This window comes from Electrona antarctica, assembly GCF_951216825.1.
Source record: "Electrona antarctica genome assembly, chromosome: 14".
NCBI classification, from domain to species: domain Eukaryota; kingdom Metazoa; phylum Chordata; class Actinopteri; order Myctophiformes; family Myctophidae; genus Electrona; species Electrona antarctica.
In genome coordinates, this window is record NC_136795.1 from 4,575,165 (window position 1) to 4,683,624 (window position 108,460).

The window sequence follows — 108,460 nt, forward strand, 5'->3', positions numbered from 1 at the left end:
ACACACACACACACACACACACACACACACACACACACACACACACACACACACACACACACACACACACACACCTCTACGGGCTTTTGGCTGTCACCAGAGCAGTGTACCCCAGCTCTGTGGCAGGAAGTGGAATCCTGTGCTCTCGGAACGTGCTGCACTCCACCAGGCCCCCAGAGGCCCCCACTGTCCCTCCATGCTGCTGTGGGGGTCCCCCAGAGGCCCCCTCTGCCCCTCCATGCTGCTGCGGGGGTCCCCCAGAGGTCGCGTACCGGCCCCAGTCGTGCTCCTCAATCACGCCTTTTTGGACCCCACCGTTCACGTGAGGACAGAGTGGAGGCGGCGGCGGCGTCTCCGTTGTTGCTTGGTGGAACACACCTGCGCAAGCGTTTCTCTCTAAAGACGGCGGTTGGATTTTGACACTAGGCCCAGCGTTGGCGGGAGAGTGGAGTGCTGCAGGCTCTGCGTCATCTGCAGTATAGAGAAAAGACAGCATGCCATGTGTAATAATAATAATAATGAATTGCATTTTTATAGCGCTTTTCCAAGTGCTCAAAGCGCTCATTCATACATTGGGAGGTGAAGCGGCGAACAGTCGACGCCAGCGTCCTCACTTCCCACATTCACACACCACTGGTGGCAAGCTCACACCAACCGACTCATTGGAGGCAATGTGGGGTTCAGTGTCTTGCCCAAGGACACTTCGACATGTGGACAGGAGGAGCCGGGATTCGAACCGCCGACCCAGGGATCATTGGACGACCAGCTCTACCTCCTGAGCCACAGCCGTGTTGAAAAGAGTCATCCTGTATAGCAGTCGTTCCCAAACTCTTTCGTGTCAAGGACCCCCAAATCAACATTTATTAGGCCACGGACCCCCCATTTGAAAACATATGCCAGTTTACGGCTCTAGCAGTGATTCCGAAACATTAATTTCATGGACCCCCAGTTTCACACGCATTATACTACGGACCCCCGATTTAATGGCATTTCTATCTCTGGTACCCCAATTTATATTGTAAAACCACTGTTAATTTAACTCAGAGAGTGAACAAATGGAACCAAATGGACCCTAACGGGTCCATTTGGTTCCATTTGTACACTCTCTGAGTTACAGACCCATAAGGGTCCATTTGGTTCCTTATATCTCTAATTGAGCTAGGTACCCCCTGGAACCCCCTCAAGTACCCCTAGGGGTCCCCGGACCCCACTTTGGGAACCCATGCTGTATAGACAGCAACCCCTCCCCCTGTGGCCTCTTCCCGATCTACGCCTCTCACCTGCTGTCACTCACTCCCCAAGCCCGGACAAAATATCGAGTAGGATAAATTAACATACTTTTCAGATGGTCTACATTTCTGTATTATATATATTTTTTAGTGGTTTTATGTAATATTCTAATATTTTGTGATACCATAATCATCCAGGTTAACACAAAAAAGGTTTGAAATAGTTTAATGAGCAATGAATCTAGAAAATGCTAACTATAAATGACCTTTTCCATGATATTACATTTTATGATTTCATGACCTTTATGCCATAATTATCTAGATTAAAACAAATATTTTTTTAGATGCACCACGTGTGTATATATATATATTCAGTCTGCATGTTAATGTTAAGAATAAGATCCTATTTCTAAAGCTAAATGGACAAATGCCTCTAACTTCAAGTTAAACATTCCTGTGTATCATTATGGATAAACGGAGGGTAAAGCAATGAAGCTGCCTCAGTGAGTAATGGCATTCAGAGCATTGTCTTTCCATACAAGCCTCTTGTCTCCACAGTGAAGTTGCATACACACATACAGTGGTAGCGGTAGCACAGTGAAAGCATGTGCATGCATTCATTTAAGCATGTGATTATGAGTGAAACAGTGAGTGAGTGTGTTTTAAAACTTGTGTGGTGTGATGCACTTATTTGTCCTCTGCAACTAACGGATGTCTGTTCAACCTAGAATAGCTGGTGAGGGAGTGGGGGGGCTGTCCCACGAGACCCCGCACGAGAAGAGAACAGAAACTGTGGATTTTCTAGGGTGACGAATATCACGCTTCACCCCAACTGCCTGCCTGCTGCCCCACCACTTCCTTCTTGCTATACTATACTATACTATACTATACAGTGTGTTACAAATTTAGAATAGGCTAAACAAAACAAAAAACTCTAACACACGTCAAGTTCCACTGTGGTGCACGACGCACAGGTTACATGGTGATGGCCCAGTCCAGGAATATTCAATGAATGTGATTATGACATGAGGTGGCAGGGGATGCCAACACACACACTGTGGCAAACCAGGGGAAACAGCCAGGCCTATTCCCCACATAAGGAGGCTGGGGGAGGTAATAGAGGGAGTATATTACCCTGTACAGGTATTGCAGCCAATGGGAGCCTGGACATGGACGCACCTGCAGCCAGTAAGGCAATCAACAGAAGCTTTTAAATAGGACGCCCAAGCTGCCTGGGGAGTCAGTTTGGACTAAGGAGTGAGGAAGCAGGAATCACTCTGTTCATGAGGAGGCTGGTATGATGGATATCTCACAAGTGAGTAAGATTTAACTCAAACCTTTGGACCCACTTGGATGTGCTGTGCGTGTATTGTGGCTCACCTGGTCTCGTTCTCTCTCCCTCCCTCCTAGGCCGACTGAACTCCACAAGGGAGAGCCTACACTCCACCCCCTGAATACAGTATAGTCACTAGCTCTCTCTCTGCTCTGCCCACAGGACTAAAAGCCCAAGCCCCAGACAGGAGGAACCTTGAGTTGATGTTTTGCCCCGTTTCCCCCTTTCCCTAACAAGTTAATAAAAGACACTTTATGTTGATTCTGACTCTGAGCCTCTTATTTTATTGTGAATCTTGCCTATTCTCCCCTGGGTTGCCACAACACACAACACCCCAGACAGTGGCCTTGTGGTTAGACTGTCTGCCCTGAAACTGGGAGGTCGGGGGTTCGATCCCTGGCCCGGGGGTCATACCAAAGACTCCAAGAGATGGGTCCGCATAGACCGTGGATGGGTCAAATGTGGAGAACAAATTTCACTGCGGTAACGTGTGTGACAAATCGTACGACTTTGACTTTTGACCCCACACAGTATTCTGTATCTGATATGCATTATGTTCCAGACAGCCTGACCCTGTCCTCCACATCAATCTGACGTCTGTGTACACACGTAGCGAGAGTTGTTGTATAAACAACATGCCAGGTGTTTGAGGTATACAGTCATCTTTGAGAAAATACCAAATATTACAAACCTGGACTGCTGTCAAGGGGGGTGTGTGTGTGTGTGTGTGTGTGTGTGTGTGTGTGTGTGTGTGTGTGTGTGTGTGTGTGTGTGTGTGTGTGTGTGTGTGTGTGTGTGTGTGTGTGTGTGTGTGTGTGTGTGTGTGTGTGTGTGTGTGTGTGTGTGTGTGTGTGTGTGTGTGTGTGTGTGTGCGCCAAATGATTTGTATAATAGCATACTGTACATCAGCCAACAACAGTGTATTATATAGGAGGTCATTACCTGTGTGACGATGCCTGGCATGTTGTTTATATACAGTAGGAGGTCATTACCTGTGTGACGATGCCTGGCATGTTGTTTATATACAGTAGGAGGTCATTACCTGTGTGACGATGCCTGGCATGTTGTTTATATACAGTAGGAGGTCATTACCTGTGTGACGATGCCTGGCATGTTGTTTATATACAGTAGGAGATCATTACCTGTGTGACGATGCCTGGCATGTTGTTTATATACAGTAGGAGGTCATTACCTGTGTGACGATGCCTGGCATGTTGTTTATATACAGTAGGAGGTCATTACCTGTGTGATGATGCCTGGCATGTTGTTTATATACAGTAGGAGGTCATTACCTGTGTGATGATGCCTGGCATGTTGTTTATATAGGAGGTCATTACCTGTGTGACGATGCCTGGCATGTTGTTTATATAGGAGGTCATTACCTGTGTGACGATGCCTGGCATGTGGTTTATATAGGAGGTCATTACCTGTGTGACGATGCCTGGCATGTTGTTTATATAGGAGGTCATTACCTGTGTGACGATGCCTGGCATGTGGTTTATATAGGAGGTCATTACCTGTGTGACGATGCCTGGCATGTTGTTTATATAGGAGGTCATTACCTGTGTGACGATGCCTGGCATGTTGTTTATATAGGAGGTCATTACCTGTGTGACGATGCCTGGCATTTTGTTTATATAGGAGGTCATTACCTGTGTGACGACGCCTGGCATGTTGTTTATATAGGAGGTCATTACCTGTGTGACGATGCCTGGCATGTTGTTTATATAGGAGGTCATTACCTGTGTGACGATGCCTGGCATGTTGTTTATATAGGAGGTCATTACCTGTGTGACGATGCCTGGCATGTTGTTTATATAGGAGGTCATTACCTGTGTGACGATGCCTGGCATTTTGTTTATATAGGAGGTCATTACCTGTGTGACGATGCCTGGCATGTTGTTTATGGAGGTGCATTACCTGTGTGACGATGCCTGGCATTTTGTTTATATAGGAGGTCATTACCTGTGTGACGATGCCTGGCATGTTGTTTATATAGGAGGTCATTACCTGTGTGACGATGCCTGGCATGTTGTTTATATAGGAGGTCATTACCTGTGTGACGATGCCTGGCATTTTGTTTATATAGGAGGTCATTACCTGTGTGACGATGCCTGGCATGTTGTTTATATAGGAGGTCATTACCTGTGTGACGATGCCTGGCATGTTGTTTATATAGGAGGTCATTACCTGTGTGACGATGCCTGGCATGTTGTTTATATAGGAGGTCATTACCTGTGTGACGATGCCTGGCATGTTGTTTATGGAGGTGCATTACCTGTGTGACGATGCCTGGCATGTTGTTTATGGAGGTGCATTACCTGTGTGACGATGCCTGGCATGTGGTTTATATAGGAGGTCATTACCTGTGTGACGATGCCTGGCATGTGGTTTATATAGGAGGTCATTACCTGTGTGACGATGCCTGGCATGTTGTTTATATAATAGGTCATTACCTGTGTGACGATGCCTGGCATGTCGTCTGTAAATGAAGAACCACAAGGCCAGAGCCAGGCTGGACCCGGCTACGGTCGCCGCTACAGAGACCCACAGAGCAGGACTCAGGGCCAGCAGGGAGTCAGCCTGGATCGCAGTGTCAGTGCTTCTCAATGGCACGACAACCGGAAGGGGTGATTCTGGGTGGAAAAGATTGGAAGATTTAAGATGTGTATGCTAGTGCTTTAAGCAACTAGTCGACTATTCAACTAGTCGACTAGTAGACCTTGTTGGTACTAGTTGACTAGTTGATAAGATTCTTTTTTCCCCCCGTTTTTGTAGACCTCAAGATCAGCTAGAATGCTATATTATAGTCACAAATGTACACAGTTTTTAAATGTACAAATATTATTAAAAAAACCTTTTTTACAAGTTTCTTTTTTTTTTTTTTACAAAATAGGTAGTTAAACAACTAGTCGACTAGTAAACTAGGCAACTAGTCAAGTAGTAAAAATCACTAGAAGTGAAAGCCCTAGTTTATGCATGTATACACATGTATGAGTAAGAATAAAATAAGAAAATAAAATTAGTTTTATTGCTCAGGAAAAGTTTTTTGCAACCGAGGAGACGCAGCTCATATCTTTTACCATATCTGTTGTTTTAATTACAACAGGCATTTAGTAGACGCTCTTAGCTAGTGCGAGATTGGAATAAGCAGCGTATGGACTCTAGGTAGACAATGAATCTACAGACAGTATTATCTGTCAAAACAACATGTTCTTAACAATATAACAGTTAGGTGTGACTCATTTTATCAACCAAAGAAAATCAAAACATACCTATTTTATGTTTCGTTGTATGACAGTCCTGCTGGCCGACAACAACCAATTAGTTTAAAATTACAGTGCAACAAAGTACAAATTAGGCATTACCTTCACTCACCTGTTGTTGGTTTTATCGGAGGAGATCTGGGTTGGGGTCTGGTATCCGACGGTGGCTGTAGCTGGACTTGTACCTGGATACAGTCGTTGCAAAGGTTGTCCCACTTGAAGCCAGGAGGACAATCCTTCCTTGCCATGGTGAAGGCAAGGCCAGTTTTGCTCTGTGCAACAAAAGAAAACTGCTGCAGGGTAACACTGCTGCACAAAAATACATGTAGTGAAAGCAACGGATACTATGAGAAAATTGAAATACAAGAGGAGAGAGAGAGAGAGAGAGAGAGAGAGAGAGAGAGAGAGAGAGAGAGAGAGAGAGAGAGAGAGAGAGAGAGAGAGAGAGAGAGAGAGAGAGAGAGAGAGAGAGAGAGAGAGAGAGAGAGAGAGAGAGAGAGAGAGAGAGAGAGAGAGAGAGAGAGACAGACAGACACACAAGGATGGGGGGTATATGACTTGTGAAGCCTAACAGACGTTTCACTTCCTCTAATTCATAGGAAAGGGTGAATTACAAAATGTGTCCCCTGGGTCAAGAGAGAGACAGAGACAGAAACAGAGAGAGCGATGGAGACGAAGATATAACTGTAGACACAGGTGGGGCATTGAAGGGTAGAATTCTAAACATTATACTGCCTCTCTTTTGGCATAACTAACTAATAACATTTAAATATGCCCGTTTGTATTGCTTTATTAGTATTATTAGTATCATAACATTATTCATATTAAATTAAGATATTAAAATGAGATTATATTATATCATACAAATTATTTGCACAGATACTGTCACTCGAAAACCACACATGTGAGTTAATTGGTTCTTCTTCTCATAGTTGAAGAAATACAAATGAGACTAGTTTAGTTTCCATCACGTCAGGCTATAATTAAAATGGCTCCGTGTCGAGACAGAGTGTGTGTTGCACAGCTGAACTATTGTAAAATAATCCAATCTGACAAATATATTGTGTCACAAGTGACAAACATAGTGGCTCTTGTACATTTCATAGTAAGGAGTTAGTCATGTAAGCAAAATAAGACATAAGAGGCAAGGGAGGTCACGGTAGAGTTAAACTTTATTTTTTTATAAACAATGTGCATAGGAAATTACGTTTTATAAAGTGCAGCATTGCGTGAAAACCGATACTACATAAAAAAGTACAAACTTCAAGTTCATTGATTTGCTCACACAAAGATAATACATTTACAATAGATTTTATCAACAGCCCTGAGTGTGACGTTGACATGATTGTCATTAAGCAAAAAAACACTCATATTCACAGGCATACATTATGATTATGTGGTCCTTTCCTAAACGCTATCATTGGCATCCAACCTGACATTCTACTGTCTATTTAATATAGATAAGTTCAATGATAATAATTTGTCACATTCAGAGCATGTCCCAATTATAACCTGACATTCTACTGTCTATTTAAGGACTAGTTACACTGGCAAACCAGGGAAATAATACCCGACAGGCAGGGTTGGAAACGGCAACTTGCTTCTGGGAGAGGATTCATTGTCTGACTCCAAGGCACAAATGATTGCATAGTATAAAGACTATCAAAGAGTCACTAAAGAATAATAAATACATCTCTATAGTGATTTAAAAATATTCTTTCTTAACAACCTGAGGCTATAATTCATCACCAATGGTACAGCAGTCTTCCAGCACGCAATGTTGTGTACCATCGGCAGCAAACATTCAAGCAAACATTAAAAAGTCTTTCATTTTGCTTTTGCGTTTTAGCAACCGGACAGGGAAAAAGAACAGATTGCACTTTGTTCTCCAGTCACACTCATAGTGCAATGATTTAAAAAGTATCGCTCTCATTTGCACGCACGCACGCACGCACGCACGCACGCACGCACGCACGCACGCACGCACGCACGCACCTCAGGGCTTGAAGAGGCGGGGCTGCATGCTGACGAAGGTGAAGTTGTAGTATGGTGGGAGGCCCTGGTGGGCAGTGCTGTTGAACTTGTCCCAAACAAATGGAGGGAGATTGCCTTGTGTTGTGGGGCCGTTTAACGCCTCGGCATGGAACCGCTCAGCCATGGAGTAATCTGTTACCTGGACAACACGGAAAAAATAGGGGAGTGAAATGCAGAAAATGGTCTGGCTGGCCAGGAATCAATCTGTTAGTGCAGTGGTGGGCAACTGGCGGCCCGGGGGCCACATGCGGCCCCCACCTTCACTTAATGTGGCCCTCAGGTTAATGTCAGAATACTGATATGTTGGTTTCAGCTGTTACAATTCCACAACATGCAAACATGACCCTATACTTACTAAATTTGTAGCTCATTGCTCAACACAAGTATAATTAAAGGCATTTGAAATTACATAAAAATGTTAATTTTCAGGATTCCAATTCAAAAATAGGAAAAAATAATTCAAGATTTAAATTCTGCGACGCGTTTTGTGCTTGTAGATCGGCTATTTTTGCTACGACAGTAATATATGGCCCTAGGGAGTGAGTGTGGAAATATAGTGGCCCTCTCCATCTTCAAAGTTGCCCACCCCTGTGTTAGTGCCTCATGTGTCATCATGCACCCTAACCGCTCAGCTATTGGGTCACCCGTAGCCTGGGCAGCATTCCTTTCCGGGTATATGAACCGGTCGGGAGCGGATGATATCGTTACGTCATGTTGTAGTCATTGTTTTGTAGTCATCAGGACGGAACCATCAATCTGGAACTTCCAATGACTACAAGATGACGTTAACGTTATCATCCGCTCCCGACCGGATCATGCGGCACTTTTGTAACACAGACCAGGCTTTCCTCCGAGGTGGAAAAGCCTGGTGACGCGAGGTTATGTCACCCCAGAGTAATCTAGTAAGAGAGTGGCGACACTAGCGTTGACTCCCATTGTAACAATGGAATGTGGAAGTGCTCATTCTATCTCAATGGGATAGTTCCAATGTTTGGAACTAGTATAGCCCATAGCGCCCCGCTTTGCGGCGAGATCAAAGCGTGACGCCACTCTTTTACGAGTAGATTACTCTGGGTCACCCGTAGACTCATTTTTCATCTGTGGTTTCAACCATAGAAGACGGGAAAGCACCATGGAAGACAGATAACATACAGTACAGCTAGACAGTGTTGATTTTGTCGACTAAAACTGTTCATTGACTACCTTTTTCCACTGATGAAAACTAAATGGAAACTAAATGAAACCTAAGCTATGATGACTCAAACTAAGACAAAATATACTGACAATTTCGTCAACAAATAAACCTGTTAGGAAGCGACTAGTGGACAAGAGATTCAGTTCAAGTCATTTTACAATTAGTTGCATGCTGAAAATAGACGATCTACAAGCCCGCAGCGTGACGCGTTGTGAGCTTGTAGATCGGCTATTTTCAGCAAGTGTAAAATCAGCCATTACGACAGCATCAAGGCCCGCCAAAACACAATTTAGTCGACTAAATCACCTGTAGATTTAGTCGACTAAAACCTTATGACATTTAGTCGACTAAAACTAGACTAAACACTAAAACATTCCGGGTGACTACAATGTGACTAAAAACTAAATGAAAACTATTCAAGAGACTACGACTAAAAACCAAAGTGTAATAGCAACCATACCTTAGTGTCATAGCAGCCTCCTGGAGAAGGTTTCGTGGCCCTCAGGTCGTTGCGGCAGCAGATGGACTTACAGGGATCACCTTTGGAGTATGGATCCTTTTTGTAATCTGGTAAAAAAAAAACAATTAAACGCCATTGGTCAAGTGGAGAAGACGACTTTCAGAAGGAGAGTACTAGACAAAACAATTAACCCACTTTGACCTGAGATCAGATTCTCACAACACGTCGTCATTACGACGGCATCAAGACCCACCAAAAATACGTTTTAGTCGACTGAATCAACTGAAGATTTAGTCGACTAAAATCTTATGATATTTTAGTCGACGAAAACTAGACTTAACACTAAAACATTCCGGGTGACCAAAATGTGACTGAAACTAAACGAAAACTATTGAAAATCAAAATTTGCTGCCAAAAACTACACTGCGACAAAGGAGCACTACACACACACCATTGAATCTCAAGATGTACTTGAGGGAGTCCAGGTCCTTGACCGCGGCCTGGTCACGGCGGAAGATCTTGGCTCTGGGGCAGAGGTCGTAAGAGAAGTCGTCACCAAACTTCTTCCACATCTCTCCATAGCCACTCAGCATGTAGATCTTGTGGTGAAAAGGGACGTTGTAGGATGGCCAGTAGCCTGGAAGACAAGAGGTGAAGAGCAAGAGAGAATGAGGGGAGAGATAAGATAAGATAAAACCTTAATCCATTTAGGCCCGACGTCGAATTTAAAAAAAATAAAGTCTTCTAAATCCTGACAGTTTTCTGAAATACCCATGTTTCTATATCAGTGGTGCTCAATAGTTCACTCCAAGGACCCCCAAAAATGATATGCAATTGCCTAATTGGCCACCGACCCCATCTGAAAATATGTTGTTCCAGGAACCCCTGATCAGAAGCAAAGATTTGAGTTAAAAACGTTCGCTCTGAAAGCATATACATTCAAAGATTCGCGCCACATTTTCAAGATTTTTATAAAATAGCAGATCTACAAGCTCATAGCGCGGCACTCGGTGCCACGCTATGAGCTTGTAGATCTGCTATTTTTCAATATCTAAAGTATAACATAATGTTGAACACCAAAAGGGGTTAATTGGCTTAATTGATCCCGTAGGGAAAACTCTCTGACCCCCAATTATTACCACTGGTTTGTTTTGATATCAATTTACTGTAATTGCATTACAACAGCCGGGACAACGCTCCACACATCCCAGACTCTTCTTCCTTCTGGCTCCAAAACTATGGCATGAACTTCCCATTGCAATCAGAACTGCGGACTCACTCCCAATCTTTCCAATCTTCCGCCGTAGTCTGAAAACTCTCCTCTTCAGACTCCATCCAGCCTCAACAACCTTACAGGCATATGCAAAGGCTAAACTTATGAAATTTAGATAGCATATTGTGTAGACATAGCACTCTATAGTGTATACTCATAGTTTCAATGTATAGATATTCTACTGTTAGGTTCTTAGCTTGCTTATGATTCTTGATGACTATTTCTATGTATTTGATGTATTACTATTAGGGGTGTTTTTTTTTTTTTTCTTTAAGATTTTTTTGGGGTTTTTTTTGCTTACAGTTACAGGAGTTTTCACTACATGGTGTTTGTGTTATGAAATATAAGCTTACCCTAATCACAGTAACCATCCATGTCTTCAGTCATTTTCAAGTTATTAGTTGTGAGTTACTATTTACTAATATGGATGCATGACTCCACAACATGATTAATAAAGCTAAACATGGCATTACTTGTGTAAAAACATAAAATCTAAAAAAAATGTCCAGTAAAGTTAGATCTGTGTCTAACTCTACCTCTGCGTAGCGTCTGTGTCTGGTCAGAGAACTCCACCAGTCCAGGGATCTGCTCCACCACTGTCAGGGCACCATCGTCGATGCTATGGCCCAGCTTCACCTTGCTGCGGTCCACCACCATGTACTGATTGTTGTAGGTACCTAGAACACAAAGATCACATATCATACATGTACTGATTGTTGTAGGTACCTAGAACACAAAGATCACATATCATACATGTACTGATTGTTGTATGTAGAACACAAAGGTCACATATCATACATGTACTGATTGTTGTAATGTACCTAGAACACAAAGATCACATATCATACATGTACTGATTGTTGTAGGTACCTAGAACACAAAGGTCACATATCATACATGTACTGATTGTTGTAATGTACCTAGAACACAAAGATCACATATCATACATGTACTGATTGTTGTAATGTACCTAGAACACAAAGATCACATATCATACATGTACTGATTGTTGTAATGTACCTAGAACACAAAGATCACATATCATACATGTACTGATTGTTGTATCTACCTAGAACACAAAGATCACATATCATACATGTACTGATTGTTGTAGGTACCTAGAACACAAAGGTCACATATCATACATGTACTGATTGTTGTATCTACCTAGAACACAAAGATCACATATCATACATGTACTGATTGTTGTAATGTACCTAGAACACAAAGATCACATATCATACATGTACTGATTGTTGTAATGTACCTAGAACACAAAGGTCACATATCATACATGTACTGATTGTTGTAATGTACCTAGAACACAAAGGTCACATATCATACATGTACTGATTGTTGTAATGTACCTAGAACACAAAGATCACATATCATACATGTACTGATTGTTGTAATGTACCTAGAACACAAAGGTCACATATCATACATGTACTGATTGTTGTAATGTACCTAGAAGTCACATATCATACATGTACTGATTGTTGTATCTACCTAGAACACAAAGATCACATATCATACATGTACTGATTGTTGTATGAACCTAGAACACAAAGATCACATATCATACATGTACTGATTGTTGTAATGTACCTAGAACACAAAGATCACATATCATACATGTACTGATTGTTGTAATGTACCTAGAACACAAAGGTCACATATCATACATGTACTGATTGTTGTAATGTACCTAGAAGTCACATATCATACATGTACTGATTGTTGTATCTACCTAGAACACAAAGATCACATATCATACATGTACTGATTGTTGTAATGTACCTAGAACACAAAGATCACATATCATACATGTACTGATTGTTGTAATGTACCTAGAACACAAAGGTCACATATCATACATGTACTGATTGTTGTAATGTACCTAGAAGTCACATATCATACATGTACTGATTGTTGTATCTACCTAGAACACAAAGGTCACATATCATACATGTACTGATTGTTGTAATGTACCTAGAACACAAAGATCACATATCATACATGTACCGATTGTTGTAATGTACCTAGAACACAAAGATCACATATCATACATGTACTGATTGTTGTAATGTACCTAGAACACAAAGATCACATATCATACATGTACTGATTGTTGTATGAACCTAGAACACAAAGATCACATATCATACATGTACTGATTGTTGTAATGTACCTAGAAGCAAAAATAGCTGATCTACAAGCTCAAAACGCGTCGCACGCCTCCATCAGGCGCCCCGTCTGGCCAGGAGGAGGCAGTTTAGAGACCAGGATTACTGCATGTTTTTTGTGAGGGTACCTACACTAGGGGACACGGGGAGAACATGCCCTTTCGCCAACCCCACCTCGGGTATGGGCACTGATGACGCGGAGGAGAGAACACGCCCCCAGCGCCCCCAGCGGGAATCGAACCCAGGACCTTCTAGCTGTGAGGCGACAGCTGTGTGCCACCGTGCCCCCCGATAGCCCTTTCTATGATATCACTACTAATTAAGCAGGACTGTTCCCTGATATCTAGGGCGCGTTCGGAAATACCGCACCGGAGCGCACTCACCTATTAGTTTGCATTGCGCAGTGCGCTATTTCCGAACGCGCACATATAAATAAAACTCGCAATTGAATGCATGCTTGCTGATGTAACCCAGGTACCAAACATGGTAATCTGTCAATCATGTGATCAGTATAGAAGTGATGTCACTTTCTAGCTTAACGTTCCACGACTCACCCGCCCAGGTGATGGCAATAATACTAATCACCGTAGTCTGGCGTGCAATACATGAAAACAACTTGAAAACTTCTGTCGGACGTTAAAGTTGATTGATTTGGATACAGTTTCTTCCTCTAACATTTCCTCTTATTTCTAGTTTATTGAAATAATGTCATGCACATTTTTCCAGTACATAGGCCTTGTTGACTATAGATTTAGAAGACGAAATGATCGATTCTTTATATAGAGAAATCATTTAACATACATCTCAATGGGTGAGGAGAATTGAGTGTGTGGGGCTTAGCGAAGGGTAAATCGTAAATGATCCAGTTATCAACATGTTCGTACACGGACAAATGTGTCCGTGGCAAAGACTTTGTCTTGTGCGTGGCAATTTCTTTTATTTTGTTTTACAAACCTTATAAAGCTTATTTTGATCATAACACCCACTAACTTACTGTCTCCAGGTTTTCTTCAGAATATGTATGACAATTATTTACTATGACATATTAGGAGTCCAACTAGTAGTCTAGTACTAGTGGTTCTCAAATGTTTTATTTGAGATTCTAAAAATGTCTGTTTGAAAATGACTGAAAAAGCTATGTTTCTATGTCAGTCGTTCTTCGATTTTTCAAAAATAGCAGATCTACAAGCTCGTAGCGCGCCACTCGGTGGCGCGCTATGAGCTTGTAGATCTGCTATTTTTCAATAGCTAAATTATAACATAATGTTTAAAACACCAAAAGGGGTTCCCGCACAAAAGGGGTTAACTCTGAGAGTGTTACGTGTCCATTTTGAACACTCTCAGAGTTACAGACCTGTCATGGTCATTCAGGGCTATCTATTCATGTGTTTCTGGTAATATCTTTGTCTGCTCATTTTGTATGTCTGTGGCAAAAAAATGCAACGTTGACAAAAGTCGTCCACCACACGCCAACATGGCGATGATGAGCCCTGGTTTCGTCTCAACTGCATTCACAACCTCTGCTCTATCTGCTCACCGGAGTTGTGCCTGGAGAAGGTCCTGGCCCACTCCTCCCCAGTATTCGCCAGGCTGTGAGCCAGTCTCACTCTCTGCCAGGACAGAAGGCTCTGGGGGACGATGAGGGTGTAGAGGGACGAGTTGAAGACACTGTTGGTGGTCTGGGTCATCATCAGACCACTTCCCAACAGATAGAAGTCATCCAGAGATTCCAGGAAACCTATAGGAGGGGGTTGGAGAGGGCAAGAGAGGAAGGGGTGGGGGAGTGACAGAGAGAGAGAGAGAGAGACAACAATGGGTACATAAAAGTTCAGACAGTCGATAAACCACTCTCTTTATTCAATGTTCACCAGTAAAATACATTCCAAAAGTAGAATACTACCCTGTCAACACTTAACAAAATAGCACAAACAACTTGTTAAGTGTTATTTTTAAAGAAAAGTCTCTTCTACCTGTAACAGCCTCCTTCCTTGCTTAAAAAAGAAAATACGGCTGATTTAGTCGACTAAAATGTATTTTGTCGGGCCTTGATGCTGTCGGAATGACTGATTTTACACTCGCTGAAAATAGCAGATCTACAAGCGCACAACGCGTCGCAGCGCGGCGCGTTGTGAGCTTCTAGATCTGCTATTTTCAGCATGCAACCAAGTGTAAAATGACTTATACTGGATCTGGATCTCTATAGTCCCTTCCTAACATTTTATTCTAGTTTTTATTTGTTGACGAAATTGTCAATATATTAGTCTTAGTTTTAGTCATAATAGCTTAGTTTTCATTTAGTTTCCATTTAGTTTCCGTCAGTGAAAAAAGTTAGTCGACAAAAAAAACAACACTGCCATACAGTGTATACTCCCAAAAAGGTCATGTTGCTGAAGGAGGTCTTTGACCTACCAGGGTAGCTGCTGAACGAGAGCTTCCCGGTGGCCGTGTGGGGCTCAGTGACATGGAAATCCCAGTGTTTGTAGATGCGCATGGTGGCCGCATAGGTGTACCAGCTGGAATGGGCAAACAGTAGGTTCTCGAAGCCTGGCAACATCTGGTGCAAAGGGAGGTTGACAGGGAAGCGTTAATCATAAAGGTTCCAAATGGAGTCTCGCATTGTCATGTCAACACTAGTGGTTATTGGAATCTGCGTCAATGTGCGCATTGAAATTATTATCTTGAAGACATATCACACGGTACTCCTCACTGAATCCAACAACTAGGGTCAGGGTTCAAAGGCCAAAGGATCACTAAAGCGTCAATGTTACATATTACATGTCAGCAAACATTCATTATTTAATGTTGCAAAAGGCACATGCTGTGCTATATAGAGGGTATGCATGCATAAAGTGAGTGGCAAGTCGAGTGGCAAAACGTTGTTTAATGCAATCAGATAGGCTTTTCTGTTTGGATGTAGGGCTGTAGGCTATGAGCTGTCAAGGCCAGAAAGTAGTTTTTTTGCCACTCAGTAGGCGTTCTTGCATAACTTCTGGGTATGATTATGATGTCCCGCGCATACCCTCTATTGAAGACCCACATTGAAAAAGGGTTAGAGCTCTGCATGTGAAGACTTTATTCAGTCATTAAACACACACTTAAACCTACCGTATTGTCCCGAATATAAGACGACTCTGATTATAAGACGACCCTCATTTTTCAAGACTCATTTGTGGAAAAAGAACATTGAATGTCAAATAGTCTAGTCCCTGATTATACGTAATACGACCCAGTCTTTTTTTGACTCCCTTACGGAGCTATGTGTGTGGGTGGCTGGCTGGGTGGGTGGGTGGGTATGAGCACGAAAACACCTACACACACAAACACACACGCACGTATTAACTGTATATATGATGCTTTCGGGTGTCAATACAGTACAGTGACAGTACAGTACAGTACAGTAGAGGGACCGCCACACGGTAACTCTGTCATTTCTCAACGGTTTCGGATGCAGGGCGGCTCGCCGGAACCGGGCCGGCACCCTGGGTGCGTTCCTTCCCCCCCCCCCCAGGGAACGCGGAGTTGCACCAATATTCAGACCAATAGGGTATATACTTAGTTGATCGGGGTCCCCCAGAGCTCTATACTTCGTCCGCTTTCTTCTCCTCGACACAAATCTCTTCGCCAAAAACAGCCGATGCGTTGCAAGCTGCAACGCATTGTGAGCTTGTAGATTTGCTTGCCAAATGTTTGCCCAAGGAATAGAATACTAGGGTTCATGACGTTTTATTTTCTGAGGTAAATAGGTACATACATTACAACATTGTGGAGAAGAGACACTTTGAGAGGAAAGCTGACCTTTATCAGTGCAGAGCAGTGTCCCATCCCTGGTAGTTTGAAGTCTCTGAGAGGAGGGTTGGAGCCGGGAACCAGAGCTGGGATCAGATCTAGGAGGTCTCCCACTGCATTGAGGACCTGGACGGAGAACATGGACAGGGGCTGTGGGGAAGGAAACCAGATAGAAAGCTGTTAGTTAGTTAGTTAGTTAGTTAGTTAGCACGTGGAAGATTTCTACTGGACAGAGCAGGAGAGAGTGGACACATTTTCTCTTGACCCTATTGGTCATGAGATTGGAAGCAGAAAGAGAACATTTTTAGATTTTATTGTTTTATTATCCCATTTAGGCCTGACGTCGAAATAAAAAAAAACGTTCGCTCTGAAAGAATATATATTCAAAGATTTCCAATCGGTGTATGAATGGGTGAATGTAATGCACAATCTATGTAAAGCGCCTTGGATAAAGGCGCTATATAAATGCACCATTTACTACCATTTACTATTTACTCCAATGAAGTTGGCCCATCTTCATACATAAACCATCTTTGCTTTAACCCATTCTGGACGGGAACCCATTTTGGTGTTTTAAGCATTATGTCATACTTTAGCTATTGAAAAATAGCAGATCTACAAGCTCATAGCGAGTGCCGCGCTATGAGCTTGTAGATCTGCTATTTTTGAAAATGTGTCGCAAATCTTTGAATATATATTCTCTACCCAGCGAACGTTTTTAACTCAAATCTTTTAATATATATTCTCTACCCAGCAAACGTTTTTAACTCAAATCTTTGCTTCTGGGGGGGGGGTCCCTTTAACAACATATTTTCAAATTGGGGCTGGCGGCCAATTACATATAGTTTTGGGGGTCCTTGACATGAAAATGTTTGAGAACATGAGGTTTTTCATAAAACTGTCAGGAATTTGAAGACATTTTATAGAATCGTCCTCAGGCCTAAATGGGTTTTAAAAGAATTGGACCGACCTTCTTCCCTTGTTTCTTGGCCCAGTGTGCAACTCCAGCCTGGAGCCCGTCCATCTGAGCCACTATGAAGCCAGTGTGCCGCCACAGAGGATCAGAACTCTTATTCAGTTTCACCTGTTCCCTCGTCCACATGTCCTGTTTCCTGAAAGCAAAACATAAATAAAATGTGAAGTGTCTTTGGTGATTTTTTTTTCTCTTCCTCTTTTCCAGTATACTTCCATGATTTGCACATCCAAATGCTACACAAGTGGAGTTTATTATGCTCAGAATATGTGATTGAAATGTTGAAACTCACGAGGAATAAAACAATGTAATGTTAAGCCTGTGGGTGTGGGTCACCGCCGGTGTTGCTGAGCAACAACACACTGAACTCATCATGACCATCTGAGTACTATACTGTAGGTATCAGCTGAGTAAAGCTGAAACTGAATTTCCCCTGTACAATTAACAAAGGTCCCCCTCCTCTAGTCCAGGGGTTCTCAACGTTTTTGGCCGGGGACCCCCGGAAATGCTTTGGCAACGTCTCGGGACCCCCGCCCCGCCCCCTCCCGACCCCCAATATAAATTGACTGCTACAATAACCTTAAACCATTTTGGGCGGGAACCCCTTTTGGTGTTTTAAGCATTGTTATAATTTAGCTATTGAAAAATAGCAGATCTACAAGCTCATAGCGCGCCACCGAGTGGCGCGCTACGAGCTTGTAGGTCTGCTATTTTTTTTTTTTAATAATTTGGGGACCCCCTAAAATATTTTGGCGACCCCCCGAGGGGTCGCGACCCACGGGTTGAGAACCCCTCCTCTAGTCAGCCCATGAGAATGCATCCAAGAAGCATCCCTGATAATGCAGTCACTCTTATTAGACAATATGCTTATTGTCAGGCCAAACTATCTACTCCAGTGAGTGAGCTTCACTGTTTGGCATCATGGTCTCATATGAGCTGACAAGCTAGAGTCTTACCAAATAATAAATTATATGAAACTAGAAGAAACAGTGAAATGTTTAGACTTTTATATGAAACCAGAAGAAACAGTGAAATGTTTATCAGGGGCGGGCCGGCGGGGTGATACAAACTCACTTCATGAAGCTCTGAACCGCGCTTAAGACCTCTGGGCTGCTGATCAGCTGCGGGTACATATTGGCATAGTGGTCGATCATCTGCCTGTTGGAGTGACAAATCTTAATTTGGTAATGCACACCAGAAGAGCAAAGCATAGCTTACTGTAGATTGTATACTATCAGTGTTGTTTGTCGACTAAAACTAAGACAAAAAATGTTCGTCGACTACCTTTTTCCACTGACGAAAACGAAATGGAAACTACATGAAAACGAAGCTATGATGACTAAAACTAAGACTAAATATACTGACGATTTTGTCAACAAATAAAAACTAGACTAGTGGACAAGAGATCCAGTATAAGTCATTTTACACTTGGTTGCATGTTGAAAATAGTAGATCTGCTATTTTCAGCAAGTGTAACAACAGTCATTACGGCGGCATCAAGGCCTGCCAAAAAACATTTTGTTCGACTAAATCAACTGTAGATTTAGTCGACTAAAATCTTATGATATTTAGTCGACTAAAACTAGACTAACACTAAAACATTCCAGGTGACTAAAATGTGACTAAAACTAAATGAAAACTATTCAAGAGACTATGACTAAAACTCAAATGTGCTGCCAAAAACAACACTGTATACTAGTAGTGGTTTATCTACTGCAGGATTTACATGTAATGCTTCATTGAGTACAACCGTATAATATTCAGGATACCTACTGGGCAGTGAGGAAGCCTTCAAGGTACCCAGCTAGGAAGAAAGTGACTTCATCTGGCTCGGGTGTCTCCCCATATCCTGCACGGATCTCTAAAACGCTCCAGCCAGAGCTGAAGAGGGTGTCATTGAGGTATCCGTATGCATCCCCCTCTGTCTCCATAACCCCCTCTTTCAGTAGGACAGTCTTGTGAGTGGGATCCCAATACACTGTGGCCGATGTCATTTCTGAAAATGATCAAGAACCATAATGAACATACACAGACACACGGTATAGGCTGGTCCACTACGGTATAGATGTACAGCCATAATAGGCTAACAAATGGGCATGATTTGGGGCATTTATCACCACAGGAATTAGGTCACTGGCACTGGGGTGGGGTAACCAGAAGATTGGGAACATGAGAAATCTGGGTTCAATTTTTTTCCCTTTTTCGGAACTTGACACTTTTTGGGGAAGAGACTGGGTACTTGAGGTGGACTTTGTTGTGTGATTGATTGGGCATGCTGATTAACAAGTTGTAGGACTCTTTATCCTCAATGTGATATAAATAGTACTTAACTAAACAAGTAAACATGTGCATAGTAACAGCTAGCCTCCCTGTTTTGTTACAACAAAAGGAGTCATCAAAATGTGTACAGTATGTGTTTACTGTTCATAGACCACTATACACCTCAAACTACTGCTAAACTGGGTCATTTACCAATAATCATAGAATGAATTGCCTGTGAATGTGTCCAAATGCGGTTCCCTACTCATTTTCAGTGACTCAAAAAACATTGATCAAACATAAATGCTTCTTTGTTTAGGCAAATTGCTGTAAAAAGATGTAGTCTTGAATGGTCAGCAAAATAAATCTTGTTGTAGCCATGTGGACTCAGTCAGTACTCAATAGCCAGCATTTTAGACCGCATTTTTACACAGTTTTACAAAGTCTGTCTACTGCAATAAAATAAGCATAATTATCATGTAAACGACTTAGCAAAGCATATTATAGGCTACAAAGTAACTATTCCTCCTGGTGCCCTCTATATTTTGGGTCCCACTATAGGCTATTCACGGTGATCAATCTGTTTTGGTGCCCAGATTTACCAAACTGCCCACTTGTTGCCCATTTGAGGTGCCCAGTTTTCCCAAATGGCCACAATGTTTTGGTGCCACACCTGTCCCCCAGTGCCCTCACCCCTTCACGAGTCACTGGAAAGTGAGTGGCAGTGTGCAGATGACGTGACATAAGTTACAAGTTTGCATGTAGTACTAGCCTGATATGTTGTTCTAATGTTGCAGGTCTGGTCGCAGTGCAAGGCAAACAAAAAAACTACACCATTGATTGGGAAATCATTCGGCATGGTTCGACAACACTGGTAAAGTTAGCTGGTATTATTAGCTAGTATAGCTGAATACGTTACGGATTACGCTAGCAACTTCAAATCTGGACTGTAATGATGTATTAATGGGGTTTACTTACTGTCAGTGTGAGCACTGGCGAAGACCACCGCCATATTTAATACAACAAAGATATTCAACCTCTTATTTAAAAACATATTTTGCTTGTAGTGGGAAAACAAATAAATTAAATGCTCGATCGTGGCGTACAAAGGAGCAATACTGTTCACTGTTGCGTTGAACAACGTGACCCGAACGAAGAGCTGAAAGACACGTCCCTAAAACATTGAGGAAGGTTTCCTGGTGGATACAATGCAGTACGAATCGGCTGGCTAGTCTCCCCTAATGAACAAAATCAGCGTCACGAGTTACTCTGACGTCAGGCAAAATGTAAACAAATCAGGTAATGTGTAAATATGGAAAGAAAGAAAAAAACGTACCACCCCAGATGGGACTCGAACCCACAATCCCTGGCTTAGGAGGCCAGTGCGTTATCCATTACGCCACTGGGGCACGTGGTCCGCAATGGCCATGGATTGATATTTGACTGTCATAGTAGCGCAGTGGTTTGCATTGTTTCCTCATATGGACAACGTACAAGCCAATGTCTCGGCAGCGCCACAGCCCAGCTTAATTGAATGATCTTAAATTCCTAAAACATAAACATTACAGAGACTTCAGTTGTCACTGCGCAATACTTTAAAACAGTTGCCATGTTGCACACATTCAGACTAAAATTGCTGATATTTGAGACGCCCTCGTTGAAAACAATGTATTTCAAACACTCGGGCTGCATGTAAACAGCGCTCGAGCGCTGTTTACATGACCACTCAATGGCGCAACTCTCCTTCAATGGTTCTAGGGGTCTCGGGTTCGAAGCCCGGCGCGGTGCATTCCAAGTTTGCTGGGTTTCCTCCATAGAGTAAGGACGGACCATGATCTTTGTAGGAGCCATCTAGTTTGATTTAACATATTTGTGACTAAATGGCGCCCCCACTGGTTGCCTTAGAAAATGGCACCATGGTTCCCTTTAATTAAGCCACAGGCCCACAGCTGTGGGTGGAAATGAAATGAAATGAAATGAAATCTATATTTACCCAGGGTATCTGGGCTAAGCTCAAGAACTTGTTTCCAGCCAGGCCCTGCTCATAGAACACATTTCATCGTAGTGGTTGATGCCTTGTTCAAGGGCATTTCAGCGGTGGTAATTTTAACGTGTCGGACGGCTGGTTCGAACTGGGAACCTTCCGGTATCTAGACCGCGCCGCTATCCGTTCGGCCACCGCTGCCACAAAGTAGTGGAAAGTAGCCAGTAGAGATGTGCGAGCACTGCGAGCTGCGAGCTGTTGAAATCGCTGCGCTGAGCGCAGTTTAAAGAAAGAAAGAAAAGTACTTTATTATTTGTTTATTGAACCCTGCGCCTGCTTTGAGACCCTTTGTTTAGTTTATGTCTGGAGCCCGTTCTTGTTTTGTTTTCCCCGTTTTTATTTTGAAACACTCACACAACACAAACTCCTCCATAATGTCAACCCTGTTGCAGTCAACATCAATCACCATCGACAACATGTGAGTAAACAACAAGACGCCCAAGTCCCAAAATGTGAGCACGTTGAACCCGTATATATCTCTGGTGTAACAAGAAAGGCATATTGGCCCTACAATCTTTATGAGGAGGCTTAATTCGTGTCACGTGTGTAACAGGATCACAGATAATAATGTAGCCTACCTGTCAAAATACCGGTACTAGCTTAATCATATGTCAACGAACAAAGTCCACAATGAATGACAACACCAGAAGGCGTCCAACAAACCGCGTGCAACCTAGATTCGGCTCAAACAAGGGGAACATTAATTTCGCTCCTGACCTATGCTACGCCACTAAAATGTGGAACGCCCTACCAACAGCCATTAAGAAATGTGAATCCCGGGCCTAGACTCCTTCATTCAAAATCGCTCTCAAAGAGCACTTCTGCAGTCCCCCTATTTGGAGTGGTAGACAGCTATGTGTGTGACTGTGTCCCTGGGTCTGTCCCTGGCCCTGGGTCCCTGTGTCCCTCCCTGCCATAGACTGTAAAAAAAAAAATAGCTCCCTGCACGAAAATAGTCTTATAGCGTTTGTGTCACTGTTGCACAGCCTAACACACAGACACACACAGGACAGGGAGGAGGGCTTACAGTACAGTACAGTACAGTAGCACCACTCACTTCAGACGGGTCTGATTTCTCCACACTGTACACATTTTCCCTTTTGTTTTCTTTCTTTAAATGTAGGCCTATATGATTTCCTTTTTTTCTTCTATTACATTATATATATATTACATTTTAAATCGTAAATTCTGAATCCCCTTTTTCCCCTCACTGTATATATTTTCCCTTTTTACCTCCATTATGATGAATTCCTGTTCTGTTCTTTGTCTATATAGAAGTGTCTATCTGTACGTCTCTAAATGTTTTGATGAATTGAACATGGTGGACCCTCTTGTAAACAAGTGTAATGCTTAATTGGGTCGTCCACTCACAGTTAACAGTCTTTTTATTGAGTTTGTGCTTGAAATGTACTGTAATTCTGCAAACTGTTAATAAATATTTCAATCAATCAATCAATCAAAATGTTCTGATGAATTGAAAATTGTATTTCAAAGTATGTAGAATGGGTATAGGCCTACATTTCAAAGGAAGGCACAATTAAGTCAATACAAAAAATGTCTACTTTGTGGACGAAACCATTCGTAGCAGTTTTTTGTTGTTAACAAGTCTTAGTGCTCTATTAAACATGGACATTTTAGAATAAGCTAAAATGTTGATATTTATGTGTTATTTTTGTATCGTTGCTTGTTTTCTGTATGGGGACTACGGATGGAAACTTGCTAAATCCAGTGTATTTACATGGCATTGTATGTGTGCATGGTGTTCATTTATATATGCTCTGCCCCTCCCAAATAAACGTACCGTAAACGTAATAAAACAAATTATGGACTGCATCCTTGCAGAATGAGAAATGAGAACACTGAAAACAATGAACAGTGATGTGCTTTTATATTGTTCTCCTCACTCTCACATTTAGTAATCTTGGCATACATTAAAGTTATCAAAGGTATCTATTCAGTGATGAACTTGAAGAGCATCTTTGCAGAAGTGTCTTGCCTTTTGTAATGGGTACCCTACTACCCTCTTTAAGCAGGCAATTGTTTCATGTGAGTAATGCAGGTATAACAAAAAGTTAAAAAATAGGTATTTAACTCATTCTCAGACTGTGATTAGTTTTTAAGAAGAATGATTTCCATGTGTGATGATAACTACAGTATCTGTATATGTTTGCAATAATAGCGCATTATGATTGTTTATGAAACATCCTCCAATATTACAAAAATGTGAATTTTAGTGTAAGTATGTCTAAAACATACAGTAGTGCTGGTATAATAAAATGGTGGTTTTGATAATGATGCTTGTAGTGGCTAATTTACACCAAGAACAATAAAAACAAAATAGCCACTAAGGGCACCAGGCAGCGAATCTTACACAGGGTAAGGGAATGAGGCCATTGTCCAGACAGGCAGCAACATTTTTGTTGGGGTTTTATTCAGCTTTCCAGTCGAGACATACAGCAAAAAGTTGGCATCATGTTTGCTAAGGCTCTCCCTGACCTGCTGGTAAAAAAACATATGCCCTCCTGGTGCTCACTGACTGACTGACTGACTGACTGACTCTGTTGTGTCCCCAGAATGCCCATAACCTTCAAAATAAAAGCATTAGCTGTAACTGTAAAAAAAAGTAATACATTTAGATCAGATCTGCATGCATTAGATACCACATTGGTAAATAAACTATAATTTCACTTTATCAATCATTATTATAATACAGAAATCACACAGTGGGCTTTAAACATGGTTCGAAGTAGTTATCTATCCTAGCAGATTTTGAAAGATTTGAGTCTGAAGTCTCCTTTGATGCTGACGTAGCTCATAACGTCCCTGATGTCACGGTTGCAGAACTGAACTTCCTCTCCACCAGGAAGCTCCACTATAAACGCGTCTCCAGTCATCTTCATGACAATCTAGAAGAAAGACAAACATGTTGATGCTAATTGTTAAGATACATACAGTATGGAGTACAACAAATTGAGCTCAGTATCCATGATTTGAATTAAGGATTATGATGTCACAAACATTGTGTATACTTTCAATTGAGCCTTTTGACTTACAGGCTTTCTGCTTACAGGAAGAAACCAAAATTACACAGGGAAGACATATTTGAATATTCCATTACACCTGGGGGTCTATTAGAGTAATGTTAACTCCATAGACGCATACAAAACATAAAAAGTACAAAAATCCATATTTAAACAAACAAAAATCTAGAAGGATAGGCCTAATATAACCACTTTAATTGTGAAAACATTATCTTCCATCACCATTCTGTGTAACCATAATATATTGTCTCACCTTCACTTCAGAGCCCCTCTGTAAAGGGTTGTGTTGCGTCTCCTCACTACCCCAGCAACCTTCCATCATTGAGTTGCACACGAGCATGGATTTGTCCTCGTCGTCGTGGAAACGAGGGTTAAAGTGCAGCGCCAGGTCCTCTGCATCAAAGCCCAGGTTAATGCTGAAACTGAATTAAAGGTGTCATTTATTATTATTATTATTAAGTTATTTGAAAAGAGGAATAGGTTGTGTTGAACATGAATCAATGATATATACATCAACAGTATAATGTACTTCATTGTTTTGAGTTTTTAATAACTCACAAATAGACTTCTGAATTTACACGTGGCTCATATTACCATTGCTGCTTCAAACCACAATCCTTTTTAGAAGAGTAACCTTTTCTAGGTAAATCATTTCTCAATGTATTTTATTTGCATATAGGCTTACCTGTCAGCACCAGGTAAAATCTGTCCCGTCACTTTCAGCTGATCTCCAGTGTTCAGGACCACATTCTTCAATTCAAGTTCCTGAAAAACACATACAGTAGGACATTGCAGTGTAAAGTTTCTTCAGTAATTAATATAATATCTGACAGACACCATGACACTGTGATCAATGCAGTAGCCTTTACATGCATGCAAACACGCACGCACGCGCACACCACACCACACCACACCACACCACACCACACCACACCACACCACACCACAATTTAGGCATTTAGCAGACGCTCTTAATCCAGATCGATTTACATTAAGCAATAACAAAAAGCATGGCATACATCACATATATAAAAAGTAGTTATCATGAATCATGTGTAAACTAAGAACGTAACAGTGGAGTATCTAGGTAAACTATACATACTATACTATATAATATATTATACATGTGTACTATAAAGTGCTATGACTACATAAAGTGCAATTCTAGAGCTGTCTACATAACAAGCTATAAGTCTGTTTAAAATACTATCTAAGTCTACATAATGTGCTATCTAAGGGGCACCACACCACACACACACACACACACTTACTTACAGGGAATACTATGTTTTTACCATAAATAATACGTTTTTACAATCGATTGAAATCAGTCTCTCTATGTGACAGAGTACATCAATGTAAAACAAATAAAAACCCTCAAGGCAGTCAAACATACCATGCTCATTTTGATTCTTGGGGAGGCTTGAGAATAATCCTGGAACAGAGATAGAAAATATGGTCTTTCGTCCACAAACACAATCCTCTCTCTCCAACACAACAGCAGTGATCTGAGGGATCTGTCAGTGGCTGGTAGAACAGTAGGCTTTTTATCTAAATCCAATGAGACAGGAAAGAAGCATGCAGCTAGGCCATGTGAGTGTTCATTGACTCAATCAGGACTAAATAATCATACAGTACATCAAGATAAAACATTATCTATTGAAATGTAACAAGCCACAATCAACCACTTGATTCACTCACCATTGCAGTTTCCTTCACAATGTTAACATTGATATAATTTGGTGGTGGTCTGCATTTCTGTAGTGATGAAGATTAAGATTGCTGCCTTGATCAATGAGTAAAGTAAACTACTGTATATGAACAATGCCGGTGTGCAATGTTAGCATAGTCACCTCACCTGAATGCCCTTTGAACTGCTACAACCGTTCGAAAAATCATGAAAAGGGGACTATGACTTAAAGGATAACTTTAGTTTTTTTCAACCAAGGTTCATGTTTTAGGATGTTATTAGAGAAACTAAATGATGAGTGTTATCTTTTTTTCATTTGCTGCTTTCTTTCGTTTTAGGGATTTTAGCTGTTTTTGACAGGGGGCGGGGGCATTCGAGCATGGGGCTAAATATGTATTTTTCTACAACATTTTATAGCGATTTCTTTTTTAATTATTTACTATAGTCCTAATAAACTCCAGGAAATTTCATCTGGCCACAAAAGATCACGAGATCTCCTGAATGTGTCAAACTGACATTGAGCCTATGACACACAGTGTGGCTTCCCCCCAGTAGGCTACCTTCACATTCAGTAGATCCTGTGATTCTTTTGTGGCCAGATGTAATTTCCTGGGGTTTATTAGGACTATAGTAAATAATAAAAAAAGAAATCGCCATAATATTTTGTAAAAAAATACATATTTAGCCCCATGCTCGAATGCTAAAACGAAAGAAAGCAGCAAATGAAAAAAACCAACTCATCTTTTACTTTCTCTAATAACGTCCTAAAACATGAACCTTGGTTGAAAAAAACTAAAGTTGTCCTTTAAAATGACATTCTTTCAGTCGATTATGCACAGCATAACTGGGGCCTCTTCCTACTTCCTTCACAGAGACAGGGTGCTGCTGCTGCACGTTGGCCCACTGGAAACACTCTGCTACACCAGTGGGTCTCAAAGTGTCCTTGAGTTGGTACACGTCAATTTGGTTCCATTTGTACGCTTTCAGAGTTTAAGGGGGTCCTTGAAATGAAAACAGTTTGAGAACTACTGTGCTACAATAAATATAACAGGGACCCCTCCGCGGGGACTATGGGGGACTATGGAGCCCAAGTTCTTTCCAAAATGTCTGCTGTGCTGTGCATGTATAATAGCCTTCAGTCATGGTAACACCTTGAATCTAATAAGATTAAAAACAAACAAATACAATGTTGTTGACAATATTGAGTACATGACAAATTTATTTACACAGACGTAATGGGAAATAGGTCAGGGATGAACTAAGTATAGGTTCTAAAATGAGATTTAGAAGAAAATTAGTGCTACTACTCCTTTGAATTATTTTATTTGAGTTGAAATGAACAATGTTGGTTATTTTGTTAATATATATTGTGATATGTTGTAGACTCACTGTATAATACTGTGGAAAAATACTTACCTAAAATACTGAACGTCTACACTTTTTTTTTAATTAATCTCACAGTATTTCTTATAGTAAATTGGTATTATTGTATTAATTCCTTGTTACTTTGCTTTAAATGTTTACCACTTTTTTATTATTACTTTTTATACTTTTTTTGCCTGATCCGACTGTTGACATTGAATTTAAATGTGTTCAATTGAAACAGTTTTGTTTTTGTATTGTGGTGTGTGTGTGTGTGTGTGTGTGTGTGTGTGTGTGTGTGTGTGTGTGTGTGTGTGTGTGTGTGTGTGTGTGTGTGTGTGTGCGTGTGCGTGTGCGTGTGTGTGTGCGCGTGTGCGTGTGCGCGCGTGCGGGAAAAATCCTCAAAATTAAAAAAGCTGTGAACAGGAAATAAAATAGACATTAGGCCTGTCTCAATGCTCTCTGATGTGAAATTGCACAAACATGGATCAATGAAAACTTGGACAATTGATTGTTGAGGAAGTAATCTAAAATGCATTTAGTGCTAATAATTCAATATAAATGCACAAAGGGTTTTATTAAGGGCATTTGTATGAATATCAGAAAATCAGGCCATTTTAAAAGACTCTTCACTAGGCCTACTTAACTGGCAAAGTATAGAAGTGATGGTCTGTCTTGCACTTTAATCTTTAATGACACATTCATGTACACTGTATATATAGCTTTATGAATGAGAAAAGCTAAGAAACATTATAGCATATAAGTACCCACCCACCCAAGTACATTTTAGGGTAGAGAGTGCCTAGTAATCACACAGCCAAGATTACTAGACATGCGAATCCCTTGACTCCTTCAAAACCGCTCTCAAAGGGCACCTACGGAAGGCTGCAATTCGAAACTGGCCCCCGTAAAATCTGAATCCCTTTTTACCTCCATTATGATGAATTCCTGTTCTGTTCTTTGTCTATATAGAAGTGTCTATTTGTACGTCTCTAAATGTTTTGATGAATTGAACATGGTGGACCCTCTTGTAAACAAGTGTAATGCTTAATTGGGTCGTCCACTCACAGTTAACAGCCTTTGTATTGAGTTTGTGCTTGAAATGTACTGTAATTCTGCAAACTGTTAATAAATATTTCAATCAATCAAAAAAACAACTAGTGGCCATACAGTAGGCCTACGACCAATTTGTTCTTTAGTCCTGTATCATAGCATTGTTGACACCAGCAGTATACAATAATACATTTTACTTTCAGTTCCCACCTGTTTTCTTTTATGCCCCCTGAATCTCTTTTACAAACAGATTCATTATAGTTTGTAACAAGTAAGTAGTTTGCAAATATTTAATATTTGTTTCCAATACATTTTTATTAAGATCAACCATTTATAGCCAATTTCATGTTCAGACTTTTTAAATACATACAGCACATTGATGGATAATATCCATCTGAACAAGAATCTGTGTAGCAATATACAGTACTGACAGTAATCATGAATTATGAACTATGAATAAATGAATGAATAATGAATACATTAATACAACAATACTTGACAATGTTTTAGTCCATGTTATCTTAAGATAATTTCAACAATTGATCGGGTGAACAGCAATAGTTGAAACGGCAGAATTCAATCTAGAGCTCTCTTCCTAGCAGATCTTAAAAGAGGTGAGTCTGAAGTCTCCTCTAACTCTGACGTAGCTGATGATGTCCATGCCTTCACGGTTGGGGAACTGAACTTCCTCTCCATCCGGAAGCTCCACTTCAAACATGTCTCCAGTCAGCTTCACAACAATCTAGAGGGAAAAGAAATGTTGATAGTCATTTTATTGTTCAACGTCAGACATTATTCCCCAGTATCTTTACAGTAGACCTTTGTGGCACGACTGAAATTCAACTACAAAAGTGTGGGGAACCGTTTCCAAGTAGGTCCAAAACTATAGAAAATATAGGAAATAAAACAACAGTGATTAAGAACACTAGTTTCTCGGGCAGCATTATGTGCATTATGTGGCTCAGGGATAGAGTGGCTGGATGGTTCTGGCTCCCCCAGAGTTAGTGTCGAAGTGTCCTTGAGCAAGACACTGAACCCCTAATTGCTCCTGATGTGCTGGTTGGTGCCTTGCATGGTTTCCGCCGCCATCGGTGTATGAATGTGCATGTGTGAATGTAATGCACAATCTATGTAAAGCGCCTTGGATAAAGGCGCTATATAAATGCACCATTTACCATTTTACAATTACAAGTGATATTACAATTCCCAGTGTTCCTGGCTGCAACCCTATAGTGCCTTTCATGACGTAAATTCTCCTTTCATTGTCAATGGGAATTTAATGTTTGTGTAGGACGAAAATAGACGACTTGCTCAGACACATGACGTAAATTCTCCATTCATTGTCAATGGGAATTTCATGTTTGTGTAAGACAAAAATCTACACACATAGCAGAATATAATACACATGATGCGCAAATGTACGTCATTATCAATGCCAATAGGTTGAATTAAACACCCATTTAGAAAGACATCACTACTTCATGTTGTGTTAAAACTCCTGCAGTATTTTCTAATAGTTTGCCCCATACATCCAACATATGTCAATATTGTCTCACCTTCACTTCAGAACCCCTCTGTAAAGGGTTGTGTGTTTCCCTCTCCTCATCACCCCAGCATCCATCCGTCTTTGAGTTGCACACGAGCACAGAACCATCTTCATCGTCATGGAAACGAGGGTTAAAGTGCAGCGCCAGTTCATCTGCCTCACAGCCCAGGTCAATCTGGAACCTGGGTCGAGAATAATATAAAAGAATAATATAAAACTAGAAAAAGTGCCCCTCGGGGCACAGGTCTCCACCAAGCCAGGTCAGGTTGTGGCCTCCTGGTGGCGCTATAATAGGCCAATGTGAAAAGGGTGCCATTTCTTCATACGCCTTTGATGGCAATTGGATGATTTGAGGCATTTTGTTCCAAAAATGTGTTTTGCAAAAATCAACCTGTTGGTGGCGCTATAACAGGCCAATGTGAAAAGGGTGGGATGTATTCCTCAGCCTAGTAAGAAAATGTGTGAAAGATTTCACGTAAATTGCACGCTGCGTTCATGATTTGAGGCTTTTGTTCAAAACGGGGCAATCTTGCAAACTGTGAAAGCCAATTATAGCCAATTAGGATGGAATATGGAATATCGGACAGATCCGACTTGAGCACATGACTATAGAGATACTGTGTAACGATTTGTGAGATTTTTAGACAGAATCTGAAGGAGTAATATCAAAAAATGTGTTTTACAAAAGTCGGCCTCCTGGTGGCGCTATAAAAGGCAGATGCGGAAAATGCAGGTCAAAGGTTTGTCCTTGGCCTCTAGGGAGTGTGCATGCAACGTTTCACGCAGATCGGTGCAGTTTTAGGTAAAAAATGTGAAAAGCTGCCTCATGGTGGCGCTATAACAGGCCGTTCTGGAAAATGTGGGGCAGAGGTTCATCGTTGGCATCCAGGGAGTGTGTGTGCAAAGTTTGGCATCGACCGGGTTAACGGTGCCAGAGATTAGCTGGTAACAGACGGACGGAAGGACGGACACACACACACACGGACGGAGTGCAAAACATACTCTCTCCCCATGCCTTCGGCCTGGTGGAGACAATAAACCTCACAAGTTAACGCATTGCAATAGAGGGTATGCACGTGACATCATCATCAAACCCGGAAGTTATGCAGGAATGCCTACTGAGTGGCAAACTACTTTCTGGCCTTGACAGCCCATATGCATCCAAACCGAAAAGTCCCATCTGATTGCATTAAACAACATTAAACAATGTTAAACTCACTTTGCCTGTTGCTTTGCCACTCGATGTGCCATTCACTTTAAGCATGCGCATATACAGGGACAAATGTGACCGAGCCTGGCAAAATGGTCAAAGAACCCTGCAGCCAGTTGTATGCTGATGGGCTGGGTCAACAGCTGACCATGATAAGAATGTTTACACTGAGGTTCCATTTAAACAATTAAATCCCTCTGTTAATCTACCCACAGGGCCACAGCGTTAATCTTTGTCCAGCCCTAGTTTATCACAGGAGATCAACAGGTGTGAGGCTCGAAAGCCTAATCTGGGCCTCGGGCCGTTCTCTGTGTGTGTGTGTGTGTGTGTGTGTGTGTGTGTGTGTGTGTGTGTGTGTGTGTGTGTGTGTGTGTGTGTGTGTGTGTGTGTGTGTGTGTGTGTGTGTGTGTGTGTGTGTGTGTGTGTGTGTGTGTGTGTGTGTGTGTGTGTGTGACACAGCTTGGCCTGTTGTAGCGCCACCATGAGGCTGATTTGAAAACTGTCAAGTGGCATTTTTTCCTCAGCCTAGTGGGAATATGCATGCACAGTTTCACCGAAATCGGACGCTGCGTTGAGTAGTTGTGGCGATTTGTACAAAACGGGTACCAAGCGGGCTACTCCTGAAAAGTTTAGAAGCCAATCGTAGGCAATGAAGGTGGATTACATGACTATGGAGAGCATGTGTACCGATTTGCGTGAAATTTGGATAACATCTGAAGGAGTAATATTAGAAAATGTGTTTTACATATGTCGGCCTCTGGTGGCGCTATAAAGAGCAGATGTGAAAAAATCCAGGCAAAGGTTTTTCCTTGGCCTCTAGGGAGTTGGCATACAAAGTTATCCACAAATCCGTGCAGTTGGAGGTAAAAACACTTTTCGGCCAGTTATAGCGCCACCATGAGGCTGAGTTGAAAATGTTCACGTGGCATTTCTTCCTCGGCCTAGTGGGAATGTGCGTGCGCAATTTCACGGAAATCACACAATGTGTTCATGATTTGCAGCATTTTGTTTGACACTGAACACTCCTGCGAACTTTAGAAGCCAATCTTAGCCAATCAGGATGGAGTCTGAGAAATCTGAAAGACCCGTTTGGTTGAATGGCTCTAGAGAGACTGTGTAACAATTTGCGTGATGTTTGGACAAAATCTGTAGGTGTACTGTCCAAAAACTTGTTTTGCACAAAGCGGCCTCCTGGTGGCGCTATAACAGGCCGTTCTGGAAATTTTGGGGCAGAGGTTCATCGTTGACATCCAGGGAGTGTGTGTGCAAAATGTGGCATCGACCGGGTTAACAGTGCCGGAGATTAGCTGTTCACAGACGGACACACGGACGGACACACGGACGGACACACGGACGGACGGACGGAGTGCAAAACATACTCTCTCCCCATGCCTTCGGCCTGGTGGAGACAAATATATACAATAATAATAGACTAAAAAGTATTTGTAGTGGTATTAGTGATTGGAATGAGGAGTAGGTGCACATATCATATTCCACCAGTTAATATATATATATATAGGCCTAGGCCTACACTACAGCATAGGTCTGTACAGTGTAATTATACTGTGCAGATTTTTTTAAAATAAAGTAGGCTACCTGTGAAATTCAACATTGCTCATGATTTACAGGTAACCACTGCTGCTTCAAACCACAACTCTTCGAAGAGACATCAACAATACCGTATATTCCCGGCCCTGAGCGTGAATCGTTAAATGTATTTGCATGAAGCAGTAGGTTTACCTGTCAGCATCATGTAAAATCTGGCCCTTCAGTTTCAGCTGATCTCCAGCTCTCAGGGCCACATTCTTCAGTTCAAGTTCCTGAAATACACAAATTAAACTGCAGTTCAAAGTTTCTTCAGTAGCCTAATAATTGTAATGTCTTCAATTGTTAATTTGGATCATCATCAGTGTTGTTTTCGTCGACTAAAACTATGACGAAAAATTGTTCGTCGAAAATGTTTTTTCACTGACGAAAACTAAATGGAAACTAAATGAAAACGAAGCTATGGTCATGGTGACTAAAACTATGATATATATAATATACTGTCAATTTTGTCAACAAATAAAAACTAGACTAAAATGTTAGGAAGGGACTAGTGGACAAAATATCTAGTATAAGTCCAGTATAAGTCATTTTATTCATTGTATTCTTGCTGAAAATAGCCGATCTACAAACTCACAACGCGTCGCGCTGCGATGCGTTGTGAGCATGTAGATCGGCTATTTTCAGCAAGTGTAAAATCAGCCATTACGACGGCATCAAGGCCCGCCAAAATACATTTTAGTCGACTAAATCAATTGTAGATTTAGTCGACAAAAACTAGACTAAACACTAAAACATTCCAGGTGACTAAAATGTGACTATAAAACTAAATGAAAATGTTTCAAGAGACTATGGCGAAAACTAAAATAGAAATTTGCTGCCAAATTAAACAACACTGATCATCATCATCACCATTATATGTATAGGGAAGTTCAGTTGCAGTAGCATTTACAACTAGCACACATTTCTACTTATTATTGTGTGCACAATAATAGCACACAATCATCCTCACATACTGTCTTCTGTCAATATTCCATTAAGTAACACAGATTAAAAGTCAAGGCAGTCAAACATACCATGCTCATGTTACTTCTTGGGATAGTTGAGAATAATCCTGAAACCAAAAAAAATGATAATTGTTAACAAACGCAAACTTAAAAACCTCAAAACGGTGGTCAGAGTGACCAGAGGCCGGTATCGGCTACTTTAGTAGACCTTTGAGAAAAGAAGAATGCCCAGGGACGGATTAACCCCCAACGATGAGGCCCCTGGGCCAATCTTTTTTTTGGGCCCCCCCCATAGCGCACATGCATTTTTGTAATCATATTTTTTACCTAAATTTAATACAATCAACAGCCAATGAAGGGCCCCAGGGCCCCTTGTCAGGGCCTCAAACCCAAAACCACGCGGTCCTGTTTCCCCGAAGGACCCCTGAGGGCCAAGGGCCCAGGCCTCACCGGCCCAATGGCTAGTTTGGCCCTGAGTATAGGCCACGTGACGTGACTGTTCATCATGTAATCTATTTAAAAGGTAACAAAGCACCATTCACTCGCAGCAGTTTCCCTCACAATGTAAACATTGATGGATGTTCTGCCTTGACCAATGAGTAATCTGTGTAAACAGTGTGAGATGTTAATATTATTTACAGCCTTTTCAATGCTTCTGCCAAAGTTGGATTAAAATTTGATGAATGCTTGAACAATTAAAGGACCACTTCACCACTTTTCACCAAAGCAAAGCAAAGCAAAGCAAAGTTCTTTGTTTACCCAGGGAAGTGGACTAAGCTTGAGATGCTTGTTTACAGCCACACCCTGCTCATAGAACATTTCATGGTAGGGGTTCAATGCCTTGCTCAAGGGCACTTCAGCGGTGGTAATTTGAACGTGCCGGTCCGGGGATTCGAACTGGTGACCTTCCGGTATCAAGACCGCTCCGCAAACCGTTCGGCCACCGCTGCCCCTGCCTTCATATAATTAAGCAATATTAAACGAGAGGGCGTTCTATATCGTCATTAATTAATGTTCTTGATAAAATGCCACCATTTTTTCCCCAACTTGATCTGTCTCATGGGAGGGCTGTGGGCAAACCTGTCCACCAATTACATCATCGATGGGGAATCAAAGTTTATATAAACTGCAGGCTTTAAGATAATAAAAATCTAAATATTTATTTTTTAAATCTTATTATTATTATTTGTTAAATCTGCCTAACGATGATGTGGGCGGGTTTCTGAACTGCCCACAGCCCTCCTATATGAGACAGTATCATTTATTTATTTATCATTTCATTTATTTTATCAGAAAACTGTCCCTGATGTCATCGCTAGGGACACAGGCATCAGTAAGCAGGAACTGGGGATGGCAATGAAGGACCGGGAAAGTCTGGCGTGATGTTATGAAATCCATGATCTCGACCGTGGTCGAAAAATGATGATGATGATGATGATTTTATCATGAACATTTGTGAGGAGCAATCATATGAAGATAAGTTGAAAAGTGGTGAAGTGGTCCTTTAAGCTTTTAATTTGCATCATTGTATGCCTCTCTCTCCAACTTCCGCTGAGTTACCGGAAGTGACGACGGAAAGTAAACAGATGTGTCCTGGATGGATGTGTTAGACAGAGGAAGACAATCCACAAATGAAACATTTGCTAAATAAAAAAGGAACATTTCTGATCAAAACAAGCGTTCTTATGCATGTCAAGGGACATTTGTACGAGAGTAACTGTTTCCCCTTCTTTCAAAGGTAAGACCCACGTCTTCGTATTCCTATTTGTATGTATTATTCATCTCCAAATACACCTGCTGCTGCTACTGTCTCGGCTAATTAGCTAGCAGGCTAGCCGTGTACAACGTCACCGTTTGGAGGGTCTTCTGTTAATACCACACAGCGACAGAGCTACAACTAACGTATTTTCATTTAGCTACATCAGTTCCATACACATGCTTTCTATCTATTAATTATTAAGTTAAACTTGTTAATTATTCAAACTGGCTAACGTCAGTACTGTTGCTGTCTGTTACCAGCTGTTTGGTGGTCCTTTAATTCTGCAGCAGCCAGCCTCCTATCTAACACTCTGTAACTCACTGGCTGTCCAGAAACAATGCTATCAAGTCAGCTAAATCCACTGTCTCTGCTGCTCTCGGGAGTTACATAGGGTGACCAGATCCAAACTGTTTTGATTGATTGATTGAAATATTTATTAACACTTTGCAGAATTACAGTACATTTCAAGCACACACTCAATACAAAGGCTGTTAACTGTGAGTGGACGACCCAATTAAGCATTACACTTGTTTACAAGAGGGTCCACCATGTTCAATTCATCAAAACATTTAGAGACGTACAAAAAGACACTTCTATATAGACAAAGAACAGAACAGGAATTCATCATAATGGAGGTAAAAAGGGAAAAGAAACATACAGTGAGGGAAAAAAAGGGGGAAGGGCGGTGGTGGGGGATTCAGATTTTACGGGGGCCAGTTTCGAATTGCAGCCATCCTTAGGTGCCCTTTGAGAGCGGAAATTTGTTCATTTGAGGGACAGAAGTATCGCTTTGTGTGGGACAGGACAGGGTTAGCAACTTATTACTTCAATTCCTTGATGTCATATTGTTATTAAACCCCTCTGATGTCTCACATTTTGTTATAAAATGAAAATTGTGGTCATGGGTGGTATAGACCGACTTAGCTGTAGCCTAGGGGATATTTCTCATTATTTTAACAGGCTTAAAAACACATCTTGCAGGGAAAGAGAGAATGAGAGAGAGCTTTACAACCGAAAGCCAACTACTAGGGCATGTGTGCCTGCCAGTTACAATGTGGGACAGGGTCTCAGTTTTTGGGACAGCTAAAAAGTCTTGGAAATGAGGGACTGTCCCACAAAAAGGGGGACATCTGGTAATAATTTCCATTTGTAGTGTACACTCAGTTACATTTAACTCCCGAGAGGGTACACTACACATGGAAGTTATGTTTTAATTGTTTGATGATTTATTAACAGTTTGCAGAATTACAGTACATTTCAAGCACAACTCAATACAAAGAGGTGTGCTTGAAAGCTGACATTATTGGTGGAACCCAATAATGTCATACATTTCTTTTTTTAATCTCTTGGAGATGCACACCCTTAAAAGTAGTATTATTATATTATATCTCCCCCTTTCTATATAATGTCATTGTTCAGGACTTTGATTGTAATTTGAACCCATGTCAATATCAGGTTCCACGAGGACGGGGTGACGCTGGCCTGATATGTTCACAGACATGGACTATGAGTTGGAAGAAGACAAGTTGTAAGTTAGAATGTTGTCACTTTGAAAGTTTTATGTTCTATTAGGGGGTGTTTCTTTGTTTGTTTTGAATTACTTAGCACTAAGCTATACACTGACACCACGCTAGACAGGAACGCCCAAATACGTCACATCCGGTTTTAGCTTGGGGTAAGAATTTTCTATGGCTGCCAATGCAAGTTGGTCCAATCCTTAATCACATACGGACAAACATCTATGCCGATGCTATCTAACTTGCGGAGGTAGCGTGCCTTGTCCACGGGCAACAGATCTTTCAACGTATGGCATTGCAAATACGTTTGATAATCGCTACTCTGCTCAATATTGTTTTGAAAATGCCGCAAATTGCATTGCAGTGAATGAGCGCAAATCACAACTTCCCCCGTTTGTGGGCGGAGTCACAGTTTGAGGCGCTGTTTACGCGCCGTGGTGTCAGTGTATTAGGGGTGTTTCTCTGTTTGTTTTGAATGACTTTGCACTAAGCTATAAGAATCATTGCCACAGTAACATTTTCAATGCACTGTATTTGTTGTATATTTGGGACAGTATCTGGTACGGTCGCCCCTAAACCATCTCGCCACACCATTATTTGTTGTATATTTGGGACGGTATCGGGTACGGTCGCCCCTAAACCATCTGGTATCGGGTACGGTCGCCCATCTCGCCCCACCATTATTCCCGCCGACCTCACGCCGACCGCTCGGTGCCGCGGTTCTTGTATTCTTTATTTTGTTTAACTGAGAATAAGGTTGGAAATAAGTTTAGGGTTAGGCATAGTGTACTGGGGTTAAGTTTAGGTATAGTTTTACTGAGGTTAAGGTTAGGAATAAGGTTAGGTTTAACCGTTTAAGCATAATTTACTTGGGTTACTTTAGGTATACCAGGCCGCGCAGTTCCGCCGGCTGTACACCCGGGGGCGAGTTGGTAAAGGGGCGACTCGTCTGGTATTCTTTGGGACATAGAGTGAAATTAATTGCATTGAGTGTGAAGCCTATTATTTTTTATTTGTATGCCTCATCATCATACAGTTAGCCTCAAGTATCAGTTTTCATCAGTCGTCACTGTCATGTTTTTCACTTGAAGATACGGTTGTACCACAAAGTGTAAATATAAAAATGGGTTTAACCCATTCTGGGCGGGAACCCCTTTTGGTGTTCGCATTATGTTATGCTTTAGCTATTGAAAAATAGCAGATCTACAAGCTCATAGCGCGCCACCGAGTGGCGCGCTACAAGCTTGTAACCGTCTGCTATTTTTGAAAAATCGAAGAACGACTGACATAGAAACATAGCTTTTTCAGAAAACTGTCGGGATGTAGAAGACATTTTTAGAATGGGGATGATTTAATGGTGTCTCCTCTGAAGGGGGATACCGACAGTACCTGGAACTGTCACTCTGAAGAAGGATGCTCAGAACCTGATAGGGATCAGCATTGGGGGTGGGGCACAGTACTGCCCCTGTCTCTACATTGTACAGGTAGGTACATGTAGACTGATTTCATGACACGAAAGTGTTGTTTTTGGCAGCACATTTAGAATTTAGTTTTAGTCATAGTCCCTTGAATAATTTTTATTTAGTTTTAGTCACATTTTAGTCACCCGGAATGTTTTAGTGTTAGTCTAGTTTTAGTCGACTAAAGATCATAATATTTTCGTCTATTTTCAGCATGCAACTAATTGTAAAATGACTTATACTGGGTCTCTTGTCCACTAGAAATTGTCAGTATATTTAGTCTTAGTTTTAGTCATCATAGCTTAGTTGTCATTTAGTTTCCATTTAGTTTTCATCAGTGGAAAAAAGGACGAACATTTTTCGTCTTAGTTTTAGTCGACGAAAACAACACTGCATAAGTCCTATCTGATTGCATTAAACAATGTTAAACTCACTTTGTCTGTCGCTTTGCCACTCGATTTGCCATTCACTTTATGCATGCGCATACCCTCTATTACAAATAATGTACCAGCTTTACTAGACATATTGAACTAGGACACAAAACAACTGCACCCATATTTGGCACCATAGTCTCCTGGCGGTAAATCCAGGTGTGATTTGGTGAAGCGAAAAATCTTATCATTTGCAGTCTTATGGGATATGCTTATTTCTATTGCCCCGCAGGTCTTTGACAATACCCCTGCAGCCCTGGAGGGGTCACTGGCGGCCGGCGATGAAATTACAGGGGTGAATGGCAAGCCTGTGAAGGGAAAGACTAAGGTGGAGGTGGCCAAGATGATTCAAGCTGTACAGGTATACCGTAATGGAGGATGGAGAAATATATGGCTGTCATTAACACATTTAGGCCTGATGTCAAAATAAATAAAAAGTCTTCTGAAAGAATATAATATTCAAAGATTCTTGCCACATTTTCAAGATTTTTCAAAAATAGCAGACCTACAAGCTCGTAGCGCGCCACTCGGTGGCGCGCTATGAGCTTGTAGTTCTGCTATTTTTCAATAGCTAAAGTATAACATAATGCTTAGTTAAAACACCAAAAGGGGTTCCCGCCCAGAATGGGTTAACACATTTTACCAGGCTATTGCTAAATATCTCTCCTTTGAAAACATATCAACTTTTACATATGTAACCTATAACAATTACAATAACATTAGTGTGCTCGCCTTAGTGACTCTGAGCCCCCAATTAAAGCCATTGTGTAGCCAAGTGTTGAGTTGGTTGGAGAATCTGGTCTCCAGCTGTTAACTGAGATGGGTTGGTAGGGCATTCACTTCTAGTCATTTTTACTAGTTGACTAGTTGCCTAGTTTACTAGTCGACTAGTTGTTTAACTACCTATTATGTAGGTATATCTTTTTTTTTGGGGGGGAATAAATATTTGTACATTGAAAAACTGTGTACATGGTGACTATAACTATAATCTACCTGATCTTGAGGCCTACCAAATCTCTTATCAACTAGTCAACTAGTACCAACAAGGTCGACTAGTGGATTTACTAGTTGCTTAATGCCCTATGGGTTGGTAACACCAGCCACCAGCCAAATGGTGATGCATACATTTTTGTGGCAGGTTCAGTTTGTCCACTCAATCTAACACGTAAATCTTGCTTGGTAAGCAACTGTTGCCTGGAGATTATTTTCTATTCTACAAACCAAATTAGCTGAATCAATGTGAAATGTTTGTTTTTTGGAAGCCATGTGCCAATGGATGAAATATTTCATTTTCTACCCTTTTTGAGTGATTATTTCATGTACTGTAGTGCAGTGGTTGAGTGGTTCCCAAACTTTGTCATGTCAAGGACCCCCAAATTGACACTAATTAGCCCACGGACCCCTTGCAAAGATATGCCAAATGGACCCGTTATGCACACTCAGAGTTACAGACGCATAAGGGTCCGTTTGGTTCCAAGCTATTATTTAGCTGGGGACCCCCTGGAACTCCCTCAAGGACCCCTGGGGGTCACTGCTGTAGTGTATATGTACAGTATGTCATGTGTTATGTAATGTTGGCTGCTGTACAGTACATTGTCAATGAAAAAACAAAAACAAGTTACAGTACTTACAGATTACTTCAGTATATGGAAGGTACGTCCTGTAATGTATGTCACCGACCTCACTTAATTTGTGGTGTGAGTCCCACCATCAGACTGTGCAGAAGAGGGACATTGCTCACATAACAAGCCCCCTTCCCCACTACAGAAATGGGGACAATAGATGGTAGCATCATGTGACATACTGGCACCAATGCGGTGGCTGTGTTGTTTTTGGACTCTATTGTGAGCCCACAGGAAGTTCCGTGACTCCCCCTACAGTGGATTAGAATGAGGGTCCAGTTTAGGAATTAAAGGATTAGATTGTGTCATTGTTGTCCAACCATTGCAAAGACTGCGTGTGGAATTTACTCCCACTATTAGTTGCAAGGTGTGCAAATTACTACAAATTACCCGTGTTTTTCTTTTTTAAATACAGTGATCTCCACTTTGATGATGTAACTATAATAATGATTATATAGGTTTATAACATTTTATTGTGTTAACCCATTTTGGGCGGGAACCCCCTTTTGGTGTTAGCATTATGTTATGCTTTAGCTATTGAAAAATAGCAGATCTACAAGCTCATAGCGCGCCACCGAGTGGTGCGCTACGAGCTTGTAGGTCTGCTATTTTTGAAAAATCGAAGAACCACTGACATAGAAACATAGCTTTTTCAGAAAACTGTCAGGATGTAGAAGGCATTTTTAGAATCTGATCTCAGGTCAAAATGGGTTAATTTGTTCATATACACTTGTATCTGTATTCTGTTACTATGATAATTAGGTTTTATTGTATATGGTTCTACAGGGAGAAGCAACAATCCACTACAACAAACTTCAGGCAGACCCCAAACAGGGGAAGTCTCTGGATATAGGTAACTGCTCCAATAAGGAATAGATGGGGAGTAATACCAACAATTGTTTAGCTTTACATATTATTTGCACTGAACAATTATTTAATAATCCTCCTGCAAAATACAGCTGGATGGCTCGATCGAGGATGACCTAGAGCAGGGGTGGGCAACTGGCGGCCCGGGGGCCACATGCGGCCCCCACCTTCACTAAATGTGGCCCTCCGGTTAATGTCAGAATACTGATATAATATTGGTTTCAGCTGTTTACAATTCCACAACATGCAAACATGACCCGCTTTAATTACTTCAGTCTAAATTAGTAGCTCATTGCTCAACACAAGTATAATTAAAGGCATTTGAAATGACATAAAAATGTACATTTTTAGGATTCCAATTTGAATATAGCAAAAATAGCCGATCTACAAGCTCAAAACGCGTCGCACTGCAACGTTTTGAGCTTGTAGATCAGCTATTTTTGCTACGACAGTAATATATGGCCCTAGGGAGTGATTGTGGAAATATAGTGGCCCTCTCCATCCTCAAAGTTGCCCACCCCTGACCTAGAGAGAGAGAGAGAGAGAGATATTAACTTTAGTGCAGTGTCCACCCATTGTCAATATAATAAGCACTTTCATTATTAAGAGCCAGTTAAAACACCATGAATGTGTTCTTTCCTTGTTTGTTTCAGTGCTGAAGAAAGTAAAGCACCGCCTAGTGGAGAACATGAGCTCAGGCACCGCAGATGCTCTTGGACTCAGCAGAGCCATTCTGTGCAATGGTTAGAGAGTGGCCTTTTTGGGATTTATATACTGTGTGTACGACATATATAGATAAATATATAGATAACTAATTGGAGTTCATACATCAATTTAGATTGTGTAGTAAAGGATATAACAGTGATTTCACTTAATTCAAATATCACTTATTTTTTCTTATTTTTTGGATAATCCTCCCTACTATAAAGTGTGCTGACCATATAAGGAGTTCCTCCCTGTCCCCAGTGAGCCACTGGAGTAAAAAAAACCTAGTTTCGGTTTGGGCTTTGGGTGGCAAAGCCTTCATCCAATCAGGATGAGAGGGGCCTTCCTCCAATCATGATTGAGTGGGGCGGGCCTTGGTGCACGTGCTGTTGGTCTGTTGTACTTCCCCCACTGTAGAGCGTGTATACGTGCACATCTTGTTACCGGGGTGGACCGGGGTTTTTTCCAAATCACCCAAATCACTGAATGCTCCTTTAAGATCTAAAGTTTTTAAAACACTTGCATATCTTATTGTTAATCTGTACCTTTCTTTGCAGATGGATTGGTTAAGAGACTGGAGGAGCTGGAGAAGACAGCAGAGCTTTACAAAGGTCTTAAACTGCTCATGGTTGCCTTGCAGTACTTTACATTTTTTGTCGGTGCTCATTAGGATCATGGCAGAAAGTGAACTTTGTCCTTTTCCCACCAGCCACAGTGGCTGCAAAAATTCACCATGGACCACGGCCGCTCTACCTCCTGAGAGCCACTGCCGCCCTGTAGTACCTGATAGACTCCAACGTTAAACCTGCATTTAGCTGTTGCTCTTAATTTACTGCCCTGGTTAGATAGATAGATAGATAGATAGATAGATAGATTTTATTTCGGTCCGTACAGGAAAAAGGATTACATACAGACATATATACATTAATATCCACTAATAACTAGTGGTACCGAAAAGGTGAAGGCAGAAGCCGAAGCTTATTGCGCCTACCCTTTATGAACATAACTCAAATTACACTAATCAGAGAATGTTGTCAGACATAGATTTCATTAAAGAAAAAAAAAACGACAAGGTTCTGGCCATTGATTGTGAGAAATCTAAGAAATCTAAGCCGGACTTAGATATGGCCTATATTATGAAAAAAAAAAAAGTTTTTAAATAGGAAGAACAAAACAAAGACAAAGATACATAACAAAGGTTTAACTAAACATTTGATTTTGGGTAAAATCACAGGGGTCAATCACAATGGAACTAGGGAAATATGTATTCGACGCCTCATACCATGTGGCTATAGTTACCATCCAGAAACGGAGTAACATCTGTTTGGATACTATTGGAATAACGGAATCAGAATAACTAGACTGTATTTGAATTGACCAATTGACCTTGGACCTATATGGTACGCAATGCTGTAACTGCACAAATAAGATATAACTTATATTTTTTCTTTCTCTTTGCTTTCTTTAAAGGGCTGATGGAGCACACCAAGAGACTGCTCAGAGCCTTTTTTGAGCTCTCCCAAACTCACAGAGGTGTGTTGCATGATGATGTCACCCCATCTTTTTCTACCCTAGTATAGATTAGTTCAATGATAATAATTTGTCACATGTCCCAATTATAACTAATTTACATTTTAGTCCACCGTAAATGCAATTCTTATAATATTGAGGATAGAATATGCCATGTTGATACGGTATCAAGCACAAAACTTGAAAGATATCATATATATTAAGTGAACATTAGGGCCAAGGGTTCTAAATCACTTAAGATTCATCCACCAACCACCAAGGTTTACAGCAAATTACCTTAGCAGTCCAGCAAGTTAAGTTTTCGAGATAAGTATTGGACTGCCCGACCAACATCGGCATACTTAAGAGTGTCCAAAATGAATTGGACACTTTCATGCCTCTGGAAAATCACACTTGTTTGGTTGATGTTTCACCATCATTCTAATTATTTCAGCGTTTGGGGATGTGTTCTCGGTTATCGGCGTACGGGAACCCCAGGCTCAGGCCAGTGAAGCTTTTGTGAAGTTTGCTGAGGCACACCGCAACATCGAGAAATATGGCATTCAGCTCCTGAAGACCATCAAGCCTGTGAGTGTAGAACATTTAATACTTAATGTTTACTTAAGCACTCTGTTTATAAAATACAGTATGTGAAATGATTTAGGTTTTGATCTGTTTGGACTGAAATATTCGACGTCCTCGAGGAAATATAATATATTTGCTTTGTAAATTTGGTCCTATTTTGCTATACAGTACATAATCCATCTGAGATCAGATCTCTTCAATGCAGCGTGAAGGTTGTGAAGGTTGTGTGTGGCACCTTTTGTAGTTGGTTAGATAGCACACAATGCATAATAGTAAATAGTAAATGGTGCATTTATATAGCGCCTTTATCCAAGGCGCTTTACATAGATTGTGCATTACATTCACCCATTCATTCATACACCGATTGCGGCGGAAGCCATGCAAGGTACCAACCAGCACATCGGGAGCAATTTGGGGTTCAGTGTCTTGCCCAAGGACACTTCGACATGTAGACAGGAGGAGCCGGGATTCGAACCGCCGACCCATGGATCATTGGACGACCTGCTCTACCTCCTGAGCCACAGTCGCGCCAATAGATAGCCAACCAATAGAATAACTTCACCTGTTGCTGTTCCTCTCCCACTTTTATCTGTAAAATCAAATGGCAGTGAAAACTATGTTCTGTCACACTTATTATTTATATTGTGTGCTATTCTGTTGAACAGATGCTTCATGACCTGAACACGTACCTTCACAAGGCCATACCAGACACCAAGCTCACCATCCGCAAGTACCTGGATGTCAAGTTTGAATATCTAGTGAGGACACGTCACCGTGCACAAAATTCATATTTTTAATACATCTGAAATGGTTAACGTTTTTTTCATTATGAAATGACGGCAACGTGTTGTATAGGTTTACTGTTACACAAGTTAAATATTGCTTTGGCCGATTACAGTACTCGTTCCCTTGTGTTTTTCAGTCATACTGCCTGAAGGTGAAGGAGATGGATGATGAGGAGTACAGTTGCATTGTGAGTAGCCGTGACTGAGACCGTCAGAGTTTAACTTTCCTGTTCTACCGCCTAAGCGTGTCCAAACAGAAACGGGATCATGTCCAACATAAAGCCCGGCCCACACCATTGCAACTCCTTGCAACATGCAAGTACTTGCAACCATTATGCCCAATGGGAGTTGCGAATAGTTGCTTTGGTGCGGTCTGGCCCTTTTCTAACCCTTTTTCACACTTTTAGACCATATCCATGGTCATCATATGGGCATACCTAACAATGGATGCCAATAAAATGTGAAAATTCTCATTTTTGTGTGTTTTTATATCAAAAGTCCATACAAAAATATGTTTTATTACTTCCTGAAAACGAAAACGTGCTGCGTGATGACGTGTCGAGGCCAACATCGATAAAAGCCAATAAAAATGAAGCTCACCAGTTTAATTCCCCATATCTCCGCATCCGTCCAGCACAGGCTGCACAGCTGCTACTGATTACAGAAATCTTCCGTTTTTATTCCCATTCAAGATAACATCCAGAGGGTATATTACTCGGTTTCAACTTAATCAGGCCGACATCAAACGCCTCCATATTGTAAGTATCCTCATCAATACTTAAGCCCTGGTCATGATTCTGTTTGTTCCCTCAGGCCATGGGAGAGCCCATGTATCGTGTCCTGGTCATGATTCTGTTTGTTCCCTCAGGCCATGGGAGAGCCCATGTATCGTGTCCTGGTCATGATTCTGTTTGTTCCCTCAGGCCATGGGAGAGCCCATGTATCGTGTCCTGGTCATGATTCTGGTTGTTCCCTCAGGCCATGGGAGAGCCCATGTATCGTGTCCTGGTCATGATTCTGTTTGTTCCCTCAGGCCATGGGATAGCCCATGTATTGTGTCCTGGTCATGATTCTGTTTGTTCCCTCAGGCCATGGGAGAGCCCATGTATCGTGTCCTGGTCATGATTCTGTTTGTTCCCTCAGGCCATGGGAGAGCCCATGTATCGTGTCCTGGTCATGATTCTGTTTGTTCCCTCAGGCCATGGGAGAGCCCATGTATCGTGTCCTGGTCATGATTCAGTTTGTTCCCTCAGGTCATGGGAGAGCCCATGTATCGTGTCCTGGTCATGATTCTGTTTGTTCCCTCAGGCCATGGGAGAGCCCATGTATCGTGTCAGTACTGGCAACTACGAGTACCGTCTGGTTCTGCGGTGTAGACAGGAAGCTCGGGCACGCTTTGCCAAGATGAGGAAGGACGTGCTGGAGAAGATAGAACTTCTGGATCAGAAACATGGTCTGTTCATTTCATCTCTCCTCACTTTATATCACTTTCTTTTTAATTCCCTCGCCCTGTAGAGCGTCGCAGTCCCGCCTCCTTTCATGACAACGCCAGGCCCAGGCCCGCCTCCTTTCATGACAACGCCAGGCCCAGGCCCGCCTCCTTTCATGACAACGCCAGGCCCAGGCCCGCCTCCTTTCATGACAACGCCAGGCCCAGGCCCGCCTCCTTTCATGACAACGCCAGGCCCAGGAAATAATTCCCAATGCATTTTTTCCCATAGACATTTCAAAAAGTATTTATTTAAAGACCTTTTACGCATCGTACAAAGCCAACTCGAGTCGTGACAAATCATGACAATAAACACAATATTTTGGACCAAACAAATAATTACAAAGAAGAAGAAAAACAAGAAAAAAAAGTGTTGTAACCTGCCGTTTTCTTCTTCTTTCCAATTATTTGTTCGGCCCGAAAAATTGTGTTTGTTATGATTTCTCACAACTCGAGTTGGCTTTGTACAACGCTTAAAAGGTCTTTAAATAAATACTTTTTGAAATGTCTGAGGAAAATGAACGGGGAATCATTTCCTGGGCCCTGGTAGGGGGCGGGACTGTGACGCTCTATTGGCACGGGTAACACAACCTAGGGATTCAAAGAATTTATAAAGCAAGACAAAGTCAACGATAAATATCAAATGAGTTAATTATGTTTGAATTGAAAAGAATATATTCAATTGTTTTGGTTCCCTTCCTGCAGCTCTAGTTTTCACCACAGGGGAGTGATCTTGTCAAGACTACCGACATAAGACTAGAATAAATCACCTTAAAACAATTCTATTCCGTTAGAGTTAATAAATGCAGGGAAAAAAACCATAGCGGTGTAACAATATATATTGTTTTAACAAGAATGGATGTATCTTGTTGGTGATTTGAGGAGAAAACAAACGGCTTTGTTTTTTTATTTTCATTTTGCATGTGCATCACAGTACAGATATTATTATATCCGAGGATAATAATTCCTTTATAATGTATAATTAATTTCATAAATAGCAAGTGGTGTTAGTTCGTCTCGCAGCTGAAGTCATACTAATTTATCTGCATCGACTATATTATAAGTCTGAACAAGATCATTTGTAACTGCACTTTATCCCATTCTGGGCGGGAACCCCTTTTGGTGTTTTAACTAAGCATTATGTAATACTTTAGCTATTGAAAAATAGCAGATCTACAAGCTCATAGCGCGCCACCGAGTGGCGCGCTACGAGCTTGTAGGTCTGCTATTTTTGAAAAATCGTGAAAATGCGGCACAAATCTTTGAATATATATTCTTTCAGAGCGAACTTTTCTTTTTATTTCGACGTCAGGCCTAAATGGGTTATTCAGGGCCAGGCGAAGGGGGCAGCCTTTTAGACAGTAGTTTTTCAACTGAGTCAGCCTGTCACTTCATCACATCTTCTGACTGTTACACACACACACACACACACACACACACACACACACAGACGCACACTCACATCTCCCCCTTTTCTTCCCTCTCCTCCTCCAGTCCAGGACATTGTGTTCCAGCTACAGCGTTTCGTGTCGGGCATGTCGCGCTACTACGACGAGTGCTACGCCGTTCTGAAGGAGGCGGACGTCTTCCCCATCGAGGTGGACCTCTCCCGCACCATGATGAACTACGGCGGCCAGGCCCACGCCTACGCCTACGAGGAGGAGGAGGAGGAGGAGGAGGAGGAAGAGGGCAGTGGAGGAGAGGAAGGAGGGAGCGGTGCAGTCAGACAAGCCGAAAACGGTGCCGAGAACTGCGAGAAGCTCATTGATGATGAGTGACTGATATGAGGGCCGTGTTGGTCGTCTAACTGCTGAAACCCCCTCTTCTCTTGTGAGTTGTACATTGTGTGGCAGATGGAATGGTTAACTATGTCAACACACTGGAGGTTTCCGCCTGGGAAAGCCCTGCTATATCACTGAATCCTGTTTGCACTGGGATGTGTCTCTCAAATAAATACATCTCAGTGATGTACACTACAGTACAATAGACCCATATAATACAAATACTGAAATTAAGTCATAAATTACATATTTGGACGTTACACAGCATTTAAACTTTCTACTTAATTTATATTTTAATAACCATTCATAACAATAGCTTTATCAATCTCTGTTAGTTTTTGTTTCATGGGAAAGTGGTCAGTTTTGGGGCATAGCTGTGCTTCAGACATCGGGTGACTGATTAATGAGAGCCATAGTGCAAGACATTTATCATATTCTAATATGAAGGGTGTGAGTGGGTTCTGAATCATGCAGGGGTGCCCAAAAGGTAGAGAAAAAAGCTAAAGAGTGAAGAGTGAAGAAAAGAAACGATTAAAAAAATAAAAAAAAAATACATTTCTCCCCCTCTATTTCCCATTCCAAGTGCATTTGTCTTATACTGTACAGAATGTAACACAAACTCTACTATTCCGAAGCCCCCTCAGGTACATATTTAAACTATTTTCAGCAATGGTATGATAATTGATTTGGTGGGTAGATCTTGCCGAGCTGGTCATTTTGAAAGTAGCTCTCAAGTCAAAAAGTGTGGGCACCCCTGCTTCAGAGTAACTAGATGAGTGAATGTGTAGTGCCTTTTTCAGTCTATTTTGAATCAAGTCTGAGCTCTGGAGTCTGGACTGTTTTGCATTGTATAAAACACTATGGATTGGCGATACGTTGACATTTAGAATCTTAAGGGTCATCCACAGCAAGCACTATTTACTATATCGTTCACCACCGCGATACCTTCATAGTTCTATTGCTTGGTGTGCATCACATTATTCCTGAGTCTTTGTCACAATCCTGGCAGAAAACAATCGTTATTTGTCCTTAGCTGACCTAAAAAGGGACATTAAGATGACAATTGATGATAATTAAAATAAAGAAACGTTAACATTCTTCTATGAAATATAATAACATCATGAAAATAAGTATTGTGACACCTCCGAAATAATATTCTTGATGAGTGCAATACAACTAAAAACAAAGGTAAAATGTAGGATGGAAACTTATCCTAGTACCGATAAATGTGATACCTGGTAAAAGCAGTGTGCAGAATTTAGCTGTTCGTGGGTGGTTGACTTATTGTGAGGAAAAAACCCATTGGATACAATAGGTATGTGTGATTGGATTCGAGCTGTTTTTGACCAAATGAAGATGATTTTCATTCTGAGCCACACTGATGAAGTGATGTTACATTCCCCCAGTTAAAAGGTTTTCTTATTTTTGGGCTGCATTTAAGCGTTTTATATATCAGTAAAACTGTGGACAAACCATTATATTGTTGGTTGAATAGAATACAAATCTTTTGTCGGAATCGACATATCGGTCTGCTTTGAGGGACTTTTATATAGCGTTAAATATCTATCTATAAATGCACCACGTCTCTGTATACTGTACTGTACGTGTGTACTGTACGTCTGTAATGCACGTAACTCGAGAACTGTTCGCCCCGCCGACTTCAAATTCGACACACGCGTTTCACACCCCTTCACAGGGAGTGCAGTGTCCGGTGTCGAGTCGGTCGGACCCACGGTTGTCCGGAACGTTCCACAAATGGCCTCTGCCCTGGCCGGGCTCTGGACCGGGCCCCTGTCCAGTGTCCATATATGGAGCTGGCCTGTTCTGACCTCACAACACTCCATATTTCCAGATCTTATTTTAATTATATTTAGGACACAAGAAACACTTTCCTGGGGTTTTTATGTGTGTAATGTGTGTTTTTAGATATTTTTGTCATGGCGCCATGTTCATGACCAAAATGTGTCCTGAAAATGTGGTCTCACTTCCTTCCTGGACTACAAGTCACACCTCCCCCTCTCCACAAGGAGGGGAAGTGCCCAAGGATGGCTAGTCAAACACACAGACTTCATTATTTTTCTGGCCATATGGGTGCAAATTTCAAATTGTGCTACTGTTGTCTACTACTGTATAATTTAAATGCTATTAACATTGAGTGACTGCAGTTTCTTTCAGCTGTGAAATGTCCCTTTCATTGACTAAGTAGCCTATAGAGCAGGGGTCCTCAACTAGAAATGCTGAAGGTCCACTAATCATTTTTGAAAAAAACTAAGGTCCGGTCCCATGCCACGCAGCGCGGGCCACGCAGCGGCCAACGGAGAGCGGGGCTCTGTATTTTTAGTACAGTCGCACCAAGGCAATCCCCTCCCAACCAACCAATCCTGGGGAGTATGGAAATAAAATGTTTCACAAATATTCCCCTCCAAAAATTCACAGCAAATGAGAGGTATTGTGTTGAGGCAGGGTCCACAGAGAGGTGGTCCGCGGTCCGGTCGTGGACCGCGGCCCGCCTATTGAGGACCCCTGCTATAGGGTTTAAGTGGTACATTTTCCTCTTAATGTTGAAATATTTGAATTAGACAAGATAATGATTCCAGCTTGCCACTTGGGTGCAGCGTCATCATATCAGGTACCTGTATGTGTGGGAAGGAACTCTGTTTAGGTTTAAAGTCCCTTGTGAGGTTAAATGGAGTTTAAGTTACGGTAATACAAAGGGAAAAAAAAGCTAAAAACATTTTATTTTGAGCTAACTCTTAATATTTTCACAAAAACAGTCGTTTAGGTGAAAATGTGAAGAGTAGCATGCCCAGAAGTATCTGTTATTGTTGACTTGTAGCAGTGCACCACGTTACCTTGTTGTTATGTAGGGAAAACTGATGTTCTTTCTCTTCCACTGGAATGTATTCATTAAAAGGGACATATGTGTGTGTCTAGTTTTGTTTACACATGAGTTCCTAGATTATATTGGTTTAAGTAGACTCGTACTTTTTCACCATCTGAACCTTAACACTACCTATCAAAATATATATTCTTTTTCTTCCCCAGGGGAGGGTGATTATTTAGTTTTGTTTAAATGTGTGCCCAGCAGCTTCATACTGGAGGCTATTTAAAGACCTATTTTACAATGAGGAATAAAGCATGAACAGGATCATTCCTGAAAGCAAAGCAGTAGACCAGAATGTAAATTGAGGAGACAAAATGTATTTTATTAATGTCCTTTTTTCTTTTTTCTTTGTGTTGGATTATTACTAATAGTCGCAAACTATTAGGCTACAATGCTACATTGACTTGAAAGTGTGTGTGTGAATGTGAAAATGCTCTTTATTAAATATTAAATTAAATACAAAATTATCTTGTAAAAGTATTGTTGTTTGTGTGTGCTGTGTGTCATTTTGCATGTGTAACCTTCGTTGACTAACAATCACACTTGGGGAAACTGTGAGTCCTGTTGCACCGTCCTAAATGTTGGAATGGTTCAATGGTTGTTCAAGTAAACCAGCTAGAAAATAAACCCGTTATTGATCCTGTGTGTGGGGGGGGTGTCAGTTTCCAAAGACAGTACAGCAGTTAAAAACAATACAGGACAAGGAGACACAAAAGTAAAGTATACATCATGATGGAGAGACATTCAAGGCAACAACTGTTTATCATATACATGTATTTTCTTCATACAATATACAACATGCAAGACGGGAAACAAGACCGCAAGGAGGACTTTTGGTGCTATCCTTTTAGACGTGTTTGACTATGTTGCTGTTTACATTTCGTAATAAAGTATTCAATCAATCAAAAGCACACACACACACTAAGCTCACAATATAATGTTTCTAAATTCAATGCCAACAGCTGGATTAGGCAAAACACAAATGGATGGTTTATTCCTTCTATGATGTAAATACTAATTCATAGAAAAAAGTTGTAACATTTAAAGCAAAGTAACAATGAATAACTATCAATTTTCTAAGTAAAAAATAAATTCTGTCGGATCAAATAAAAAACAACTGACTTTTTGATAGAAGTTCAGTATTTACTTTCTTTAGTATCAACATTATTCATTTCAACTCGCAAATAATACTCGCTAATTGTCTTCCAAAACTCGTCTTAGAACCTACTTGTTCATCCCAGTACCTATTTTCCTTTTGTTTAATCACCCCTACACATTACGTCAATGTGTAAATTAATTTTAATTTGTCATGTAGGCCTATGCAATATTGTCAACAGTATATATACTGTTGACAATATTGCATAGGCCTACAGTATATATACTTAATACTGTATGTTTGTTTTTAACCTTGCATTAGATTCAAGGTGTTACCATGACGGAAGTCTTTAAAATGTACTACAATCTATTATAGTTCTATGCAATCGGCTGAATTTAAAGAATGTCATTTAAGTCTAAATCACTTTCTCGTGCTTTTTTGGAACCGTTATTGTAGCAGAGCTCAAAGGGCATTCAGGTGACTAATGATAACATTGCACTAGCAATGGTCATCCTCATTGATCAATGGTCAACTCATTGCTAGTGCGTACTTTACTCATTGATCAAGGCAACAGTTCATCGTCATCACTATAGAAATGCAGACCACCACCACATTCTGTCAATGTTTCCATTGTGAAGGGAACTGCTATGCTGAGTGAATCAAGTGGTTGAAAGTGCTTTGTTACCTTTCAATTGATTATTTTATCATGATCTATGATTATTTAGTCATGATTCAGTCAATGAACTCTCGAACACTCCCATGCCATGCTTTTATCTCATCTCATTGGATTTAGTATAAAAAGCCTACTGTTCTACCAGCCACTGACAGATCACTCAGATCACTGCTGTTGGAGAGAGAGGATTGTGTTTGTGGACGAAAGACCATTTTCTATCTCTGTTCCAGGATTATTCTCAAGCCTCCCCAAGAATCAAAATGAGCATGGTATGTTTGACTGCCTTGAGGTTTTTTTAAACATTTGTTTTACATTATTGTACTCGGAACCTTAAAACTGCAATAATAATGTTTTTCAGGTATTTAAATTGAAGAATGTGGCCCTGAAACCTGGAGATCAGCTGAAAGTGAAGGGACTGATTTTACATGATGCTAACAGGTAAACCTATGTACCATTCAAATAGCCCACTGTACACATTGAGAAATGATTCACTCTCAGGACTTTTAAGTGAGAAAATGTTACTCTTCAAAAAGGATTGCGGTTTGAAGCAGCAATGGTAATATGTAAATCATGAGCCATGTACAATTTACAATTTACAATTTAGGCATTTAGCAGACGCTCTTAATCCAGAGCGATTTACATTAGGAAAGGACAAACGCATGGGAATACATCACATATATAAAATGCATTTATCATGAAACATGCGTAAGCTAAGAACGTAACTAGAACATATCTATATAATGACACTATACATATATACTATACTATGCTATAAATATGTACTATGATGTGCTATGACTGCATACGATGCAATTATTGTATAAATTACAAGACTATTTGTGAGTTAATAAAAACTCGAAACAATTAAGTATTATTACTGTACCATCCTAGTGTATAGATGTATCTAATTATTGGTTGATGTTGACCTATTGACTGTCACCACTCCTTAAAAGGAAAAAATACACTTGGAACTCCTCACACTGATTGATGAAGGCTGGATAGCCGAAACATCTGTTTCGTACTATGACAGAAAATACAAATAATTGAAATATTACTCTTGGCATTGTGTGCGATCCATCACCTCTGTTTTTCTACAACACAACCTAATTCCTCATTCCAAAAACGTGCACGACTTGACACTTTCTTAATTGACACAATATATTCAGGTTCCGCATTGACCTGGGCAGGGATGCAAATGACCTGGCGCTGCACTTTAACCCTCGTTTCAACGATGACGAGGACGAATCCATTGTGTGTAACTCAAAGCTGGAAGGTTGCTGGGGTAGTGAGGAGAGGCAACACAACCCTCTACAGAGGGGCTCTGAAGTGAAGGTGAGCCATTACAACAAGCAATACAATTCTGCAAAGATGCTCTTCAAGTTCAATCTAGAGAAACCTTTCATAACTTTAACCCATTTTGGGCGGGAACCCCTTTTGGTGTTAGCATTATGTTATGCTTTAGCTATTGAAAAATAGCAGATCTACAAGCTCATAGCGCGCCACCGAGTGGCGCGCTACGAGCTTGTAGGTCTGCTATTTTAACTCAAAGATGGAAGGTTGCTGGGGTAGTGAGGAGAGGCAACACAACCCTCTACAGAGGGGCTCTGAAGTGAAGGTGAGGCAAACGTTATGGATACACAGTAAATAAAAACCAGGCTGAAGCTCGGAGGGAACCGGGCTTTTGCAGTGGCAGCTCCCAAAGCTCTGGAATGAGCTGCACATTTAAAGACAAGCCCCCACCCTTCAGGTGTTTAACCCATTTAGACCCGAGTTAAAAACATTCACTTACGATTTTTCAAAAATAGCAGACCTACAAGCTCGTAGCGCGCCACTCGGTGGCGCGCTATGAGCTTGTAGATCTGCTATTTTTCAATAGCTAAATTATAACATAATGTTTAAAACACCAAAAGGGGTTCCCACCCAGAATGGGTTAAATCACGCCTCAAGACGTATCTTTATTCTTTGGCATTTCCAAGCATAGTATGAGCTGTTTCTGATGTTGAAAGTGACACTGTGTTTGTTTTTTAAATTAAGTTTTTTATTATTTTATTGTAAAGCACTTTGGTACAACTTTGTTGTTATTTAAATGTGCTATATAAATAAAGATGGTATGGTATGGTAAATGGTGATGGAAAAATAGTGTTTTCACAAAATAAAGTGGTTATATAAAGGCCTATCTTTCCAAATGCTGTATGTATCTTTTCATAGTTCTTGGACTACAAAGTTTGCATCACATCATTTGTCTTTCTTCTAGATTGTCGTGAAGCTGACTGGAGAGATGTTTACAGTGGAGCTTCCTGGTGGAGAGGAAGTTCACTTCTGCAACCGTGACACCAGGGACGTCATGAGCTACGTCAGCATTAGTGGAGACTTCAGACTCAAATCTTTTAAAATCTACTGACATTTCTTGGATCCTTCTAAAGTCCCAATGCCCCATTGATTGGATAGACCTAGGATAGGAAAAATGGGAAAAAAAACCTGTATGTCTACATGTGAAAGGGCTCGAGGCATGTGCAATACTGTGGCTGTCTTGGTTTGCTTTCCTTTTTGCTTGCTTTTCTTTTGTTTTGATTCTTACGATATGGTGTGGATGATGGCGTAGATGAACTGGAGGACCGCCCTGTCCCCTGTCCCAATGTTTCTTTGTTTTGTCTGCCTGTCAGTTTGGTAAAGTATGTCTTTTGTAAAGGTTTGTAAAGTATGTAACTGTACGTGGAAAAGAAAAACAATAAAAATATTAAAACGAGAAAATCTGCTTGGATAAATAACTACTGTGAACCATGTTAAAGCCCACTGATCAACTGAAGTGTCAACATGAATCAACTGTGATTTGTATTATTATAATGATTGACAAAGTGAGATTATTTATTTACCAATCTAAATATATTACTTTCCTTTTTTTGATATTGGAAAGTTGCATTCAAATAAACTACATTTGTTAAACCCTTCACATGTGCTTCACATTTACAGAGAAGAAGAAACAACTAGAAAAAGTGCCCTTCTGGGCACAGGTCTCCACCAGGAGGATAGGACTGTGTGAGATGTTTGGCAAAATGTTTAGTAGTAATATAAACATGTTTGCCTTGTATGGCAATTGGATGATTTGAGGCATTTTGTTCCAATCAACCTGTTTTGCAAAAATCAACCTGTTGGTGGCGCTATAACAGGCCAATGTGAAAAGGGTGTGATATATTCCTCAGCCTAGTAAGAAAATGTGTGAAAGATTTCACGTAAATTGCATGCTGTGTTCATGATTTGAGGCTTTTGTTCAAAACGGGGCAATCTTGCAAACTGTGAAAGGCAATTATAGCCAATTAGGGTGGAATATGAAATATCGGACAGATCCGACTTGAGCACATGACCATAGAGATACTGTGTAACGATTTGTGAGATTTTTGGACAGAATCTGGAGGAGTAATATCCAAAAATGTGTTTTCCAAAAGTCGGCCTCCTGGTGGCGCTATAAAAGGCAGATGCGGAAAATGCAGGTCAAAGGTTTGTCCTTGGCCTCTAGGGAGTGTGCATGCAACGTTTCACGCAGATCGGTGCAGTTTTAGGTAACAAATGTGAAAAGCTGCCTCATGGTGGCGCTATAACAGGCCGTTCTGGAAAATGCGGGGCAGAGGTTCATCGTTGGCATCTAGGGAGTGTGTGTGCAAAGTTTGGCATCGACCGGGTTAACGGTGCCGGAGATTAGCTGGTAACGGACGGACGGAAGGACACACGGACGGACACACACACGGACGGACGGACACACACACGGACGGAGTGCAAAACATACTCTCTCACCATGCCTTCGGCCTGGTGGAGACAATAATTTATAGATATTATTGACACTAAATATTAATTATGACTGTGGTGAGTCGTGACAGTGTGAAAACACTGATATTCGAACCGGTATACTGTAACTTTAGCATTGTGTTTTCCACAGCCTAGAGAAGTTATACATTTGCAACAATGAAGTATGACATAATAAGCATCATTATCAAAACCACCATTTTATTATACCAGTACTACTGTATGTTTTAGACATAAAGTAGACTAAAATACATATTTTAGTAATATTCCAAGATATTTTATAAACAGTCATGTGCACTGTTTTGCAAATATGTTAAACTTACATGTATACATGATAGAAATCAAATCATTCTTCTGAAAAACAAATAAACCAAAAATATTCAACCTGGTTGTCTTCATAGTTTTTGTAAATATACCTTCATTACTCACATGAGACAATTTCCTCTAATTAGAGGGTAGCCATTACTAACCTGACTCCGCCAGATGGGGCAGCAGAGAGTACACTACTCTCTGCTGCCCCATCTGGCGGAGTCAGGTTAAGCCATTACAACAAGCAATACAATTCTGCAAAGATGTTCTTCAAGTTCGATCTAGAGAAACCTTTCATAACTTTAACCCATTTTGGGCGGGAACCCCTTTTGGTGTTAGCATTATGTTATGCTTTAGCTATTGAAAAATAGCAGATCTACAAGCTCATAGTGAAAAATCGAAGAACGAAGAACGATTTTCAGTGTTCTCATCCTGCAATAAACACTGTGGGAACATCCATCCATCCATCTTTAACCGCTTATCCGTAGTCGGGTCGTGGGGGCAACAGCTCCACCAGAGTGCTCCAGACTTCCCTCTCCAGAGCAACATTAGTGACTTCCTCCTGGGGGATTCCGAGACGTTCCAAGGCCAGTGAGTCGATGTGTTTCCTCCAACTGCGCCTTGGTCTGCCCCGGGTTCTCCTCCCAGTGGGACGTGCGTCGAGGACCTCCCTAGAGAGGCATCCTAACCAGATGCCCGAACCACCTCAGCTGACTGTGGGAACATCATGTTTCAATCTGTGTTAATGGCATAGTGTGTGAGTCATTGTTAATGACATGTCTTGGACAAATAATACAATGTTGGTAAGTTTCAAATGTAAGTTTGATGAAGTCTGAAAGAGCTTTTTGTTAGTTTTTACCTGTAAAATTGTGTTAATAAAAATAAGACATCTCTAACTCGAGGGACCAAGAACCCTATACAGTGAATGGTTCTTATGGTTTTACTGTGCTTATCACGGTTAGTTTGCCTTTCGCCTTCATTGTCTCTAGACTTTGATCTCTTCCTCCTCAGAGAAGGTATAAGTTGTTTTTTGGCTGCGAGTGAAAGCAGGTGCAATGGTGTCCTTGGCCTGACTCCTCCCCTGTGTGAAGGTCCCGCACCCATAGTGCCGTGACAGCATGTCCGCTGCCCTCTGAAACCTTTCCGCCTCCATCACTGGTTCCACTACTGGAGGTGACCCCATGGAGGCATCTGGTGTCTTCATGGACGCCCTGTCTTCGTCTTGCGAGCTACAAGAGCGCTCTCTGTTATGTATGCTCCCTCTTAATGACACGCTTCCCCCAGCGGTGTCGGGTGAACTCATTCCAGGGCTGTCCTCAACCGTCTCAGTGATGGAGGTCCTCTCCTCGTCGTCGCCCAACTCCTCCATCTCTCCCTCGGCCTGGCTGTGATGATTGAACATCTGAAGGCAGCTGTGGTCGTTGATTAGGCTCAGCAACTCGCTCATGAGGGAGGGGCCGAGGTCCACCGTGAACGAGGAGAAGGAGTCGGCGCGCGTCAGCGTAATGTCCCCGTTGTCCAGACAGGAACCACGGGGGGCGTCTCCGTCCTGAAACTGTCTGTCGAGGCGGGAGAGTCTGGGAAGAGTTACAAAACCAGACTGCAGACCTGCACACAGTCAAAGAGGGAAAGAGACATTGGTCAAAGACATCCCGATCCCGGCAACGTTTGCTGTGTGTCACTAAAGGCACAACAAAAAATAAAGACATGACATATGGATCAGTGGTAAACAACATCCTAGATATTCAAGGGAGGACGGGGCGGGTGTTGTGTTGTCTAACCTCAATGTGTCGTCATGGCGTCAGGCCCAAACAAAGACAAAGTGATGAGTGATTTGTTTGTTGTTTGTTTGTCGTATTTTATTTCTCGCATGCTGTCTGTATTGTAACAGTAATTTGGAAATGTTTCTATTTTGTTGTACAGTTTCACAAATTTGACCAGTAAAGCTTATTACTTGTCTACGCATTCTCTGTGGAGTTTGTTGGGAAAATGTTTAGCTGGTGGGCTATAGCAGGGGTTCTCAACCTTTTTGGCCGGGGACCCCCGGAAATGCTTTGACAATGTCTCTGGACCCCCGCCCCGCCCCCTCCCGACCCCCAATATAAATTGACTGCTACAATAACCTTAACCCATTTTGGGCGGGAACCCCTTTTGGTGTTTTAAGCATTATGTTATAATTTAGCTATTGAAAAATAGCAGATCTACAAGCTCATAGCGCGCCACCGAGTGGCGCGCTAGGAGCTTGTAGGTCTGCTATTTTTGAAAAATCGTGAAAATAAAATTTAAAAAATCTTTTTTTTTTCTTTTTTTTTTAAATAATTTGGGGACCCCCTAAAATAATTTGGCGACCCCCCGAGGGGTCGCGACCCACGGGTTGAGAACCCCTGGCCTAATGCATGTCAAACTGGGGGTCCTTGAAATGAAAACGGTTGAGAATCACTAGAGCCGTGAAAATGTTCCCTTATGGGGGTCCTTGGCATATCATTTCTAATGGGGGTCCGCTGGCTTATGAGTGTCAATTTGGGGGTCCTTGGCATGAAAAAGTTTGAGAACCACGCACTGGCCTACACAGCAGTAGCCTACTGCAGTTTAACGGTTCCACCACAAGGTGGCAGTAACAGCCCGGTGGTGTTTTCCATCCATGCCACCATTCTAACCCACTCACATTCCAGAGTGCCATGACTTCACTGGCTCTGAATGCTCCCTGTGGGGACAGGCTGAGCTTTTATGACTTCTGGACAGTCCCATGGTGGCTCTGAATGCTCCCTGTGGGGACAGGCTGAGCTTTTATGACTTCTGGACAGTCCCATGGTGGTTTTGAAAGGAGGAGTTATAAAAAAAAAAAAAGAGGGGAACATTAACCCATTTTGCCCTGAGATCAGATTCTAAAAATGTCTTCTACATCCTGACAGTTTTCTGAAAAAGCTATGTTTCTATGTCAGTCGTTCTTCGATTTTTCAAAAATAGCAGACCTACAAGCTCGTAGCGCGCCACTCGGTGGCGCACTATGAGCTTGTAGATATGCTATTTTTCAATATTTTTCAATAGCTAAAGCCCAGAATGGATTAACAGAGAAATAAAAGAAAACCGTAAAAGGGGAAAAGAAATGGTCTTGGCTAAAAGGAAGAACAAACAAGAGCTCGTTGGGCATACAAATTCCAAGTGAGAACTGGTTAGAGACAATAATGTAGACTTGTAGAGCAACAATTTAATATATTAGAGGGCCAATTGGCTTCAGAGCCTAGGGTCGGCAAGAAACAAATGTTAATTTAACAATGAAATGAATGAAACAGTGGGTAAAATAAGCCACTTTTCTTTGGTGGTAGATTTAGATTCTTGTGTCATCAACTGACAAACTATTCACGTGTTATAACTGCTCATGAAGAAGAGGTTTCCGACAAAGAGTTTCAATCAACTCCCTCAACTCACTGCTCACTCTGTCACTAGACACCAGTGGTGGACAAAGTACCGGTACTCAACTCCATCATTGAGTCCTGGACAAATATTACTCAACTACATGACTTAGTGTGCAAGTTGTTCTGTCAACTTCATACTTGAGTTAAAGTACTGGACTAGTTTGCTTTAAAAAAAATACTTTATTCAAAACTATTGTAGGCCTACTACAGAAAAGTACACGTTCTTTTCAATTTCAATGTATTGCTGTTTGCTGTATAGGCTATTGACATTTAGACATGTTTCCAGACAATTCAAATACATGTAATAAAATAGTGAGAATATACGACGCGTTGTGAGCTTGTAGTTCTGCTATTTTCACTAAGTACTATCCCAAAAAAAACAAATGCTCAAGCAAAGTACATATCTCAAATATTTTATTTAAGTACAGTGCTGAAGTAAATGTACTTTGTGCACGGTCCACCACTGTGTGTCACGGTGTCACCCCCCAACCCACTGCTGTGCCCTCACCCCACTGCTCTCACTTTGGGGGAATTCTTTCTGAGTTGGGTAATGAATTCAGAGACGGAAGGAAGGGGGAATTCCAGATGACCCACATGCCGTAATGAAACTCTACGATATGCTCCACATACTGTACACACACACATGCACGCACGCACGCACGCACGCACGCACACACACACACACACACACACACACACACACACACACACACACACACACACACACACACACACACACACACACGCTTCTGTCCCGTAAGCACTGATTGGTTAGCGACCTATAATGAATGGTGTGTTTATACAATGCAGTCAAGCAAGCACGTAGATGACAGGAAATGCCCTCTAAGTATCTTCCTCTGCCAGGTGTGCATGTTCTTGTTTATAGACCTAATTGTGAACAGGTGTTGCCTATAGCTACGTTACTCTGTTTGTTGGTTGCCTCGGAGGGAAGATGTCGAAGGGAGGTCACACTCCCTCTCTGCGTGCGAATGTTTGTGGTGTGGTGTGGTGGTGGTGGTGTGTGTGTGTGAGAGAGAGAGAGAGAGAGAGAGAGAGAGAGAGAGAGAGAGAGAAACCGCCCACCCCCTTTTCTCCTCACTGTATTTTTTTCTTTTCCCTTTTTACCTCCCTTATGATGAATTCCTGTTCTGTTCTTTGACTATATATAGAAGTGTCTATTTGTACGTCTCTAAATGTTTTGATGAATTGAACAAGGTGGACCCTCTTGTAAACAAGTGTAATGCTTAATTGGGTCGTCCACTCACAGTTAACAGTATTGAGTTTGTGCTTGAAATGTACTGTAATTCTGCAAACTGTTAATAAATATTTCAATCAATCAATCAAGTGTGTGTGTGTGTGTGTGTGTGTGTGAGAGAGAGAGAGAGAGAGAGAGAGAGAGAGCATATTTGTTCGCATAATGTGCGGTATGGTACATGCACATGAATGTGTGTGCCTGTACAGTATCATATTGAACATAGAGAGGAGAAAGGGTAGGTAGAAGCTCCCTCTTTGTACAAAGGGAATATTTATGTCACAGTTTGCTGTAGTTCATTTGACTTTCATGCTGAATTTCAGCACCATATTAGTGCCACGTACCAACATCACCCTCATGCTGAAACTTGTTTTTGTTGAGGTGTGCGAAAGAAAGAATAACAACCTGGCATATTTGTGCTGTTTTAGTCCACACATGCAGTGGCGTGCACAGATAGACACTAGGGGGCGCTAGAGCACCACCTGCCCTTGACCTCTGGAATGTGCCCATAAAAAAATAAAAATATTTTGTTTTGTACAGTGTAGGCCTACAGTATGTGGACCATGGTGACATTGATCAATTCTTGATACAAAAAAGCTTCTAATATATGTGACTAAATTTGACTGAGGGACTGCCATTGGATTTTTTTGAATTTTCGTTTTTTCACGTCATATGAAAGCAGGGAATCATAGCTTCAAATTGACATATTGGTTGTTCAGTTTGACCCACCAGTTTTGGAGATATGGCTTATAGAGTAATGTCTTGCAGAAAACAGCGAGTTGAGAAAACAGGCTTGAAAGGTTCACTTCTGTGGTCAAACATTACACCTAGCTACATGTTTAAGCATTTATTTCATATTTACATGTCGATTTCAGCTCTGACATTTATTTCAGACATGCTCTAGTATGTGAAGAGTCTGCCTGTGCTATAAACTCATTTAAAAAAAAATAAAAAAAGATTTTTCTCCTCTGGTGAAAAGCTGTAATTTGCGCGATGGCAGGCTCTCAGTCAAATCTGGTCACATATTATTTATGCCCCAAAATCTATCAATCTCACACTATTAACCCATTTTGGGCGGGAACCCCTTTTGGTGTTAGCATTATGTTATGCTTTAGCCATTGAAAAATAGCAGATCTACAAGCTCATAGCGCGCCACCGAGTGGCACGCTACGAGCTTGTAGGTCTGCTATTTTTTTTAAATGACTTACGACTGACATAGAAACATAGCTTTTTCAGAAAACTGTCAGGATGTAAAAGACATTTTTAGAATCTGATCTCAGGTCAAAATGGGGTTAAGGCAACCGGCCGGTTCCACGCGCTGCACAAAGTGCCCTTGAGCACCTGCCCCTCTAAATGTCTGTGCACGCCACTGCACACAATGCACACTATCCATGGCTGTTGCTAAAATCCCATATCCCCAGATTGGGTCTTTATAAGAGGGGCTATAATGAGTAATGAGTGTCAACCTTAAAGTATATAGTTCATTGAAGACTTCAATTCATGGAGACTTTTTGTTTTGTTTTTTTGTCGCATTCCTGATTCCATGACCGGTGGAGTTTCCTACTCTCTCAAATGGTAAATGGTAAATGGTGCATTTATATAGCGCCTTTATCCAAGGCGCTTTACATAGATGCAAGCCATGCAAGGCACCAACCAGCACATCAGGAGCAATTTGGGGTTCAGTGTCTTGCCCAAGGACACTTCGACATGTAGACAGGAGGAGCCGGGATTCGAACAGCCGACCCATGGATCATTGGACGACCTGCTCTACCTCTTGAGCCACAGTCGCCCGTCAAATAAGTCTCCTATACCGTCATCGAATTATTCGCTCATGATATAGCCTCGGAAACCCAGACGTTTTTATTTCCAAGGAGAAAAAAAAATGATATGACCTCCCTCTCCATGAATTCAAGGCTTCATGGAGTGTGTAATTGATAGAAAATAAGAACCTCTTTTAAGGGTGTGTTATGAGAAATAAGCACATTTATCATTTAGCACACGTGACCGGCTCTTGGTTTGCACATTTTTGACATACAGACAAACAGCATGGCTAATATGCATGGTCACAGCTACAGCAATAAGCCATTAAGTGTGTTTGTTTTGTTTTTAGGCTTGGCCTTAAAGTTGCTGCAAGCTTTCTCAACATGAATTAGTATAACACGCTATTAGTGTTAGCTTTATGTTTAAGCATGGGGTTTGGGTTGGGGGCTTGGGTGTATTTTTCCCTGAAGGTCAACTGTTGGGACACAATACTTTCTTAAGATTTTCTTTTATGAAATAATAGTGATGGGTAATCACAGAGATATTATGCTCTCTGTCATCATCTGTTTTCTCACCATACGTGTAGAAGGAGTCATCGGTGGAGCTGACAGAACTGGGAAACAGCGCCCTCTGTGAGCAGCCGTTGGGAGAGTCTATGTTGAGCTGAGGCAGGGAGATGGCATTCTTGATAATGGGCGAGATGGGCGGCGGCGGGGGCGACAGGTCACGGGAGCCCCTCCTCCTCGGTCGCGGTTCTGGGGTTTTGCGTACAGTCCGAAAGTTGCGTGTGAAAAACCCAGTGGTCTTGGAGCTGTTTGCCGAGTCTGGGCTTCCTGGCTCCCCGCCTTTGCCCCCATGGTTGCTAAGGAACGAGGTGTCACCAAACACCTCCCCGCCGCGGCCGACGTGCATGGTGTGCCGGAAGTCACCCATGGGTGGGCTGATCATGTCCACAGAGAGGTCGCTCTTGAACCGCCGCTTTCCCTGAGAGCCGGACACGAGGCCCTTTATCCCTGGCATCTTTCCCAGACTCATGGTGGCAAAACAAACAAAACAAACAGAAACTAGAAGCCGTGATATCCCTCTTGTTTCAATTCAGGATGTCGGAATTCCAGTTCACTAGTCCAAGTTTGAGTTCCAGTACAAGATCCACTGTGAAGAGAGAAGAAAATTAGAACTTTGAGAGGCTGGATAGCAAAGGGCCGATTCATACTCCTATTTTACCGCTGTTTCGGCGCTGTAGTGCCGAAATGATTTCGGCTCGTCAGAAATTTTCAGTAGCACCGAAGAGCCGACTTTAGGACAGTACCCGCCCCCCCCCCCGAACCTCAAATGACGTCACATTGTAGGCTCTACAGAGCCGAACCGACTTTTATTCGGCTCTAAAATAGGAGGATGAATCGGCCCAAAGACAGAATATACAAATATTCTATACAAATCTGTTGAGACAATGTTTATAATCCTTTCTCTGCAGGGCAGTGATTCTACCCATGTTTGTAGTCAGTCAAGTCGCTCTTTTTCTATCGCTTTTAGTTCTCCTTTCTCTGTCTTTCTTTGTTTGCGCCCCTTTCCCCACCAACAATACGTCTCTTAGAAAAGCTGAAGACTTCATGCCTAGGTTGACGAGAGCACAGAAACAACTCTTCTCATATGGTCTGATTACAGCAAAAAAACTAATTTTGACGCACTGGAAAAAGGAGGAGGCTCCTGCATTTAAGCATTGGCTAAATGAAATGACTAGTACCCTTCATCTTGAGAGAATAAGGTATTTCCTGAGAAACAGGGAGAAACAATTTGATAAGGTTTGGCTGCCCCTTGTCCATTACTTGAGTAGAAACAATTCATAGACAGGATACCACTGATGTGGTTGACTGTACGACATTTTCTTTCAGATGTTTTCCATTTTTCAAATTACTATTTTATTCTATAGTATGCGGTGTCACTGAGCATGGGTGGGAGGGTTGAGGGTTTTCTTTCTCTTTTTTCTTTCATTTTTTGTTTTCTATAAAAGAAAAATGTAATTCATATCACAATGTTTAATCTACAACAATTTATAATCTGTTCTCAATAAAAACCTATTTGACAAAAAAAAGAAAAGCTGAAACGTCAGAGAGAAACCTCTCGTCTCCTTCACAGCAGCAGCTTTTCAACCATGTGAATTTAAAAAGCGGATAAATTACAAGGTCATATCTCAAGGCTTCCTCTGGTCACCACAACTCATGTGGGTGGAGGAGAGCTCGGGATTGACTGGGTGTATTTTTGACGTTTTGGTTTGTGAACGCCAGCCCAGTACCAAAATACATGAAGTTGTGGCTTTAAATGTATTGAGATGAGATGTGATCCCAGAGCGTAGGAACTCAATTGTGCTCAACCCTTTGTAAACCGCCCCAAACAACACACAAGCATGTGTACACACGCACACACGCACGCACACACGTGAGTGCACAGTGCACACACACACAAAACTTTTTGATTATATGTCTTTTTGGAAGTGGATGACAGCTCAATTGTTTTAATTGTTAGTCTTTCATTTGTGACACTAAAACCATTCAGATATCATTTCCTCTCCATTGACCAGCCCACACCTGACCACGTCTCAATTTGAATCAGTCAACACAGAATTATGTATACGTAGCCTACAACCGTACACATGCATCTCCTCTTTCTTACCAGTTTATATCACAGTATAATTTGACTTCCCTTAAATGTTATTTGAGCTGGTGGTGGCTCAAGCAGTTAGTGTGACTAGGCCAAAACGTGATTTCATGGGTTTAAATTTGGCACATTATATACTTGCTCTCAACCTGCTCTTTCCTGTCTCTGTTTATGCTGTAAAGCAGGAATGCATTCAAATGACCTTTAAAAAGTGATTTTTACATTTCCACCAACGCAATTGGCCTATTTTGGGCGGGAACCCCTTTTGGTGTTTTAAAGCATTTTGTTACACTTTAGCTATTGAAAAATAGCAGATCTACAAGCTCATAGTGCGGCACCGAGTGCCGCGCTACGAGCTTGTAGATCTGCTATTTTTTAAAAATCGTAAAAAATGCGGCACAAATCTTTGAATATATATTCTTTTAGAGCGAACGTTTTTTTCAGGCCTAAATGGGTTAAAGAGAATGACAAACAAGTCGTTAACCTGGGTTTGTGAAGTACAATAATGTACTACCTGGTTACACCATAGAGTATATAAAGGATAGAGACCGAACTGGAGCACTAGCCCCGCCCCCAAGCTATTCATTTCGATGAAGACTGCCGGAAGTACCTCCTCCGGACCTCAAATTTGAGGTCCGGGGTGACGTATGGGTGACGTAGGGAGTGATGGTCCTACGTGTCCGTGCACGGGTCCGCCTGCAGTCCTTCCTCTTACCACTAGGGCCCAGAGCTTCAACGTTGGAGCGCCTCACTGGCCCCTTGGGTTACACCAGCAGCCCAGCTATATGAGCCTGTTTACACACCGTTTACTGCCAGCCCACCCGTCTAGACACTAATCACTACAGTGGAGCTTTTTTATGAGAGCCTTGTAAAAACCCAAAATAAATGTTTCTATCTTCTTCTTTTTTTAACTTCCCTGAAACTAGGATTTCTGGCATTCTAATTGGCATAGTCTATATTGTAGGTGTGATGTATTCACGTATGGCAACATAACATTAGACTGGACTATAGTATGCCAGCTTTTATAACCTGCCAACTCAAAGCACCTTTTGAAGGTTATAATAAAATATAAGTACATTTTGTAAAGCAAATCTAATTTGTGTTTTCTCCACTCACCACTACTGTAGTTACAGGGTAGATGACCTTACACTTTCATTAGTACTGCAATTTTTGTTCTTTGTTTTGTGGGGGGGTTAATCAAAACTGTCACTTAGTTCTGATCCTTATACAGTACACCGTACAGTACTAAAACACAGTAATATGAGCATAATGCCTCACTTTCATTTACCAATGAATGTTTACGAGGCTTATCTAATGTTTCTGTTTTTACCTGCCCTGATTCTTCTGTTAACTGCATCGAAAGTCTTAACCATTCAAACAGGGAAAGCATCTGTGTCATTATTTTATACTTTGGCTATTCAAACAATAGCATCGCGGGTTCGAGTCCCGATCCCGATGACCTTTGCTGCGGGTCTACCCCCCGATCTCTTTCCCCCTTTCCTGTCAAACTACTGTTAATCTGTCAATATTAACAGTAGTTAACAGTTCTTAATGGGTCATACGTGATGCTGTAATTCAGGATGCACACACAGAACAACACAGTATAGATAGTACCTGTATAATATAATACAGTACCATATGTTCAATCTGTCACTTACTGGCAGTGAGTCAGTGTAAAGTAAGCGTGGTCTGGGCTGGGCCTCTCTCCCTCAGCCCCCCCAACGGTCTGGGCTGGGCCTCTCTCCCTCAGCCCCCCAACGGTCTGGGCTGGGCCTCTCTCCCTCAGCCCCCCAACGGTCTGGGCTGGGCCTCTCTCCCTCAGCCCCCCAACGGTCTGGGCTGGGCCTCTCTCCCTCAGCCCCCCAACGGTCTGGGCTGAGCCTCTCTCCCTCAGCCCCCCAACGGTCTGGGCTGGGCCTCTCTCCCTCAGCCCCCCAACGGTCTGGGCTGGGCCTCTCTCCCTCAGCCCCCCAACGGTCTGGGCTGAGCCTCTCTCCCTCAGCCCCCCAACGGTCAGCAAGTGTGCAGAGGGGGAGGGCTGGTCTGCAGGCGTCTTCTGCTAATGAGATTTATCCATGTGTGGTACCGCACCGCCAATACTATTGTATAGTCCACCACTACAGTTCAGTTCAGTAGTCCAAGAGTCACCAGGATGCCAGTTCCTTTGGGAGGTAATGAAAACACACACACACACACACAGCGGAAGAGTGGGGCTTCTTTACATTACTTTGCTTTACTTTGAGGCAATGAAGTGAAGTGCTGTAATCTGAGTGACCGTTTTTGTCTGCATTGCCTTGGAGAAAAAGCAGGGCTCCTCCTGGATTGGACGTGTGCTGGATTAGCTCCTTAATCTCTTCTGTCTTCAGTTGCTTCTCTTTAAGGCTAGCTAGGCCTACTCCTCATCCCTCTTGCCTTCTTCAATCCACTTACTGCAGCTCTGCTGACATCCAGGTAGGGGGCGCTTCTGTGTTCTCATTCACTTCACTTCAGGCCAGCTAAATGAACTGTGGAGAGAGAGAGAGAGGAAGAGAAGAGGGAGGGAGAGGTTTACAATCATGTGTTGTGTATTGGAACCACATCATGTAATATTCCATATTGTTTAATGTTTATACTGTTGCAGTATTATATGCAGTATACTGTGCATAGTGATGACTGCATGGTACTCTGGACTTGTGACTTGTGTCTGTGGAGACACCACGTGCAGGGCCATAGTGATCAATGGGACACTGTGTTGACATCCTATAGAAATTAGAAATGGTCACCTGTTCAGTATGATGTTTAGAATCTGCGTGCACGTGCTCACACACCACGCACACTGTTTTGTACAATACATACACAGGCGTACGCATAGGCTACGAAACTCCATAAACTTGGTCTCCCAGAGACAGGGAGAGCTAGAGCTAGAGACACAGAGACAGGGGGAGCGAGAGCTAGAGACACAGAGACAGGGGGAGCGAGAGCTAGAGACACAGAGACAGGGGGAGCGAGAGCTAGAGACACAGAGACAGGGGGAGCGAGAGCTAGAGACACAGAGACAGGGGGAGCGAGAGCTAGAGACACAGAGACAGGGGGAGCGAGAGCTAGAGACACAGAGACAGGGGGAGCGAGAGCAAGAGAGACGGAGACAGAGGCAGAGAGGCATGAGATCAAGATCGGGCACTGCGGGACAGCACCGCTGGTGTGAGGTTCAGCTCGGCAGGATGACTAGCACTGCTGGAGTGGACTGAACATGAATTTGGTAACTAAGCTTTTGTCTTTAATAAAATGATACAGAAATAAGGGCATGCCTGGTCTCCTCCATTCATTTATACAACGAGGCTTTTATAGAACACTCCATAGGCTACACATGCAAGGCAGCCAATCAGTTCTGCAATATGTTTCGGACTGATGCTGCTGACGGTGGTCAGTTTTTTCCTCTGTTTTGCATGTCAAGACTGCATGTCAATCGGCAGGTACACTAGCCTGCCCCATGCAGCTAGTGTGATCATCTTTGCGCCCGCCCCCTCCTCCTCCCCTCCTCGATAGAACACAGTGGAGAACTCCAAATTTGGAGCGACACCCTCTGCACTGTTATTGGTTAGCGAAATACAAGGTTCACTCCCACTCATGTCTATGTCACATTTCCTGGCTCCTTCGCCCAGGCTTTTTGTTTTTTTGTTTTTGAGTGGTGCAACCACTCCAAGGAACAGCAATGTCCGTGTCCGTGTGACACCTATGTGACTCGTGTTAACCTATGTTTGTGTGTTTTTAACAAAACACCTGAGGTCGCCGAGGCTAATTGGCACTCGGCAGGTTAGAAAACATTCTAGTTGTTTAATTTTGTATGTGTCTGTAAACTCTGTATATACTGTATGTTTTTGTGAAGCATTGAGTTTACTTATGAACTCATACTTCATACTTATTGAATGAAATGCGTCATAATAAACAAAATTACCTGACTATAAAGCCCAAACCACACCAAAGGGTCGGGTTGGGACAAAAAGTTTTAAACGAATAAACCACAACAATGCAACTCATTGAGTTGCAATGGGTTGCATTGGTGTGGTCTACCTTAAAAACTGTTTTGTCCCAACCTGACCCTTTGGTGTGGTTTGGCCGTTAGTCATTCAATAAAATACAAGCAACTGTAAGTTTATTTTCTTGTTTATTGAATTTGACTTATTATCTCCTTATTGTTCTTATAATAACTTTATTTAATGTTAATTTGAACTGTGTTCATTTCTCTGCTTCGTATAAATAATATCTGTTTAAGCACAACAGTTACCAAAGATTACCATTTCCAAGTCAGGCATTTTAGTAATCTTAATCACATAGGTGGCAGTATTTGCATGTTATGATCTACCCTAGCTTAGGTGGTTCGGGAATCTGGTTAGGATGCCTCCTTGAGGCACGTCCCACTGGAAGGAGACCCCAGGGCAGACCAAGGATAAGATGGAGGGGTTACTAATGTTGCTCTGGAGAGGGAAGTCTGGAGCTCTTTGGTGGAGCTGTTGCCCCCACGGCCCGACTACGGATAAGCGGTTGAAGATGGATGGATGGATGGATTTGCCCTAAAAGAAGATCCATCCATATAAAAGAACGTAAGTCCTGTTTGATGAGTGCATAATTGTGTAAAGCAGGTGGTCTCTGTGTTAACAGAACAGCCATAGCTCTCTCTCAGCATAACAACACGATAAATCCATAATGTTTTGAGTTCTCAGTTTCTCACTATACTTCCTGAGGTAATGCTTATCTGTTTTCCTGGAACTATTCTTCCTGTCTGCTGCAGTGTCTGCTGAGGGGTGCAGGAGCACCTAGCTATACTGCATTTAAAGCACGTGACCTGATCCTGAGTCTGACTCTCTACCCATCCAGGCTCCAGCCACGGCAGGATTAGAGATTAGAGTCACAACTATGTCATCAGAATCAGAATGACTGCTACAAACTGTGGAGATACTACTGGGCATTGATCTGGCGGTTAGACTGCCTTACCTAGACCTTAATCAGAGCTGAGCTGTTCCAAGATAAATGATTAGAGCATCCTGGAGGCTCAGCCAGTGAACACAATACAGTGCTGCTGCGTATTTGAGAGATGTGGGTTCCTTGAAGTCAGGCAAGGGGTGTTTGTCACACATAATCCCAGTCCATTCTTCCTCACAGCTCCTCACAGTGCTGTCCAATAAAAGCAAAAATGACTTAATGTGTGCGTGTGCGTGCGTGCGTGCGTGCGTGTGTGCGTGCGTGCGTGTGTGTGTGTGTGTTTGTAGTAACTAAGTAAGTAAGTGGCTCCAAAACTACACTATGGAATGAACTGCAGACTCACTCCCAGTCTTCTGCCGTAGTGTGAAAATTCACCTCTTCAGACTCCATCTTAGCTCGCAGCACTCGCCGTAGCCCGTAGCACTTGCACTATTCTCGACGACCTTACAGGCGCATGCAACGGCTAAACTTATGTAATTTAGATAGCATATTAGGTACTGTAGACATAGCACTCTATATAGTGTATAGTTTCATTGCACAGATATTCTACTGTTAGACGGATGTTAGGTTCTTAGCTTGCTTATGATGCTTGATGATTATTTCTATGTATTTGATGTATTGCCATGTTTCTGTAAAACGCTCTGGATTAAGAGCGTCTGCTAAATGCCTAGTAAGTAAGTAACTTACTTAAAGTAAGTAAGTAAGTGACTGACTGACTGACTGACTGACTGACTGACTGACTGACTAAACTAAACAAAGTCTTTCTCCCCCGGTGAACGCACACTTCATTCAGCTGAACTCAGATGCCTTTATGAACAAATAAAGCTAAATAGCAGTGCAGGAATCCACTTCAGGCTCCTCATTAAGTATATGTCCTCATTAGGGACTCACACAGAAGTGCGCAGCTCCATAAACATAGCATAAACATAGCATTTATCCTTAAATTGTACCTGCACACATCCGTAAACAGGGTTTTGGCCGCGAGGCTGTAGCATAGCGTGAGCCAACCCGACTGATTGCAGAGACGGAGACACACACACGCACACACACACACACACACACACACACACACACACACACACACACACACACACACACACACACACACACACACACACACACACACACACACACACACACACACACACACACACACACACACACACGCATGGAGGTCGGAAACTGTAATAGGAACAATGTGCGATAGGAGAAAGTCAGCCGGATGCCATCCATTAATGCCATCTATTAAAAGAATCTGACTCTTGATGGGAAACAGATTTGCACGATTGTTAACTTTGTTAAATGTGTCTGTGTCTTAGACTCTACACTAGCAATGTCTGTCTGTCTGTCTGTCTGTCTGTCTGTCTGTCTGTCTGTCTGTCTGTCTGTCTGTCTGTCTCGTCAGTGCCTTACCCCTTATCCCTAAACTTCTTTGCCTTTTGTACTAATTTGAAAAACATTTTAAAATTGTGAAGAAAAAAAAAAGTAGTCGATCTACATCGACACATTGTGAGCTTGTAGATCGGCTCATTGAACTATTCAAAAATGTTTTTCAAAATAGTAAAAAAGGCAAAGAAGTTTGACGAAAATAGGGCCAATGTGTCTCTTATAGTGTCACATACACGCACGCACACACGCACGCACGCACGCACGCACACACGCACGCACGCACGCACGCACACACACACACACACACACACACTCACACTCACACACACACTCACACCCACATACGTTCCTTGTGTGCATCTTTCTGCCTGTTTCCAGTAAGTAGGTTTAATGTTTTAGTCAAACATCTGGTACCACAGAACCACTAAATTGCAGCAATGGAGCGGTTGAGGGACCGTTCTGTCACAGCAGCTTGCACACACACACACACACACACACACACACACACACACACACACACACACACACACACACACACACACACACACACACACGCACATGCACAGAGCCATGGACACGTTACATGCATGCACTCCTTCTGGCGCTACTGTTGTAACTGTTCCCACTGGACCAGAGAGCCACTTGAAGGAAGGTCTGCCCCATGCATGGAGCACACAGTAGGCCTACTGCAGGTCGAAGGTCGGCCCCATGCATGTAGCACACAGTAGGCCTACTGCAGGTCGAAGGTCGGCCCCATGCATGCAGCACACAGTAGGCCTACTTCAGGTCGAAGGTCTGCCCCATGCATGCAGCACACAGTAGGCCTACTGCAGGTCACACCAACCCTACGCATGTCTCCGAAATACAAGGAAGTAGTCTACTGCTGCAACGTGGCTATAGCACTTCTTGAAAGGCACCATATATAATGTTATGTCAGTCCTTGCATGTGTGTGTGTGTGTGTGTGTGTGTGCGTGCGTGCGTGCGTGCGTGCGTGCGTGCGTGCGTGCGTGCGTGCGTGCGTGCATGTTTTCTGCCCTCTATACATGCCCTTTTTTGCATTTTATAGAGTGTCGCAGTCCCGCCCCCTACCAGGGCCCAGGAAATGATTCCCCGTTCATTTTCCTCATAGACTTTTCAAAAAGTATTTATTTAAAGACCTTTTAAGCCGTCAAGTTGTGACAAATCATGACAACAAACAAAAATGTTTGGGCCGAACAAAGAATTAGAAAGAAGAAAAAAACGGCAGGTTGCAACACTTTTTCTGTTGTTTTTCTTCTTTGTAATTATTTGTTTGGTCCAAAATATTGTGTTTATTGTCATGATTTGTCACGACTCAAGTTGGCTTTGTCCGCGGCGTAACCACCTTTAAATAAATACTTTTTAAAATGTCTATAGGAAAAATGCATTGGGAATCATTTCCTGGGCCTGGCCAAGGAAGCTCCGAGAAGGAAGAGTAGTGGTCACGTGACTGGGCTGCGCCATGACACTTTCATGGACACTTTCATGGGAGCCAAACTCACACCGGAAGTGCAATGAATACGTGGTAGTGAATGGAGCCGGCTGGACCAGCTCATAAATGGAGTTGGAACAACTGAGGATTGGGAGGTTTGGCCAAGCAGAAGACAACCAAGCACAACCCACCTGCCACTGTCAACTCCACCCTCGCCACCCATGCCGACCACTCACCCACCTCCAACCAGCCTGGCCACTCACCCACCTCCAACCAGCCTGGCCACCCATGCCGACCACTCACCCACCTCCAACCAGCCTGGCCACCACTGTCAACTCCACCCTTGCCACCCATGCCGACCACTCACCCACCTCCAACCAGCCTGGCCACTCACCCACCTCCAACCAGCCTGGCCACTCACCCACCTCCAACCAGCCTGGCCACTCACCCACCTCCAACCAGCCTGGCCACTCACCCACCTCTAACCAGCCTGGCCACTCCTACCTCTTAAACGCAAGTTTAAAAAATAGCAGCGTGCTAGTTTCCAGTAACCCTCCCTCCCTTTTCTCTTCTACTCCTATCTTCTCTGCAGGTTCCAGAGGGGGTTTCTACACCATCGCACAGGCTCTCGCCTCGACCCCTAAACCAAAGTATCTGGGTCCACGCCCCCTCAAACCCCCTAATCCCACTGCCGCCCACGTCCCGTGCTCTGACCATCTAAGCACGCTTGCGTGTGGTGATGACCTTAGATGACCAAGCCCGCACCCCCGGTGACATTCGTGCCCCCGACCATGTAAGCCGCAAGCTACACGCTCGCGTGCAGCGATGACCTTAGATGTTCGTGCCGGCACCTCTAATGGCATCCTCCCCCCCCGACCTGACAATCCAAGCCGCATGCTACACGTTCGTGTTGCGTAGTGATGCCTCTGGATGGTCACGCCGGCGCCCCACATGTCATGCGTGCCCTGACCACCTAAGCCGCACACTTCACACTTGCGTGAGGTGGCAACCTTAGACCGGCACCGTTAATGGCCATCTAATGGCCATCTAAGCCGCACGCCGCACGCTTGCGTCACGTGTGGCGATGACCTTAGATGACCATGCTGGCTTCCCCATGTCTTCCATGCCATGGCTGTTTATGTTGCACGTTCCATGCTTCACATGCGACGTGCCCATAAACGACCATATCAATAAACCATCTAAAAGGTTCTTATGTCTGATGCTTGGTCTTTCCTAGTGAACAAACATTATTTATCAACAATTGAGACCTTTGTCATATAATCGGTTCAGGAATATAAAAGAAGACATATCACAGGTTGTTTTCTAATCACTTACTTTTCGATGTGCACAGAGTGCACAGTATATCATTTTATCTGAGGATCTAAACAGCAGCAGGTATCGTTTCTGGCTCCGAAGTATCGCGATATTTGGCTGCCAGACAGGAAACGGTGGGAAGTCTCGCGATACTTGGTGCGTTCAGAAAGGTACTTTGTGCTCTTTAGATCGAAGACACATCGAATAGCAACACAGCAGACAATAATGTTTATGTCTTCTGTCTTCTGTCTTCTGTTATTTTCCATAAGTGATTACTTTACAAAAGGTCTCAATTGTTCATAAATAATGTTTGTTATGAGCTGGTCCAGCCGGCTCCATTCACTGCCATGTATTCATTGCACTTCCGGTGTGAGTTTGGCTCCCATGAAAGTGTCATGGCGAAGCCCAGTCACGTGACCACTTCTCTTCCTTCTCAAAGCTTCCTTGGGCCTGGCGTCGTCGTGAAAGGGGACGGGACTGCGCCGCTCTATTGTAGAGGCATTTGCTTTTCACTCCCTAACCCCTATCCTCCTCTTAATATGCTTTCAAGTCAACAAGTGAACCCACACAAGAGCAAACAACAGTAGATAAGAAGATAATAATTCACTGACTTTCACGTCAGTCATTGCACTGGTTCATTCTTTCAAAAAAAAAAGGCATATACGTTTCAAAAGCAACATTGCAACACAGCCGCAGTTTGAACAATCAAATTAATCTTTTGAGTTTGTTCCCAAAGACTTTTCACCCCTTCAACCTCCCCTCCCTGCCCCTTGTTTGCCACTTTTATAAATTATTTTCTTTTTTTGTTCTGGACTTATGTCAACATAACAAGGGACCAATGATGAGGCTGAGCAACAGTGGAATACAAACAAATGTCCTTTCCATTCAATAGCCCCAATGAACAATGAGTGTGTTATAGCTCTCCATGCAGGCTTCTACCTATAGTAAACATAAATAGAAAGACATGGCTAATGAATAAATCATTAATGTAAAAATGTGTGTTGTATAAAGCTCCTTTGTCAGAGATGTAACAAAAGACAAGGCTGTGACCGCAGGTCTGCCATGACTGACAGAGCTCTGTGAGGCATATTCAGACACAGTTACTCATTACATAGCCTTGATTGACACTTGAACCCCAGTGTCCCTGTTCTGGGCATGTCATAATACAGGCGAAAATACCATTTCTACATCTTGTAGATCTGTTATTTTTTGGTGAAGAGATTTGGGGACCCATAGCCCCCCACCAGTCAACAAAATGTGTAGGGTTTAAGTGGTTAATGCATCATTTAAGGCTAATTATTTCTTCAATGCACGTCTGACAAAACATGTCTATTCAACTTAACCCATTTAGCTATTTAAAAATAGCTCACCGAGTGGCGCGCTACGAGCTTGTAGGTCTGCTATTTTTGAAAAATCGAAGAACGACTGACATAGAAACATAGCTTTTTCAGAAAACTGTCAGGATTTAGAAGACATTTATAGAATCTGATTTCAGGTCAAAATGGGTTAAAGACTGCATGCCAATGCAAAACATGCATGTGAGGGATTATGCTTATGTACAATTTTGTTTATTTCCCAAGCATTTACATTTGAATCGTTTACAGATTACAGTTCACAGTTGACATGCACTAGCTGTGCGTCTATGAGCAACACAATACAAATGTATATTATATATTAGAATTACTGCCATCATTATATCATAATGGATGGTTATTAATTATAATAACATAAGTCTTTTAACTGTACTCTTTCTGCCTTCCTGAATGAGTGTGCATGAGGCAAATGCCACTAAAGGAACAATGCAGCTGTTGTTCATTGGTGTCATGTAACCACAGTAACCAAATAATTGAAATGCTCCCATCAAGTTCACTGGATCCCTGGCTGCACTGTAGTCAGTCTTCTGTCTTCATCTAGTTCACTGGATCCCTGGCTGCACTGGACTCAGTCTTCTGTCTTCATCTCAGACACAAGTTCACTGGATCCCTAGTCCTTGGCTGCACTGGAGTCAGTCTTCAGTCTTCATCTCAGACACAATGGATGTGATTTAATATTATTCCCATAACATTCAGCAACTATAGTGAAGGAGTTCAGAAGACTATAAAAGGTGTTCCAATTTCCAATAATGCACAATCCATTAAGGACACTGGACTAATGTTATACAGACGGTAACAGGTCAGGTCGCACCAATTCCATCTCGCAATTTCACACGGGTCCATTTGGTTCCTTATATATCTCTAATTGAGCTAGGTACCCCCTGGAACCCCCTCAAGTACCCCTAGGGGTCCCCAGACCCCACTTTGGGAACCCATGACATAAATAATATACACAACCAACAGACAACTAATTTAACATTTGGCCCAGACCGCCGAGGGTCAGCCCACCATATGAGCTGGTAGCCTACGTCCTGTGGCCTGCAGTCCACCCCTGGTACAGACCAGGCCTATAATAACCTATGGTACGTCCTGTGGCCTGCAGTCCACCCCTGGTACAGACCAGGCCTATAATAACCTATGGTACGTCCTGTGGCCTGCAGTCCACCCCTGGTACAGACCAGGCCTATAATAACCTATGGTACGTCCTGTGGCCTGCAGTCCACCCCTGGTACAGACCAGGCCTATAATAACCTATGGTACGTCCTGTGGCCTGCAGTCCACCCCTGGTACAGACCAGGCCTATAATAACCTATGGTACGTCCTGTGGCCTGCAGTCCACCCCTGGTACAGACCAGGCCTATAATAACCTATGGTACGTCCTGTGGCCTGCAGTCCACCCCTGGTACAGACCAGGCCTATAATAACCTATGGTACGTCCTGTGGCCTGCAGTCCACCCCTGGTACAGACCAGGCCTATAATAACCTATGGTACGTCCTGTGGCCTGCAGTCCACCCCTGGTACAGACCAGGCCTATAATAACCTATGGTACGTCCTGTGGCCTGCAGTCCACCCCTGGTACAGACCAGGCCTATAATAACCTATGGTACGTCCTGTGGCCTGCAGTCCACCCCTGGTACAGACCAGGCCTATAATAACCTATGGTACGTCCTGTGGCCTGCAGTCCACCCCTGGTACAGACCAGGCCTATAATAACCTATGGTACGTCCTGTGGCCTGCAGTCCACCCCTGGTACAGACCAGGCCTATAATAACCTATGGTACGTCCTGTGGCCTGCAGTCCACCCCTGGTACAGACCAGGCCTATAATAACCTATGGTACGTCCTGTGGCCTGCAGTCCACCCCTGGTACAGACCAGGCCTATAATAACCTATGGTACGTCCTGTGGCCTGCAGTCCACCCCTGGTACAGACCAGGCCTGTAATAACCTATGGTACGTCCTGTGGCCTGCAGTCCACCCCTGGTACAGACCAGGCCTGTAATAACCTATGGTACGTCCTGTGGCCTGCAGTCCACCCCTGGTACAGACCAGGCCTATAATAACCTATGGTACGTCCTGTGGCCTGCAGTCCACCCCTGGTACAGACCAGGCCTATAATAACCTATGGTACGTCCTGTGGCCTGCAGTCCACCCCTGGTACAGACCAGGCCTATAATAACCTATGGTAGGTCCTGTGGCCTGCAGTCCACCCCTGGTACAGACCAGGCCTATAATAACCTATGGTACGTCCTGTGGCCTGCAGTCCACCCCTGGTACAGACCAGGCCTATAATAACCTATGGTAGGTCCTGTGGCCTGCAGTCCACCCCTGGTACAGACCAGGCCTATAATAACCTATAAGCAATGCACAACACATGCATCATGAGGGAATCAACTGGACTGACCTCTAATTGTGAATAATGTACATTATTCATTTGTTTTTGTTACTGTTTTCTGTTTTTGTTTGTTTGTTTGTTTGCTTATTATGTATGTTCTTAATTTTGTAAACAAAAACAATACATTTTTTACTATTTTTTAATAAGCTTTTTGTTTTTGTTTTTATTAATAAGCTATAAGCTTCTGCCGATACCTTTTTGATCAGTTAAAAGAAAAGAAAATCAGATTCTGATGCTAAACTATTCATCATTCAATGTAGGCCTACCATGATGTGGTCTAATATATACAAGTTCAAACAAATCATGGATGCAATCATGCAATTAACTGAGAGCACATCTCATATAATTATGCACGCACGCACACATGGGTTATATGCCTACTATACAGAACGAATAGATATAGGCTATCTTTAATAAACTTAATTGCAATCCATTTCCGTGGGACTAATACTTAAACCCTAAAATAATAATACTAAAATAAGGCTTAGCCTATATATTTTGACCATATTTCGGAAATGCCCAGAGACCCATGAAAGTGGCCGGCTTCCAATCGAGGGTTGGGATAGATAGCGCTGGCACTTTGCTCCACGCGCCTTCAACCCGAAATGTCCAAATCCTTTCTTTTCCACATGTATGCTCCTATAGGCTATAGCCTATAAACTAGGCGCTCTGGTCGCTCAACTCAACGCGACTAAACTAAAATCAAATCTATAAAGTCGTTAGTCGTGTCTGGGGCTTGCAGGCTATAGCCTATCATCAAGTCACATGCATATAAAAGTAGGCAACTTTAGCCTAATTGGCTGATTGGTCTAATGACTCAACTTGACTTCATGCAAACTAGCCTATAGAAAATGCACATTAACCTTACCTTAAAACAGATTTAAAATCGATCTCCGTCGTGAAAATGCAGGAAAACAACTCAAGCCCCACAATCTCTTGTATCATGGGCTTTCTCGGCTTTTGCAGGCTGCTGCTTTTTTACACACTTCACTATAAAGTCCACACATCACCGCAGCAGCGCAGGGATGCAGCGCCACTGAGCACTGCAGAGCTGCTGTCTCACAGACAGCCACTCTGCTTCAGAGGAGGAGGAGGAGGAGGAGGAGGGGTGCAGTGGGCGCTTATTAAAACGTGAGCGACGGAGGATGGAGCCCGCAATGTTGAATCATGGCATGGGATGTATGGCACCCGCCACCCTGACATTTTTAATTCACAGTTTTATATATAGCCTAGATGTAAACAAATATAAATAAACGAATTAATAACAGCAAAACCAACAATAGGCTATATAGGCCTATATAGGCTGTGTGTCAGTGCTGAGATGGTCAGGGCCAGGTGGTCAGGGAGTTGGGTTGTCTTGGCAGTGACAGAGTAGCCACTAGCCCAGCAGTCAAACATGGTACACCCCATAATGACCCCTTAACAATCCACCAAGCTAGCAGCGCAACAGTAAAAAAAGAAAAAGTTTCCAAATTCCAATGTGGTTACTGATGGTCAGACTCCCTGACCCGTGATGGCCCCTGGCTGTTGCCTATTTTTCAAGCCAGTCAGTTCGCCAGATAGAGGCGTGGGGGGTGGGGGGGGGGGGGGGGGGGGGGTCATAGGGAAGTGTCAACCACATCCACATGGCAGCAGCCATCAATGACAATCAAAGTGTGTCTGTGTGTGTGTGTGTGCGTGTGTGTGTGCGCGTGCGTGCGTGCGTGCGTGCGTGCGTGCGTAACTGTGTAGCAAGCATGCATATAAGTATGTGTGTGTGCATGTGTGTGTGTGAGAGAGAGAGAGAGAGAGAGAGAGAGAGAGAGAGAGAGAGAGAGAGAGAGAGAGAGAGAGAGAGAGAGAGAGATGATTACACATGAATGGAGTGATGTCTGCATAGTGCAATTATAATTATAGAAAGGTTTAGCTACAGTATAACAAATACACCTTTATTGGCCTGAGTGATAAATATGTCTCTCTCACTTAAACACTCACTCAAGTTTCACTCACTTCTTGCAGGTGTATACCTTTATATCTGATGTCATACTGTATATGATGTCATACTGTATATGATGTCATACTGTATATGTCAGTCATACTTACTTCCCCAAAAGCATCACAGAGCCAAGATTATGTTTTGAGAATGTTTTGGGTGATCCAAATGTATTAGGGAGCCTGAAGTGAATCCTCGTGGGAATCCTATAAACTTCAACCTAATCTCGAGATTCTGAGCGTTGTGAGTTTGTTGATACTTTTTCGTCAAAGTATAAATTGGGCTTTAGAATCATAATCACCCTAGACCAGTGGTTCTCAACCAGTGGTCCGGGGACCACCCAGAGGTCCTTGAGAGGGTTCCAGGTGGTCCCCAGCTGACTGACGTATGAGTTGGTATAACCAAATGGACCCTTATTGATCTTTAACTCTTGAGAGCATAAAATGAAACCAAATGGACCCGTACGGTCCATTTGGTTTCATTTTACGCTCTCAAGAGTTACATTATTGTTAAACATCTGCATTACTTTACAAGAAGTCTACACAAGAATGTAGAAGAATTGTTAGTTTGATAAACGTTTGCCAAAAGCATGGAATTGTAGACAAAATCTTATCCAACGACAACAAAATGTTCCTTCCCTTTGGGTCTGAGAGGCTAAAGCTCATCAAATAGTACGTGGTCCGTGGCTCAAAAGACGAAATAAATAATGGGCCTTGAAATGAAACGGGTGGAAAACCCACTGTCTTAGACTGTTTCATTATGTGGACTTAATACCAATGTTGTTTCTATTGAGAGGAAATCTAAGAGGGTTGTTGACAACCCTGCAAGGAGGATAGTCTCACACGCACGCGCACGCATGCATGCACACACGCACTCACACACGCACACACACACACACACACACACACACACACACACACACACACACACACACACACACACACACACACACACACACACACACACACATGAAACTGCTTTCTATAATATGAAAGGACTAATGTTTTAACCTTGTGTATTAAAATTGTAATCACTGATTTGTTGTCTCTCCTGCACTGCTGGTGGAAATTCCCTTGATTAGGAATAGGCCAAGTGCTGTGCAGGAGAGGGGTGTTTCTTCTTATGCTTTGAGTAATTGTCATTGAGTTTTCATGCTTCATTTATATTTGTTTAATTGTAACACATCTTTAGTACCGTATGTTTAGGTTACTTTTATACAATAGATTATTTCTGGAAGTATTTAATAAGTATTTATGTATAAGAAATGTTGTTAATTGATTCTGTGTCCTGTGGTAGGATCCACTCCTATTTAAGGGAGGCTGCAGGGACATACTAGTCAGTTGGTTGTGGGCTTTAACACAGGTAACAGTCCTGAGGGAGAGCTACAGGGCCTTGTGTGATCAAGTTTTAGCCTGAAGAGAGTTCTCATCCTGTTTGCTTTTGTTCAGTTCTGTTTGCCTAAGTATTTATTTTATATATTTTTGGCCAGTATTTAGTTTTGAACTTTTGATATCTGAATTGTTGTCTTTGCACTGAAGAAAACTGTCTGGTGGTTGGTGGAGGAGTTTAGGGAGAATAAAAACCCTTAAACTACAATTTCTGACTGTTCTTGGCGCCTTGGCCGTTCGGGCAACTGCGTTATAGGTAAGCTGAATATAATTACTGTTAAATGTAAAAAAAAAAAAAAGACTGATCAACATGAGAGAAGTGCAACCTTATGTCGGCATGAGGTCATCAGTGAAAACAGATATTCAGAGCTGTGTACTGTTCCCATGTGTGCCTCTGTGGGCTGCAAGGCTGAAACAAAGGCCTGCAATAATAAGCAGTTGTGAGTGTTCCCAGACTTGTGTCTTGTCTGTGTTTGTGGGTGTTTGTGTGTATTTGTGTGTACTGTAAGTGAAGTATGTGATGTGTGTTTATATGCATCTTATCCGTTCCATTTGTGTGCTTTGGGAGAAGCACGAACCTCCTACACACTGGAACTCATGCATCATGTCAGCTTTCTCACACTCTCTGCTCTGAGATTTGGAGCCTCTGGTGAGAAGGGCTGCTGTTCTCATGCTGTTTTTGACATACTGTCGTCATCATTTTTCAACCGCGGTCGAGATCGTGGATTTCACAATATCACGCCAGACTTCCCGGTCCTTCATTGCCATCCCCAGTCCCTGCATGCTTACTGATGCCTGTGTCCCTAGCGATGACATCAGGGAACGACAGTTTTCTACCTCTGGTCTGCTTTGAGGCAGGACTCCAGAGAAGAAGGGAAGATATAACCTCATTGTCAGCTCTGTAGCAGTGGCCGGCAAACTGTGTTCTTCTGGATCCGACTAGTGAAGAAACACAGGGAAGGTTGCCGTATATTAGATTAGTCGATGGGTGGCTCTTCCAAGACAGATTTTGCGCTCTCATTAGAAGGCGGGTGTAAGTGCCATCCAACCGTTTATCTAGTTTCTTTGAAAGTGTCCATGTCTCGGAGCCATAGAGTAGAATCGGCTCAACGGTCGTCCTAAATATTTTTACTTTTAACATCTTACTAAGCTGGGATGACCAGATCTTATGCATGTCATTGCAGGCTGACCAGGCCCTTCCTAGTTTGAAAGTCCTTTTGGGAAGAAGATATATATGAACCCAAATACTTGTAGTCGTCAACCTGTTTCAGAGGAGTGTTAAGTGTTTTTATAATGTGGTTGTTATTGTTGGATTTGCATATATTTACAGTGTGAGTGTGTGAGTCTTCACAGCATCTCATAACAGAATATTTATTCTCCTCGGCCTTTGTCAAACGATAGCCCACAATGTTGCACAATTTTGTCATCTGAAATCCTTGCCTGTCAGTCTGATTCCACGCTCTTTAGTTGCATTGATTTGCTTTGAGCATGCAAGTAAAACAGAGGCTCATTTTCGCAGTCTTTCTGCGCAGAAGGGCATGGTTTCATCTGGAAGAAGGTAGGAAGTCCGCACACCATTCTTTAAGCTCCCATCAATTTTATTAAGGGATCAGGAATCAACGTTTCGACTCCTCCGGGTCTTCATCAGGAATGGTTTCATCTGGACATTTCAAATACTGAGATGGAAGAAAAATTAAGATGGTAATTGTGGCACTGCATGGCACACACACACACACACACACGCACGCACGCACGCACACACACACACACACACACACACATTATTTAGTTCGGTCCAAGCTGCCATGCCCAATAAAATGAGATATGGAGACTGAGGTTGATGAGCCTCAAGAGAGTATTTAAGAGATCATATATTCTCAGTCCAGCTCTTAAAGTGTGCGTGCGTGCGTGCGTGCGTCGCCCGCCAATAATTTTCAAGCTATTTCAGATAGTTGAGCGAGTTGAAATTTTGGATTAGGTTTTACACCCAACTTGCAGGCTAGAAAGGATAGAAAGGTTTTAAGCAAAAAGCATATGGCGTCAGACTATAGGTTCAGATCTGAAATGATCAACTGTATATGTATCTAGAAGTAAAGATTTGTAATATCTGCGTGTTTTCATTGTTGATGATGAAGTGTAGAAGTAGTAGAAGTATTTCACGGCCGCTCCTGTTCTTTGCTTGACTGTGAACTAGTGTTTTTCTAGTACAGCATTACTATAGAGAACGTTTAACATTCACCAAAAAAGGAAAACAAGAAGAGAATTAACATAAAACACTTCAAATATGTTTATCTTGAGACTCCAATATGTTTTCATGAGATCTCAGACCAGAAACCCTCCCAAATCCCTGTGAACTGCAGAACGACCATAACTTCGTGTTCCCATGGCAATGTTTTCATCTGGCCTTCCCGTGGGTTTTAGGGGTTTGAGGGTGCGTCTGTGGTTTCACTTATAGCGCAGGAAGGGCCAGCAGCCCAGCACTGGCAGCAGCTGCGAAAAAAAGGGAGAAAAAAAAATAATAGCAGGGAGATTCCTCGGGATGAAGAGAAGATGATGGTTGACTTGGTATGGTGAAGTCAGCCCTCTCGAGAAGTGAAGTACATTTTCTGTGAAGGAGAAAATGGGGTTTGAATGTCGGACTGGAGATGAAGGGCAATATGGCTAAAGGGTGAGGAAGAGGAGCACAAGAGGAGAGACTTACGTAAGTAACAAGAGGTTGCAGTATAGTGGAAGTATAGAGGAAGAAAAAGAAGGCAGGTGGGGCGGAATAGTGTCTAATGAGGTAGAGCAGGTCGTCCAATGATCCCTGGGTCGGCGGTTTGAATCCCGGCTCCTCCTGTTCACATGTCGAAGTGTCCTTGGGCAAGACACTGAACCCTACATTGCCTCCAATGTAGGGTTCGGTCGGTCGGTGTAAGCTTGCCACCATTGGTGTGTGAATGTGGGAAGTGAGGACGCTGGCGTCGACTGTTCGCCGCTTCACCTCCCAATGTATGAATGAATGAACCATTGTAAAGCGCTTTGAGCACTTGGAAAAGCGCTATAAAAATGCAATTCATTATTATTATTATCTTCTCTGTGAAGAGAACCAGCTCTTGTTGCCAACAGCTGCAAGGCATCAGACACTTTTAGAAAGTGACCATGACAGAGAGAGAGAGAGAGAGAGAGAGAGAGAGAGAGAGAGAGACTTGCATCAATGAAATCACAAACAAAATAGCCTTAGGTCTATAATTATATATATATATACATCGTCATATGACTGTCCCTCGCCAAATAACGGATTTTCACCTGGAAACAATGGTGCATTGTCTTTATGGAATTATATGAGATGATCAGATCCCATTTTATCTTGATCCACAACACGGTTCTTATTTCACTGTATTTAGCAAACACATTCTATGGAAAGATACCAGGGCTGAGGAACAGAGATCAATAAGTAAAGGGAGAGGGTCACATGCAAAGCGAGAGAGGTATAGAAATGGGGTGAGAGAATGAATCTGAGCTTAATAAAACGGGATCAATGGATAAAAAAAAGGAGAGCCCAAAGGGTTTTTCCAGAGTGGAGGAAGAGAGCTAGAGGGAGAAAGGAGGTTGGAGAGAGAGAGAGAGAGAGGAAGGAGTGCTAGTAAAACAGGATGAGAAAGTCTCCGAGACAGAAAAAGCTTTTCTCCTCAGGAAATGACTTTCACACAAATCGAACAATCTGCCAAGAAAAGTTTAACTCTGCTGTCAAATCATGTCGGTTCACCACAATGACTACATCGTCTACATAAGTAGCACCAGGTATGCCAAATACTGTATAGTTCTTCAGTTGCCTGACATTTAGAAATTCACTCTGTCGAGCTGCCAACTTGCGCCTTGCACACAAGTACAGTTGGGTGCCACCGATATTGTCCCTTATCATTTGACCCATTTAGGCCTGACCTCAATTTTTTTTTAAATCCTTCTAAATCCTCCAGTTTTCTGAAATAAATATTTTCACGATTTTTCAAAAATAGCAGACCTACAAGCTCGTAGCGCGCCACTCGGTGGCGCGCTATGAGCTTGTAGATCTGATATTTTTCAATAGCTAAATTACAACATAATGTTTAAAACACCAAAAGGGGTTCCCGCCCAAAATGGGTTAACTGTCCTTTTGCGCAGATCACGCAAACCTCAGCAAAAAGAAAAGGACAATATCGATGGCCTCCAACTGTAGGCCAAACATAGCCTACTTGTGCGCAAGCAGAGCACGCAAGTACTGCAACTAACTAGTGTCAACAATAATAATAATAATAATACATTTTATTTATAACGCACTTTACATTTGAAACAAATGAAATATTTTAAAATAAGAATAAAAACAATAAACATTCTGTCTGTGGACACCTAAGCAGCTAAAAGGTTAAAATAAGCACACAGGGCAGCTTAAAAGTCCCACTAGGCAAATGCCTGCAGGCTAAAAAGGAACGTCTTTAGTCCCTTTTTAAAACAACTGCTGTTCTAAATCCTTTAGACCCATTATTGACCAATAAGGGGCCACCATTCTTACCCCGACAAACATACATACATGCATATTGCATACATACCCAGCTGATCACCAAACGTACCTTACTTACGTACGACATCAAGAATGGTGGTCCCTTATTGGCCGGTGGACAACACCAACATACATACATACATACATACATACATACATACATACTGTGGTGTCTCAGTGGTTAGTTATCACCCAATATGCAAGCGCCGCTCTGGAGAGAGAGGGAGACAGAGAGCACCAACAAGCCGCCGCCCTTTAGGTCGGGTGATTGACAGCAGGTACATCCCTCATCATCAACTCAGACAACTAGGAGCACCTGCATTCATTAGCGCACCTGAGCAAGGCAGTATAAAGGGGCGAGCTCTCTGTCTCTCTAACAGATCCACTCTCCAGAGACGAGGCGAGGCTGAGGGCAGCAGCATTGGGCGGTAAGCTAAGACACCACTATTTCAAATACCATTCTATGATATATGATGAAATCCGTAGACTGACGAGTGTATTCTCTGTATCTCACTCGCAGGCAATATACCGGGCACGCGCTCCGTGGCCGAAAGGCGCGTGCATGAAACCGACTAGAAACAAGTGACCATCGGCCTATGGAAATGGAAGGGCAGCAACCAGAGTACAGGAGTATGGAAAAGGAGTAGAAATACGACCCCAGTACACAGCGTATACGGAAGGAGTACATCTACTCAAGTACAGGCTGAGTAGAAATACTTATCCCTCTGAAACCCCCTTTTGAGGGCACATATTGACTGTTATCCATCTGTCTGGCTAGACCTGTTGATACCCCCCTGTGGGAGAAGAGGAACTGAGATTAAGAGCTACAATAGGCCTGAAACTATCTGTGTAAACCCTGTATACTCACCTGTGGAATCCCTTGCAGGAATACTTACCCGAACCTCGGGGAAAGTAATCCAAAACCTACCTGTGACGTCCAGCGACGAAGATCCTCCTATTAATCTGGAAATGAACTATGTGTTGAAACTTACCTTTGACTGCATTCCCCTACAAAGAAAAAGAGACAAGTTAATTTCTGATATCTGATTTCTGTTTCCCGATTTATATCCAATAAACGCCCTAGTGAATGGGCAAACCTGACTCTCTGCTCCTGAGTTGTGTATCAGTCGCCACAATACATACATACATATTGGCCGGTGGGACAACACCGACATACATACCCAGCCGACCGCAGTACTTGTGCGCTCTGCTTGCGCAAGTAATTCAAATGTAAAAATATATTACCAGAGTCATGTGATTCATGTCATCACATCCATGTCATCACATCATGTCAAATGTTACGTCAGTCGTTGCAAGGAAGATCCGATTCTGATTCTGAATATTGAGGGCCAAATAATGTTCCCCAGAGCATCAATCTTTATGGTTAGGTCAGAAAACACATCAGCCACAAACCCACGTACCACATCCTACAGTCACGATTCATTACGGTATAGTATCTCTGCTATAGTTTGAAAATAACCATTTGAATCATGTTGCATAGTCCACCATCACCAAAATGGCCAAGCAAAAATATTAGAAATATTTGTGCTGTTCAACATAATGCCAAGAGAAACGTGGGGCAAGGGACATAAAATCTTACTGCTCTCCCTGGGCGTAATGATGTTTTTCTTTTTAATTGTTTAAGTGTTCTGTAACACTTGTAGAGTGCCACTGCTACTATTACTGTCATAAATTGAATTTAATTTCTATGCAGAAAAGGTCAGTTAAACATTTACATTTCCATCATTTCAGTGGATTATTCCTCTCTATTTTAGAGTAAATATTTACGTAAAGTATTGCCTTCGGAGGCGGGCGTGCCACGTGGTGTCATGGTGGCGTGTCAGTGGCACAGTGCATGAAGGCCCAGTAGAGAATCTGGTGTCAGGCTGGAGTCAGAGTGAGTTTATAAAAGCCAGATGTGATCCAGTGTAGAGCAGTGTGTGTGTGTGTGTGTGTGTGTGTGTGGGGGGGGGGGGGTCATTGTGTATATAATACGTGTGTGTAAGTGGATGATGTATATTGAGGGGTTAAGGTTAAGGGGTACACTAGAAGCTATAACCCCCGTGTTTTTGTTTGGGCTGCGCCCCTGTTTCCGTGAATTCTGACCCGCCAGGAAGACCGGGTTTTGGCCGCGAGACAATGGACCATTATGTCTGACCTCAGCGTCTTCTATAGGCAAAACAGGGAAACGGGGCGCGCGCACACACACACACACACACACACGCACGCACGCGCTTTACATGACTCACACAGTGGGATCTTACGGATGATGTGTTGTTGACCACTGTGTTTTACAGCTACTGTAGGTCTAAATATAGACCACCCACCACGTACCCCCCTCTGTGTGGGTTTCGCTGAAGATGACCTGACTGATGTATATGATCCAGAATGGTCAAGCCTTCAAGTTATCCTGAGATATATATATATATATATATATATATATATATATAGTACTTTATTGTGAGTTCACACTGAAATGTGTCTTGCGACACAGCAGCCAAGTATGCAGAACACATATACACACATTTGACATAACACAAAGAACAAGACAATTTACATACATGAAGACAAGAGCAATATCCACTGCTTAGTTTACCCTGTGGCTACTACAACTCCTGATTAAGCCTCAAGGTCGACTGGTGGACAAAGGACCTCTTTAGTCTGACCTTAAAGAGGTCCTTTGTCCACCAGTCGACCTTGAGGTGGATATATCAATCCAAAGGACATTCGGTCTTCATACAACCATAAATTAAATGTTAAAAGAGGAGAGAAGAACAGAAGAAAGGAGACAGAGGTTAGGACAACTGCTTATTTATTCAGACCTCCAGTGGGCTGGAGGGCTGGTGGGGGGCGTCTCGGCAGGACATTTCCAATTTTCGGATGGAAACAATCGGTGTTGTTTTTGGCAGCAGATTTAGATTTTTCGTTTAAGTCATAGTCCCTTGAATAGTTTTCATTTAGTTTTAGTCACATTTTAGTCACCTGGAATGTTTTAGTGTTAGTCTAGTTTTAGTCGACTAAATCTACAGTTGATTTAGTCGACTAAAATGTATTTTGGAGGGCCTTGATGCTGTCGTAATGACTGATTTTACACTTGCTGAAAATAGCAGAGCTTGTAGATCAGCTATTTTCAGTATGCAACCAAGTGTAAAATGACCTCTACTGGATCTCTTGTCCACTAGTCCCTTCCTAGCATTTTAGTTTTTATCTGTTGACGAAATTGTCAATACATTTAGTCTTAGATTTAGTCATAGTTTTAGTCATCATTGCCTAGTTTTCATTTAGTTTTCGTCAGTGAAAAAAGGTAGTCGACGAACATTTTTCATCTTAGTTTTAGTCGACAAAAACAACACTGGAAACAAGGTATTTTCGTTGAGCGACATTATGAGTAGAAATGTGTGCTCCATAGGCTCGAGGGAACCAGACTTCCCAGCCTGTCAGAGACACAAACTGTCTACGTGTACATGCTGTAGGCCTACAGTAATATATTTTGAGGGACCAGGTCAGAATATTATATTGTGTTACTATAGTCCCACTGATGCACAGAAGCAGTAGTTCACTGCATTTTTCTGCATTTCAATACTAATATAATCAAGTGTAAGTGATAGTTCATTGAGGCACGGAAGGCAGAAGGTTATATAGTTCCTGTAAAGTTGCTCGAGGGCCAAGGCTCCAAAAACAGTCAGCGATGCTTTTTTGGGGGTTTTATTTCTCCAAACTCCAATGCAGATATTCATAGTGAAATGATGTACGACAGCAAAAATCCAACATAAAGAACTCAAAATACTTAAAGCTAAACTTAGGACAAAGGAACACGGAACAGAACAGCAGCTCTCTCACTGGGCTGTCGGCATGTTGCCTGCCCGAACATAACTGACTTACTCTCCTTCTTCTTGGTGTTTTACGTATCCCCAAACATTGTCCAACCCGTTCCAATGTCATTCAGTGCTCAGAGCCAGTGGTCTGCCAAAACGCGACGATGCGCGTTTTTCATCGCTAGAAATGCCAAAACGCGACGATGCGCGTTTTTCATCGCTAGAAATGCCAAAACGCGACGATGCGCGTTTTTCACCGCTAGAAATGGCAAAACGCGACGATGCGCGTTTTTCATCGCTAGAAATGCCAAAACGCGACGATGCGCGTTTTTCATCGCTAGAAATGGCAAAACGCGACGATGCGCGTTTTTCATCACACGACGATGCGCCTTTTTCATCGCTAGAAATGGCAAAACGCGACGATGCGCCTTTTTCATCGCTAGAAATGGCAAAACGTGACGATGCACGTTTTTCATCGCTAGAAATGGCAAAACGCGACGATGCACGTTTTTCATCGCTAGAAATGCCAAAACGCGACGATGCGCGTTTTTCATCGCTAGAAATGTCAAAACGCGACGATGCGCGTTTTTCATCGCTAGAAATGGCAAAACGCGACGATGCGCGTTTTTCATCGCTAGAAATGGCAAAACGCGACGATGTGCGTTTTTCATCGCTAGAAATGGCAAAACGCGACGATGCGCGTTTTTCATTGCAAGAAATGCCAAAACGCGACGATGCGCGTTTTTCATCGCTAGAAATGCCAAAACGCGACGATGCGCGTTTTTCATCGTGCCAAAACGCGACGATGCAAGTTTTTCATCGCTGGAAATGCCAAAACGCGACGATGCACGTTTTTCATCGCTGGATATGCCAAAACGCGACGATGCGCGTTTTTCATCGCTGGAAATGCCAAAACGCGACGATGCGCGTTTTTCATCGCTATAAATGCCAAAACGCGACGATGCGCGTTTTTCATTGCAAGAAATGCCAAAACGCGACTATGCACGTTTTTCATCGCTAGAAATGCCAAAACGCGACGATACGCGTTTTTCATCGCTAGAAATGCCAAAACGCGACGATGCGCGTTTTTCATCGCTAGAAATGCCAAAACGCGACGATGCGCGTTTTTCATCGCTAGAAATGCCAAAACGCGACGATGCGCGTTTTTCATCGCTAGAAATGCCAAAACGCGACGATGCGCGTTTTTCATCGCTAGAAATGCCAAAACGCGACGATGCGCGTTTTTCATCGCTAGAAATGCCAAAACGCGACGATGCGCGTTTTTCATTGCAAGAAATGCCAAAACGCGACGATGCGCGATTTTCATCGCTAGAAATGCCAAAACGCGACGATACGCGTTTTTCATCGTGCCAAAACGCGACGATGCAAGTTTTTCATCGCTAGAAATGCCAAAACGCGACGATGCGCGTTTTTCATCGCTAGAAATGCCAAAACGCGACGATGCGCGTTTTTCATCGCTAGAAATGCCAAAACGCGACGATGCGTTGACGTATTATTACTGTGTATTGTTGTTCATGGATTATTGTATCTTTGGCTCTGCTCTGGGGGGGTCGTTGATATCAGAGCTGTGTCTCGATGCACAGATAATCGGAGATATCAAATGTGATATCAGACCTGTGTCTCGGTACGCAGATTATCTGATATCACATGAGCAGAGCCACACCGCCATACTAACATGCATGGTTTATGGTCAATCTGAGCTGAAGTGTTGTGTGGCATGGTGGCAGACGTTGAATATGTGCCTTGAGTCCTACCCACAGCATTGCCACTGCAGCTGATTTGCACTCCAGACCTGCGCACGTTAACGTTGCAGATCTCGTGTGACAATTAAGCTCCAAGCAGAGCCAGGAAATGTCATTTTCGGTCTGTGATATTCTGGATCTGTGAAACTGCAGTGAAATGAGTATGTCATTACCATATATAGCAGAGACTTTCAGTTTATTTTGAGTCGAGACTCTGTTAGGCTTGTTCCCTTGTTCCCAGTGTGTCTGTCCCTAGGAGATGGACCATGTCTGGGGGGGGGGGGGGGGGGGGGTACATTGTATAAAACAAGCCATTCTTTCATACAATGTCCCAGACATGCACTCATTCATGGTTAAAACATGCATGCAGGCACAAAGTCATCAGACAGAACGGAGAAATAGTCCAGATGCCAAATGCCACGAAATGTCCAATTGTCCATGTGTTCTTTAATGTAGGCTACAACTATACAGGTATGTGGCTGCAGTATTTAGTAAGTTAATCATTATAATTCACAAAGTTCTTGAATTTCTGACAGAAACGGTTGACTCCAAACCCCTTCTACTCTCTAACGAAAACAGATACGTCTTTCCTTGTTTATTTATATTAACTCAAGCATGTTTAATTTGAAATACTGTATGTATTTTCCATTGTAGCACTGTAGCCACAATATTATGGATAGCTTGAAATAGTGACTACTGCAATACCCAGATACCGGTATAAAATTGCACAGATCGGAATGTCTATTTCCATATCTCAACCTCTTCCTACTTTTTTGTGGCTTTCGCCTTTTTTTATTTTATGGAGGGGCTGACAGGAAATGGGGAGAGGAATGCAGTAAAGGCCGTTGGGATCGGGAGTCGAACCTGCGGCACACCGCCAGACTGGACTATACCAGCCAAGGTGCCTGGACCGCTGAGCCACGGCCCAGGCCTCAAACTCTTCCTACTCTAATGTAACCATTCCCATAAGACATGTTTTCCTGGATGTGTTTGATTAGTTGATGCCAGTTAAATAGGAAATGCCTAAAGAGAAGGGAATGCGATAGGCATTCCATGGAAAAAAAGGCCCTTTGACTGTTGACCTGTGGCAAATAGGGCCATGACCCCTGGACGTCATCTCCAATAATAGGAGCTCAAATATGTGCACCGTACAAAAAGACCAATTCATAGGCACACGAACGTAGAGGTGGAGTTGTATGTGCTAGAGTCTATAGCAGCTAGACTCGTATGAGAATGGCAGGTCTACAAGACCCACATCTAAATGTCTCAATAGCAGACATATACAACCATCCCACAGTCGGGGGCGACTGTGGCTCAAGAGGTAGAGCAGGTCGTCCAATGATCCATGGGTCGGTGGTTCGAATCCCGGCTCCTCCTGTCTACATGTCGAAGTGTCCTTGGGCAAGACACTGAACCCCAAATTGCTCCCGATGTGCTGGTTGGTACCTTGCATGGCTTCCGCAGCAATCGGTGTATGAATGTGTGTGTGAATGGGTGAATGTAATGCACAATCTCTGTAAAGCGCCTTGGATAAAGGCGCTATATAAATGCACCATTTAAATTGTATTTTAACATACCGTACTCAACTTACAACAAATGGGACAACATTACATTTCATTCATTAACAAGTTACATAGTGTCGCTTTAATTTAACTTTTTATATTGTTCCATCCGTCATGCCACCATATATGGCCGTCAGTCCCTCACGCCTCATGACGTCACACCACCATATATGGCCGTCAGTCCCTCATGACGTCACACCACCATATATGGCCGTCAGTCCCTCACGCCTCGTGACGTCACACCACCATATATGGCCGTCAGTCCCTCACGCCTCATGATGTCACACCACCATATATGGCCGTCAGTCCCTCACGCCTCGTGACGTCACACCACCATATATGGCCGTCAGTCCCTCACGCCTCGTGACATGTCACGCCTCCATATATGGTCATCAGTCCGTTATGCCTTGTGACACGTTACGCCACCATTTATGGTCCACACTCCATATTATGAAGATCACGACACTGACCTCATCACCTAGATCTGCATATATAGAGCCGGCCAGCAACTATATGGAGCTGGCCTGTTCTGACATTCCATATGTTTGATCCGCCCCCATATCTCCCTTTTGACTGATACCTGTACATTCAAACTCTAGACGGGCCCGCCCTAAAATTATTAGTGCAGCCATGCCCGGCAGCCGGCGAAAACTAGAGTTCTCAATAGGCCCGAAAATCTATGCCCTCATCAAACCCACACTCAAGAATCTTCCCCCGCTGCCACCCTTAGATCTCCATATATGGAGCTGACCTGTTCTGAGTGACATTCCATATGTTGATCTGACCTCATCAAACACTGTACACTCAAGACACTCCATATATGACCAGTACAGAATTCATTCCATATGTTGATCTGACCCCCCCCCCCCCCCCCCATGCCAAAGCGCCAGCGCTCGCCCAGCAGTCTGCTGTCACCCGGGCGGATGCGTGCACGCGGTCACTTCTCCATCTCGCCCTCAGGGCGTCTTACTAGTATTTTTATATTTTAGTCGTTTTTAAGTGGTGTAAACCACTCCTACAACAACTGGCTTTGTTGGTTTACGTGTCTGTCCGTACCAAAAAAATCACACCCGTGTGAACTGAGTGGTGTAAGGTTTTATATAGCATGATCAGCTGTGGTCTGACGTAATGTCTGACGTAATGAAATCATTATTATTATATAAGGTAAGGTATTATATAGCCTGATCAGCTCTGATCTGACGTAATGAAATCACACCCGGATGTGATTTCACAACTGGCCTTTTTTGTGCAGAAAAAATGAGCATGGTTGCTACGGTCATCCAGTTCACCCGGGTGTGATTTAATTACGTCAGAAATTATTTTGAACATAGCAACCATGCTCATTTTTTTCTGCACACAAAAGCCAGTTGTAGGAGTGGTTTACACCACTCAAAAATGAGCATGGTTGCTATGGTCACCCAGTTCACACGGGTGTGATTTCAACTGGCTTTGTTAGTTTACGTGTCTGTTTGTACCAAAAAATGAGCATGGTTGCTATGGTCACCCAGTTCACACGGGTGTTTTTCATTACGTCAGACATTACGTCAGACCACAGCTGATCAGTCTATATAAGACCTTACACCACTCGGTTCACACGGGTGTGATTTTTATTATATTTTTGACACTTGCTTTGGCAATGTTTTCTCATGCCAATAAAGTTAATTTGAATTGAATTGAATTGCATATTACATACAAAATAAATAACCTCTCTCTCACACTTCCCAGTGTGCCAGTGATCACCCTTCCCTGTGCCAATGTTGGCACCCGTGCCTAAGGACAAAGGCTGCTTACCCCTGCTGCCATACACAGAGAACCACACTGCATATACAGGAGCATAGCAACGTAACCAAATGAACATGAACAGGACATGCAACGAAAAATACGTTTTTCTGTGTGGTTATAGCTTGCCACCTTCCATCTCTGCTCGTAAGCTTTCACTCCAGTTCCATCAAAACAATCAAAACCTATTTCATTTAACACGACGCTTAGTATGTGGTTAGCAGAAGACAATTCTGTTTAACTGTCTGTTTATCTGAAATTGGTTCACAGCGGTTGGTAAGGCTGTCTATGTATGCAGTTTGTGCTGTAGAAGTGTGGTAGAGCTCAGATTTAGACGCACTTACACTACACCCTATAATTCACATGTCAGCTCAAACCTCACGAACTGTGACGGAAAGTGAGAGAAGCAGGCTCGGGCAGAGGCTGACACTGGCACCACAATGTTATGTTTGTCTATGTGTATACTAGTATGAGTCACACAGTGCAGTAGGCTCAGGCGGATGCCTTGGATATGTGCATTATTTGTTATGGAACTGTCTCTCCTTTCCAATCCAATACATTTTTAACATTTTAAAAAACAACTGTTGAGTCCAAATTAGATTGTTCATCTGGTATCTTTTGACCAAAGTTAACTAATCAGATGTTGTGGTTTACTTTAGAGCATGCACTAAGTGCATGCACCACAATTAATGACTATGTAGAGTTTACTCTAGAAAATATTATTGTTGTTTTATCGTTGATAAGATAACGTCCAAAATGTCGTCCATAGGGTGTCTTCACAGGGGGCGACTGTGGCTCAAGAGGTAGAGCAGGTCGTCCAATGATCCATGGGTCGGTGGTTCGAATCCCGGCTCCTCCTGTCTACATGTCGAAGTGTCCCTGGGCAAGACACTGAACCCCAAATTGCTCCCGATGTGCTGGTTGGTACCTTGCATGGTTTCCGCCGCAATCGGTGTATGAATGTGTGTGTGAATGGGTGAATGTAATGCACAATCTATGTAAAGCGCCTTGGATAAAGGCGCTATATAAATGCACCATTTACCATTTACCCTTCCATTGGAGTAAACATGTTAAAGTGCCCTCAGGGGGTGCTGTTCCATTGGAGTAAACATGTTAAAGTGCCCTCAGGGGGTGCTGTTCCAGGGGAGTAAACATGTTAAAGTGCCCTCAGGGGGAGTAAACATGTTAAAGTGCCCTCAGGGGGAGTAAACATGTTAAAGTGCCCTCAGGGGGTGCTGTTCCATTGGAGTAAACATGTTAAAGTGCCCTCAGGGGGTGCTGTTCCAGTGAAGTAAACATGTTAAAGTGCCCTCAGGGGGTGCTGTTCCAGTGGAGTAAACATGTTAAAGTGCCCTCAGGGGGTGCTGTTCCAGTGGAGTAAACATGTTAAAGTGCCCTCAGGGGGTGCTGTTCCAGGGGAGTAAACATGTTAAAGTGCCCTCAGGGGGAGTAAACATGTTAAAGTGCCCTCAGGGGGTGCTGTTCCAGTGGAGTAAACATGTTAAAGTGCCCTCAGGGGGTGCTGTTCCAGTGGAGTAAACATGTTAAAGTGCCCTCAGGGGGAGTAAACATGTTAAAGTGCCCTCAGGGGGAGTAAACATGTTAAAGTGCCCTCAGGGGGTGCTGTTCCAGTGGAGTAAACATGTTAAAGTGCCCTCAGGGGGTGCTGTTCCAGTGGAGTAAACATGTTAAAGTGCCCTCAGGGGGTGCTGTTCCAGTGGAGTAAACATGTTAAAGTGCCCTCAGGGGGTGCTGTTCCAGTGGAGTAAACATGTTAAAGTGCCCTCAGGGGGTGCTGTTCCATTGGAGTAAACATGTTAAAGTGCCCTCAGGGGGTGCTGTTCCATTGGAGTAAACATGTTAAAGTGCCCTCAGGGGGTGCTGTTCCATTGGAGTAAACATGTTAAAGTGCCCTCAGGGGGAGTAAACATGTTAAAGTGCCCTCAGGGGGTGCTGTTCCAGTGGAGTAAACATGTTAAAGTGCCCTCAGGGGGTGCTGTTCCAGTGGAGTAAACATGTTAAAGTGCCCTCAGGGGGTGCTGTTCCAGTGGAGTAAACATGTTAAAGTGCCCTCAGGGGGTGCTGTTCCATTGGAGTAAACATGTTAAAGTGCCCTCAGGGGGAGTAAACATGTTAAAGTGCCCTCAGGGGGTGCTGTTCCAGTGGAGTAAACATGTTAAAGTGCCCTCAGGGGGTGCTGTTCCATTGGAGTAAACATGTTAAAGTGCCCTCAGGGGGAGTAAACATGTTAAAGTGCCCTCAGGGGGAGTAAACATGTTAAAGTGCCCTCAGGGGGTGCTGTTCCAGTGGAGTAAACATGTTAAAGTGCCCTCAGGGGGTGCTGTTCCAGTGGAGTAAACATGTTAAAGTGCCCTCAGGGGGTGCTGTTCCAGTGGAGTAAACATGTTAAAGTGCCCTCAGGGGGTGCTGTTCCAGTGGAGTAAACATGTTAAAGTGCCCTCAGGGGGTGCTGTTCCAGTGGAGTAAACATGTTAAAGTGCCCTCAGGGGGTGCTGTTCCATTGGAGTAAACATGTTAAAGTGCCCTCAGGGGGTGCTGTTCCAGTGGAGTAAACATGTTAAAGTGCCCTCAGGGGGTGCTGTTCCAGTGGAGTAAACATGTTAAAGTGCCCTCAGGGGGTGCTGTTCCAGTGGAGTAAACATGTTAAAGTGCCCTCAGGGGGTGCTGTTCCAGTGGAGTAAACATGTTAAAGTGCCCTCAGGGGGAGTAAACATGTTAAAGTGCCCTCAGGGGGTGCTGTTCCAGTGGAGTAAACATGTTAAAGTGCCCTCAGGGGGTGCTGTTCCAGTGGAGTAAACATGTTAAAGTGCCCTCAGGGGGTGCTGTTCCAGTGAAAAACCAATTCAGTGCCATATACTGTACGTAGACTTCACCTAAATGCTTGACAATTTGTTGGCTTCTACGAGTTTGTACGTGCAAGACAATAAATACATCTGCATGGATACTTCTATAGTTGAAAATCCCTGTTACTGTTTTTATTCATGCCCATTTAAAGACAATTTTGTGGCAGCATGTAACCAATAAATGAATTACAATAGTTTTAAGAATCATTAACTGAGTATACTTTATAGACAAATAACAGTTTAAGTCCACACTAATTATCCATAATGTATAAATGATGGATAAGGGGTCAGGACAACGAGGCCTTTTCGTGGAGGGGTCAGAATAAAATTTGGACTTAAACTGTTATTCGTCTATAGTGGTTCAGTGGTTCAGTGGTTCAGGTTTATTTGTCATTTGTATAGATACAGAGTATAAATACAATGAAAATTATTTTGCTCAGAGCATTCTCAGTCTTACATACACAGGACATAGACAAACATCTATAGTGCAAAGAAAAAGACAAAAACACAGAAAAAAGTGCAAGTGAAGTGACAATACAGTGCAATACAGTTCAAGGTCAGCTGTTCAGCAGCCTGACTGCCTGGGGGAAGAAACTGTTACTGAGACGGGTGGTGCGAGATTTGATGCTCTGGTAGAGTTTTTTTGGAAGGGAGTTGTTTGAACAGGGTATTTGCGGGATGGCTGGTGTCTTTGATGATGTTGTGGGCTTTTTTCATACAACGAGTGGTGTAGATCTGTAACCCTACTCTCTCTCTCTCTCTCTGGATATATTAGAAAGAAATAGAAAGATATCATCTTACTAGATGCATTAACTAATCTAATGTATATCAACATTTTCAACCTTCTTTCCTGTATAGTGGGTATGCGCATGCATAAGGTGAATGGCAAATTGAGTGGTAAAGTGAGTGGAAATGTGAGTTTAACATTGTTTAAAGTCGTTTAATGCAATCATATTGGACTTTTCTGTTTGGATGTGGGTATGGGCTGTCAAGGCCAGAAAGTAGTTTTTTGCCACTCAGTAGGCGTTCCCGCATTACTTCCGGGTATGATGATGATGTCAGTTGTCACGCGCATACCCTCTATTGTCATCAGATATATCCAACTCGGTGTGGTGCAGCCACGCCCTCATCTCTGATTCCACTTGGAAGAGTCTGTCCTCCGAAGTTGGTCTATACCAGTGGTTCCCAAAGTGGGGTCCGGGGACCCCCAGGGGAGTTTTAGTTTGAGGTGGTCCCCATGCTAAATTATAGTTTGGAACCAAATGGACCCTTATGGGTCTGTAACTCTCAAATTTGTACACTCTCAGAGTTAAATTAACATTGATTTTACAATATAAATTGGGGTCTCAGAGATAGAAATGCCATTAAATGGGGGTCTGTAGACTAATATGCATGTATGTATGCATGCATGCATGCATGTATGCACGCATACATGCAATGTCAAACTGGGGGTCCTTGAAATTAAAACAGGTTGAGAATCACTGCTAGAGCCGTACAAGTCTTCTCTTATGGGGGTCCCTGGCATATATTTTCAAACGGGGGTCCACGGGCTGATTCGTGTCAATTTGGGGGTCCTTGACATGAAAAGGTTTGGGAACCACTGCTCTATACAGCTAGGGGACAGGTGGTGATTATGTGGTCGGCAGTCGGTCGCCACACTCACACGCTGCGCTGTCTACCGTGCCCCACTGCGCTGTCTACCGTGCCCCACTGCGCTGTCTACCGTGCCCCACTGCGCTGTCTACCGTGCCCCACTGCGCTGTCTACCGTGCCCCACTGCGCTGTCTACCGTGCCCCACTGCGCTGTCTACCGTGCCCCGCTGCGCTGTCTACCGTGCCCCGCTGCGCTGTCTACCGTGCTGCGCTGTCTACCGTGCCCCGCTGCGCTGTCTACCGTGCCCCGCTGCGCTGTCTACCGTGCCCCGCTGCGCTGTCTACCGTGCCCCGCTGCGCTGTCTACCGTGCCCCGCTGCGCTGTCTACCGTGCCCCGCTGCGCTGTCTACCGTGCCCCACTGCGCTGTCTACCGTGCCCCACTTCGCCGTCTACCGTGCCCCACTTTGCCACACTCACATGCTGCGCTGTCTACCGTGCCACACTCGCATGCTGCGCTGTCTACCGTGCCCCACTTCGCCACACTCACACGCTGCGCTGTCTACCGTGCCCCACTTCCTCCTGTTTAAGCTGTAAATTATGATGCCTTTGCTAGATTCTGTAACCAGGAAGTGTATAGTAGTATATTTAACTTTTTTTTATAACACGGTCAGTGACACATTAGGTCAGTGGTGGCATTTAGAGACAAACATAAGGACAGACTTTGCTGGTACTTGGAGTGGCTACTGGCTAGCACCACTCAAAAATGCAACAGTCTGTCAACACAGTTTCTCAACGAGCTATCGAGCGAGCCGTACGATGAAGTATAAATTGGGCTTTGCAGACCAATACGTCTCAGAATACATTCTGTGGCGGACTCATGGAAAACACATCGCTGTGGATGAGAATGGTTGTGCTGCCCACAGCAGCTCCATGCCCAGATCTCTCCATCTCTGTATAGCATTCTGTGGTCTGCGGAAGGCCTCAGAATGCTCAGTAGATCTATACAAAACGCACCGCTCTGATGGTGTTTTTTATAGATTTTCTTTTCCTAGGGTGAAAATGTATTTTTTTGACTACAGTTTAAGTGTGTATACTGTCAGGATCTGCCTTCCGTGTGTTGTGTGTGTTCTTGAAACTTATTTTGAAGTAATGCTATGGTGTTCTTTAATCTTATTTTGAAGTGATGCTTTTGTGTTTCCTGTCCTCTTTTGTAGTTTCCTGCCTTGTCTCACCTTCCCTGATTTTTGGTTCCTTGGTTTCACCATAATAGAGTATTAAAAGGATAGAGGCTGAACCGGTGCGATTCAATATTAGAGCAGAAATACCAGCACTGATTTTAACAATCTATAGCCTCCCCCCCAAAACATACATATATTTGTCTCAGAATTCCCACAGCTGCTAGCCCTCATTAACACCAAATATCGCAATATAATCTTAAATGGGGACTTTATACACATTTATAATGAGGCAGATGCAAAAGCCAAAGAATGTATAAATCTTTTGGAAGGATTCGACCTCACCCAACATATCAAAAAAAGTAATGTCATGAAACCTTTACGTTTTGCTGAATATTTTGTTACAGTGGACTCTGCATGGTTAATGATCTCATGCTGGTGCTGCGGTATATAGAGAGATAATCCTCACGCTGTAGCTCTGATGTTTTGGCTGGGCCCGCAGCAGGTAAATGAAGGCAAAACAAAGGCTTCAAACTGCTAACATGTTGCGTGTGCTGATGGCGCATGGCGCGTGTGCATGCTTTGTGCTGCTCGTGCATGTGCCCTTTTTTGGGGGGGGGGGCTTTGAGCACCACCATCCTTAGTGCCCTGTGCACGCCACCATGTTACAACGGCTATTAAATCGGTACGCTTTATTCCCCCCTGATCAATAGAGAAAGTATTTGTCTGTACTTGCACCAACAAAGGAAGCATCAAGATTTAAATCTGTCTCACTCACTCATGGCCCCCTCCCACCCTTCCTTCCCTCGTTCTCTGCCTCTGTTTCCCAAAAAAGCAAGAAAAGACACATTCTTTGTGGACACAAAGGGTTGATTCTGCTGGGCCAGTGTAGCCTCCAGGCTTGGGTCAGAGATAGAGCTGCAGGGGGTCAGCTGCTGGAGTAATGGGCCACGGTTGCGGTTGCTGTGTACTGGGCCTCGCCAGACTACAACAAACACAGACATGGAATACAGAGATGTTCTACTAGAGTTTTTACTTTATTCATTTTATTACACATTCTATTTGCAGAGGAACTGAACTGAACAAATTTGTATTTGAATGCATCCTGATGTTCAATTTTGCTGCTATTGTTGCTGAATGCCACTATTGTGTGTGTGTGTGTGTGTGTGTGTGTGTGTGTGTGTGTGTGTGTGTGTGTGTGTGTGTGTGTGTGTGTGTGTGTGTGTGTGTGTGTGTGTGTGTGTGTGTGTGTGTGTGTGTGTGTGTGTGTGTGTGTGTGCTCTCAGTGAATCTGAAAATGGTCAATCCCACACAGTGAGTTCCTGCTGTATTTACTGTAACATGTGTGTCCTGTTCGTTCTGTGACATCTTTGAGTTCTGTTTCTTCGCAGCTTAGCTGCACACATTCCAGCACAGACACACTGTGGGCTCTGGAGTTGCTCTCAATAGCGTCTCTGTGTCCCCCCCCCACCCCGTCTCTGTGTCCCCCCCCCCGTCCCGTCCGTCACCTCAGAGACAACAAGAACGCTGATCCACAACATGGTTCCCCCCCAGCCCTGAACCGTCGGTCCATACGAGGACAGATTGGACCGACTGCCTCAGTATGAGAGAAATACAACGTGTGTGGACTGTGGGTGGCTGTATCCAGGACAATAGAACAGAAGAGTTTACAAAGTGCTTTACGAAGAAATGCAATGGATAAAGAAAAAGAAAAAAAACTGTAAACACAAACGAATACAACACAATTCAATAAAACACCAATGCAAATAAAATACACAAGAAAGGCGGGTGAAAATTAGCAATAAAAGCATCGTAAAAAGAACACAGAACAATGCATAACATATTAACACCGATCTTTGTTAAGAGATTAAAATGTCTTATTGTAAGAATATAGGTTTTTAAAAAGTGGATGGATTAGATTGGATAAGATCAGAGCACAATATAATAATAGTGTTTGCAAGCCATTTTTAGAGACATCCAATGCCATTTATTTCATTGGGTCGTTTACCCACAAACAAGCATTAGCCAAACTGCAGTCATGTTGAGAATATCACTTCTCTCACCAAAAGCGTCTCTTTCAAATAAGAGTCAGAATAAGCATCATATTTGTTTATCCATAAGAAAACAACATATCACTCTTTGCACATACATCTACCGTAACATCACACACACACACACACACACACACACACACACACACACACACACACACACACACACACACACACACACACACACACCACCACTACCAACCCCACCAGTAGTGCTGAGACCCTATTGCAGTAGCTATGGTTTGTTTATTTAGGGGAGGCCCGGAGACTGAGGCTATAGCATTACATTTCCTTTCCGCGTGCCACGAGAAAGACCCATTTCTTTGTCTGGCAAGTGGCACCCCATATTTCCTGTCTCCCACTGTCTGCAGTGCACAGTGACTGAGACACACACACTCCCCCCTTCGTCGTCTTGTCATCATCCTCGCAGTGCGTGACTCAAATAGTTTGGCTCAGCACCAGAGATGGGGATGAGCATAACAAGTAAGACGCGTGAACGCGGGAAGCGAACGCAGCTGTTGTGGCAGTCTGACACACATACACATACACACACACACACACACAGAGCTTTTTTTTCCTCTTAATTTTTTCTTTAATTATTTTTACATTTTTTTTTTTTTTGCGTGGGTGTGTGTGTGCGTGTGTTTGTGTGTGATACAGCTGCGCCCTCTGGTGGCGGGTGGGTGGTGTTACAGCGTGACACACAGACACACACAGACAGACATGATCTGCTGGGTCTCATAGTAAATGCTCACTGTGTTCGCAACTCACTGCGTTTGCAATCACTGCGTTCGCAATAATTACCACAAACAAGCTGCCATGCAGCTTCCTTCATCATGATTCTCTAAAACTGAAGACTTCATTGTGACATTTTTCTTTGAACACAGACACCCGGCCCCCACCTCATTGTGACATTTCTCCAAAAAGTCAATTAGACACTTCCTTGAAGTCAGTGTTGTTTTTGGCAGCAATTTTTTATTTTAGTTTTAGTCGTAGTCTTTGAATAGTTTTCATTTAGTTTTACCAGGAATGTCTTAATACTCTAGACTAGTTGAATATACAGTTTTTTGTGTGTTTTTTTATGGTGTAGCTCCCAGGGGTCAAGAGGATTATGTCTGTGTGGTGTCCATCCACTGGTCAGGTGCAGAATGGGTGAAATCAGTGACTGGTGATGCATCTATTGAATTAGTCATTGTCTGAATTAATAATTGTAAAGCTCAAATAGAGGGTATGTGCGTGACATCATCATCATACCCGGAGCTTCCGGAAGTTATACAGGGATATCTCTCTTTTTTCCCCCTTTTTTTTTTTTTTAAATCTTGTTTAAAAAAAAACTTCTGCCTAACAATGATGTCACTGGTGGACGGGTTTCTGAACTGCCCACATCCCTTATATGACACACAGGCTGAGTAGAGAACAATGGTGGTATTTTATCATGAACATTAGTGAGGACCAATATATGTTGAAAAGTGGAGAGAGAGTCTACAGTATATTTGTTTTGCCCCTGCTATGAAGGCATTAGTGCCATGCTGTGGGTCTTATGTTGATCCTTGTGTGTTTTTGGAAGCGTTTTACTGACATTCTAATCATTTAGTGCTTTGCTGCCCCCCCCCCCCCCTCCCATGTTTTTGTATGTTCCCTTAAATACATTGTTATGGTCAAAAAGGGGCTTAGAGCTGAAAAAGCAATTGTGTGCAACATATATATTCTATTATTCATGTAGACCTATAAAACTATGCAACACAACAGCTTAATTGTGTTATTATTATTGTGATTAGAATATGTTGTGGTGTAACAATAATAGACATTAGTATAGAGTCTAGATCAGGGGTGCCCACACTTTTTGACTTGAGAGCTACTTTCAAAATGACCAGCTTGGCAAGATCTACCCACCAAATCAATTATTATACCATTGCTGCACTTGGAATGGGAAATAGAGGGGGAGAATGTCTTTTTTTTTTTTATCGTTTTTTTTTCTTCAATATATTTAAATTAAATACTCTTTAGGGCATGTCATGTGATCGAATACTGGACAACTCACCCCGGTGCTTGCCCGTTTTTCCTCCCGGAATTTTCCCCAGTGAGGGGGATAACTTTGTAATATGCTATTGGCTGTTTGTATTCTTTTTGGAAAAATATAAAAAGATACTCCTGTGGAAAGGCTATATTTTACTTATATTGACCCTATAAACAATTTAGTATTATTTAGTATATGTAAGGTTTTTCCCTCTCAAATGGTACCTCATCAGATAATCCCCACATAGCCTACAACAACTTCTGTGAACAGAGTTCACTGTAGTAGCTTTTCATAAATATATTTGTACTTAGGCTGTCTGCTGTCGTGAAAGTTTATAGTTAGAGAAATTCAAATTCCAGCTGTCCAGCCTCTCCCACCCCTCACTGGGGAAAATTCCGGGAGGAAAACGGAAAAGGGGTGAGTTGTCTTGTTACCATGTGATCTACCTGCACAGCCTTTGTGATCTACTGGTAGATCGCGATCTACCTTTTGGGCACCCCTGGTCTAGATACTACTGTCTATTACTGTTACTGTTAATATAGACTTTCATTTGTGACACTCATTAGCTAAATAAAAATGATTACAATGAGAGACAAAATACAAAAATATAGTAAGAGTTTCTGTCAACCTCTTATGCAATATGCACCAAAATGATTTTCAGTAATAATTACATTTTCTCACACTTATATTTTCTTTGCAAACACAACACTTTGCTCAGGGGTAGAGTGGCAAGGTTGCTAGTTGCTAGTTCGAACCTATTTTTTTTTTTACAGTCTATGGTTCGAACCCGGGCTCCCCCAGAGTTAGTGTCGAAGTGTCCTTGAGCAAGACTCTGAACCCCTAATTGCTCCTGATGTGCAGGTTGGTGCCTTGCATGGTTTCCGCCGCCATCGGTGAGTGAATGTGTGTGTGTGAATGGGTGAATGTAATGCACAATCTATGTAAAGCGCCTTGGATAAAGGCGCTATATAAATGCACCATTTACAATACTCTACTTGTAAGATGTGTGAGTCAAGAAATCACCTTTTATGATACAGGAGTTGTAGGTACATTGTAGGTATTGTATTGTAGGTATGTATGTATAGGTATGTATTGTATTGTAGGTACATTGTATGTATGTATTGTAGGTACATTGTAGGTATTTACTATTTACATTAGATTTATTTTATTTAAAACACAACACACAAAATAATACATAAAATAAAATAAATATAAGCCTATATCCTACTATAGCCTATATATGCTCTAGTCCAGGGGTTCCCAAACTGTGGTGCGTGTCGAGCGCCTTCTAGGGGGTGCGCGGCATGAAAAGGCATGGTGGTGCTATGGTTTTATTTTAAATATATGAACATACTATCTATCTATCTGCAAGTATATGCAGAATATAGCCTAGAGTCTAGGCTATGTTCAGATGTTAGTCTGATGGCTATATGACCTGTACAATAGGATGAGGGGACCACATATTTGAGTGTTAACCTATATTTAAACATACATTAAATATATCATATTATTTACATTATGCAAATATACCGCTCACTCACTGGTAGACTGTAGAGACAATTGGCCCCTGTCTGGCCCCATTGGCCTGGTCCATGTCAGTCCATGCATGAGCAGGCATATAGGCATACAAAAGCGTTGAAAACATAATTGGGTGAAACTAGAAGGCCCATGTGTCATTGTTTTGTAGTAGGATAGGCCTACAGGAAACAAGAAAGGTTTCCACCTCACAACCCAATATCAGCAGTGAATCATAGCCTACAGTGATAGGCAGGCCTATCCTTATAGCGTGGGTGTAGGCCTGACTATTTTTCAATCATTTGGTGGAGAGGAGACCCATGTGAGTCAGATTTTAGATGAACTTGAACAACAGTGACTCACACTCACATTGTGAGAGTGAGAGAAGTCATGTGATTCATAATTATTGCTGCGCTGCTGCGCAAAGCAAAACAAAAATAAAATGACGGATAGACTGCGCCATCTAGTGACCAAATGGTGTACCCTACTACTGTACAACTTTCATCATCAAGTCTAGCTACATAACAATCATAGGAATCGCAAACGGACCTTTTCATGAATGTTCTGTCTTACAAAATGTAGTACACAGTACCGTAGTGTTTTGTTGAACAGCTTGGCGTTGCTGCTGCCATGAAATTGTAGGCTAATGAAGCCTTTTGCCGTTTGCACTGTAGTCTGTAGCTAGTAAAGTTCAGCTTCTGGGAATGAGGCTGTTCAGG

At 42.6% G+C, this 108,460-nt stretch overlaps 5 protein-coding genes and 1 long non-coding RNA gene across 8 annotated transcripts; 2 read left to right on the plus strand and 4 right to left on the minus strand.

The window, feature by feature from the left end:
• Positions 1–6,982: 6,982 nt before the first annotated feature.
• On the minus strand, positions 6,983–21,218 carry plbd1a (phospholipase B domain containing 1a). 2 transcript variants are annotated; one of them, XR_013791630.1, is made up of 12 exons: positions 20,973–21,218; positions 19,509–19,731; positions 18,810–18,893; positions 17,733–17,874; positions 16,772–16,912; positions 15,386–15,530; positions 14,514–14,714; positions 11,327–11,467; positions 9,969–10,154; positions 9,518–9,624; positions 7,341–8,001; positions 6,983–7,260 (listed from the first exon to the last, which is right to left on the minus strand). XR_013791630.1 is itself a non-coding variant. In XM_079521555.1 (11 exons), exons 1-11 carry the CDS (start codon positions 21,046–21,048, stop codon positions 7,825–7,827), a joined length of 1,623 nt encoding a protein of 540 aa, XP_079377681.1. In that variant the 5' UTR covers positions 21,049–21,218; the 3' UTR covers positions 6,983–7,824. The 2 variants fall into 2 exon arrangements, 1 of the variants encoding a protein (XP_079377681.1); XM_079521555.1 differs by having other exon boundaries at positions 6,983–8,001.
• On the minus strand, positions 6,983–44,615 carry LOC306937661. The gene is made up of 2 exons (XR_013791632.1): positions 44,477–44,615; positions 6,983–7,355 (listed from the first exon to the last, which is right to left on the minus strand). It is a non-coding gene; the product is annotated as an uncharacterized lncRNA (long non-coding RNA).
• LOC306937660 (galectin-2-like) lies at positions 29,527–36,546 on the minus strand. Its single transcript, XM_079521557.1, has 5 exons — positions 36,509–36,546; positions 34,562–34,599; positions 33,681–33,760; positions 30,741–30,912; positions 29,527–29,926 (listed from the first exon to the last, which is right to left on the minus strand). The coding sequence occupies exons 2-5, from the start codon at positions 34,568–34,570 to the stop codon at positions 29,780–29,782; spliced, it is 408 nt and encodes a 135-aa protein (XP_079377683.1). The 5' UTR covers positions 34,571–34,599; positions 36,509–36,546; the 3' UTR covers positions 29,527–29,779.
• On the plus strand, positions 36,038–52,366 carry pick1 (protein interacting with prkca 1). Of its 2 annotated transcripts, XR_013791631.1 has the most exons (14): positions 36,038–36,230; positions 37,707–37,779; positions 39,141–39,252; positions 39,892–40,020; positions 42,068–42,134; positions 42,802–42,891; positions 43,411–43,464; positions 44,324–44,386; positions 44,817–44,950; positions 45,613–45,705; positions 45,870–45,920; positions 47,041–47,185; positions 48,716–49,478; positions 49,768–52,366. XR_013791631.1 is itself a non-coding variant. In XM_079521556.1 (13 exons), the coding sequence occupies exons 2-13, from the start codon at positions 37,739–37,741 to the stop codon at positions 48,997–48,999; spliced, it is 1,263 nt and encodes a 420-aa protein (XP_079377682.1). In that variant the 5' UTR covers positions 36,038–36,230; positions 37,707–37,738; the 3' UTR covers positions 49,000–52,366. The 2 variants fall into 2 exon arrangements, 1 of the variants encoding a protein (XP_079377682.1); XM_079521556.1 differs by having other exon boundaries at positions 48,716–52,366.
• A 1,228-nt stretch (positions 52,367–53,594) lies between these two features.
• LOC306936773 (galectin-1-like) lies at positions 53,595–56,125 on the plus strand. The gene is made up of 4 exons (XM_079520387.1): positions 53,595–53,924; positions 54,014–54,093; positions 54,822–54,987; positions 55,910–56,125. The coding sequence occupies exons 1-4, from the start codon at positions 53,916–53,918 to the stop codon at positions 56,054–56,056; spliced, it is 402 nt and encodes a 133-aa protein (XP_079376513.1). The 5' UTR covers positions 53,595–53,915; the 3' UTR covers positions 56,057–56,125.
• A 2,390-nt stretch (positions 56,126–58,515) lies between these two features.
• Positions 58,516–80,723, minus strand: cdc42ep1b (CDC42 effector protein (Rho GTPase binding) 1b). Its single transcript, XM_079519673.1, has 5 exons — positions 80,595–80,723; positions 68,836–69,350; positions 68,505–68,546; positions 64,767–65,343; positions 58,516–59,370 (listed from the first exon to the last, which is right to left on the minus strand). The coding sequence occupies exons 4-5, from the start codon at positions 65,224–65,226 to the stop codon at positions 58,748–58,750; spliced, it is 1,083 nt and encodes a 360-aa protein (XP_079375799.1). The 5' UTR covers positions 65,227–65,343; positions 68,505–68,546; positions 68,836–69,350; positions 80,595–80,723; the 3' UTR covers positions 58,516–58,747.
• Positions 80,724–108,460: the final 27,737 nt, after the last annotated feature.

Excerpts from the sequence above, each read along its gene's own strand:
- LOC306937660 (XM_079521557.1), bottom strand. Across the intron at positions 30,913-33,680 it reads ATTTTACATGATGCTGACAG|GTTCCAGATTGACCTGGGCT; the intron begins GTAAACCTACTG and ends TTCTCGACCCAG. Across the intron at positions 29,927-30,740 it reads AGAGGGGTTCTGAAGTGAAG|ATTGTTGTGAAGCTGACTGG; the intron begins GTGAGACAATAT and ends TTTTCCCTCTAG.
- cdc42ep1b (XM_079519673.1), bottom strand. The coding sequence starts at position 65,226 with ATGAGTCTGGGAAAGATGCCAGGGATAAAGGGCCTCGTGTCCGGCTCT. Across the intron at positions 59,371-64,766 it reads TGACTCCTTCTACACGTATG|GTCTGCAGTCTGGTTTTGTA; the intron begins GTGAGAAAACAG and ends GACTGTGTGCAG.
- pick1 (XM_079521556.1), top strand. The coding sequence starts at position 37,739 with ATGTTCACAGACATGGACTATGAGTTGGAAGAAGACAAGTT. Across the intron at positions 40,021-42,067 it reads AGATGATTCAAGCTGTACAG|GGAGAAGCAACAATCCACTA; the intron begins GTATACCGTAAT and ends ATGGTTCTACAG. Across the intron at positions 42,892-43,410 it reads CAGAGCCATTCTGTGCAATG|ATGGATTGGTTAAGAGACTG; the intron begins GTTAGAGAGTGG and ends CTTTCTTTGCAG.
- LOC306936773 (XM_079520387.1), top strand. Across the intron at positions 54,094-54,821 it reads ATTTTACATGATGCTAACAG|GTTCCGCATTGACCTGGGCA; the intron begins GTAAACCTATGT and ends CAATATATTCAG. Across the intron at positions 54,988-55,909 it reads AGAGGGGCTCTGAAGTGAAG|ATTGTCGTGAAGCTGACTGG; the intron begins GTGAGCCATTAC and ends TCTTTCTTCTAG.
- plbd1a (XM_079521555.1), bottom strand. The coding sequence starts at position 21,048 with ATGTTTTTAAATAAGAGGTTGAATATCTTTGTTGTATTAAATATGGCG. Across the intron at positions 16,913-17,732 it reads CCAAGAAACAAGGGAAGAAG|CCCCTGTCCATGTTCTCCGT; the intron begins GTCGGTCCAATT and ends CCTTCCCCACAG. Across the intron at positions 9,625-9,968 it reads GTACATCTTGAGATTCAATG|ATTACAAAAAGGATCCATAC; the intron begins GTGTGTGTGTAG and ends TTTTTTTACCAG.